This window comes from Adelges cooleyi, unplaced genomic scaffold (genome assembly GCF_023614345.1).
Source record: "Adelges cooleyi isolate 19-005CV unplaced genomic scaffold, UGA_ACOO_1.1 ACOO_flye_CR_arks_rails_tigmint_CR_PRNA_575, whole genome shotgun sequence".
Taxonomy (NCBI): domain Eukaryota; kingdom Metazoa; phylum Arthropoda; class Insecta; order Hemiptera; family Adelgidae; genus Adelges; species Adelges cooleyi.
In genome coordinates, this window is record NW_026096269.1 from 476,301 (window position 1) to 590,172 (window position 113,872).

Genomic DNA, 113,872 nt, shown 5'->3' on the forward strand with positions numbered 1-113,872 from the left:
GGGAAACACCTTTCAAATGTAGAGTCTGTGCGAAATCATTCACCCGAAACACTAACCTCAAGATTCATGAGCGCGTACATACTGGCGAGAAGCCCTTCAAATGTACAGTTTGCAATAAAACATTTAGCCAAAACAACAACCTCAAGAGACATGAACTTGTGCATAAAGGAAAAAACCGTTTCAAATGTAGAGCCTGTGCAAAATCTTTCTCCACAAACGGAAACCTCAAGACACAAGAGCGCGTACATACAGAAGAAAACCCTTTCAAATGTTGTTTCTGCAAAAAAAGTTTTAGCCAAATGTCTACTCTCAAGTCACACGAGCCCATTAACACCGGAGAGGCACTGTACAAGTGTAGCGTCTGCGAAAAAATTTATTACAATTTCGCCCACATGAAAATACACGAGCGTGTTCACACAGGTGAAAAGCCTTAAAATGTCAAGTGTGTAAAAAATACTTAAAACATAAACGTTCTTTCTTATCACGTCAAGCAAAATTTCATAAATAATAATTCATCGTTTATGTTAATATTTTTCACTCACAAAATTTAATTTCGATCAAGTATTCTATTTTTGTTTTGCCAACTATTATTTAGCAAGTTATTATCACCGTTTAACTGAACTTAGTAATGTTTTTTAATTTTATTTTCCATTTTATTTATAGTTTTCTTAAAAAATTATAAAATTAATTTTACACGCGTTTGATAGGTAAATTAATTTGTTTTTATATTACAATTATTTAGATTAGTGGTTAACTCTTGTAAACATTATGCGATTATACAACTTCTTTCTTCTTCCTCAACTTATCGGCCCATTAAGTGCCATCGCTGCCATCACAAAACCTCTCCATTTCTCTCTATCGTATGCGTCGTCAAAAGATGACTCTTCTTCTATGTTTTTGATATCTTGAGCTATAACATCCACCCATCGGGTCCTTGGTCTTCCTAATGGACGTTTTTTATTTATTTTGTTAACTAAGACTTCTTTTATTACTTGTCCATCCGCTCTCCAAACATGGCCGAACCATTCTAGTCGTTTGCTTTTTATATATGAAATAATATTTGGCCTGTTATATAACTCCTGTAGTTCTTGATTTTTCCTTCTTTCGTAAGTTTGTGTTTCTGCATTGAATTTCGGGCCGTATAAATTTCTCAGTACTTTTCTTTCGAAGGTCATTAGCCGTCTGCTGTCTCCTTTGGTCAGTGACCATGTTTCACTCGCGTATGTGATTATTGGTCGTAGATAGCTATGATACAGTAGTGTCTTTGAGTTATGTGACAGTAGTTTTGATTTAAGGAGTCTCCTTATGCTATAGTAGCATCGATTGCCGCATGCTATTCGATCATTGATTTCTTCATGCATGTCGTTGTTGCTATTTATGTTAACACCTAGGTACTTAAATACCTCCACTTTCTTGAAACTATAGTCATCTACTGTTATGTGGTCTATGTTTGGACTTCTTCTTGTTACCATTAGGTATTTCGTCTTTTCCTCATTTACACACAACCCCAATGGTTTTACTTGCTTTCAAGAGTTTGGACGCAGTATTTATGACTTCATCTCTAGTTTCTCCCATTACTACAATGTCATCTGCGTATGCCAATATTACTCGTTCCCCACATATTTCCATTTTTCGACCGTCCCATACTTCTCTAATTGCTTTTTCTAATGCTAGATTAAACAAGGTGGGTGATAGAGCATCACCTTGTCTGAGGCCTGATTTTACCTCAAAGGTTTCAGACATTTCTTGCAGGAAACGAACTCTGCACACAGTTCCATTGTTACATCCTTTTATAAGACTTACGTACTTTTTAGGAATGCCTAGTACTTTCAGTGCGATTATACAACTATGCTCGTGAAACTACTTATAATTAACCTATGTATTCAGAACCGCACAACTTAATGATTAATTTAATTTGAGGATTCTCTGAATTTGAAATAATCTAAGGAACTTTGGGTTAAAATTGAGGATATTTACCATGAAGATCACCATGTTCAAATTTTATATGAAATAGTATAATTGTACCAGCTGTTTGAAACCACCACTGTTAGATAACCGTGACTAAAACAGATTGAATTATAGCTTGAATTAAAACAAGTACTTATTGCGAGACTGCGTTGGTAAAATTACCATTATGATAATGTTCATTATTTTCAATAGTTATTAAAAAAAACTTATAATAACTATAGTCTATAACGCAGCTGTTGTTGTAATCGGTTGGATGTGGTGTACATTTTTAAGTTATTTTTTTTTAAACCGGACATAACATTGTCTCAGAAATATTGTTATCTTTCGAATTTATATAAGTGTTTTTGCTCTAAAATCACTCTGAACCGAGTAAAACACATACCGCGTAGCTGTGTTTAGATGAAATTTTTTTTTAAATAGGTGTCAATGGTTGTATGATTGTCCGAAAAACAAATCAATTCCAAAAAGAGAGTGCTAATTGTTGAACTATTAATATTTACATAAATGATTAAACTTTAAACTAATATTTTACAAACAATCTCAACTTACCTTACTCCTTGGAAATGGGCGGTGTAACGTCCTCTTCAAAAAAAGCGTACAATATTTTTTATAAAGGTATACCGCTTGGCCTTTTAAAGTTCATGATGTAGTTTGTTATAGGTACCTAGCTGTTATTACTAAACAATGCTTGTTGAATACGTTAAATATATATTTACTTTAACTGTATGTTACACTAGCACTATTTGATTCTTTTTTTTTTTTCATGGATAGCTCTTATCACCTGGAACCTATATGATGGCCCGTGAAGTCGTGATAACACTGTTTAGGCTCTTAATGAAGTAGGTATCTATCATTAACAAACACTATCATTAACCTACACTAATGGCAATAACAAATAATATTTTAAGAACAAACTGTAATAAGCTCATTAGCTTCTTATTACTATATTAGATATATATTATATTATGTCATATGACTGTTCTATTAACAGGTACTAAATAGTTTAACTTTTATTCAAAAGTGTTTTATTACTATTCTGAGTCAATTTCTATCCTTACTGGAACACGAAATAAGACTCTTATAAGACAATTCTTATCCAGGGGCGGAGTTAGGGGGGTATGGGAGGTGCGGTTACTTTTTATATAATATATAAGTGTATACAATTTCTTGTTGCAAGTCTTTTAAGTTTTTAGATCTGGAAAATTATTATACGATCATAATTATATTCAGTGCATCAAATACCTCAATTATTTTATTGTTGTATAAACTTAGCATTACTTATTCACAGCCATATTTTGAATAATACATAAACTGGTATACATTTATATATTTTTAAGTTAACCACGAAAGGTACAAATCCATATGTTGTATGGTAACCAAATATATCTTACTATATACATCCTAATAATTGGAAATAATTTTACAACGAGTACAATTAAATGAATGGCTTAATTTATACAAAATAACTGACCAGGTGAATGTGGCCAGTAAACCGATTAAGCTCAAATAAAAAACATTTGGTTACAACATAAAATTAAGACTATACTATCAACATATTATATCGCAAGGAGATTATAGATGAAAAATAATCATTACTTAAGAGCCAGCAGACTAAAGCGTGTTCTATGTTTTATAATTTCAGCCGTTAGGCTTTTAAGTAGACTGCAGTTTTTTTTTTTATATATTTTTTAAAAATTTTGACACAGCAATTTTTTTTTTAAGTTAATTGTTTTTTATGTTTACTTAAACTATTTAAGAATACGTGTAAATGTATAAGGATATAAAATAAAATGCCACGTTGACACATTTTATTTGATATCATGTTGTTAATACATAATATTGTCTCCAACAAAAATATCTACAAGTCAGGTGTACACGATATTATGTCTATTAATCTACACAATAACCTTCGGTATTTCGACGCCAGTAGAATTTATATTTATCCGGATCATAACCGTTCCATTCACTCCGTACGCGAAGCCCAAATTGTAGTACCACCGGTCTAGTATGTCGTTAACGTAGCAATCCAATTGATTTACTACATATTCCAGCATAGTCGTTTGCTGCGGTATCAGCTGCTTGCTCTTTTTGTACTTGAAATCATCGGTAAATTTCTGTGCAGTCCATTCCGTAAATTTCGGAATGATGCAATTTTTGCGGACATACGGGTATACGATTTTCTCGTATACTTCCTTGAAGTAATCCTTGATGTTATTAATTTCGAAATCGACCACGTCCATGTTGACACCGTGTGCGGACAATTTTGCGGACGTTTCCGGCCCTACAGTCGATGTAAACTTGGTCAATTCCTCCGTGGCGATCATTATCTCATTATCCTCAGGGTCCGATTGTGCACCTAGAGCGTGAAACAATTTCAACGCGTCTTGCATGCATTTAAAGCTGGTCGACACACCGTGCAGTTTGGTCAGCAGCAATCGAAAACAATCGTGATAACTTCCAGCCGAATAGTCGCAGCTTTTTCTCTCGTATCGGCAAACCCGTATGTAATTTTGCACGAGAATCCTGTATTTGTAAATAATCTCCGCGTACTTGCACGTGAGCAAAGTCCCGATCTCGTTGTATCTCACTAGCACGTTGGAATCGTCCACCGGGTCCCGGCTAGAAGATATGGCTTGGAGTATCGCGGACATGGGATCCGACGTATCTTTGCCATCGTTAATCAAGATTTTCACGTTGTGCATTCCGTCCCGCCATCCCGGATGACGGACCAACATGTTTAGTTTGTCAACAAGTTCCGGTGTAATTTCCGACACAACGCGTGCAAAACAAAGCACAGCAACCCAAACCAGTGTTGAGGTGAACGTTCGCCAATGCATTGCCATAGCGATTAAAAAAAGACACACGGTAGCGCACGATTCGATGCAAAAACTTTAACTGGAGGACACACTGTGTAAGCGAATTTGATAAAAAATTATGAATAATTACATGTTTTGCTTAAGCGCGCTACACGTGTCGTTAATGTTCACATCGTGCTCTTGATTTATACGTAACTTTCACCTTGAACTAATTAAGCGCAATTAATTAAAACGCACTTTTAATTTACACAATGATGGTCGAGTCGGCGTAAAATCTTATATTGTTTTATGCAATTTAAAAAAAAAATTTTCATCGGTTATGCGCACCTTTTATTTAAGGTTGATGTAACCTAACCAATTTGGAACCAATATTCACTTATCGTGAACCACTCAATATCCCACTGGGTTTAATTAATTATTTAATATTTTTTTAAGCATAGTGTTCTTATACAACGTGATCTCAATTTTTCACAATTTTGGGTGTTAAATTATAAAATGGGTATCAATTTGTTTGTTATGTTTTTTTTAAATACCTACTCAAAATATTATTATAATTTCATTTGCTTACCAAGTACAGTTCAAATTAAACCGCAGATATGAAATTTCCAAAAAAAAATATTTACAGTCATCTTATGACAATTATCTGTGCATCGTACTAATTCCGTATTAATGTATTATATTTCAATACTTGAAAGACATCTAAAGAGAACCCATACACAATAATAAATAACTTACCGTTCCATGTTTTTACTTTAATGTGACTTAGAGATTGAAAATATTACCAATAAATAGTATAGCAGCCTACTTTGAAATCAACCTAGATAATCACTACTTTTGTTAACGTTGCATAGGTTTTTTTAGTATTGTGTTAATCATTTTCATTTTTAATTATACTTATCCATTCACAAACATATGTTTACTTACATTTTAATTTTTTTTTTTTATTCAGTCATCTTTTTTTAATTATTTATTATTTATGTTATTTACCAAAATAGTTTTCTTACAACTGTATGTATAATAATTATTATTAACTTAGTCCATGATTTAATGTGTCAGTTTGAGGTTACCCAAGTTGAACAGTTTGTATAGTTGATTGTAATAGTTGGTTAGTTAATATAATAAATACAATTCTAATACCTGCTTTTAATTTTAACAATTTTTAGCATTTCTCTGATTGTTTTAAGAGGACTTGAAGAAGAACTTTATGCGTATCTACTAGAGTAAGTCTACTAATTCATTGGAGTTAAAAAAACTAACATCACAAACTATAAAATAAATGTTTTAGAAATTGTACGTCATTAGATCTGTCTATTGTAATGTAACTTTTTCCTTTTAATAATCCAATATGTGTTATAGGAACTTGTGCATATTTGCGACTACCGTCTGGGCGATAAACTACAAAATAAATTTTAAATAGCCAAACGTAGGAATTGGATACAGTTTAGATAGCATTAAGTAACAAGTTTGTTATTTTTGTCAGCATTATTGAACATAGGAAATATAGGAAATATTTATACATTTAAAAAACGAATCTTTCGTCAAAAATAAGTTAAGAGTATCCACACTTCATGCAGATCATCATTACATGGATATGTTCTGATATTATGGCGGTTTACTTATTTATCCTTTAATATCCTTATATATCCTTATACATCCTTATATTATACCTTAATATGTCCTTATATATCCTGCAACTTGATGTATCTGCATGAAGTGTGGATACTCCCGACTTTATTTTCAGAACGACCCCCAGCCATAAGACATATCCATATCAAAAAGAAGAAAAGGAGTTTTATTTCAACCACCGATATTCGATGTAAACCCATAGTTGGACTAGGCTCATTACTATTAGATCAAAACTGCACGTTCATAAAAAAAATTAAGGCGATATCGTTTATAGAAAAAAAACAACAAATCGTTGTTTATTTATAGATTCTTGAAAAACGGTTGTAGTGATTTTAATAGTTACACGTGTCACAAATACAGTATCAATTAAAATATATAGGTAATATAACAGAGTTTAAACTGCTTCTCATCTCTTAATTGCTGTAATTCAAAAAATCAAATGTAAAAAAACACTTGTTAACTTAAATTTGGATGTTACTTTTTCATAGAAAACAACTAAGTTACTCTGAAAAGCTGTGTACTTATTTTAGTATCTTAAATATGTGTTCAAGATACGCAATCTATGGAATAATGTATTAATTTCATATTTTATTGGATAGGGGTCGGAAAAGTTCATTTTTTATTTACAGTTCATCAAATGTTATTGTTGATAAAAAAAGTACAACTTTAAAAAAAATTAGTAATCTTCTTTTTAGAAAAATTTTGGGAAAAAACTTTAAATTGTAAACTTAAATTCAATTTTGTTTAAAATTACTTCTAACGCCACTAAATTATTTTTAATGATTTTTAAAATGTAACCTTTAACCCTTTACTTGGCAATGTCTCTTTAAAAATGTCTGTGAAAATATAAAAGATATTTAGAAGATTTTTATATCTGCCAAGTTGAGGGTTCACTTGTCTTAGTTGCTTGCTTTTTTTAATTAACTTTACTTAAATTTATTTAAAAAGAAGTAACATAATATTGTTAGTGCCGTTATACCGCATTAACCATGCTAAGCAGTTAACGCATAATGATAACAATATTATGTAGTATACAACACTAAAGCTGAATAAAACATTTGAGAAGCCATCCAATGAGATGGAAGTACCTATTTCTTTACCAAAAATAAGTTAACTTCGATAAAGTTATTTTAAATACATTTATATCCTAACTAATTGTTTTATTGAACAAAAAACAACTGTATCGTGAATAAATTTGATATTCCTTATTATATAAAAAATTTATAATAGAGTGAATAATTATACATGATTTTTAACTAGAAAACATTCATAATCAATAATTATATAATATTATGTAGGATGATTCTTTAAGGATAAGTTACACCTAATATATCTTAAAATAGTTTTCATTTTATAGCGTTTCTTTTTGAAGGCAATTTTTAGTTATGTATATTTGACAAACCTATACAGTTATTAAGTATTTCCCTTTTTTTGTGCTTTCTAGAGCTCTATCAAATTTTGAAACTTGAAAGGTAAAGTATGTATTGCTTATTAACTTTTTAACCCTTTGAGTACCCGTTGCCTTTATAATGGCAAGATTTTTTGAATAATTATATAAAATAGAGTTTTGATATTGTCCATGTCGATGCTGGCTCGTTTTCATTAAACAACTTGTGTAGATTTTGATAAATATTATTGTTTTTGTCAGGTTTCATAATCCCTTGATAGAATTCCTTATCCGTATCACAAAGGTCTTTATCCTAAAACATATTTTATTATAAACCGTAGAAATGATGAACCGTCTTTACTATTATTGGTACATAATATTTGTCACTTGGATGTTTAAAAATGTCTTGGACATTTTTGTACTTGATCATATTTTTTTTCTGCACTTTTTACTTAGACTAAAATTGTATAAGTACACAGTTATCGAAATTTAGCGTAACAGTAATTATTTTTGCTCAATTGAATGACATTAACTCAAAAAGTATTCATTCAAAACCGGTTATCGACCAGACGGTATTTTCATTACACCATTCTGCTTTTAATACATACTATTAATTTGGATAGGTACTAAAAAACATTAAAACTATTCAAATGTTTAAGTTGTCATTCGAATAATAAAAACAAACTACTCCTTTGAGACAAAAGACCTTTCGACTAAATATTACAGGTATACGGTATTTGATCATTAAATATAATAAATGCACACTATTTTAGGTATACAGAGTGATCCGATTACCGTACCACACACATTTCTCGGAAAATATGAATATTTTGAGAATTTTTTTGTTTCCCTAAACTTTTAGATACATATTTTACTAGATTTTTCAATATTTTGAAAATTTTTGTCCCCAATATGTATTGTAAGCCAAAAAGTTTTTTTTTAAATGGCACCATATGTTTTTAATTACATAAATTTGTAGACAAAAAATGTAAAAATATGTTAGCGTTTGAATTTTTTATTTTCATTTATCCGTTCATTAGCCCATGACTTTGTAAAGACACTACATTTCCTCTTAACAATTATTAATTATCATATTTCTTCGGTTTTCCAAAACCGGTAGCGCATAAAATTCATATTTATTCAATATTCAAACGCTAACATGTTTTTAAATTTTTTGTCTACAAATTTATGTAATTAAAAACATACGTTGCCATTTAAAAAAACCAAAAATCTCCCGTTTCGGCTTAAAAGGATTGGTGATAACAATTTTCAAAATATCGGAAAGTTTAGTAAAATATTTACCTAAAAGTTTATGAAAAAAAAATTATTCATATTTTCATAGGAAATGAGTGTCTCACGTTAGTTGGATCACCCTTTAAGTATATGTGTGTAACTATTACTCCTTTTCTATATAGATAGTGTATAATAAATATATATAAATAACTTACACGAAAACCGTTTGTGGTTGTGTTATTCGTCTAATATTACAATACATGTATATAATATTATATATTTCACATTTTTTTTTTTTTGTTACAATAAAATAATAAATAATAAAATATTATGACTTTATGCACTAGATAGGAACAATTGAACATCATTTTTTTTTTAAATTGTACAAAAAAAAAAAAACAATAAAATTATTAGATAGTAAAAGTAAAATAGACAAAATAAAAATAAACGAAGAAAGTAGTAATAGAGGGTGAGGTTAGGTCGTCAAAACACGTATAATATAACAAAACAATACAAATACAACTAATTTAACAAATTAAAAATTATTCTATAAACATTCGTACACATTATTATAATATTATTTATACGCCTTATTTAGTTTATTATTATTATTATTATTATTATCGTCGTTCAACAGTTATTGTTTTATTGTCTGCTATATATTGAGTGAGTAGAATTTATTAAACAAAAAAAAAAAAAAAACAAAAAAATCGCAAGTGTTGTTTAGTGATGACGGCGGTGGTAAAAATATAATTGATGTTGTTAATAATATTATTAACTATTATTATTATTATCATCGTTCGGCCGGCAGTCTTTTACGGGTTAAGTAGGCCCAAAAACAATATCCACACAATTATACAAAATATACCTATCTGTCCGGTTAATCTATTGTTAATGCTAATTTTATTGTCTTGTTCAACAACATGGTTTGTTATGTACACACCCTGCACAACAGCTGATTAACTAATTTTACTCTTAATTTTAAATTACAACTAAACTAAAACAAAATATTCGTCGAAAATGTTATTGCGTGTATAATTTTCACGTTTAAAAGAAATTAAAAAAAAAAAAGTTATGAAATAAGAATCGACCGAAGAGATGAAAAAACGAAAATGACGAGGCCTTTATATTTTTTTATATTCTTTGGGAAAGGTGTATTTAAAAAAATTTAACTATTCGTTATTTACCGACATATTATGGGTTTTTTTTTAACGACTCCGATAAACGTTTTAAGCAGCATGGACGTTCTATACCGATGTAGATAATCTAATTGCTTTCGGGAGGGACCTATTGAAACGCAGTAACACATTATACATCGCACTACTTGCATGTATTCAACGATAGTAAACAATTTTTTTGGGCTTTATCGGTACGGATAATAACTATTACAGTGTGCCTTATAATGGGAAATTTCACCGCCGGTGTCACTTGAGAAACGTCCAACACAAAATGATAATATAATAGTATATATATATATATATGAATTATAAATATAATATATATATATTTTTATTTTTATAAATTATTGTTATTATTATTATTATTATTAACTAAATCTATACTTTAAATTACAACAACAGTCTTTACAACAATTCTATTATTCCGGGCGGTACGCTCGGTGCAGCGAGAGAACGCACCTGCGCAGAAACCGACAAGCGTTGCTTGCGGTTGCGCAGGTACGTTCTCTGGCGGCACAGCGATTGCCGCGTTTTTATAAATTATTATCAATATTATTATTATTGTCGCCGTGGTTAAATACTAAGAACATCTTAATGATTAAATAAATAAAATCGTCGTTACCACTAGGTACTATGCTGCAGATAGGATTTTGTCTATTCTCGCCCGACGGTACTCTCGGAAGAGACTGCGGTCGACGAGCACTCGGCGGCACCGGTGTAAAATCGTTGAGCGAGTCGGACAGTAGCTAGAAATCAATTTTCGTTATATCGAAACATTTTCCCGCCCGGGAAACGATTACAGCGATGCCCACGGTAGGAGGAGAAAATTGGCAATTTTTTTTATCTTTATACGGCCTACCCTAATTTGCCCGCAGGCGTGTAGCGGCGAATCTATCCGGCGTGCACAAGAACCCGTGCTATTCTTGAAAAGCGACTCTTCCGGTTATTCTGCGACGGTGCCGGACACGGTGCGCGGACGACGGAGACCGCGGCGATCAGTGCCGGCCACTTGTGTCGAAGTCCTGGTCCGCCTTTTGTTTTTCCTCCGTCTTCTCGTTTTCCTCCGCCACCAGTCTTCGTTCGCGTCCAACCTATTGTCACTACTCGTGTTGCCGTCGTTTGTGTCGCGGTCTGTGTTTCGATTATTGTTCACATCAGCGTGTTCGCCGATAGCCGTTGTTTCGGACGACCACTGCTGCAATTGTCTTCGGCTGCGACCGCTCCGTTTGTTGGCGATTGTCTGCCGCGATTCGGCGACGGTCGTCTTGCGGATACTAGTCATCACGGACGATTCGTGGTAAGATACGCGAGACAAATGGCCATCATGTTTAACGCCGCTGTTGCGGTTTGCGACTGCGCCATGCGGCTTGCCCGGTGTTGCAGCACTGCGATCGCAGCGATACACGTCGTAAGAGCAACATATTTTCCCGTTCTGAAAAACAGAAACAAAACAAATTAAAAAAAAAAAAAAAAACAATCATATCGACACCACGATGCACGTGACGCTTTTGTGACACAAAGGTGATGGAATAACGATAATGAAAAAAAAAAAGTGGACGGTGTCAATCGAAACATGTCGGTGGTTTTTTCCTCGAAGGAAAAACATTACGTCGTGAACATGTCTTACAGTGTCTGTAAATAGGTTTATGTTCGTGTTCATTTTACACAAGAATCTCTTATCAGCTGATTTTCCTATCAATAATCTACTCTCTTTTCCTTGCCTTCCCTATCCTCTCTTCTCCTTTCTCTCCATCGCCCCACTCCGGATGTCGCAAATTCAGGTTAAGTTACGACTCAAAATCATGACATTTTTGACAAACCCCCAGCCATAAATCATATTTATATGCGAATTTACTGGCGACTGATAAGAAGACATTGATAACAAAATCGGCTGAGGAAAGGCGATATTGTATAGAAGAAAATGGGGCAAGTTGGGGGGCTAAGTACCCTCCACCCCCAAAATATCTTTTAAGTCCTCTTGAAAAAAATGTTGTGCTTCATATAATGATGTATTTCATTATTATTCGTTTTTCGGATATTTGAGGACTGATTGCTATTTTCTACAATTTTTTGGTAATAACCATTGTATGATAGCAAACTGTTACGCTATAATTATAATTATGAAAACCCCATTTAGAGTATAAAAACGGCTTTTGCTGGTGACAGTTTTTTAAAATTAAATTTCGAGAATAGTGAAATTGTTTGTTGAACACTACCAAGTGATTGTAATCAAGTTAAAATTAACTTAAATGATATATATGTTTTTTCTTTACTTATTTTTCAGAATTTGATAAATCTGTTGTGTCTACGCATAATCATTAATCTCAAATCTGAATATTCAGTGGATCCAAATTGTATTGTAAGTACTTATATATAAAATTTGTATAAGCTATTACAAGTGGTGATAACACTACCAATAAGTTTAGTGACTTGTGAGCGTAGCTTTTCTACAATGAGACGAGTAAAATCATAGCTGAGAACTTAACTAGTTCAAAATCGCTTCAATACTCTATCGATCTTAAATATTGAAGAACGGCTATCAAAAAATATTGCCAACACAGAAATTATTGGTAAATTTGCTGCACAAAACCAAACAACGATGTTTAGATAAATGCGATTAATTGAATTTAATATTGTTGAATTTTTAAATATTGTTTTTAACTATAATATGATGTACATAAATGTAGTTATTATATTTGAATTTTTACATTTAATAAAAAAAAAACGTAATATATGAAATGTAGACCGTTGTTTAGTTAGTGTGATATAAAGTGATTGTGACGATGGAAAAAATCCCGGTGACTGATAAAAGGTTATTTGTAAGTAATCTGCTGATAAGAGACTGATAAGACAAGTTCGTGATCCGATAATGTTAGTCCTTCTAGGAGAAGTTTGAATTGATTTCATTCAGTGTAGCCTCTCCAGCATAATAGTTAGGTATGAAACGCAAATGCAGTCTAAATAATATTTTACAAACGTACTTTACTGAGATTAGTTACTAAGTCCCTGAACGTAATGGAAAATTCGTTTTTTTTTTTGACTTTATAATTACTATAATCCGCAGATATAGTGTAATTTATTATTGTACATGAACTTTTGCACCGACATTATGGATTCAATCCATACTTAAATGAAAACGATCAAGTAATTATAACTTTTTTTAAAGGGGTTTTTAAATAATTAAAATAACCGTATATTAGTCATGTTAAATGTTTTTAATGTACATTAAATGGGCCGTATATTGATGGTTTTAAACGAGATCATGCTGACATGCCTTATATGCTTTATATTTTATGAGCTATAGAATACTTAGGTAATGACAGAAATTGTGTCAAATAGTTCAATTATATGAACCATGTAAACGTGTAAGTGTACTTTTGCGACACAAGTCAGTTGTGCCGAGTATTATATACATTGTAATACCCAGTAAAGTAAATTCATAAAATAGTATTTGTTTATTTGTCAAATGCTTAACAAAATAAACCATGCTTATACTAATATGCTATTAACTACAGCTGATGCGCATAAATTAAATCTACAATGGCATACCCGCAGGATATACCTATGCTCTTAATGAGAGTTAGGCAGGCGCTCAACAATAAATAGCATAAAAAAAATTAATCTATCGTACGAGATATACTGCATTTTAACAAATGGCTTATGTAGAAATTAACTGTTTCCAATTGCAGCAATTGAATTAGCCTAGATAGCCGACTATACATTAAAAAATTAAGCCTGCTCTCCATATGCAGGTAGGGAAATGTTTATTCTTTGTTTATTTATAATTTTGTCTATAATAATTTGACCCATAAACTATAGTTGGCGATGAGAAATGCGTTTTGTAATATCCTTGTAAGCTAGTCAGATTTTCCATGAAAACATTTTTTTTTTGTTCACAATGCATTTAGCTGCTTGCGGCACTGTACCCTTAAAATCGATACAAATTTCAATTTTAGCGCAGCATTATAATTGCCCAATAGATTTCTTCCTCGCACAGTATATCATAATAGTGTTATGATAAATGCGATTCTATAATATGTTTTTGCTAAGTTCTACTAAAGTATTGAATATCGTACGTGTGCTTTGGTGCGTGTGTGTCCTAGGATTTTTTATTATTTAACAAAAAAAAAAATCACTTAGGAAGTGTAATAAAATAAACTATAGGTAACAAATGCGTTATTACAGATATATGTTGGCATTATCGTGCAGTGCATATGATAATAATAATAGAATGTGAGCATGCGCATGCGTATGATGTACAATAGTATAATAATAATAATATGCTATGTATTGTGTAATGCGTCATGTGTATGTGACATCGGATAAATTATGTTCAATACAATAAAATTCTATAAAAGAAGCCGGTAAAATAAATTTAAAAAAAACGATAGATTCAAACTTAAAGTAGTATAAATAGCACTTAGCAGCAGTAAAAGCCGAAATAAATGTTTAATTGGTTTACAAAAGGTGTGAGAGATTACCGATGCACACAACACGCGATATTGCTCACCGATTGGGCGCAGTACGGCGACACCTGAATGGAAACACATAATATTTTTAATTGATTAAAAAAATAACACAAAATCTTATTCAGTCATTGAAAAGTTATTGGTTTGATATTATTATTATTATTTTTTTAACACATAATATTTTTTCGAATTGGGTAAATTAAATAAAACAATTTAACTTATTTTCCCTTTACGGTGTCAAACTGATAAACCTTATCTGATAACGCTAATTTTCTTATAATAGACCAAAAATAACTAGCATGTCACGTTGGCATAATAATATATCACTATTTTTTGACTTATTATATAATGAGCGAGGCCCTTTTTCTCTAAAGTTAATTAACAGAGCCTATCAATAGCCTATCATAATCTAATCGTGGCCCAATTTCTCTCTAGCCTACTCCTAACCTCCTACTCCTCTCTACTTCCTTCATATCCTCCCACTGTATATCTTATACTTATCTCTAATCATATATTTGGTGACGTAACGCAAATTATTATAAAATTGTAAATTTTAATTAGTCCATGCATTACCAAACATGATGAGGATCCACATCAATAGATAGGGGATTTGTATAGAAATTAATTAGACCCGTGTACGATAATTGTAGCTAACAGTTTATAAAAGTAAAATTCATAATATTACACTTAGGCATTGTGATCGAAAATATATAAAAATTTGATAATCTTTGTCTGATAACGAAAATAAAAGGGTAAACAATTCAAATGTATAAAAAACATAAGTAAGGAGATATTTGAACTCACTGGAACCGGCATTTTTTTTTTTCATTTTAACTAACCATAGCCAGTAGTTGAATATTAAAACATTTAAAAATAGATAAAGAAAAAGGAAATGTGAGATCTTGTGTAAAAAAGAATTGTACGGTTCTGGCGAAAAGCAGGCATACCCTATATTATAATACATTTGTGCTATGGGTCAAAAAAGCCTAATGTCGCTTTTGGGTAAACAAATATTTTGTAAAGATATATTTTGATTATTTGTCCTGTGTTACGGAAAACGGTGGCGAGGAAGTAAGTTAAAAGACTAAAATTTGTCGGAAGTCCTGGATATTTTTTTACTCATTTACCAAACTGGTTAATGGTCAGATTATATTAAGCAAAACGTTCGAAAATACTAAAAATTGGCCAGACGTAAGTGACTATAATATTACGATGATATTATAATGTCAAAAAAAATCTTTTCTGTAAAAGTAATCTCCAACTCAATAGGACTCATACGAAACTGACTAGAGAGCATTCAAAATTATTTGTTTTCCCTTATTAAAAGTACATTGTACATCCAACAATGGTAATCGTTACGACGGTGACGTGTGAGACTCTTTTAATCGTTCCTACGATTTACATTATGCTTTTATATTGGTTAGTTAGCGATATTTACACGCACACACACACAAGTATAAAATATAGAATAATATGCATGCACGATGAAAATACTGGAACACACAAATTACAGGGAATTACAAGGGCACCAACGGTCGGTAAGTATAGGGCTGTCTTAAAGCGATACAATATAAGCAACAGCCCACAACACCCAAAATATAATAACGTCTTGACCACTGATCGGTGTTTAAATATAAATAATAAGAATTATTTACATTAATTGAACACCTCTTCAATTACTGTAAATACCAGTTTTATCAAACTAAACGAATGGTTTAAAATTTATGAAAATAAACCAACTCATATCCAAAATTTGTAAATGTAAATAGCATTGCCAGCAGTATTTTTTCTTTTGCTCCCGTGCTTCTAACGTTTAACTATAGAATTTATCGGTTATGTGAACTAAGTTCTGTTGTCATTCCGAAAGAATATTATGTTACATTAATTAAATTTACTACTAATTTTCTATCTCTATCTCAGGTAAAAAAACCATAACATATAGTAATATTTTAACATCACTAATATCTCTAATGATTTCTAATATTTTATCAATATAAACTTTAAAGTACTTATAAATACCTTGCAATTACAAGATGTACACATATCAGCTGGATCGTCCCAACGCGCACCTGATTGATAGACGCGTCCTTCGTAAAAACATGGAGTGTCCGTGGCTGATAATGTGTTGTTGTCGTTTTCGCCATCATAGTGATGAATGCAGTTGGGATTGAACGCGGCCACCAAAGCTACAGCGGCAGTTGCTACTGGAACCAATCGGCTGGCTGGCAATAAATCGGATAATTTTGGTAAACAGCAATCACTGATTGGATGTCTGTTACCGTATTTTGTCGTTGGCAATGCTGGTGTAAGCAATGTGCAGTTGACGCCTTGAGGAAGTAATGGTGGGCACTGCATTGGCCAGCAATCAACTTGACCCATCTAAAAAAAATTGCAAAATTTTACACTCGATACATCTACGACGAAATCTGGAAATTGAGCAGGTGGAAAAATTCACATAGCTAGGAATGTTAAAAGTGCTGATGGGAGGAGCAAAAAGGAAATAGCAAAGCGAATAATATGTCAAGCTGAAATTGCATTCAACAAAAAAGGACATTTTTCTTTCAAGAAATATTAGCCTAAATATCGGAAAAAATATCATAATAACACACGTTTGAATTAAAACGCTTGGTAGCAAAACATGAACAATAATTGCTAAAGAAGGATAGAAGCTTTTAAGATATGGTGCTGCAAAAGTATGTTCAGGATAAGTTGGACGGACATATGGACTAACAAAAAAGTATTGCAAAGAATTTCAGAGGGAAGACCTCCATGAAAATGTATTCAGAAAAGAAGAAATGAATTTATTGGTCATATACTGAGGCATGGTGGATTATTTGGATTAACTATAGAAGAGCTTGCAGAAATTAAAAATCATAGGTAAAGACCACGATTGGAATATAATCAACGAATAGGTATGGACCAAAGATGCAATTAGTTTGATGGAATTAAAACTTATAAGGAAACTATATAATGCTTTGAGTGTTAATATGAGAGGCATGTAATCAATTTGATTGATTCTAGTTGGGTTGCTGTAAAGGTTGGGTAAAAAAAAAATAGACTGTCAAAGGGTTAAAGTTTTTTTTATACTAACCAAACACTCGCACGTCTGGCACTGGTAAACCCATTGTTGACCACTATGAAACCATACATTTGGTATTTCTTGATGACTGCAAGACGACTGAGCATCGCACTTAGCACAACAACTTAGTTTTTTATGATCCTCGTTTGAGCAATCGCACTCGATGCGTCCACATTTTAAATTTCCACTTACACAAGTGCAATTGGTACACTCTTGAGGCATAAACCACGAACCGTTTTCTAATTCTTCAGTAGAGCCATTATTCGCTTTTACTAAGCAACCTAAAATTAAATAAAAATCCATAGTTATAAAGCTTGGTTATTTTTATATTCGAAAGAAGACGACCAATTATTGAGAGCATTTTTTAAAAGAGGACAAGGCTTTGTTAGGAATGAAAGGTTTTCCACGTGCTTAAGATCTACAAGGGTTAAAATAGCCGTACGCAGACAGTAGTAGAAAGGAATCGTGTGTAGGACAATAAACATTGAGCTTAGAAGTAACAAGACGAAAGTATTTTTACTCGAATCTCACTATCATGTTATAAACACCAGAGGATGAGACTATAATTCAAGATTAAGCCCACAAATAGAGAGCACTTAGTTTGAGCTAAGTGGGTGGTCAATAAAAGATTAAGGAAATAGCATCTGATACATATTGATCCTTTTGTGATTTCAAGTTTCAGCTAGAAATTGGATCGAAAAATGTATTGCCCTTACTAGATTTACATTCCAATGAATTGCCAACGCTGGTTGTGCCGTCCGAAGTATCTTTCTGGTGGCAATGACATTCGTACGAGCCAATTGTGTTCACACATATAGTAGACGGGTGACACGTATGGTTATTGATCGAGCATTCGTCTATATCTAAAATAATATTTTACAAATTATGAATATACAAAGTACTTGCGCCGCGTATTTTGTAAATTTTATAAATAATTATTTCTATTACCTTGACAAATCGTGCCTACCATAGGTGACCACGTGGAATCCAAAGTATTAATATGGTCATCGGCTGCTCTAGTGATGGCACTTGCGGTCGGATACATTACTATACTCTGATAGCCCGGATTGCATGCACAATAATACCATCCGGCCATGTTGACACAATGAGACGACGAATCGATGCATCCGTGAACGCCGGTCGCACATTCGTCCACGTCTAACTCGCATGCCGGCCCTTCAAAAGCTGCTGGACATGAGCAGACGTCCGGGCTTTGACATACACCGCCGTTTAGACAATTTTGTCGACAAATAGCTACGAATAATATTCATAATCAATATCGTATTAAACAGATAACGTTCAATAATAATACATGAGCAGGGAGGATGGGAGAAATTTCTCCTCTTCAATGAGAGACATATGGATCATAAATCGCCCACCCATTCCTAAGTTTGACTGAATTAAGAGAATTTCACACGATTTACTTGATAGTTATCATCATAAGGATGTGTGATAACAGTTAAGACACTCCGATAAGAGGGCAAATCAGCCAAAACGTTATTTTTGCTGTTGATATAAGTCAACTAGGGGCATGTCAAAATTTACTGTAAGGTTCCCCTTAACTGGAAAAAATACTAACTGGTGAATACGTCTTATGACATTGTCCAATTGACTCATGTTAGCTGATTCACTTGTCAATAATCTCTTATCGGTTATCCGAGGATAATCAATTTCACCTTAACACCTTCAGCTTCCCACCCTCCCCTTTCCTGAATTGAGACAAAAGCGTTAAGAGCGCCACAGCCATAAGATATATTCGTGTAAATTTGGCAAAAACTTTCTCTCAAAGAAAAAGCATAGGATAATGATCATGTCTTATGGCGTCATTGGCCTTAAGCAATCAGTCCATACCCTTACGAATCCCTCCCCCCTTGGCACAAAAGCGTCGACTGTAGATCCTCGTAGCAAATTTTCGACAGACTCCCAGCTACAAGACCTACTTAAGTCAACAGTCAATGAGACAACACTATGACACTTACGCCTGCAGGTGAAACCATCGCCTTCGTACCCGTCTGCACACTGACAACTGTAACCGCCCAGCGTGTTTGTGCACTTTGCATGCGGATGGCACGGTGACTTTTGACTGGTACATTCGTTCTCGTCGATGCATTCAAAACTGTTATAGCGAACGTAGCCCTCTCGGCATTTACACGTGTACGAGCCAGGGGTGTTTATGCATATCGTAGAGTTTGCATGGCAATGGTGTCCGTTTTTGCCACCGACTACCGAACATTCGTCTATATCTATAAAAAAAAAAAACAAGGATTTTTTTTTAAATAAAAAACACAAAACTATGTTAGAAGTTATTCGGTTTTTGATTCAGTCCAAAACAATGTTAAATGTTAAATTTATTTAATGTTTTTAATGTAACTTTTACTACTGCATTCCTATGTACAATATTTTTTTATGTAAAGCGAGGTGTCTTTTACGAATGTTTTTTTAATTGTAAAAGGCTTGAATAATTTATTTTTAATTTTTTCTAAATCATATTTTGTATCTTCTCGAAAAGCTATTTCCAATGAGCTCAGGACCAAGTTTCTATCTCTTATAAGTAAAAAAAAAATTGAAAATTAAGCGTTTATAATAAGTAACATCAATTTTTTTTTTCATTTCGTGATTTATTTTCACAGAAGGCAAGTGTTAAACGAATCGCCCTGTGTTGTTTATGTACAAATTATAACAGTTATAAGATTAGTAAGTTTAGTGGGTTAGTTACCGTCACATTGGAGGCCGGTGCCATTGTAACCGGCGGTGCACGAGCACTTATGAGTGGTTCTCACATTGATGCAAGTTGCGCTCGGATGACACGAATGACGTCCACCTCGTGCACAATGATCGTCGTCTGTGTAAGCATTAACATACACAATAACACAAAATAACACATATTATGAACAACGAAAGCAGCTGAGTCGATTATGTCGTACACATTATACAACACGGTTGCAAAGTCAAACAATCAACATCAACGATAATAGTATTATTACAAGCCGTGTTAGTATTGTTAGTCGTATCGACGCCGTTCATCAGAGTCCAAAATCTTCGTTTTCGACATTATCAGTACGATAAATGGCTAAAGAAAAATACTAATGTCTTGTCGCCAGATAACGTCAGTAAAAACTGTCTATAAGGCTTTGGAAATTTCAACCGAGTCCATTTTACAATAGTCTCAACGTGCAAAAGACAATAAGTTCAGTATTATAACGTTTAGGTTTCTTTTGCTTTGACCGTATAGATATGAAAAATTTGCATTAAAAACCAATCTTTAATCTCCAAAATTTGCATTATTGTTTAATGATTTATGACAAAGATTGTAAAATAAAAATACTATATTATACAAAGTGAGTTGAAATTAATTGTTAAACAGATTGCTACTGGTAGTAGATACCAGAAGTATCGCAATTAACTGAGGAAGTAAATAGAAATTATGCTCTTTTTTCTTGCACGACTCGTGGTGTTCGATGCAAGTATTGAAAAAATATGTACCTACCTAAAAGTATAGGAAAAATTGTTTTTTAAAAATAGTCATATCCATAAAGTCGGCGAGATTTAAAAACGCTTATTCTCGAATACGATTGTTTCGGACTTGATGTGCTTCGCATGACGGCATCGATAGAACACTACAACGTGGTGGATAGGGGGGGGGTTCAAAATTTATTGGTATTTACACGTTTTAAAATTGTGCACACAGTACCTGGACAGAAGTTGCAACATTGTTCGGGCACGGATATTTGTACGGATTTGTCGCAATCCAAAACCGGGCAATACTTTTCGGTGTCCACCCTATTGCACGTTTGCAATCCATCGTCGCAGGAACAACTGAGGCACCCGTCATTTATTTTCACGACTGCAGTGGTGCCATGCTCGATAATTTGGCCCAATGGTTTAATCAAACACCGGGCTGTAAATAACATTATTCGCGATTAATCACAATTAATTATGAATGAACAAAAAAATGATTGTATACCAAGTACGTTTTTTATATCTAAATGAATACGTTTAGATAACAGAATAAATCATCACAGATGAGAGGACATAGTTTTTTTAAATTAATTATCTAGATAGTTTAACCAGATGAATGTATCAAGTTAATGCTCAACAATGCCGTTTGGTGCTAAACCAAATTGTGCAAAAATCAAATGCACTATTGAAAAAGTACTACTAGGTACTAATGAGTGGTTTCTTTCTACAAACTTATCTTCATGCTTTTATTTTTACCATTAACATAATATATACTTATTGTACTTATTATACAGATTGTATGTTTCTTCTTATAAATAAAAAAAAAAGATATATAGTGACTGGTAAGAATAAAGAGAACATATAGAAAATCTCAGAGAAATGTTTAAGAGACTGTGAAGTGCTGGATTTACATTAAATAAGAAAAAGTGCATATTTTTACATGAATTATAAACGTAAACGACAAATTGGGGGGGGGGGGGGGTAGGCATGACTGTGCTTAGCAACTTTAGTTTTTAAATTAGCATCGCCAAAAATTGTTTTCGTGCAAACATGAGTACGTTTTATGGCTGGGGGTTAGTTCAAAATTAGCACCACACATTTGAGCAATATGATGTATGATATGTTTTTAAGAATGAGTGGACACCACAAAACATATGTATGTTTCACCTTAACCATCTATTTTCGGTCACACTTAAATAAAATGTGTGGCTGGGGCACATTTTTGTTACCAGAGTCACAGTTGGACCGGTCCACTACTGTAGACCACCGGCCTAATGATAGGTTAAAGAGGAGGTAATTTTAAATACCGAACATTAAAAAAAACGGAAAGGCTTATTTTAAAAATAAAACATACTTAAACAAGAATCACAACATTCCCCTGGTTTGCGTACCGGATGAGGGCAGGTAACTGGCATACAAGTCACCGGAGCACATTCCACCCGACCGTGCTAAATTAAAAAAAATAACAAAATATAAACAAAATATCGGAAATATTTTTGCAAAAAAAAAAACATATTATTATAAGTTAATTCTTTAAGAAATTTCACATTGACCGTACGTACCAGGCATGAGCATTTTTCACAATTATTTTGCCATACAGATCCATCGTTTTTCATAATTGTGTTGTTGCTTCGCTCGTCCGTAAATATACATGGTTTACGGCACTCGCATGACCGCATTTGATTTATTTCCCGCTGAGCAGCTTCAAACTATAAATGTATTACAATGCAATATCATTATAGACTGTACAATATTAAAAAATAAAAAATAAAAATGATAAAAACTTAAATCCACCAAGCAAATGAATGAAAAATCTTTGTTTAAGATGCAACAACTCGTAAGACATTTTTCTCGACTTTACAGGAGATCAAATAATTCAGTTTCAGTTACCGTGCAATAACATTATAACCATGTTATATAGGTTATTCGATTATAGCTTTATCTGTTGATTTTATCATAAACCAGAGCCCGTCAGTCGGTTCCTCGGTCGAAAATTGAAACAAAACAGTGTGATTAGGCCAAAAATATATGAGCTATATATAGATAAACCCATAGGCCTAGCTATCATTTTACTCATGGAATTAAGTATTTCAAATATTGAATGAAATTAATTAAGTATAGAAAAGTAGTTTAAAGTATTAAACATCTCACACAGCAGTCGAAGGGCTACTGTCAAAAAAGTAGTATTACCGAAACCCTTAATTTTTCAGGTAAAATAAAAATATCAATTAGGAAAACTTTTATTGATTACAAGTTTCAAATTAGTTACAATCATAAATAATATGAAAATAATATAAAAATCAATCAGTTCAATCTTTGGACGTTAGATCGGTCGACAGATGATAAGTTGTTCTTCTTTTTTTATCGAGTTAATACATTTATTTAGAAAAATGAATTTTTTTCTAAATGTTTTGCTCACGTTTTGTGGATAAAATTATAAATAAAATATCTTATAACACCGTTTGATGTTCAAAAAACAAAAATAGGAAATACGATTGAAACGTTTGCGTTATATTTTATATTTGAATTGCTGCCAAACCATGTGATGTAAAATAATTTCGACAATATTGATAAACATTGTGACAATTATTACAATAATTTTTCAATGAAATAAAATATTATTGTTGTTTGGTGTGTATTCAATTAGCATTAGATGACGCAACGATATGACATAATCTGTTTTTAGCTGTTATCCATAGCAATATTTTCATACTATAATACAGAATGATTTATTTAACTCAAGGCACTCATTCTCTTGGACGATAATTATAATTTCAAAACATTTTAAACTGAAATGGCAACGTATATATATATTTTAAAAGGGATTGAAAGCGGTCGGTTTTTAAGGGGTTTTATATAGGCAAAAAGAGGAATATAAAAATCCGTCCCTACTACGTGATTCATCAAGGATAAGACGGTCGTTTTCTGGGAAAGATCCAATGTTTTTCCTTCAAGGGAAATGCCTAATACCTTATACTTCAGTAGTGGTTTATTAGCCCAGATAGGATGTATTTTTTGAATTTGTTTTGTTTCTACAAAACCTTTTTATACCTTGTCGTTGAGAATGCGTATATCGTTCAACATACGTCCAATGACATTCTGCATCGCAGCGAACTGTCCACAACTCGGACATGAAGTGTCCAGCTTTGGACATTGAACGCGATGCCCGTCGATACCTCTGATTAATTGAACGTCTTGTAAAATACCCTATAAATAAATTTAAAAAAAAACCTTTATTATTAATTCTCAAAACAACCCGCTCAAATGTACCAGCAGAGTTGTGCAAATTTGTATTCCAATGATGTTTAGCTTCGATACCGACCCATTGAAGGAATTGTTTTTTAATTTTTAAAAAGGTACCCCCTCCCCTTCACTAAGGAGAAAAACACCCCAAAAATTTACCACATTTTTCAACTTAAAACTACGGCGCGCCATAACCTTTTGAGAAAAATAATCGAATGTGATTGTATGGAAAATTCTTTAGATAAACGTTGACAAACCAAACCAAGCTTAAATCACACTGGCAAATTATTCGAATAATGTGTTTGAAAGTTATTGTAATAATATTTTCACACGAATAATGTGCTATTTAGCCTACTATGCGTTTTAATTTATAGTCTAAACTAATATCTGGTATATAGTTATGTACAGTTGTGTCATTGTTTACATCATGCTATCAATATTTCATTGTGGTATGAGGTAAAAGGTATACTTAGTATAAGGTGTGTTACAATTATCGCAGATTAGATAAAACCAGATGGTGTACTTCGTCGTTTACTATTAACAGAAACCCTCCACGACTTAGTGTGACCACATTTCTAGAAATTAAATTATTGTACAAAACAATTTACTATATTATGTTATAAAATAATTTGTATACTATTATATCGGTGATAACAATCAATAAATTCAGCGATGCTTAGTTCTGATACATATCTCATAAACAATTTGTTTTTCCTACCATTGAGGAGGGTTTTGGATTGTTTACATTATTTCAATACAGGGCGTACGATCTGGTTTTATCTAAACTGTGCTATTATATTATCTGATAAATGCCACTTTTTGATTCAACCGTCGTCTCCTAGACCGCTTCAACGCTCCACAATTTTTCTCTAAGGAGGAGCCCACTTTGAGAAAGACTGTTTTATCACAATGGAATTTTGATAATGTAATCATTGACACAACTGCATATCGCCAGACTTCAATGCAAAAATTGATGTCCATATTCATAACACCTCTCACTGCCTCTGCCTCGTCTCTCTTCATAACTGGATCTCAACCTATTCTCTCTTAATTTCCCCATAACGCATGGCAATACCTAGACTCCCTGTCTTGTGTATTTATTTCTTATTCTATCCTCCCTAGTCACTGCACTCGTCCATCTTATCAACCTTATATTTATACATCAGTGGACAATGCGCAACTCTGTCTGTAATGATCACAATTATCATTGCTGTTTACTTTGTAAACAGAATGGACGCCTTGATTGCGCTGTCCCACGTATAGTTCCGGCGTGACGGAAAAGCTCGTGTCGACCGAACCGCCGGCCAACGTACGCGTGTACACCAATTGGCAGTCGACATAGAGCCGCGCTTGTGTCCCGCTTAACGTTAAGGCCACGGCGTGCCAATGGCCGTCGGCCAGAGGATAAGAGAACACTTCGACTTCGACGCGGCGACTTCCGCGGGCAATGTAATGCAATCTCACTTCGTCTTTACGTCCGCTCGATTCCAATTCCAAATACCTAAAATAACAACAACAAAAAAACCGGTTGAAGTTTTGCGAAATTCTTAAAAATTCTTAAACATCTCCCACAAAATATGAAGATTTTGATAAATACCTGTTCGTGCCCAACGAAAACGACACGATGGACCCGGTGTTGGCGCGCTCTTGACGGACCACCGACGCTATTGTCAGTTCGTCGGCGTTCCTCACCAATTCGACGGCTCGCTTGTAAACGTTGTCGGGTACCCGCAGCCTTCTCGAAGAGCCTAATTTTGAAATTGAAAAAAAAAACAATTAGAAACTAACATAACATATTCTAAAGTTCCACGTTTTCCTCCAAGGAAAGACCCTTGGATCATGAACACTTCTTACGATCAGTTGATTCTCCTATCAGTTGTCCAGCAACTATCATGTCGGCGTGTGGTTAACCACCGATAACCATGGTGGTAACTTGAAAACTTGTTATCATCATAGTCGAACACCCACTTGTCGCTATCACATTTCCTTCACCGCTCATCTTCTCCTCCCCTTTGTGGATATATTTTTAGGCATAAAGAAGAAAATGTCCCTCTCCTGTTCGTTAGAATGCGAGAAAGCCTTCTTTTCCTCCCCTCCCCCCAATTGCACTTTCCGGTATTGCGATGACTGTAATTCCAGATAGACCCCAGCCACCTTTAGGTATACATTATCAGTTGTCTCTTATCACTAATCTTTTATCATCCAGCCATTATCAACTGTCTCTTATCACTTATCTTTTATCGATTAACCTCTCCTTTCTTGATTCTTCTCTTATGCTCTCCTCACTTTCACTTTCTCTCACCCACTCTCTTCGCAAACCTAACCTATCCTGAGCTAACCTAACTTTTCCGTGTTACGATCACACTCATCCTCAGCTGCACTGCAAAACATTGAATCATAGATATTTTGATAAAATTCCTTCCCTTCTCTCTTTCTTCGATCTAAGACTTCCTTATTCCGTTCCTAAACTATCATATCGAACGTAACAGAATTCGTGACGATGACGAAAAAGTGTCCACGCAAATTTTAGACTGGCTCGGTGTCATAAGACGTGTTCGAGTGAAAATGTTAGAAATTCCCAAACGGATTGGTTTTGAGCATAAGGTAATAACACAAAGAGATAAACTGACACAATATACTAGCTTGTCTGCGTTAGTGAAGTGAACAGAAGGACTAAAACCAGTATGGCCACACAAAAGGAAAACAATTTCTTTATCATTGAGCGGTTGGTATATCCGGACTAAAATATTGTCACCACGATATATTGAACTGTAATTCTTTTTTTTTTGTTCTAACCAGTCAGAGTGACCATGGCCCTTCTGTTGTAAAACCACTATAGCCACCCCATGGATCTGGTTCGCTAACTATATTACCTTGCATACTGTACGCCGGTCTCAAACGGTTGGGCACAAACCCAGATGACGACGTCGTTTCGTCCTCGAGTAAGATTATCGGCATGACTCCATCGATGTAACTATGGTTTTGTTTGTTTTCGTCGCGAGCCTCGTGTCGATGATACTGGTAATTGTGGTAGGTTTGCATGGTCGACTCCAGTAAATCCAAAACTGCAAGCGACGATCCGTCTTCGTTGTTCGAAATGTATTTATTTATGTTGTCGGCCCCGAGCAAAAAAACTGCAACATCACATCCGTCACGCTTAAAATTAATTTATCCAGACGTCAGTAATTACATAAAAGGACCTAACCTATCCAACCTAAAATTTTTGGTTAGGTTTGGATTTTATAACAATGCCAAGACATTTTGATTTTAAGTCGCGCTAAACCATTTTGATGGAAACGTTTTTTATTTTTCCTATAAATGACTGTGAAAGTCTGAAAAAATATACCAAAGTATAAATACTTAACTAGTATTATACACACGTATATATATTTATAGCTATTCAAATTTCCTCTTACAGTATTTTTCTATAAAATAGGTAATTGTAAAAGCTAAAAAAGTTACAAATTAATTATTCTATTTGATGATTAAACTATTCAAGGTAATATTGAGGTGTGGTTTTAAAAGTCCAATAACAACTTATGTATTATATTTACCTATGAGACGAAAAATAAAGCAACGAAAATAATGTCTAGTGGACGATCAGTTTTTAATACTATTAGTCCTTGAATTATTAACATAAGATTAGGTTGAGACTGAGAGTGACGTAGACTGTAATGTTATTTATATTCATACGCACCACTCACTAGCTCTTTATTTCACACCTAAATATTAAATACACACACCATAAGTGTAAAAATAATTCATTCAAAAATGGTTGTCGACCATTCATTACTCTCATTGCATCATTGTGCTTTTAATAGGTGATTAGTATTTACCACGATAATTTTATTATCGTACAAATATTAAGATATTGCTGCCTGATTATTTTTGTATTTAAAACCAATTATTGCAGTAAATAAACTTGTAACTAAGTATATAAGAAAAACGAGGACTATGAAAAATTAAAAAGCCCTCAATGCATTTTAAGAGTGGTTAAGTCCAAATTTCATTTTGGGCTACAAATTAATTTAGCAACGCGATTGAGAACTAATATATTTGGTTATAATACGTATATTAATAATTATTATACAATACATCTATATCAATTATAATAAAATATGTATATATCATTAATAACTCGTGATACGATAATAAGATTGATTGTTGTCGTTAAGTTCAGCAATATTCACACAAAGATAAAATTAAAAACAATTAGACTTACATAAATAATTTATCTAATGATGCATGTTTTTTCAACTAATAAAAAAATAACAATAATACTCGCATGCATTCTGAAATTTGACAAATAGTTAGAAATTGAAAGTTCATCAACCGAATAACAATTAACATAACAAATTAGATACGATTGTTGAGTTGTAATAGGTTTTTATAGGGGTCATACTAAAATAGATCTTTTTAATTAATTAGGTCAATTTATTGTTATTTTTTATAGAATACTTCCGTACATAATGTGCATTTTCCTAATGACTAATATTATTACCGTAACGTTTTTAAGTATAACCTCTTAGATTGTAATGTTGACCATATTTTTCGTCTAGTGTAATGGTTTGAACCTCAACTATAAATATATATTTCAATCCATACACCATTTAATGTTCTCACAGTGGTTATTAACATTTAAAATTTTTTTTTAAAACATTTTTTTTTTTGCTAAGAAATTTAATACTTTAAAAATGTACTTAGAAAATGCTGTTAAAATATTTCCTAATGGTAATTCGAAAGCATTACAAATTTACATATAAATATATTTATTTTTTAGACAAAGGCATAGTTAGGGAAGTACTTTTTCCATATTACTTTTACTTACAAAAGTCGAATCTTATTTCCGGGTTTATTATAAATTAAATTTAATATGTAATAAATGGTAACATTGGAAGAAATTTATTTACTGGCTTTCTGTTAAAAACAGAACTTGTGACTATCATTTCATAAAAAAAAATAATAACTATAATTAATTCTACTCATAAATATATCACTTCTAGGATTGTTTTTATTTCGGAAAAAATATTGCCCTCAGAAGCGAGAATAAAAAAAAAAAATTAATATTAGAAGTTACAACTTGGTTGTTAAAAAATTAACATGAAATACATATGACACTAAAGAACTAAATGATTAATAATCTTTTCAACACTGCGATGACGTTTCTTTATTGCAATTAACTTCTTTTTTTTTTGGCTAGACAGATTAATTCTTTAAAAATTACTTGTTTAACAAAAAAAAAAACACAAGGATAATCGCCATTTTAACGGCATCTTCACAAAAACAACACGCTGTCCACGTTGTCACATCTGGCAATTGAAAAAAAAAAAAAACAAAATTGGCAATGTTTTTAACTGTATCAAAATAGTTTGAGTAACACTTCAGGAAAAAAAAATATATGATTGTTTATTAGGACGACGCTAAAACCGTAAGTACATTATTCTTTTAATTTCTACAGTACAGTACGAAGAGTAGGAATCATTTTTGTCGAGATGGACAATATATTATTCGTTTAATTATAATTTTTTCCCCCAATGTAACCTACATAATATTATTATATTTTTAACAATATAAAAATTGATATTATATTTTAACGTCGTATTTTTTTTTTTTGTCTACATGTTTGGTTTTTTTTTTTTTATTATTCAAGAGGTTCTTGTGTGCTAAAAATGCCAATAAAACATAAAATATGTTTTGCTCGTACACAGAACGTGGCTATTGAATGTATATACACAAATTATTAGCGTTGGAAATGCATAATATCGTATAGATCCTAAAATTTTCCTAATGGGAAAACGAAATACTCTAATTTCAACAACTAAGCCATATTATTGGAATATTACGAAGCACAAAATATTGTGTACAAAGCGTGTGATAGTTTAAGAAACAATTATTGTTAATCGTATGGCCAATAAGATTTTTTTTTTTTTTAACACATCAATTATTATGTAAGATAAACAATTTAGCAAAACTGTTGTACTATAGTTTCAAATCATACACAGTTTACTAATAATAATTAGTCATTTGTCATAGAAATATTTATATTTAGCGTGTCTCGTTAGACTAATAATTCCTGTTAAACAAAATTCGTACGGCCAATCAGTTTATACATCATTTCATAATACATTTTTATTGATAATTTCCAAATTTTTTATCACCTATTGTTGTAGGTCTTTTTTTCAACAAAAAAAACATAAATCTAGTGCAATGTGGTCTCATACGCCGCATATTATAGCATAAGCAACCGCTTTGGTAATCTTTGAATATTGAATAATATTATCTCCTATTTGAAACTAGAATAGAAGAAAAAAAAGTAAAGTAACCGTATAAGAAATAGCTAGCCGGTTTCAATTTTTTTTTATCGAGCATACTAATTTATACATTTTTTAATAAATTCAATGATTACATTATTGTTATGTAATACACTATTACCCAAATTGTATTGTTACAGTGTTTTTTCAATGAAACAAATTGAGTAAGCTAAAAAATAATTTTAACAAGCCGGCAAACTAAATAAAATACAACAACTATACAAGTTTTGATCACCTGTTATAGTTTAGACGATGACTTAAATTATCATATTTTATAGAATAGCTTATGAAAGGATAATGTTACAAATCAAGTAAGAACATATGTATTTGTAGTGCAAAAAAATGACTGGTCTAAAATTAGTTATCGACAAATACTTATTCGACTTATTAGCATTTAAAGCATAAACAATATTACAGTCCACCTCACCGTCATTTCATAAATGTTAAATGCTGTTAATCCAAAAAGTATTTATCCAAAACTGGACGTCGACCAGCCATTATTTTCAATCAAATACACACAAGAAAGAACTTATTTCAAACTTAAATAAAAATTATTATTTCATGAGTAAAACTAAAATACAGAGTTATCATTTAATCGCGAACCACTCAATATCTCATTGGGTTTTTTATAATAATTGCTTTTTTTTCATATTGTTTATATATCATGTGATCTCAATTTTCCACAAATTTTCATATTCCCACTCCCCTCCCAAACTAATATTTTGTATCAACTTCTGAAACTTTAATGGCAACGCATATATTTTATTAATTTTTTAAATTGAGAATAATATACTAACAATTTTGACTGCTGGATAACAGGTTTCGGATAGCTATTTATGAAGATATTAAAGTTTCAAGTTTAGGGCAGGAAGAAAGGTGGAGTGAAAGATTATTTTTATCTGAGCGCACTTCCTTTAACGTCCTAACTTTTAAACTCTTATAATTTTAAAAATTGTCGTCCAAAACTGGTTATCAACCAGTCAACATTTATAGTAAAATATTCTAAATTTAAAAAGTTAGTGAAATATGTACTTCACCGTTTAAGTTTCAAAATTTGCTATAAAAATAATTAGTTTGAAATAGAAAATTTTAAAAATTGAGATCACATTGTATAAAAACAATATGAAAAAATAAAGTCAATTTCTTATTAGACCCTATGAGATATTGAGTGGTTCACTCTGTATTGTATAAAAATAGTTAATAATTTCATAGATGAAATAAAACCCTTTAATATTTTAACCATTTAAAATAAATCTTCCAACTCGAATGATAAACGACACAATAAGGATTGTATTTGAAACTTTTTTTCAGCTAAAACTATTATTATTTGATAGAAAATATTACCGTAACATAAATTTTGAATCGAAATAGTTTTTCCAATAATGTTACCGAAATAACCGTACTCGGAATGACTTTATGTCTAGCCTGTTTCCACTCTAAAATAATATACTGTTTATGTCCGTCCAACACCCCAATAAACTAGCATCGGCCATCAGATAGGTCGTTTAACTTTGGTACCATACCGTACCGCCTCGCCGGAATAGTATAATAATAAATAATACTGTCGTATGTATATATATATATATATATTATGTATACATGCACTTTTATATTTGCTATTAATCAATCCCTGCCACGCTACATCCCACGTACACCCTCCATTTTATTATTGTATCTATTTTCGTTTGTATCAGCTTCGGTTAGTTGTTATTCTTATTTATTACCTATATATAATGGTGGTTAAATTCGTGAATATGTTAAAAAAAAAAAAAGTTTATGCTTTCCAGCACAGGCCGATACACGGCCGCGCCTTGAATAACATACAGAGTGATCAATTCGACGCGAGACACTCGTTATCTCTTTTATTAAAAAGAAATATTGCAATTTTGTAGGATTCCTTTTTGGAGACGTTATAGAGAAAGACAATCCATAAATTTAAATGGTAACGTATATTTTATTGACTTTTTATACAACAGAAAAATTTACTAAAATTGTTGACTGGTCGATAACCAGTTTTTAATAAATATTTACAGAATTTTTAAAATTAATCTAACCTAACTATTATATATAATAATAACTATAATATTTATATAAGTATTTATAATTTAGTACACATAGACCTGGGGATTTGCTTTTATGTCTCAAGTCTCAACTTCAAATAAATCTTCAGTCTGTAATTCTTAATTTTGCACGACACTATCGGCATCAATAGTTAAGGAGACCCTAACTCAGAACTTATTCAGCATAGATTTAAAAGAATATTTATAAATTTTCAACCATTCGTTAGGCCTATTTTATTTTTTATTTTTCTACTTGCTATTAGAATTTTGAAAATTATTCAAATAAATAAAATTTAAAAAAAAAATTATTATTCAATAAAAAATGTTTTGTATAACTTTTTCACAATTCATTTCACATAAAAAATATTAAATAAACGCACTATTTTAGCATAATTTAAACGCAATATTTACTTCTTTTTTAATTTTACTTATAAGTGATATATTTATATAAAAAATCGGTTGAAAACTGCGCTTTAAAAATATTTGAATAATATTTGTTTGAAAGTTATTCAAAAAATGTTTACTTGAATAATTTATTATCTAGATTCTAGATTACTAATTAGATACATTTTCATTAGACTAACGCACAGCTCTGCTTGCAATTTAGTATTTAAGTTCAATGTTTTATTTTATTAAAATTTAATAAAATGTAATTATTTAATTTCGGTAAAATTGTTTGCTGGACATTCGGAATATAAAATTAAGGAATATTTATGCAAAGGCCGATTTTGTGTAGTAGATTATTTGCAATTAATGCAAAAAAAAATGTATACATTTAACATTTTATTTTTGAGCAAAAATTTAGTGAATGGGTCGGGTTCCGGTTTTTTTGAGACGCCATATTCTGCAACGCGTGCCGCATTTAAATCGAAATTTTGTATTAAATGAAGAATTTGTGAAGACAGTTAAAAAACAGGGCGATTTGGTGTGTGGAATAATACCCCCCCCCCTCCTAAAAAAAAAAAAAAATAATAAATGTTCTATGCACTTGTAGACACTAACTGAAACATGTCTCCTGTGTGAAAGAAAACCCAAAAAAATTGTAACCACTTGTTTTTTAAGCTAATAATTGGCAGAGTTTAACGAACCCAGGTCGTCTGATGAGCTACGCGCTTCTTATGGCACTTATGGATTGCATAATTTTTGGTAGTATTCCAGAGCCCGCGTGTCCACGTTAAACAAATAATTGTCATCAATTACCTACTTGCCCGTGCAGAGTTTCATCGAACCCATGTTAGGTATTATAATATTATTATTATTATTATTGTTAAGACGATGTCGTCACGGCCAACAAAACCGCCAATACACAAAAGTAAAAATAAACGCACCGATATTCTTAACGCGTGGTATTGTGTAATACTTATTGTAGAGTTCATCGGGGCACGTGTGACCGTTTGTAATTATTATTATTATTCATATTTTAAACAAATAAACGCGCGTGCTCGCATTCTAGACACAACGTCGTCGCCGGACGTCCTAAAAAAATTCTAAATTCTATAACAGTTTTTAATAATTTTCTACTTCAAAACCGAACTGAAAATACTGGAAAAAACGATTTGGAAAACTTTGAATTAAACTAAATAATTTACCTTGCGTTTTTTATTCCACAAACATGTAGACAAAAAATGTTTAAAAAAAATTTAGCGGTAAAACCTAGAAAAAACTTGAGCAACACTTGTGGCTACATATTATAAAATATTTAAATATTACCCTTAACCGCAAAATTATTCCTCATCATCGTCAAACGTTTGAATTTTTAATTGTCATCGACCTGTTCGTTTGCCGACTGATAACTTTGTAAGGATTATCTATCAACTTTTATAACTTTAACGCTAACGTATATATTTGATTTATTTAACATATTAAAAATAATTTGCTAAAAATTTAGTGATCAAAATTTAGGACAGAAGGAAGGTTTTATCTTATGATCAACCTGTATTTTTAAATTATCAAGTTAATTTCATTTGATTTTTAATTAAATTATATTTGGTCGACCAAGAAATTGACCCTAAAAAGAATTTAAAACCAATAAAACATTTTTTGGAAGACATTCCTTTGCGTCACACTATACTTATTCACTCGTTTACTCGATTTGCTCACTTATTTACTCGTTTACTCGATATATTTGAGAAACGGGAGGTAGTACCATCCTAAACTGTAAACTTCAATAACTTTTAAAACCAAAAACTAACCAGTCGAAATGTTCAGCAAATTATTCTTAAATTAAAAAAAAAACAAATTTTGGGGGTTACAGGTTCGTGCACATCTCGTCTAATGGGAAATATGGCCCTGACTCTGACCTACAACCAGAGTTGTGCATCATTCGAATAAAACGTTATCTAAATAAACATCTAGATAACACACTATTCAAATAAAACGTTACTCGAATAAATTGTGAAATTTATTTCAATCAAAAAAATGTCTGTTTGTGAATGTAGTATTTATTAGATTTAAACGAAATAATGTTTTAAATAAATAAATAACTGAAAAAAAACACACTTACAAACTATTCAAATAATTTTTTATTCGGTGAAAAAAAAACTGTGGAAAAATTATTCCAATAAGAATTTGCCCAACTCTGGCCTATAACCTAACCTAACGGGACACAGCCTGACCCTACACGGCGTACAGTATACTTAGCGATATCATAGGTAGACAAGATGTTTTTCCCATGATCTTGTGCGGTTGCCGATCTCGCTTAGACCGCACAAAGTTTTACGGTCCGTTACACCCACATGTGGAAGTGTTGCGTTCCAGTCGCGTGCCACCGCATAAACTGATACACAAACACACAGCTGCCGGCTGGCTGGCTGGCTGGCTGGCTGGCTGTGTGCAATAAGAGCGACATGTGCCCGCTGTACACAATATACAATAACGACGGTGAATTAATGACTTTCAACACACCGCACAGCGTCGGTGGTATCGCATTACCGGCGGAGAACAAGATACACTAACTAGTATTAGAGCGACCACTACTACTACTGCTGCTGCTGCTGCTGCTGCTACTACTGCATGATATAATTACCGTCTTGAACACGTCTTATAGGTTTTTATAGGGTTGTCCCGCCGCCGTTTGGGGCACGTGGTGAACTTCAAGTGCGTTTTTTTCTTTTTAGTGTGCAAACACCGTGAAGATTATTATTACTATTATATTGTATAACCACCAAAGGGAGACGACGGCGTGCGGTAGCCGTGTGCATTGGGATGTGTATAATGTTATAATGATAGAAAAATATTGTTATTTTATTTTTATTGTCGTCAGCTGGCCAACGGCGAAACCGACACACGATACTGTCCACACGACAATGACACAATGATTGACACGCGCGGTATTGAATTGTGTACGTAGGGTGATTCGTTAAGGATAACGTTTTAGTTTGTCCTTTTTTTTTAACAATGTTTTAAAATTATTATTATTTATTTGGATACCTACTTTCTTTACGAAATTATAATGGGCCCCGCCGGAACAAGCTCGCGTGGGAGCCCAACAAGTCTTATGTATTACAATCGCGAAAAAATCTAATAAACTAGAACACATTACTTAAAATTATTAGTGTTACACAAATCTTGAGTAAGCGTGTAATTCGTTAGGGAGGCTATTTAAAATATTCACCTCTCTTCGTATTTTCTAGAACTCTATCAACTTTTGTAACTTAAATGCTAACGAATATATATCTAGTTAATTTTTTTAAATTAAGAATGATTTTCTCAACATTTTGACTGGTCGACTGCCAGTTTTGAATAGTAACTTTTAAAGTTTTAAATTTAGGACGAGAGCAAGTAGTATTATTTTTATCTGCACGCGTTACTCAACCGCACTCAAACTGCCGTCCTAAATTCTAAACTTTAATAACTTTAAAAGTATCTACCCAAAACCGGTATCGACCAGACAAAAGTGCAGGCAAATTGATTTTGGTTTAAAATGTTAATTAAATATAATATGCGTTACCGTTTTAAAAGTTGACAGAGTTTTGGGGAAAAAAAGAAAGGATAAAAATTTGAATATTGTCTAATATTGTAAAATAAAATAAACGTATAGGTGTCTCGAAAAATAAAAAGTACAAATATTTGAAAAGACAATTAATCTTGTCTTATCCTCAATGAATCACCCTGTGTATGGTATATATAGGTATTTACAAGTGAAGCCATCGACATACCTTTAAAATGATGTGCCATGGAAAAAAAACAAGTGACAAATCGTTAATCTCATTTACCGCCGCCTTTCGACGTTTTCATTCAAAAAAACCCAAAAAATGCATTTCACCCTTAACACAAAGCCAACGTCCAGATGTCTAATTTATAAACAGTCCTTGAATAATAATAATTACCAACCCTTGTCACGATTCGACGTTGTCCGACCTATATCAATTCAAATACACGGTATTGTTAACAAAACAACTATATATGTAACAAAATAAAAACCGCTTCTCTAAGTGTATTATGGAAAAGACGAAGGTCAAAAAACAAACCCAAAGGAATACCGTTTTTTTTATGTTTCGAATCATACGACAAATTACAGCCTATAACTGTACATCATATATATATGTATATACATATATTATACATAAGTATTATATCATATGACTATTATACATAATATAATAATATGTAGGATACCGTTGTCAGCGTTATTCAGCGCCACGTCGCCGTCCTGTCGCCATATTTTCTTTTCCTACAATAATCATTTATATGGTATTGAAAATATTGCCACCACCGACTGTTGCCGGCTGAGTTTCCAATCGAATAAACCGTTATTCGAATATTTTCCCACAATTTATTCGAATAAAAATCATTACTGAAACGCCTAATTATTTGGAAAATTATTCGAATAATTTTTAAATATTCTACTTGAACAGTATTTTAAGTGCTTTTTTTAAGGTAATTATACAATTTAAAACATTAATTCGCCTAAATAAAATGTTTACTACAAATTTGACAAAACATATAAAACCAGAATAATGCGTTATCTATATGATTATTTAGCCATCGTTTAGGCTCGAATGGTGCTCGTTGTACAAACAGATTGGCCACGACCATTAGATATAGGCATAGTAATAGTATTATTTAATTGTACCGCCAAATTTTATGACCTAACGAATAATATTTGGTATTCGCAGGACAAAAATAAATTAACATAATAATACCGGTACCCTGCGGGTGGGGGTTAGAATACACCTGCGGTAGTCCATGCCAGTCGTAAAAGGCGACCAAAATGGACCAAACAATGGGCAGCAGCGTTGTTTGTATCAAGTATAGATTTATCTATACTTGAATAGCACCTCATAGAAATAAGAGGTGCTACTGCGATGCAGAAGGCAAGGGGAAACCACTGCATTACCATTCCCAACACACAACCATGATACGCTCTTCTACTCTAGCAAGTTATGAAGAAATGAAATGACTAGCAGATAAAAGAGAAGATTGGTTGAAGCGACAAGGCGAAGCCTTTAGACAATAAAATTAAAAAAATAAATTAAGTAGACACGTTGCCCCGTTTATGCGTTTTATAAGTTGATAGAGCTCTAGTAAATACTAAAAAAATATGAAAATTTGAATGTTGTCTAATATTGTACAGCAGCGTAAGTAAAAAATGTTTCCAAAAAGAAACGCTACACAAAATTGCAATAATTATTCGAAGAGTAAACTAGTGTAGGCGGCGTTAAGAGAATCACTCGGTATAACCGTATTCTAGACGGTCGTTGTACGGCTCTCTCTAGACGCCATCTCGGATTATTTTTGAAGAAATAAAAAAAAAACAGTCTAACTCGAATAATAAGACATAATATAATATAATATGTAATATGATAGACGACAGTAGCAGCAGCCGTCGTTTGCGGGTGGTCGCGAAAATTATTAAAAATCATACATATTATATAATTTTCCATCGCGCTAAAATTATCGGTACGGACCCGAGAGGTTAACCACCGTATACCTACAGGGTGATCGTTTCATCGTTAACCACTCAATATCGCAACGGGATTAATAAGAAATTACATTTTTTTTTTTCATAGTTTGATCTCAATTTTTTACAATTTTTCACAATTTTACCCCACTCCAAAACTGATTATTTTTACATCAACTTTTGAAACTTAAACGGCAACGTGTATATTTTATTTACTTTTTAAATTAAGAATATTTTACTAAAAAATGTCGACTGGTTGATAACCGGTTTTGAACAATTATTTATAAAAATGTATAAGAGTTTAAAAGTTACTGGACACTGGAGAAGTGCGCGCAGATAAAAATAATCTTCCACTCCACCTTTCCTCCTGCCCTAAACTTGTGACTTCAATAACTTCAAAAATAGTTATCCGAAACTGGTTATCATCGACCAATCAACATTTTTAGTGAATTATTGTCGATTTAAAAAATAACTAGTTTGTGGGGAGATAGGAACAAGATTTTAAATTATTATTTAAACCCAATATAAGATAATATTGAGTGGTCCGCGACAAAATGATCACCTTGTATACTAGACAGACGGATGGTAATAAAAGAAGAAAAAAAATGTTTAAAAAAATATAGCGCACTGCTCTATCGAATAATATGGTTATTTTATACATATATATTTTTTTTTGTGTTCATAATCGTCTGGGTGTTTTAACGCGTGCCCGTGACACAGAGAATTCGCATTGACGGTCAGCGGACGGCAGACAACTAGGCGGCTGAACAGTAATATCATACCCGACACATGCCTCGAGTGTATAATATAGTAATAATATATACATATACTACTATCATAACCACCAGACGAATATTGTGTTTGTTTTATCAAGTAACGAAAAAAAATAATAAATTAAAAAAGCTGACAAACGCACTAATAATATATTATGTATAGATGTTAAAAATTATTTTTTTAACCCATGTGTTTGTGTGTGGTTTTTTTTTTTCATAATGTTATTTCTAAAATATAATATACGACGTATGACGCAAATATATTATATTTAATTCCAAAAAATACCGTGTGTGTAACTTAGATATTTAAACGTTAAGCCCGCGTCAACAGCAAAGTCAATTATCGATTAGGTGCAGTTTAGCACCGGCTGTGAAACTGGTCACTTACATATTATAAGTAAGGTCGTTTTCCACTACATGAAACATTAAATCCGATACAACCGTTGTGTATTTTACTCCGTTTGCTTAATAGGTGTAATTATTATCGAACGTCTTTGTCGAAACCTAATAAGTGATAAGGACTAAGGCGTGGTGTTCGGGCCTTTGATAATTTCAGTTGGGGGGGAGGCGTTTTTTTTAATCAATACCACAGGGGACGCTTTTTCGATTATTATTGCTCAAGACAATCCGATAAATCTCTCATATAAATCTCTACTAACTGCTCCGGGCATTGAAATAAAATAACAAAACGGCGGCTTACCTTCTGGGGAAATGGTAGTGGTGGTAGTGGTCGTAGTGGTAGCCGAGCTTGGGTTCTTAGCCTGCGTTGCCGGTACGACCGTTTCGGCGACGGCGGCCAACAACGTTATCGCCAACACAGCCACCACCGTAGGCCGCTGCGCCTGACGGGTATATGGCATAATATCTCGGCGGCGGTCGCAAAATGTTGTTGCTGTCACTAGATTAACTGCTATCGATCAATCATTGATCGAGCGTATCCGCCGACAGATCTTTTGCGCGCTCGTTACGATCTGCAAACAAATTTAAAAAAAAAATAAATAAATAAATTATTCCCATCGATAAAAACGTAATTTTTGTGTCTATTTTTTACGCACGGGAACATCTAACACAATCCTCTATGCGGGTTTAATGATTAAACAAATTCGTGTAATTCCATAAGTAAACCTAAACAAGCACGATAATGTAATTAGGCTTTGTTATAATTAAATCTAGAAAACTAGTAAGGAAATAATAATAAGAGTAAAGAAAATGAGTAAAAAAAATAGTAAAATGAGTAAACAAAACTAGTAAAATGCGTAAACGAGTATATAAATTAAGTAAACGAGTAAATAGATTAAGTAAACGAGTATATAAATTAAGTAAACGAGTAAATAGATCAAGCAAACGAGTAAAAAAAAATCTAGTAAATTTAGTAATCGAGTTAACGCGTAAACTAATGAGCGAGTATAAATAAAATGAGTGATAATAAATGAGTATTTAGCGTGACACAAAAAAAAATGTCTCACCAATAATCTAACGGATTTCCTTGGTTAAATTATACTTAATATATTTAGTAAAAAAAAAGACCATCTTCAAAAGCAATTGTACAAAGTCAAAGTATAGCATATTAAATCAATCGTCTGTTATAATTAAAAGCAAATAACGACTGGTCGATAACCAGTTTTGAGTTATCAGCGTTAAGAGTTAAGCCGAGGAGGGCAGTGCGGGTAAACGACATTATACAATCCACCTCGTCGTTACATCATAATCTGTTTTGCATAATATATAAATTAATTTTAAAACATATATATATACAGTTTGCCAATTCGCCTATTAAAAGTCACCCTTTAATACGAGAAAATTATATTTTCAACTCTAATACTGAAACATACGGCTAATCGTTTCTTATCGTCGAATGTAATATAATAAGTATTTTATTAGAAACTTTTTTAGCTTACATGATTATTTCATTGGAAAAAAAAAACCGTGACTGTGCCGCCAAATTTGGATGACTGTGTATGTATATTTATATGTATTTGTTATAATTACTGATAAAACCGTTGGTATCCGGTGTTTAGTGAAATGCTGACATTTCCTATCCTTGTGTGATCCTTCCGTGCCGACTTAGTACTACACCCACCCTTTGGGATGCCGCCCAACAAACGACCTCTTGTCCCGTGTAGAACATGAACAATGAAAAAATTTGTTAAATAAAAAAAAAACCCCCAATACGAATCGTGCTTAAACCAGAGATTTCAACAAAAAAAAAACCGTCCAGCCAAATGGGGTGGGTTTCACCTTGGGATTTTCGCCGAAATCCTATATAGCAGTAATAATTACATAATAATACAGGTATGTAGAGCTGTACACGAAATACACTTTATTAAGTGCGAAATTGAGCAATATTAATAATAATGGTATTATTAGTATTATTATTGACGGGGTGTTAACGCGATACAGTCGCACAGTGTGGGAAGTAAAAATTGTCAAATAACGTTGGAAAAAAAAATTGATTATTATAACAGGTCAAGCTAGATATAGCTGGTGTACCCTATAATAACAGTAATGGTGCTTTTTTTTTTTTTTTTTAGTTTTTTTATCGCTCCGATCGCGCCATAATGCACATGTTATAATATTATTATCCGTCCACGTCGAGTTATGTAATAATACATTCATAATCATTTTTTTATTATCGTTACAACCAAGGCGGATACAAGCTCCCCACCCCCGGGTGGGTCTAGCTTTCAAGCTCAGACCAAAAATCATTTGGCCCTACTATAACCCTTGACTAATACTTACCCATCCCTTCTGCTCGTAAACCTAACCTAACCTTCCAAACAAGTCAGTCTTGATAGTAAAAATACTGTCGTGTAAACTTCTCTTCTGAAACCATTATGGTCGTGATAGTATGTGGCGTTCAAACTTAAAATCCAAACATTCCAAGTTGTCAGCGTCAAACGAGCTCCAAATCTTCATTCCGTGTCTCAAATAATACATTCCATAACGACCTCTCTAGTCCAACAGTCCGAAATGTCACCAAAACTTTCTCAAATATCTCAAATATATATATATATGACAACTAGATGGCCTACCCGAGTTGTAACATGGAAAATATTGACCCTGGGTGCAGGATTGACCAACTGAAAATTTGAATTAGGCTTTATTGCTATAATTTTTATCTACAAAATGTAACGAGCGCCTCTGCAATAAATTTATGCCGGTATTGAATTTCTTCGTTTTTAGATACCGCATAGTTAGGTTAGGATTTTTTTTTTTTTTTTATTCAAGCATAAGAAATCAAGTACCATTAAAATGATTAAACGAGGAAAACACAACTGCCATTTATTTCATTGAAATGGTAAACTGTCACAAAAACCAAATGTGGCAGTTTGCTTTTTTCGAAAACCTTTTGCCAAAATGGCCATAACCTCAAATGTCTGGTGACCGGTTGTGATTTAGAACTAATTAGCTTAATGTTGAAAATAACAAGCACCGGGTAACACAACAATAATTGCAAAGTATTAAAATATTAATGCTTAATCATTTGGGAGCAGTTTCTATGTTGAAATTGAATTCCCTCAAAACTATGTTTTTCGACTTGTGGCAATCTTGCGACCAAAGGTGAGAATTATCTTAAAATATAAACTTTAACTTGTTCAAGCTTCCCTCTCCACCCCACCCACCTCGACCACCCCTGTTTTATCACTCCTGGATCCGCCTGTGGCCTACGACCCTCCTTTCCGTACAACACCCGACCCGGTGGTAATGTGTTACCTTGTGTTATGTTTTATCAGCAGTGCGACGACGGCTCGAGCTTGGTCTTGCGGTGCTGTCTGCGTTGACTACCTTGTTATCTCCTCCACGGTGGCTATCGATTTGGACACCACGTGCTGCTGCTGCCGCCGCCGCCGTTGTTGTCTCAGCCTCCCGACCTCATTTCGGCGGTTATCCACGCGTATTAGCATAATACACAACTGACACGAGAGAAAGAGAGATAGATAGTGGAGACCAATGAGTGTGCGGGGTGAAGGGGGCAGTTAACGGAGGAAATTGAATTTAAAAAAAAAACCGAAAAATCACTCCGTACCCGCCGCCGCCGCCACCGTCGAACTCCGAAAGCGACGAAATTATAACAGGTACGAAAAAAAAAAAAATTAAAGTATAAAAATCGACCGTACGATATTATTATTTATTTTATGTATTTTTTTTTTTTTATCTTCCACGCGTCCAATAGGGATGGATTAGGGAAAAACGATTAACGATAATATTATATGTGTGTGTGTGTACACCCGGACGACGATCGACGAGTGTATGGCACGCGCGCGGACCCAATTCTGACACTACTACACTGTGTGTGTGTGTGCACTGCGGCTTATAGGTGGCGAGTGTCGAGCAAAGTGTACAGAGCTATGGTATCGCTTACGCGGCACGATTTCGGCTGATGTTGCGGGTGCCGCCGCCGTTTTAATACTACCGTCGTCGTCGTCGTCCGTCGGCCGTTGTACACCGGCGGCGGCAAAGTGTGCCAAAACATAAAAAAAAAAAAATAAAATAAAATAAACGATTACCGTGCGGCGGCGGCGGTGGCGGCAGAGGGAGGATCCCTGCTACATAACCGCGGTCGTATTTTCGGCGAGAGGGGTACGACTGAGGGGGAGGTGCTCGTTACCAGGGCGTTCGGGTAACCGAGGCGGAGTATATCACCCGCCGCCGCCGCCGCCGCTTACGCTATAGCTGCTGCCCTTCTTCGTCGCACCCGCACTCGCGCGCTATACCCGCCGACGAATCGTTACGAAACACATGCGCGTCGGCGGCCGCCACACGACTTTCCATGTTCTAGCGGCGGCGGCGGCGAGTCTGTGGGTATCGGGCCGCCGCAGCCGCAGCCGCCGCCGCCGCCGCATGCGCCTATCGCGCCGCCCGAGTCGAACGGTCAACGCCGGCTCTTCCCGAGGGTCGGGTTAATAATTATCGTTAGCGGCACGGCGGTAATGTCTGGCGAAACGAAACGCTTTTTTGGCGCATCTCTCGGCACCGCAGCCGCCGCCACCGTCTAAATATATACAATTATATGTCATATATACCTACGCTTGTCCGCCCGTAATAATAATTTTATTGTCGGCGGCGGCGGCGACGGCGGCGGCGCGCGTTCTCGCCCTCCAAACTTGTTTGTCTGGTATAAAAATGACAAGCGTGTGTGTGTGTGTGTGTGTGTGTGCGTATGTAATAATATGATCATAGGCCACACACACACTGTGCATATATGCCGCGGTGGCCAAGCCAAACGACATTGGTGGCGGTATTGGACGCGGACGGCGGTTGCCCGCAGTCGCCGGTACGGCCGCCCGGCCGCATAATGGTCGGGCATTTACCAAACCGGCATAATGGTTTCGTTTGTGATCGTTCGGATAATATTGTTATAAGCGTTAAGACACACACACACACACACACACACACACACACGCTAGAGCGCGTGTCTATGGCAACTATAATGTCATAATGTATAATGTATAAGTAATTATCATTTGAGGAGCCTTGAAAAAAATTGAAAAAATCGGCCAATATTCCGGACAGGGTGGTTTTTAGTATAATATATTTCTTATTTTTGTTTATATACATTTTACCATTTAAATTCCAAAAGGGTAAATGTCTATATACTTACTTCTTAGATCAACCTTTGGAAGTCCAACGACAATGTTGGTAGTCCTTATTTTAGTGTTGATAGCGTTTTCTAGATAAACATAAAAAAATTATCTTGATCTTAAACATTCCAATAGAAAAACAAAAAAAACTAATACTAAAAAATTATTAGATTCAAATAGTAAGGAAAAAATCGTTTAATTTCGAATAATAACATATTCGTCTGAATTATAACCTTACATTGTATAAAGAATGATACATTTAACGAAAGCCACACGGTTTTTGCTTGAAAATAATTATTATAATTTGGTGGGTTTTCTTTTTGGAGACACTTTTAGTTTGTTTTTTTACAACATTAAACAATGTTCAGATTTTGATATTTTCTAGGTGAATTTCACAGCTCTAATAAACGTTTGAAATTTAAATAGCAACGTATCGTATATTATTTTTTTAATTAACAATAATTCATTAAACATAGACGAGTGGATGGATAAAGTGTAGTGTTTTGGTTTTATCCAACCGTACTACACATGCTAAAGTTTAAACTTGAATAACTTAAAAAGTTATTATTCAAGTCTGGATATCGACGGGTCGATAATTTCAGCAGATTGTTCTAATATTGAAAAAATGTATTTTAAATAGACATTATCTATTTTAAATTTACTACACTAAATTCCACCTTTAAATGTTGAGTGAACAACTTAACTTCTTCGACTTTTACCCCTTTTGCCCGACTCAAGGTATCGACAGATGTGTGTTGAGGAGAAGTAGGAACCTAACTTAACCTGACCGGACCAATTAGAACAATGGCGAATCAATTGGTTTTCAGATGTATATTTTACCAATAAGTTTATAATTTATGACAGTGAAACGTCTGTTTAAATCATATAATTCGGGTTTTCACAGCGAAAAAAAAAACATTTGTTATTATGTAACTTCACTATGTCGCGTTGATGAGTTTCGAATTTCGTTGTGCTAGAGTAAAATTATTAATATTTTATTAGGTACACGTTTCGATGGTTTTTTTTTTTATACTGAATTGTATAAATTACCCAATATGCTCGCTAAGGGCAAATGGGTTTCTGAGTATACAATGTACAGCACCAAACGATATAGCCCATTTTGATTACATAATTCGGTGATATTGGACGAAATCCATAAATAAAAAGACTCCATTAGAGTTTTCATTGTTTTCTGAGCTTAATAAAAAATAATAATAATAATAATAAAAAGATAGATACACGAGTATACACACAGAGTTGTACATATAATTCTTATTCGAATAAATTTTATTCAGATAATGTGTTACCCATATGATTATTTTTTAAATATGCTCAACTCTGTGTATAAGTCCAATTTTCTAGCGCAAACACTTTGATTGGGCAGTATATGTTTTACTAACGCCTATTTCGAACACTTCTCGACTATGATTATTATACCTTTCTTAGGTAGATTTCTTGGACGACAACTTTATGAAACATTCTTACAATACAAAATAGTTGTTTGAAAAACATTTATAGCTATTTTCTACCCGAGAAACTAAGTTCGACTTTAATTTAGACTAATATTTCATATTTTATCGACCGATTGATTTGTAAATGCACATTTAAAAAAATACTACTTGCTAACTTGTATGTATGAACCTACACAATAGCTTAGCTATAACTTGGGATTTTTTTTTTTTTTTGAAAAATTACCCATATACCGAAATTTTCTAGTATTAAACGGATGATGATGTAACGTTAACTTGTAACTAATAATTTAAAAAATACCCTCGTTTTCTGTGGGATTTTTTTCTTCGTTAGGTACCGTCTTAGCCCTTTCTAAGCTATTTGGGGTCGGCCAATCATCGTCCAAACATAAAATTATTGATCACAGACTCGTGGGGGAGTGTACTACCCCCTCACCCCTCTCCACCACCACTCGCCCAATCACATTATCCCAACAAAAGCCGCTGTACCGCTTTGTTCGTGTGGCCACGTTGTACGGTGATAACCTAAAAAAAATTATCAAAACTCCTTTCTCCTTACAGAGACAGTGGTCTGAGAGGTGGGTTTGCCACTCAATGTCTGAATTCTGAAATGTTATCCTAGTGTGGCCCTGTTACGTGTAGGTATAACTGTTTTCCAAAATCTCTAACCGAGCGTTTATTGCGTTCAGGAAACACCGTAAAAAGCTAATAAAAAACCATTCCAAAGAGATTGTAAAATTACATATATTTTTTTTCTACTGTGCTTTTTCAAATGTTATTCTGTCTCTCAAAGTTGATGTTTCAATTATTAAACAGCTGTTGCAACTTTGTAGCCACAACACATTTTTAAGGGTGATTATTATCTAGAGATTTTTTTCTGAAAAAAACAAACTTCTACTCAACGCGCAGACAGTGGACGGTCTTTGTGCCTACAATAAGTCTATAATTTATAATAAATCTATGTTTGGGAGCCAAAAGCTGACATGTGCAAAGAGTATACTTTTCTGGAGAGTACCTAATTTAAAAATTTTAGAAAACTATACAAAACAACACTTTTATTTTCATAGTTCATGCAAATACAAAATATACAAACATGATAATATTGGCATCACATGTTTCTTCCTTGAAACATATCGTTTTGATACATTTTAGAATATCTCTTATGATATTAATGCTACAGATACCATATTTCGACACAAGTAAACTATACACACTTTAACTACACATGCAAACCCTCAAAATTCAATTTTTTTTTTTACTCGTATCAGCTATTGGCTCTCGATCAGAAAAATAATAATTGACATAATAACATGATTGTTGTAATAATATTGAACTAACTTCACAGTTATACATTGTCCAGTATATAGTATTTTTTTTTTACTGTACCAATCTGGTGTGTGCGTTGCTGGCGTGATGTATGATTTATATTGTGCACATGTAGGTGGTACACAGTATACATATTATAATACAATATGTGTATATTTTCTTAGAAAATAATTATTATCTTAGTTGTGTGGCACGAGCCACATACGCTTCTATGCTGATGTACAGAAACTAAACATAATATACATATATCTATGTATAGTGTTTTTTATGAATGCGTTCTTAAACATAATTTCTGAACGCCCACACGATTCCATATTGTCTTGTACACATTTTTTATAAATAATATAATAATAATTTATATCATCATCACCGCCACCATTTGGACGGTTACAGCGCATAATAATAATAATATTGTCGTTGCAAGAGTGTCATTTGCGTTTTAAAAAAAAAAAAAAAAAAATGTTATTCCAAATTCTATCACTATGCTCGTGTTTTATTTTCAATATAATACATTTAATAACGCTTTCATTACCGGTACTATTATATTATTAGATATATATATCTATATAGTATATATACTATGTAGTATATTGTATCTACCTGTATAATATTTCCCTTTGTGTAGTCACGTGTGTGTTTGTATGTGTATGTGTACATTAGCAACCGATCGACCCTTTTTATGGGTAGGTACATTATATGAAAATGAAAAAAAAACAGTTTGTTTAATGTCACCTGCTGTTGCTGCATGGCGTGTAGGTATAAATGTCTCTCGATTCGGATGAGCGATCGTGGAGGTGGCTATTAACTTGGAATAATCGGTGGAAGCTTTATAATGTCCCCAAAGATACACACACAAAAAAAAAGGGGGGGGAAAGGGTTGGAATCAGATGTTGGTAAACCAAAAAAAAATAGTATACATATATATATAATATATACAGACTGATTCACTAAACTATGAACCAGTCGACAAATCTTAAAAGACTATAGGAATATTTTTAATTAATACTGTTCATACTTTCACAGACCACAGCTGTTGTAAGTTGGACTAAATTTTATTGTATTTTTCCACTATTAACCCCACCCTTTTTGTGTTGAAGCCCTATGACGATTTTTAAACGGTAAAGTAAGTATTATTTTCAAAATGAACAATAATTTGCCCGACATTTTGACTGGTCGATAACCAGTTTTGGATACTTACTTTTAAACCTTTAAAAACAATTACTTAAAACAGGTCATTAAAAAAATTGTCACCAAATGATAGAAGCTGGTGAAATACTGTAAAAATTGACCAAAAAAAAAAAAATTGTAAAATTTGAATATGTTTAATGCTATAGGATAACAACAACTATAATGTCTTTAAAATAAAGAGTTTTTAATAAAAAAAATACTGTTTTTTTAAATTTTAAACTGTGTTTTTTGTAGATTTTGTAAGTTTTAACATGAACACTCAAAAAGTGATCATGACAACATTTATATTTTTTTCTTATTAACTATTTACTTATCACCTAAATCCCTTTTTCTGCTAATAATTAATAATTTTTAATAATTCCCCTAACCCAAAAAATAGGAAAGATTAAGAAAAAATAAGAATAACAACAGTATTAGTAATCTACAAATGTATTGTTTAACATATTATTCATGAAAATGTAAACAATATGCTAATACATATACTAATTGTATTAGTACTGGATTTGAACTTCTTATAATTATTTTAATGGTTTAAAATGTTATTTACTTAATTTAAAAAAAGAACTTTAAATGCATGTTATCAAACTTATACTCGGTTTTATCAAAACTATGTTTTCAAAGACAAGATAATATATACTTTAAAAACCACTCGATGAATTCCAATCAAATTTTTTTACAACATATTTTATAGGCATGAAAAATGTGCTTAACCGAACATTTTTTTTTTTTTGAATCAATACTTTTTTTATGTAAACAATAGACAAGCGATTTTTCCATAAAATGCATACATTAAATTTCAGAGGCCGGCATTTTAATTAATTTGAAGAAGACAAAAAGCTTGGATTAAGCTGTAAGCACTAGATAAAGTATTGAACTAATTTATTTTTTCTACATTTGATTTAAAATAAACCACTAAAAAATACGGACGGTACCAGCAAGGCACTATTTGTAAGAGTGCTTTCAACAATTTAGCAAAGATAACTAGGTCCAGATTTTATACTTTGATTTTAAATACAATGTAAAAACCCGGTATTATATTTCAAATAAAAAATATTAGACAACAGTTTAAAAAAAATTTTTTTAAATGCCTATTTTTTCAAACCTCTGATTACCTTAATATATTAATATTTATAGAGATACGTAGGGGTGGTTTATGCAAGGGGAGGGATTCAAATGAAAATAATATTGCTTAAAATATATTATTACAATTTAGATTATAAAAAAATTGTAACCCGATAGGCTGAACTATTAAACAATATTGAAATTATTCTTTGCTCAGCTGATGACTATATTTTTTTTTACAATACATTCAATATCAATTTTATCCTCTTTTTTACAACTTAATAACAATATGAGCGAATGTAATTGGTCCGTATTCATAGTAGACCGCGAACTATTCTTAATTAACTTAAAAAAACCTTATCCAAAAACAAAATCATGACAATGTTTTTACATAATTCACATGACGCTTGTGCGACTTTAGAAAATAACTTTTTGGCAGATTCGAAAGACTGTAAGGAATATAAAAAACAAAAACGGGTAATTCATTTTCTGGTACACAGTTTTTAATATAACCTAATAACAGTCGCCTATGAAGATGTTAAGATCTTTAATGTTATTGAATAGCCAGTTTCCCAGAAACATGCGTCTCCCGAACCATGTTTTTTGTACAAAATTGCTGTAGTAAACAGCTGGACAAGTGACAACTACGTTGTAACGGTCGAAAACCAAGCATTAAAGCATTTTAATATAGATTTCTCGGACCGTGTTATTGTATTAATTTAATGATTGAATTTTAAGAAAATAAGATGGAAAATTTCCTAAATCCGACTCCTTAATATCTATATTGTATAGTGTGACTGTGCGGTATCCGCAGACCACAGTTAAAAATATGTATTTCAAACTATCCTCTAATGGTTATTGCAATTATTGGCCTAACACTTTAGTTGTATTATTTTCATTGTTGTTTTGGAGAAATTAAAATTGTTTAATACTCTGTATATTTTATTATCGAGCAATTATTATCATTAGTTTTTATGATATAGCTCTGAAACTCTTCTCAGCACTTCTACATGCCCAGACGATCATAATAAGATACAACAACAAGATCCATTCACCGTTTTCGGAGATCTGTGTAGCTAAAGAGGAAAAATGTGGCTAAAATTGACAATTTTTGTAATTGTAATAAACTTAAATAATTTATATTTTGTATTTTCTCGACTAGCTCGTTCTAATGAGCTAAGAATCAATTTTCTATCTCTTATTGTTTTAAAAAAATTAAGCGTTATATACAAGATTACACATAGGTATGGAATCCAATCTACCTGTGTACTGTAAATCTTATATTACAGCCAAAACAAATATTAAGCTTCTCACTGTTTGTGTAAAGCATTTTTTTTCCGATCCATAACAATCTTTTGACGTTATCGACATCAGAGAAACTGAAAATGTGTTGATTTTACAATACTTATGACAGTATGTTGATTTTTAAAAGATTTTCAAACTTTAAAATACAGCACGCTTTAATTTTTAGAAAAATAATCGAACTTCTAGCAGCTGTTGTATATTAATATTACAATATTAAAATATAATCGTATTAGGGTTTTGGCTCCTAAAAATGTTTTCCATATATGCATTGATGAATGTGCCTACACTGTTTTATTTAAGGGGCCAAAACAAAGCGAAAATTGTCGTTCTAAGTAATTGGTGTATAAAATGTAAATTTTCATTCGTATATCTAGCACTTTATAGCCTAAGAAGTTTTTTTTTGTCATGTTGGCCAAAATTTGAGAATTTTTCTAATATTTTTTTCATAAAGCTGAGAAAATTTTACATAAAATTTGAAAATTCAAAATTGGCTTCTCCATAAAAACGCTTAGAAAAACCAAAAGAGATGTAGAAAATTATAGAAAAGTCAAAAATAGGGAAAAACGACCACATTGTTCAAAATAGTTGAAATAATTATAAATGTAATAATAAGACTATTTTCCGTTTATGCGACTTTTTTATGAATTTATACCTTTTTTTTTTGTTTTGAAAACTAATTTTTTTTTTGTTGATATAACTTGATGAAAATGTATATTTGGGTGAATCGAGTTTCCCCTGGAATTCAAATTAGCAAAAGCAGCTTCGGATCTGCTTGAATAAGTCTTTCCTAAAAATATTAATTCGGTTTATAAATGAGTTATTAAATTGTACCTTTGTTAGCTGTACTTGACTGTTTTAGCACAGATTAGCTGATATTAATGTTAAAATCTGTGATTTTAGCATGATAATGAATATATGTTGGCCAATACACAAAGCGCGTTTGAACCGGAAAGCGTTGTACAACATAGACCTATAAAGAAAAAATCACAGTGTATAATTAATAATAATACTACAAATACTAATAGCCTCAATTATGGATAGCTAATGAGGGCTAGAACTAACTGAATAAATAATACATTAAAAATATATAATAGTTGTATTTCTGTTCTTAAGCTCTAACTTTTATAGAGAACCCCTTTTTGTGTTTTCCAAATTTTGGAGTTCAAAAAATGTATTTTTTTGGCTCAAAAAACAATTAAAAAAAAAGTAAACAAAATGCCTAAAAAACTTATATTTGCAAATTTATTTTAAAAAAATAATTTACCTCCTGCTTTAATTAATAATGAAGTTTGTGAAATACATTTGGATTACATTATATAACACATTGTAAATTATTAAAAGATTTTAATTGAACATCAAGATATATTACAAAATGTAAAATTAAAAAAAATTAATTTAATATTTAAATTTAAAAAAATAATAATTAGTATTTTCAAACCTATTATTTACAATTCCACATGTTTGAATAAAAAATGTGTAAATTTGATTTTTTAATTTTAAATTTTTAATTTAGTATAATTTGTGGATATTTTTTATCAGTTTGTTTAAACCAAACTACATAATTAAAAATGAACAAATAAAACTAAATGTTATGCTTTTGTTTCGAAGCTTCAGATGTATAACATTATAATGTTAATGGTAAAAAGAAAAATATCCAAAACAATCTTACGGATAAGATTATCATTTATTAATCTTTTATATTTTGTAATAATTGTTTAAAATGTATGTAATAAGTAATCGCATACCGATAGCAAAACCGGTTGGTGAATGGAAATACAAGTCAGTAAATAATATTATTTTTGTAATATTGCGGGACATCTATAAACAGTGTAAAACACTATATGACGTTTTTTCAATATTTACATTGCTGTGGGCTATCTATTTGTTTGTATGTAATCAATGATATTACAGTGGTTTATACATATACCGCGGCTTATATATATATAGTCTTTGACGATCCTTCGTCGTTATCAGTCGTGCATTGATAATTGATTAAAAAATATAATATTATTGTTATTGTAATTTATAAAATACGCATCGTCGGCAAAACGTTGAAAGTCTTTCTAAGTGAGTTTGTGTTAATTTGTTTATTTTATAAAAGGTATAATTTATATCTATTAGATTAGACCATCGTTATAAGGCTGTCTAGAGATAAGCTCTTTAATCCTGAGTATTAGTTTTGTTAAATTTAGTCACAATAGCATTTAGGATTTTACTAGTCAACTGTTTCATACTTGCTTTTATTATTAAAAACAAAAAAATGATTTCTTCTTATTAATTAATAAAACGTGTTTTTCTGTAATTTTCTAGTTAAATTCATCAGGATCATTACATATACCTTTTATAAATCATGAAGCCAGGAATGCCAGTTGCTGATGAAATGTTTCCAGAAGGAACAAGTGCAGCTATGGACATGGAAGATGAAGTAAGAATAATACTAATGTAGAGATATTGTCATATTGATTATTTAAAACTGTTTCAGGCAGGAAGCAATGTGATGTACGAACTTAACGAAAAACACATGCAAGATTTTTTTAACGGTAATCATATTTTAATATTTTGAGTTGCTTTTTAATTTTATCTCATAAGTATAATATAATGTAATGTAATTCTAACACAATATAAATGATAATTATACTCTGAAATATGAAACACCGTTTCCACGTAGGTATGTAAAGTATACAAATTTGTTTTTCATTGTATCATATCATAGATTAAAATATATATTTAATAGACCAAAGTAGTTGAGACAAAAAAAAAATTAGTAAAATAAAAGTTCAGTGTAAAAAATACATCAGTGCTGTGCTTAAGGGTCAACTATTAATTTTCCAATGAAAATGATGGGGATATGCATTAGTTGGCCTAATAGAAAAAAAAAACAAATCCTTCAAGAGAACATAATATGATCATTATCATGCAAAAACCGACAATGTGCAAGAAGTGAAATAACATTATAAAATGCAATATTTGAACTATATTATTGTACAGAAAAAATATTAGGAAAACTATAGAAATACCTGTAGTCGGTTTTTGCATGACGACAACGATATTTATTTATTTTTGATAAAAAAAAATGTAGTTAATAGAAATTTCGAGCAATAGAGATTCCGGCATTTCTCGACACATTTTTTTTATTATATAATATATATAACGATCTAATAATATGAATTATACTAGCATAAATATTAACATTAGCTTTTATTGCTGTATTAGTATTTTTGTTTGTTTGTTTGTTCCAGATTATGAAGATCTCAATAACGATGACGAGTTTTAATGCCGAAATACTTATATATCTCAAAAACATAATATCACAACGATAGAGTTCAATATGTATAAGATTTATGTAATATGTATAAGTACGTTTACTCACTACAGCCCAATAACTGTGTCTTTAGCTAAATCATAAGTTTTATTAAACTATTTTAGTCGTTTCTTCTCAAAATAATAAAGTATAATGTAGAGTAAAATTATTTGATATCGCTGTTTAACACAATTTGTAATGGTCTAAATTTAAAATGTCCACGTTCTTAAATGTCGACCTGGTTTTTAAATTAAATACTGTGTAATATAAAATACATATTATATCAGATGTAGTAATTATTTCAAAATTAGATAATGTAGGTATGTCACATTTTACTGTTTACTATTTTCTACACATTTGCTTATGAACTAGTTTAAATAATATTATCAACATAATGTTATGAATGCAATGGTTATAGTAATCAGCTATTACCATCAACAGCTATAGTTGTCACCGGTTTTTTATTTTAATATTGTTTGTTTAAAAAATTATTTTTTGTTTAGTTTTTAAGTATGATTTGTATATGAAAAATAGTATTTTTAGTTTTTGTATGTACTACTTTTTGTAAACCATTTTTTTAAAATAAACAGTTTTCGGTTAATTTTTTTCTTAACGAAAAAATGATCAGAAAATAAAATTCAGTACGATAGTTTAAATAACAAGCCCTTACCGATGTATAATTGGGAAATTATTATAAACTAATTCGGTAGAAATGTAATTAAGCCGTCTAGCAATACTAGTGTTTTATCTCAAACATAATATGTATACAGATTTAATTATTAGTATGATTATTTGTTTTAAAAAGTTAGATAATATTCAATTTGTTTAAACATTTTGACTAAAATTGTTACTGTTTAAAAGAGGCTTAAAGTCATGGTGAATTCTGTTGTAGCTGAGGGCTGTGCTTTTAGTGCAGAACTCACAATGATAGGTATATTTTTGTTATTAAGGTGAGAACGAACATAATGAAAATATTTTTTGCATATTTGTTGACTGTTGATTAATTCACAGATAGCAACTTGGAATTTTAATACGGCCAAAGTGTGATTTATTCCTTTAATTGCCTAACCTGGAAAGTTCATAAGGTTGAAGTTTGATTTTTTCTTTAAATAAAAAGCCACAACAATGATTTGATAAAATTGTATAATATGTTATTGGCCCACTCTAGATCTACAATCAGTTTAATTTTCAGGCCTTATACCCTAAAACTACATCTATAAAGCGAAATAAAGAAAAAGTTTCCACCCTTGAGGGTAATGGTTTGAATATTTGTATAAAGTAAGTTAATACTATGTCTAAAAACTAGTCTACACAAATTTGAAACTAATTTGACTATTTTACATAAAGTTATGGCGCGCTATGATTTTAAGTTGACAGATGTGTATGTTTATTGGATGGGTTTTCTCGATTTTGAAGGTGAAGGGGTAAACTTAAAACATTTTTTTTTTTTGTAAAATAAAATCTCTTACAGATACGATTTTTGATCTATAGAATGGCTTCACGAATAAATCTGTTGGTACAAACACAAAAACAGGAACACATCATTTTGAAAGACCTTCTCAGCTCCTCGTCGAATCTAAAAATTAAAAATATCAAGTTAGGATTTATTATGGTTTTATTAGGAAACTAAGAGAAACCAACGATAGGGAATATGATGATACAATAAACTTTATGAATGGCTTTTTAAATAATCTACTTAATAGTGGATATACTTACTTAGTGTAAACATATAGTATTAGTATAGGTAACTTTACCTACTTCTTCAATTTATTTATGTATAACAAATAAATGTTAAATTAAAATGTTTAATTGATTATGTATGAAATTTAATAAATTAATAGACAATAAAACTAGATTCATTTTTTTCAGTGAATAGGTATACTTTAAATTGGAACAGAATAAACCATACCGTTAATCATTTTTGAAAAATTCTAAAACATGTTAACATATTAACACTTACCGGGTATACCTTGGTTTTGTCGTTAGATTTTTATTAAACTATCCTTTCAAATCTTGTAAAAAAAATTGTTTTTTATAATTTTATAGTTTCAAACAAAATATCCAATAAAGAATTATTTTTTAAAGTTTTTTTTCTAATATTTACAAGGTGTGTATTTTACTTGAAATAAAATGGTAAGAACCGACGTAATAAAACTATAGGAAAAATAACTTTCTATAAAAAAAGAAATTCTCATTAGTCATATCTAATAATATATTATTCAAACTAATATAATATAATATATTAATAATTGTAAACGCGAGATTTCCAGCCATGTAGATAAGGCCCAGTTCATCTATACTGATAGCTACTTTAAACTTGTACAATTTAAATCAAATTTACAAGTACTTTTTATTGGTGATGGAAATTATTCGAATAACTATAAAAAATCCTAAAAAATAACATAATAATTTATTTTGTTGACGTTATTATTTTAACGGAAATATATGTAAATATTTATTTTAGATTTGCATATAATTTCAAGTGTTTTTCCGGCGCTATTTAGAATTTATTTTTTTGTCCTAATTTGTGCTATATTTTATTCTTCAACAACCAAAAAATGTTGACTTGTCATATTTTTTATTCTAAATGGCGACCAAACGTTGACACACCAAACAAATATTACAAAAATCTCTTCCCTAGAAAGGATGACAGCTTTTTATCTCTTGTTTTTAGCACTTAAGGTATAAAACTAAGGACTGAAAGTACAGATCTAGAATAGGGCTACAACATATTATACCTAACATGGTTTTCTTAAAAATCTGAATTCAAAAAAGACAGTATAACCTAACCCACCGCACAAACTTAAGTTATACTATTATACATTTATGGAGCTACATTGGTTTTGAATGATGTGTATTTATTGTTTATATATTTTTTACAATAATATATAAACCACTTACTGATTTTTTCATATAGCCGATCTATAAATTAGAAACTGTAGGTATGTTAATTGTTAAAATTACTTCTTAGAGCCAAAAGTTGAAACAGTTACTATTTGAAAAATTGGTACCTATCAAACAAAATAAAATTAGTGTTTAAAATATAAAATATTACACTGATTGATATACATTATAGTACTTATAGCTATTTTCTAATAATAATAATAATATAGCTTATTTAAAAATGTCATATTGGTTTGAAATTTAAAAAAATAGGTACCCAAATAAGGTCTCATAAAAATAAGTTTATTTATTATTTTTGATATAACTTAATACTTAAAAGAGAAGAATGCTAACATTGTTTATTGGAGAAAATAGGTATGTAATTTATATCTAAAACTATAGGTGAACGACTAGGGACAAATTTTGAATGCTGGCAAAATGTAAAGCAAATTTATAAGTATAAATATTTATACTTGTGATATAATTATGCCACATGTAGTTGGAAGTGTAGTGAATACTAAGGAGATACTTGTGATATAATAAGACCACTTTTATTTTTACCGCAACAATACTTTTTAATGGAAATAATACTAAAATATTATGTAGGTATGCTTGTTTGTAGTTTAAAAGAGTAAAAACTAATGTAAAAGAAGTTTCAACCTACATAGACTACAGAATGTTTTAAACAATACTTTTCAATCAGATTTAAAATTCTTTTTAGAATTAAATTTTGTTTTAACGTGAAAAATATTTTATACTTAATCAATCGTCAATTAAGTAATATAAATTATAATATTGTTATACCTAATAGGCGAAATCAAATACTATCACAGAATAACCAGAAGGGAAACCTAGACCGGGACTGATACGGGCCCGACATTTTGTTTTTGCGGATTAGGTACAATAATTATTATGTTTAGAATAATTATCTCAAGTTAATATATTTTGAAATAAATTATTGTCTTTAGTGACTCTCAGTCGCAAAAACAAAAATTTGGCAGTTGGCTTTTTTCGGCGGCCCCTAAGAACCCATGTAAGTTTCCCTTCTGGTTATTCCGTGATAATATACCCAACGTTATTGATAACAATTTATGACCATTTAAAAACAGTAATTTTCCAAACAGCTCGGTTCAATACATAAAAAGTAACGGATTTCTTTTTAAAAAAGAACTTTTCCAAGGCTAATAATTTATTCTAGAATACATACACGGACGGTATGTTTTTAAAAAATAAGTCTTAAAACTATTGTTATCATTTCCAACGTTGCTTTAAAATAAAATAAGTGATTGTAAGTGAAAGTCATAAATAATAATGATCTAATAACCTTGAGTGAAAGTACACTTTATCAACAGCCAACTAGGTATTAATATATATTATAATATTGCTGCAACACTTAAGTATTTCACTGTTGACGAAATCTTATGACATGTCAATATGTTGTAAAACCAACGTACCTCCAGGCTCATGACTAACAATAATTAACGTCATCCGAGCAACTGCGTGTGTTTCGCTCAGTTACAGGTAAGATTAATGATTTTCGCTGTCTACTTGTATAATATCCAATAGTGTATAATAACATATATTGTTGACGTTTAAGTATTGGAATACGTTGTTCGATCCCGCTTGAAAATGGACTGCGAAATTGAAAAGTACATTTTCGACCCGAATTCGTTGTCCACCGACAAAGGGGATGTCGGCCACGGCATGTTTACTTATTTGAACAACGATCAAGACCGATTCCTGTTGAGACCGCTGTGCTTGGACGATTACGAACGCGGTGCGTATCGAAATGAAATGCCACACAAACAAATAACATAACATTTCAATATAAGTAATTTTTCTTTTGTTCAATAAAGGTTATATCGGCCTGTTGTCTCAACTCACTTCGACGGGAGACGTTACCAAAGAAATGTTCACAGGTGAGTGTCTACCGCACATCGATAAATTACTTTAAATTAAAAATTTGCACCACCTATTACTTTGCATTTAATATTCTAGATACATTTAACGTTATGAAAAACAACAACGGAGGTACACACTATATTATAGTCGTACACGACACACAAAAAAACCGCATTGTAGCGACCGGCTCGTTGATAATAGAAAAAAAATTCATACATTCCTGTGGCAAAGTTAGATAATATACATCAATAGTTCTCGTTAACTCGCTTAGTAAAACGTGCCCAGTAGATTTAATAGGTTTTTTTAAAAATATATTTTATGTTTTAGCGCGCTAGAGTCGAAGACATCGTGGTGGACTCTGATTACCGAGGTAAAGGATTCGGAAAGATGTGAGTTATTTGAATACAATAATGATAGTTCTTTTTTTTTTTTTTTTGAAAATTCCGTACTAATAAATTACAATTTTTTTTTCTTTTAGTATCGTACAAAGGCTGATAGCACTTGCCAAAATCCTGAAATGTTACAAAATATCCTTGGAGTGTTTAAACGCTAAAGTCAACTGGTACGGCTCAATGGGTTTCGTCCAAGAACCGGGAAACTCGAATTTCATGCAAATACGATTTCAACAAGACTGAATCAAGTTGAAGATTTAAAAATTCATTTGTAATAATAATGTATAAGACCAATACAACAATATCGTATAGTTGTGTTGATTACTTCTTGCGATTTTCTAAAAGTCCGACTTCATATATATCAATAAACTTTATTTTTTTTTACCACGTTAAATTTTATTATTGAAATTACCAATTATAATTTACTATAATTATTATCACTTAAAATCCTATAACGGAACAAATTCAATTACGGTTAGCAGTTTTTATTTTTAATCAACGATACACCGGATGGATTTATCGTTACACATAATAAAGTTTAGCGAGTTTAATTGTTCAAACAAAGTATTCTATTTAAGTTCTACATAATTTTTTGTTTGTAGGTTATTTTTTATTTTTATTCTTATTTATACAATTTCAGTATGCCGAACCGTGGATTTTACAATCACACTCTCTGTTAGAAATGTAGACAATATTTACTAATAATTATTATTAAATGAATTCCATATCCTTTTTGATTTTCAATTGAATTTGAGCTTTTTACATAATATGTGATAAAAGGGAAAATAGGCGTTTTCAACTAGAAATTGTGTTTTTGTAACCGAAATCATTTGTCGTACGCATGTTTGATACGAAACTGGTCAACTTGTTGAAAAATACTGCACAGATAGTTAATTAAATACGTATAATCTAAAAATTTAATGTAAAGCAAATATTTGTCGAGGTTTGTTCACATAATATATTTTTTAAACAAAAAACTACAAACGCAAGCAATGACAAAGGAAATAAAAGCTTAAAAAAAACCCTTTCTTTGAAAAACAATTTTAAGTTTTTATTAAATAAGATACGACGTCACCGTTTTTTTTTTTATAATCTTTTTTGTCCGTAATTGTATATTTATTTTTAAACTTTTTAGAAGAAATTTAATTTAAATTCTTTTAAAGAAAAATATATCAGATGATTAGTGAAACTGACATCTCTCATTATTTTATAACAACTGTGGATCTGTTATCAAACAGCTCTCGTTAACTTATCCGACAACAAACTGGGTAGGTCGATAAAATTAATAATTTTTTTATTTATATATAACAAGTTTACTTTATTAGCGTATTATCACTCTTTTCATCAAAAACAGGATTGCAATACCTTTGTTGCTTATACTAATTGATCGACTGATTTTGTAATTAAAAATCCTCGTCAAAGAGTAAAAACGATTTTACAAAAGGTACTAAGTAGATAAAAAAAAAAAAAAAATTGTACAGCAACTAATCTTCTGATTTGTGGTTTTATTTTCTCGTTATTATTAATATAGTATGTTAACATAAGTTATTCGTATTCAATTTCAAGGTGAGGTCTAGTTTTGCATTTCTCAATTGATTTCTTTGTTGCATTTTTAGGTTGCATATCCTGTAATCAATCATAATAATAATAATTCATCATTATATAAATTCGACAAAATATGAACAACTTTATAGACGTTTACCTCGATGTCTTCAATTTCACCTTCGCCGTCCGACATGACAAAATCTTCTTCAACGTCATTTTCGTCAAAGGATATATCATCGTCTTCCTCGTCGGCAACATACTCGGTGTCCTAAAACAAAATTTAAAGAATTAAAAAAAATGTATTATAATAGTTTTTTCAATATAATATTACTTCTTCGTTGTCTTCTTCATCTTCTTCGCCTTCATTTTCTAAGGCTTTTTCAAATGCACTCTGGTTAATATTATACAAGTCACCGTACTGTAAACAGATAAAACAATTTTAATTGAAATTTATGAAATCATAACCGATGCGTCTCTTCGTGTAGAAGATTGATGGCTACGTTCTATCTACTCTGTCTTTAATTAATACAATAAGTAATTATTATTGTTACCATTGGTTACAGACTCCGCTATCCTATGTCGTCACCGATTAATTTGCCTGCGGTCAACGGAAAACTTACACCGTAGAAGTTCATTTTTTGTTATTTATAAAATATTTGTTAGTGCCTATCTAATCTCTATACTCAACCCTAATTTAAATTGACAGTTTTTTTTTTCATTATACAGTGTCTTAAGCGACTTCTCTTAACGCTTTAGTTTTGTAAACTTGCACATACATACGATACCGATGTACGAATAATTAAAACATTAATTATTTCACATTTTTTTTCTTAAAGCTGTACATTTATGATCACTACATAGAATGAAAGTTACAACTATAGTTTTTATATATATTTTTTTAATAATATATTATTTCACGTTTTTAAAATTGGCATTATTTGAATATTTTAATTATTTCATTTAGCAGGATGATTTACCAATAAATATATATGATCACTATCAAGTACCCATCTGTTTGGGGTTTTCAAAATTATTTTTTGACCTAATTTGTAGTTTTAATGTTTTAACTTTGCAAAATTCAGACATTGTAGGTAAACTATGTGGAAATCAATAATTCACGCTAAAAAAAAAAAGCTAATAATTGTCTGAACATTAATTTTCACTTACTATTTAATGCATGAAATATTTTTTATAATCCGTAATAGTATTATTTATAGTCTATACGAAAAATAAATGTGAATTGTGAACCATAGAAACATAACAAATTGTTGTTCTCATTTCTGTGCTATCAATCGTCGATTGGCCGTTCAGTAAGAAATAAACTTGATCTTTAATGGAATTAGTAAATTGAAATGTGTCTGTAGATCATTATTACAATATTTCACCGTCGTCGTTATTTCAGTATTTTCGTCCACGGTTATTACTAAAAGTCGTCCGTAAGTATTAAATTTTAAAATATTAACCCAAAAGATTTCAAATCTAAAAATTGGGAAGAGCTTATTATACACAATGATGTTGCCCACCTCAAAAACAACAATTCCCCATGCATTCATTTAAAAATGTGTTTCAGTGTTCAATAATATATTGTAGCTGTTATAATGTTGAGGCTTGCAAAGTCATTCTCGAAAAGACTATTCAACGCCAGAGCTTTAAGCGCGTTAGAAGCCAAGCCGTTGAAAAAAAACACCAGCTTGCGAGTTGGACAAGAAGTAGAAGGTTTTGTCGTCAAAGAAGTAAAACCGATCGGCGACTTTCGGCTAACAGCTTTACGTCTGGAGCATGTCAATACAGGAGCAGACTACTTACACATTGACCGAAACGATACGAACAACGTTTTTAGTGTGGCATTTCGTACCACGCCGAAACAATCGAATGGCCTGCCACACATACTCGAACACACCACGTTGTGCGGAAGCCGACATTTTCCATGTCGAGATCCGTTTTTTAAAATGCTCAATCGGTCCATGGCCAATTTCATGAACGCAATGACCGCGCCCGACTACACGTTTTATCCGTTTTCCACTGAAAATCATTCGGATTACTACAATCTCGTGTCCGTGTATTTGGACGCAGTGTTGAATCCCATGCTGAGAGAATCGGATTTTCGCCAAGAAGGATGGCGCCTAGAGCACGCGCTGGTCGACGATAAAAATTCGCCGATAGAAATAAAAGGCGTCGTGTACAACGAAATGAAAGGCGTCTATTCGGACAACCAACAAATATACAACGAGACGTTCCTGAATCAAATATTGCCCAGCAACACGTATGGTGTGAATTCCGGTGGAGACCCGAATGTGATACCGTCTTTGTCTCACTGCGACCTTGTAGATTTCCACGATAGATATTACCATCCGAGCAACGCGCGTTTTTACTCGTACGGCAGCTTTTGTTTGGAAAATCATTTGCAGTTTTTAAACGAAAGATACCTGCTTGAATACGCTTCGGATAAAACCGTCAAAGACGAGACTGCAGTGCCGAACGAAGACCGATGGACCACGTCCAGACGTTATCATGTTTCGTGCAGGCAAGATCCTATGATGCCTAAAGACAAACAGTCATCGTTGAGCATTGGAACTTTGTGGAGTGATATTACCGACGTACAAGAAACGTTCGAGTTAGCCATACTCTCGAGGCTACTGTTGAATGGGCCAAACGCTAAGTTTTACAAATCTCTAATAGAGCCAAACATTGGAACGGATTTTAGCTCTACCACGGGATTTACAGACCAAACCAAAGACACTTTTTTCGCTGTAGGTCTTCAAGGGTTAAACGAATCCAACTTTGAACTCGTAGAGTCCGTATACGAAGAAACCGTTAAGTCGGCAATCGAAAACGGTTTTGACGATCGAGACATAGAAAATATTCTGCATTCAGTGGAATTGTCAATGAGACATCAAACTTCAAACTTTGGGTTGAATCTCTTGTACGGTATAATGCCGGTTTGGAACCACGAAGGTAACGTTATGAACACAATGAGTGTAAGTGAAAAAATTGGAATTTTTAGAAAGAACATGGCTGAAAATTCGAATTATCTACAATTACTGGTGGATAAATATTTATTAAACAACAAACATAAACTCATCATAACAATGTCACCCGACGGAAGCTACGAGGAAATGAGAAAAAAAACCGAAGCAAACTTATTAAAAGAAAAATTGGCTTCACTATCAGATGCAGATAAGGATAATATTTATCAGCAAGGCCTTGAATTGCGCAAAGAACAAGACGCAGAACAAGATGCTTCATGCTTGCCAACTTTAAGTGTTGATGATTTGAAAAAAACAACAGACTCTGTATTGTTCAAAAAAGAAAAGTTTGACAAAACGCCCGTCTTCATATTCCCTCAACCGACCAACCAAGTGACTTATTTCAAAAGTCTATTGAATACATTACACGTTCCTAAAGATCTGAAACAATTCATTCCTTTGTTCTGTAACATAGCTACTAGAATGGGCACCAAGTCTAAAAACTTTAAACAATTTGATCAGTTGATAAGAAAATCCACTGGCGGTCTAGGAGTGTCTCAAACTATTGTAGATTCTCCCAGTGAAGTGTTCACTATGAAAGAAGCAGTTGTTTTAAACTCTTATTGTTTAGATAAAAATGTAAAAGATATGTTTAATCTGTGGGAACAGATTTTTTCTGAGTTAATTTTCGAGGACGAAAACAGGTTTAAAATTCTCGTACAAGAAGAAGCAAGTGGCCTAGCAAATAGTGTATCCGGCAGTGGGCACATGTATGCAATGTTGTGTGCAGCTGCCGGTATAAATCCAATCGACGCTCAACGTGAATCAAACGGAGGGCTTCAATACGTTAGTTTAATGAAAGAAACATCACAAATGAAAGATTTGTCACCGATATTGAGCAAATTGAAAGAAATCGGTACACATGTATTAAACAAAAACACAATGAAATGCTCATTGACTATTGTAGATGACAATATTGAAGCAGTGGACAGCTTGAAAAACTTTATCGGCACAATCAACGGCAAATGGAATTTACAAAATGAATACCGTAAAGTCGAACAAAACGATAACGATATTAAATGTTTCCATCATGTGTTACCGTTTTCGGTTAACCATTGTGCAAAAGCTCTTCCGGGTGTCCCATACACTCATGAAGATTATGCTACTCTTAAAGTGCTTTGCAAATATTTGAGTTCTAAATATTTATTACCCACAGTTAGAGAAAAAAATGGAGCTTACGGAGCCGGCGCTTCTATATCGACTTCTGGCACTATTCAAATGTATTCGTATAGAGATCCGAAACCAGCAAAAACATTTGAAGCCTTCGACACAGTATGTGATTGGATGAGCAAGAGGAGTGTAACAATAGAGGAGTTGAACGAGGCTAAACTAGCTGTTTTTCAAGGCATCGATCACCCAATAGCTCCTATGGCTAAAGGCAACGCTTTCTTTTTATACGACATGGATGAAGATACAAGACAAAAACACAGAATGCAAGTACTAGGTGTAACAGTTGAAGACATAATAAATTCAGCAAACTTATACTTTTCTAACGAACGTTTTGCAAAAGCTATGATTGGACCAAAATGCAAAGAACTTAATTCAGACTCTCAATGGAATATTACAAACCACGAAGATTTATAAACAATATTAAATATGTTTAAATTAAATTTTTTTTCTTATTTTGGAAGTTAATAAATTACCGTTTCAACTTCCTTTTATTTTTTGCACTTCATCTAACATAAATTCTAGATGCGCTAGTTTAAATAATAGTTACACAAGTTTCAGAAGCAATTTGTTTTAAATGTGTACTTCAATCAGTTTCAGAACATATTTAAGCAGTGGCTTTTTATCATATTATCATGAATATCATACTCAGAAAAATTCATACTTTTAGGTCATAATAACACACCATTTAAGCATCTCTATTTCCATAAAATAAAATAAAAAGAATGTAATCGTCAAGTCATTTTTGTTAGTTAGAGCTAATTAACCTTAGGGCACGGGATGAGAGAAGTGTGATGTTGCCAGTCCGTACTAAACCATACTAAATATATATTATACTTTTATATCAATAGTTTACAGCAGTGGCGGACTATATTATATTGTTTATATGGTCCTAAGTACTATTTTAATATTAAATAGTAGATTCAATTCTATATCTACAAGTTTGGCTACCTACGTATCGCATGATATATGAGTTTTGTTCATGTACTCGTTATTATATTATTAGTCAGCCAAGTGCCAACAAATTCACCGACTTGCAGATTTTATAATTCAATAATTTTTAATAAAACTCATAAAACATAATAATAAAAATGAATGTATGAATTATGTAATTCAATTGAAAAAACAACCTAATATAGTGTAAAACAAGAAAATAAAGTGTAGCCTAAATATTCTCAATATTTTCTTACAGAAAATGTATACTTAGTTATGTTTATTTCATTTATGATTTACCTACGTAACGGTTGACCCAATTAAATAAATTTTTAATAAAACTTCATATAAATTTAAAAAAAAAACTTTCATTTTAAATAGTTGTCTAATATAAATTTATATTTTTATTTGTAGGGTGCAACAAATCAAAAACTATCGATAGTAATCATGATAAAAAAAATCATGTTTAATATGCTTACATAAATTAATATACCAATTAAAAATGCATTCACCAGCATGTAGTAACTTGTATGCTGCAGTTGAATTTGTCTTAACACTATCTGTTACACAAGTTCACTGTGAAAGAGCATTCGGCAAGCTTAAAATAATAAAACAAAATCGTCTACGATCCTCTTAAAATCAAGACCATGTTGATTCATGCTGATGTCTATGGAGAAAAATATTTTGGATGGTATTGATTTTAAAGAAATACTGGAGATTGTAAAAAAAAGTCTTCTCCATTGACGAATCAAATGTTATCAGTGTAAAGACTAAAGTAAATTACATACTATTTGTTTTCATTTAAAATGTCTCTAATTAATACATTACAATTGTATTTTATACTTGAACTTCAAAAAGTTGTGTACTATTTGTTTGTTTGTATCAAGTACCTAATCATTTTTTTTTTATATATTATGATTTATCTTCATAAATAGTAATTAGTAATTTAAAAATGTTCTGTCGAGTTTCAAGACTAACGTACAGAGTACTTTTATACATACCGTTCCTTTTTTAAGTCTTTCGATCAATTCTTTTTCTATTACGTTGTCCAAACGAGCAGCAATCTCGGCTTTGTATTCACGTCTTTTAGTTCGCTTTTCCACTTTTCTCGGCATAGAGACCAATTCTCTCCTAAAATATTTTAAGTCCAATTACATTCTTGTATTTGTACGTCAATTACAGCATATAATAATATTATAGAACATCGACTCACTGTGTTTTTAGTTTTAGTTTACGCATTCTTATTATGTACTGTGTTATCCGTACAAAACGTTGCTTGCACATGGATTTTAAAGGTCCCGGCCAGTAAAGCATGTTTTCGTTTATCTGCATTATTGCTTTCTGGAAGTTCCTGGATAGTTTAATTTTTTCCCATTGTCTATTAGGGTAAACTGACCTAAAAAAACAAAGCAATAATAATTTAGTACCGTTCATCGGGGTGGACGCCAAATAATAGAACACTCACCGTTCGGCCGTTTTCAAATACAGGTATATTATACCTTTATCTTCTCTTACGGTTGCATATCGGCTGTTGGCCAACGGGCAATGAGTTTTGTTGCACAATCCAGATACGTTGTATTCGTTTTTGCAAAAACAAGAATTATCCGTTCTGGAAAAAAAATTGTTAGTTACGAATAACACATTTCACATAAAATTGAAACTGCGCCACGAGTCTGATTGCGCTTACTTTATTTTAAACGAACAAAATGTGTCTTTGATTATCGACCAAACAACCTGAAACAAATCAAAAAATCTTTTATAGCAAGTCGGGACGGCTTAACTGATGAAAACTAAACGGTTACATACGTCGTCTTGATCCATATTGGACGATTCAAAAATATTATAACGTTAAATTATTATTATTAAAATTCACGAGTAAAGACTAAAGTGTAAACAAGAAAACAAGTAACAAGACGGTTGACGAATAACGATTGCCGATCAATGAAACCACATGGCTAAAATATCAAACGTCCAGTTTTGATAACAGCGGTCCCATATTATTGTGATAACGTAAGAGTTATAACCTCTTTGGTTACCGCATGCCATGACCGCTCTTCAGTTTGCGGTTACCTCCAGCGCCGGCCAGCCGTCGACTATGTGTTATCACTTATCATTTGGGTCGACGTCGAAACTTGATATGGTATAAAAGTGAGCGTTTTTCGAATACAAATATTGGATTTTTACAAAGATTTTGGGTTTTCGTCGATTGTTCATAAGAATTATTGTCATTTTTCGGTCTCCGTTTTCGTACAATAGCCACTATGTTCACTTTTTTTGATGTTGCACGGTACCTATAATACAGGGAAAACTTAAAAAGCAACTTATGGTTATATGTATATTTATATAAATTATATATATAGTGGAGAAATTATTACTACTTAAACCCTTTAACCATAAAAATAATACACTCTTAGCATTTCGGCAACAACAATGTTGACATCTTCAACTTCTGGCCTGTCATTAGCGCTGAAGATGACAACATTGTTGCCGAAATACGTATTCACATACGGAGTGTATTATTTTTTATGGTCAAGAGTTACTTTATTAATTTCTTTACTTCCTATAATACTTCCTTCGGGCTCTAGAAAAAGAATTTTTTTTTTTAGTTATTATATCCGCTAACATTTTCTTTTAGTTTCGATGCGGTAACAAGAAGTATTGGTATTTTGGAAGTAACGTTTTTATTTTTAGCTTTGATGCATTCATATCTTTAATCTGAAATCAATGTGGCTTGTTCCAAGCTAAAATGTCATTCATGATTTGTTATTACCACAAAATAATTAATATTACGATATTCTGCTAGCTTAGCTGATTTGAACTTAAATTGACACTAAACGTTTACATCGTTCCAAAAGACATTAATATTGTAGCTTTGGAATGTGCTGAAATGTTTTCAATTGATTTTGTTTCTTCAATATCAGTAAACTGTCAAGTATAACATAATTATTGTACAATAAATTTGAAAATTTTGCAATTACAACATAAGTCGAGTGTATCGGTTTACTGAAATAAATAGTCAATGGTAGATTATTTAAAATTATGAAATATGAATATTTGATCCTAAAAATATTGATAAAATGACCAATTCATGTTGCGTGTTAAACTTATTTGTTTCCATTTGGTTTTCAGAAGTATTCAATAATATAAAACTGATTTAATTTGTTTTATTTTAAACATAAACCAAGTCGTTTAGGCAGTTTCTATAATAAAAACAACAAACTATCGATTTTACATTTATTTTAGTCGTAAATATTTAGGTTTTGAAAATTTGGTTAACAAATTCGCTTCTTAAGACTTTCAGACAAGATTATTATTTTTTATTATCGGACTTGGTTAATATCAAATGTTAATCACTATTGTTTGGCTTTTAATTAAATAAAGAAAACTTCAATCATAGAATATTATATCACAATCGACCGTGTAGATTGTTTTTCCATAATTAAATAAAAATACAATAGTTGTCGCAGTATTACACATTATGAGAAATAAAACTAATCAAAAGCAAAACTATATCAGCAATCATCTTATTCGATATCAAATAATTTATTGTAAAAAAAAAACACTTATTGTTAATTGTATTCGAGTCGTCGATGGTCAATAATAATGTTTCCGTTTTTTTTCATATCATCGAAAAAAATACCATCAATTGTGTAATAGATAATAATTACTTAAAATTACCCCATACTAAATTTTATTATGTATAAAAGTTGTCTTATATAATGAATGAGTTAAAATAAAAAAAATTATGAAGAATGACGAAAAAATAGTTATGAAAAAAAAATATAGAACACATTTTGCGTCACACAATTAAACTTAAACGATAATCGTAATAATAATATAATTTTTTTTTTTTTTAAATATTATTTCGCCTAAACGACGGCGACCTCTTTCGTCGTTGTTGTCGTATGTCGGGGAAGTGTTTCATAAAATTAGTTGTTCATGTCCCTCGACGACGGAGGTTGCGATTGGTGTTGATACCTGGCCATGTCGGCCGAGGAAATAGCAGGACCAGGAGATTTGTTTGAATATCCAGAGTTCGTAGAAGTGGAGTACGATCCCTAATTATAAAAAAAAAAAAAAATTCTTATTGTCTTAAGAAAATCCATAGGTATAATAATATAATAGTTCTAATTATCGTCTTTGGGAAAATATCTTACGTGTTGTGACGACTGCAACATGACTGGTGAAAGTTGAGAAGCCGATGAAGCCGACGGCTGACGCATATACACGTTATGCGATTTCTGCGATTGCTTTTGGCGTGAAACAAACAATTTTATTCGATTAAATATACGTCATATTATATAGGGTAATTTTTTAGTCGACACGTCCGACCGCCAAGTCCCTAATCATATAGACTCGACGGTTGGACCAGTTGAAAAAAAAATAACGACACTTATAACGTAACGCTACCATTTGATGTGGAGATTGTGGTGAGATGCCGGCGCTGGACGGGTGCATATTTCTTCCGGGTTGTTGCTGATAATAGCCCGACGTCGGCGGTATCATTTTTATATCTGCAAGGTTATGCGGTGGCGGCTTCGGATGGTCTAGTAAAGTAAGCGAAAGAACGTTAATTTTGCCAAACCAATAATTGTTATGGATAATAAACATAATGAATTTGACCCGAGCACGTACAAGCATGGTTGCTGGTTTGATTACGTATCCCCGGACTCATGTACATGGGCGGATTCGAGTGGGCCAAATGATGAGGCTGATGATGATGTTGTTGTTGTTGTTGTTGGTGCGAGGAGATGGATTTCGATAATTGGCCTCCGTGTTCACCGGCCGACGCGCTCACCATTAAATTTCCCATACCAGACGAGTCCGTCCTCGACAACGGCGGAGGCGGCCCGGAATAACTGTACACCGTGTTGACAGACGACGACGACGATGATGGCGACGAAGGAATGCCGTTGTTGACACAATAGTTGACCGCCGCGCCGGGAGAAGGTTGATAAAACGATCCGTACATGCTGACGTTGGGTTGATTGTTTTCTATAATGAGAATTTTAATATTAAAACAGGTTTACAAGTTGTTACTTTATGTAATGTTAATAAACTTTAAAATCCGGCATTGAAAATGTAGCCAAATTTACATCGGGAACAAAACAATAGTATTATTTGTTCCCGTGTAATTTTGGTAACGTTTTGAACGCCGTTTAAAATATTACAAATAGAATAAATTAGTGTTGATTTTTCACCACTATTTTTACTTTACTATATAATATATTCAACATTAATAATTATTTTCTCTTACTGTTTGGGTTGTTGTTGCTGTTATTCCACATCAAAACATTCCTATTGAACGATGACGGGGTTTCATCTCTACTCCCACGCCTATTTAAGTTTTCCACTGAAAATAATCAACAATGTTTTGTAACAACATATTTCAAATAAAAAACTATATGAAAGTACACTTTGGAAAAAGCCAATGACAACATTTCTAATGGTAAAATAGATGCAGAAAATGTAGTAAATTATTACGTCTTTTGGGTCACGTAAATACACGATAAACTCTTAAGATTAAGTCAATAATTATCAAGTATTTTTGCTATGTATTGTGGTATTTTTTTTTTTTTAAGTTTTATAAATCTTAAGTAAAACCACTCACTCGAATAACTATTATTACTTGCAGCGGCTATGGACGGATTGATATTGTTGACTACGTTCGGCGTAGACATAGAGTTCATAATACTATTGCCGCCGCTGCTATTGTTCATTTGTTTGTAAGTAGGAAACGGAACAACGATTTGTTGTTGCTGTTGTTGATGTTGTTGTTGTTGTTGTTGTTGATAGGTTTGTTGTTGAATGGCCGGGGGTTGTGGCGATGGCGTCCTTCCTAGTTTATTATTCGACCCTACGTTCTGTGTAAACGAGTACAAAATATATATATAAAAAAAAAACGATTGTTGTCGAAAATAAATTAACAACTTACCGGCGCTAGTAAATGAGTGGTACTGCTGTAGAGCGATGAAACTTTTGTAAACGACATAGTCATCGTGCTGGACAGCGAAGCTGATAAACCCATTGGCGAGCGCGTCGCACTGTTATTTTGGTTGTTTGCGGCAACAGCGTTAATCGCTGCCGGCGAACAAACCAACAATGTCTGATTATTGGCGCCGCCGGCGTTTGAATTGTGCAACATCAAAGGCTGTTGCACCGAGTTCAAGCTGTTACTTCCGCTGGGCGACCCAACGCCCGACTCTGCAGTAATCGTCGTTTGTTGCCTAATAATATGCTGGTGCTGTTGAAGAAGTGTCGTCGATCGATGATGCGACACGACCGTGCTAATATTATTCGTTAACACTAGTTTGTTGTTTAAGGGTTCACTGTAAAGGTAAAAAAAATAGAAATTACTACATCGGTCGTACAAATTAAAACTACGTAATAATTTCTTAATACCAATTGAACTCGGACTTGGGCACGACTAAAGAAGCGGCCATAGCGTCATCGGCCGTTTGGACTTGGTTCAAAAGTGCACGTTTTTCCTCCTCGAGTTCGTCGCGTCTATCTTTCAACGCGGTCAAACGACCATTAATTTGCGCCAAAGACAGTTTATTTTCTTCCATTTGTTGAAACTCGACACATTTCTTTTTTCTCAACACTTCAGCTTCGGCTTCCGCTGTTAAATAATATCAACAATTTTTTATTCGACATTTCACCAAAAATAACAAATAGTCGATTTCTAATACACTAAAAATTACGTTAACTCTATAAACAAATTTTAACATGAAACTAAAAACTACTTTTTATCATTTGAGGTAATGAAAATTTAATTTGATCAATTTGAGATAATTTGGTAAAATCAGAGTGTTATCAACAGTAGCAGAGCTAGGATTTATTTTAGGGGGGGGGGGAGTGGGCGCTAATAATACTAAACGAACCGACAACACATACAATTTATGAACATATCCTATTAATCACAACTAGTAAAGTTTAACCATAGAACAAGGTAAAAAAATAAAATAGAATCTCAAGTTGAAACATAAAAGTCTTGTCAACAACAAATGTTAAAATAACTTTAAGAAATAACGCAATATTTAAGTTGACACGCAGAAAATGTTATAAATATAATTTTAATACTCCTTTCTAAGCAAAATTTTTTTTTTTTGAAAATACAATTCTCGTACAAACTTGTTCTATTTAACGTTAATTAAAAAATGTGTTCCCATAAATTACAAAGTACCAAATATTTAAAAAACTCTTATCGTATAAAAGCGACCAACAGAATATATTTTAATATAACATTAATATTTGAAGAACAAATAAATTAAAGAGGATGAAATACAACTAAATGTTACACAATATATTATCCCAGTGATGCGTAATAGTGAAAAAGAGTAAATTAACATGTTTACAGTGACCGAGTGAAAATTTAATTATTTTTCAATTTGTCATACTGTAGTCGATGTTTTATTGTAGTTTACCAATCACCTGGTATATCAATAACAATATTGTAACAATACGTGACAAACCTTTTTTATTTTTCTCTCTGCGTGATAATATATGAGTCCTCAACGATTTCCAAACATGTTTGTCTTGAATCCTACCAAGCTTGGCCGAAACATTTCCGTTGTTTTCTTCGTCGATCAACATTTTTGAGTTGTTACTGTTCGTCATACTGTATAAAATAACGAGCGATGTAAATTTAATTTGCTCGTTTCTTAAATAGTATTTTAATTTAAAACACGGGCAAATGTCGGTTAACGTGTTTACACAATCGCGCAATTAAAACCAAATTTCACCGATCGTAACCAAAGTGAGTTTTTGTCGACGTATTTATAAAATCAAATTTGAATTCCCGAGTCGTAGACGAGTCGATTGTCGCAAACTAGGCGAAACGAATTACATTTGAAAATTAGTAAACAAAACTACACACATACATACGTATAGGCTCTAGTCTGAATCGTCTCAAGTCGAATGATGATCGGTTCGAAGTTTACGTGCAAACGTAGGTGGTTCAGGTTTAGTCTCAATACTCACACGGTTAACAACAAAGTACGAGTGTAGTTTATTCAATGCCAAAAAAAACATATCGTAGTAAACATTTTTTCGCAAATTACACACCTACTCGTTTGTTGTGAACGTCGAAATTGCTAAACGATTACATTGTTGTCCAATAAGAAATGTGCCAGAGTGAAACGGACTGGTAACTGGTGTGTATCTCAGTGCGATCGATCGACGTGCACCGCAGTTCTTTTACATAGACAAACAACCTAATAACTGTGAAATTCGATGTGGCCAAAACGAAGACTTTTAACATCCAACAGACTTTGGAGCGATCGGGAAGAGTAAAAAAAACAATATAACTGTTGTGTGTGTGTGTGTGTGGTGTGTGACGCGACGAGACGTTGACCAAGTTGTTATTATCATTATAATATTGTTATTATGTTATTATGCATTAACCACAACCGCGGTAACCGCGGTCGTAGATAAAACCACGGAGGTCCTATAAAATATTGACAGCGCCGGTCACACACCTAAGGAGCTGCAGAGACCTTATGGAAAAAGTTTGCGATTCCTACGAAATGTTATATCATAGATTAAAATTTAAATACACAATATTATACGGAATAGATTGTATATTTAATCTATGCTTATATTGTCGGCGATGGCCCCAAATGTTTTGTTTATTTTTTAACTATAATACTTTTGTACAAATAAAATAACATTGTACCGATTTTAAACAACTCTGTGTTCCAAACAAAAATTATTATATTTATTTTTATTCGCATATGTCTTAGATTTAACGCAAAAAGATGAAATTACAGACATAATATTTACAAGCAATATTTTATGCAACATGATAAAAGCCCAATATTGATAACGTTTGTTTACCGATAGTGTCTACATTGCATAATATTATTATGGCGCGGTTGACTTCAACTATAGTTTCAAAGTGATTATGGCAAAGCCGGCTATATTGTATTAGTATATGGAAATAAATTGGGTGGAAAAATCTGAAAACAAGGTTCAAATTTATAATAAATTCATTGACATACCTTCATTATCAAAGAAGGGTCGCCGCCCCACATGGGATACAACCATTCCAAACAAAAACCACATTAATCCAACAAACAATATTGTCCTAATAACCGTTTTTTCATTAGTAACCAGTTTACCTATAGTTTACCATTGCAGTTTACCATAACACCTAATTTTCTATAGGCAAAGTAGACATTGAGATGTATGCAATTTGGGAAAAGTGGCAGCAACCCGACCGCCATTATTTTTTATCATAATAACATCACTGTTATCAAACTTTATCTCATTATCTCTACTAACAGTTCATTTTTTCTTTATAGGTGTAATAATACTACGATTTAAAGTTAAATTAATATTAATTGTAATTCAATAACTGTAAAATATATTGTTATAACAATCGTGTCAGCTCGTCACACACACAACACTTGTAAAAATGTCATATTATTGTTCGTCCAGAGGAAAAGCAGAAGAAAAAGAAAAAGCAACCAGAATGCAAGTTTTAATGGAAGAAATGAATCAATTAATAGATGTCAATCGTCAAGAAGTATATTTCAATATATATCTTAGCCGAATGCCTCGAGACACGTAATCACTAATATTACGTTAAATTAATATTTGCTTGTATATTTTTAGACTGCTGAATTCAGAGACGCGACGCGTGAAAAACAAACTATAATTACTGCACTCCGAGGTCAAAACTTGCTGCAAAGTTAATGGCCTCGGAGCAGGTGTCAAGTCGGAGGCGGTATCCACTAGTGGGATGTCCTACATAATTCGAGGAACCCGAGCTGAATCGGTGGTCCATTTTCTATGGTGATATTTGACGGCATTTAACCGCAGGCTCTCCACAGAAATGACGACTGTCTTATACGAAGTAAATAGTCTTAAAGTATAATTGTAACGATAATTGTTTAGGTTGACAACGTTTGTCGGTTGTCAACTGTGTCTTAAGAATATTCTATACAAATTTGGAACTAATTGGTATATTTTGTCGTCGGTACAGACACAAACATATAAAAATAACAACACTCGTAAATACAATACCTTTTCAGCTATCGCATGGAAGCTAAAATATCATCTGGAAAAAATTCCATTAGATTCCGCCGATTGTCCAAATGAGACAATCAAATATACATTTATTTTATTATATATAATTACATTAGTAGGATACAAACAATAGTAGTACCTAACCTTGCTTGAGCCTTTAAAGTTTTTTTAAAAGATGATTTTAAACAGACAAATGTAGCTTGTCGTGTAGTCGTATTACCCTAACGGGTTCATAGAAAACAAAATTCTATTCGATATCCATTTAATAAATGGTTATTTATTTTCTACTTTTAAATTATTTCAGCTAAACCGGAAAGAGCGGGTCAACGCAATATGATTGCAAGTAATCAAAAGAGAGAAGATGAACTGGAAAAAAACAAAAATTTGCAGAACGTGGCGATTAATGTGAAATTTGTTTCAGAGTTAGCCAGACACTAGTACTAAATGCTTTTTTACTGTCCACATTATACTCACATGCTCTTGCCAATTGAATTTACATTATTTACATACATAAGTTTCGCTACGTCATCTTTACTCGTATACAATTGTTTTGCTCTCGTAGTTATTTACATTTATAAGTATATATATATACTATACTTATACAATACTTGGCTGTTAGAAATAATTTTTTTGAATTACAACTATTTGTTACATCCAAATTATCAGCTTGAAAGAAATTAACTTACTGTCGTTTTCACGTCTTTGTGTAGATTTTTAAAAGCGACTCGAGTCTATTATCGGGTTCTGTGGTGTCGATAACCGTGTTTAGCAAGTAAAATGTTTCCATATCTTCCTGGTTATTTATTTACAGTGAGTGTTAAAATACAAATTGAGTACCTACATATTATATAAACCTCTTGTTTCTGGATGGACGACAAGCATTTGGCCCAGTAACGAGGTTCAAAGAAAACGCTGTGACAACCGTTTGAAGAAAGATCACTTTCTTATGTTTGCGAAGGAGTGAAACAAATTTTTGCTCATTAAACAAATTCTATTCTTACCTCGCCGATAAGAATACTGTACTTCAACTACGGTGATCCGAATAACGGCAGCTCTTTCGTTTTAGAAACCTTATCTGTTTGAAAGTATAATATAAATTTATATATATATATATATTTAAGTGTATCAAAACAAATTTGGTTTTAATTGATTTTTTGTTTACAAGTTCAAAACCAACGAATTTGTAACTATCATGTGTTATTCATTTGGATCTAAATATTTTTTTTTCTTCATATATACATTACAAAGTATGTAGATTTTGAATTTTTTTTGTCACTTGCTGTATAAAAAAAAAACAATCATTTCAAAATTGTCACTTCTAAGACAAATTATTGTAGTGGACTAGTTGTGTTGTATTGTTTAATATATTATGAAATTATAAACCCATATTTCATTCATAAATCAAGTATTTTAAACATAATAAAAAACGGTTTATTGTCATAGCTGTAATGTGAATTAAGAGATTCAACATAACACAAAACAATAGATAGCACACACAAAACTATTATTTCACATTTGAATGTTAAAACAGGTATACATTTTTTTCTTCAATTGTTTCATTTAGTCCATGCGTTCCTCTGATCCTCTGCCTAGTGCATTAATGCACACAATATTAACAGTACAATATCATATTATGAATTTTTCATTGGACAGGTATCTCAAGATGTCCACATGACCAAATACCTTTGATTTAAATATTTATTAAATTCTAATAGGTAATTGAATAGTAAGTGAACATAACATTTTAAACGCTATAAAAAATGTAAAAAAGGCCTAATTCAACAAAAATACCGACTGGTTATAAATATATTTTGAATATTTATATGTTTTGTAGTAAATCTTTAAGAACAGATCTCAGTATATATATATATATGTGTATATTATACATTATTAACCCTCTTCAGAGTCGATTAGAATTTGTGTTTGTGTATTGTACAAGGGCTGTTGAAAAAAACTATCAATACCTGTTAAATATTATCCACTTTATTTTAAAGCTCTGGTTGGCCATATTATGGTAAGTATACTATTATTATTATGTTCAGAAAAATATTATTATGGACACTTATTACTACATTTATAATTTTTAAAAAATAAGTAGCTATATAACCATATAAAAACGTTCTATGCAATTATATACTATTATAAATAATAAAAACTATTTGGAAATTGTTCCTTTTCTTTAAACACCTTAAAAAATATTTACATAATATGAATACATTTTAATAATTAAAAAATTTAAAGACACCGCAGCGTCGACAGTTTTCCATCGATTGCCAATAGACAATATTATTATATATAATAAAAAATTTGAAATTTGTTTTTAAATATTTAAAAAAAACAACATATTGTCACGTATATACCTATTATATTAACACAGTATAATGTAACTGAACCTTTGTATAACGATAATAACTAAACTAAACAAAAAAAAAAGACAAATTATAATAAGTAATTGTATTTTTCTTTTAATAAACTTGTGAAAAAAATTCAGTACTATAAACATATTGTTACCAAAGGTAAACTTTTATCTTTAAATATATATATATATATATATTACCTATATAAATATCGTCAAGACACAATTTTTAGATTATCAAAAATTTGAACGTTTTAGTTTAGATAAGAAAACTTGATACTATACGAAGAAAAAACTTTGCGGTAATCACAATATAATTTGACCGATGGCCTTGATTAAGTCGTAGGCCAAACCCACCGATCCGGTGCCGAGGACGAGGAATACCAGTGCGTCCCTCCACGGCGGATACTGGTCGTGGGACAGGAAGTCGTCGGCCAGTCGACTCGCGGCGTATCCGACGAGCAGCACGGGAATGGGCGCGGGCACGGCGATCAAGCAGGTGGACGCGCACAGGAGCGCGGGCGCCATTGCGGACGCCAGCCGGGTAACCGTGGCCGGAGCGCCGTCGTTGGCCAGACGGTTGTGCGCGTGAAAGGCGTTGGCCGCGACCACGAACATGCCGACGTACGGCGCGCCGGCAAACATCATCGGCACCGAGGTGACTATCGTGAAGAAGAACAGTTGCGTGGGCACGGTGTCCAGCCGTTGGAAATCCGTGGACAGCAGCCGACTCTGGAGCCTGGGGAAAACGGCCGCCATCGAGTTCAAGTGCTCGCGGAATTTATCTTCGCCAGTTTGACTCGACGACGGGCCACCGCCGTCGCCGCGACTGCTTCTGGCGTTTTCAACGGTGATGCTTTGCGGCGACTGGTTCTTCGAGGGTGGCGGCTGCGGCGTCTGCGGCTGCGTCTGCGTCGTGCAGAATTTGGCGACCAAGTATTTGGACGCCAAACGGTTGCCAGTCAACGACGTTTGGCCGGCGCCGCGAAAACTCGACCATCTCCCGCGGCCGATAACGCCGTTCAACATTGTTCCCATACAGCAAACGCGTTGAGCCATTTTGAAAACGATTACAGCAATGTCAACGGCTGGGGAAAAAAAAACATAAATTTAAAAAAATTAAACGGCAATAACTATTGTGTTCTGAAAGTGATAAAATCACTTTCAAATAATCGCTTCGAGGCGAATATGCTTAAGGCGACGTCGACCCGCTAGTTATTAATTTTTTTTTCGTTCTTAAACTTTTATAAATTATCTTGAAAACAAGGTGACACGATTAAATTGTATTAAAACCTATAAGAAAAAAAAATTCCTTTAACATGTACTAGCTTCCGGTATTACTTAAGGGGATTGAACGTAGGCGGTTAGGTAAGTAGTTTTATTTAGACACAATTTATTTTTTTTTATCTCAGAGCATGTCAATGTGTTGACATAAAAAAACAAAAAACAAAATCCAGCATTATCAATATATTATAAAAAAAAAATAATAATTTGGTTTTGTTAAAAATAAACTATTAATTCTACACTTAATAAATTGTAAAATATAATACCACACGTTAGATAATTTTAACTAATCTGTGATAATACTTTGAAAGTTCACCGAGATTGACTTGTTATTCGGTCCAATTTATATACGGCAACAAAACATAATAATTATTTAAATTGTATATTCAAACTATATTACCTACCGTTTCAAAGGACGCATTTTAATTTAGCCAACTATAAAAAAAAAAAAACTACAACGAAATTGATATCGAGACAATAATGTAATCGACGCCATTACTGGACGTGTAATTTTGTGTGCGTTATGCGTTATTAAAACAATAATAATATGTTAGATATTACGGCAAATGCAAAATTATTTAATTCTACTCTTAGGTAAAAGATCTATCGCTGCGTGAAATATTATGCTATACTTACAAAGTACCGTGGAAAGTAGAAATATCTTGAAAAAATTGAGATTTTTTTGGTTATTATAATTTCTGAGTTGGTTCACCGTGGACCGTGTTCGTCGGAAATGAACGACAGAAAAATGTTCTTGTACTACAAAGAAATATCTGCCATCTTAAGTCGGTAATCGACATAGATATGGTTTCGGTACAACCGGCCGCGGACGACATCGATGCCATCGATACAGTGCAGCCAACCTAAACAAAAATTACCAAATAATATGATACGAACGATGAAATTACCAAATAACATGATACGAATGCGAGGAACACATTGTATTGTACAGTTCTACTCGTACTTCAAACACTACAATATTTGTCATTTTTGGAGAATTGTATTATGTTGGTAACACCGTCTTGTCAGAATTATTGTAAATCGAACCCTTATCATTTTTCGGCCAACTGCCGACCCCCCGCACCAAACATTTTTTGTAAAAACGTTGATAATTACTTTTAATAGTTAAATATACCTACGGTAAAAAAATGGTAAATAACCAACATCCAACGACGTTAACGAAACACCAGTTTTTTGTTAAATAATTTACCTGGATAATATTTTAAATATTCGTAAAAAAAAAACCGCGAAATTCAAAAATTCGCCGTCCGAGTGCCACAATCTTATAATATGATATCATACTACTACTGTACTACTAAGTTGAGGTAAGCAAAATAGTGCTTGTACAGCAAATTCAAATTGTATTTTATTTTTTAGCTTCGTTTTGAAATCAAATAATTTAAGATGTGTATTATGTAATTTAACCGCACGTTGTGTTATAGAGGTAAGTCTTTAAACAGTCATATATTTGTATTGGTGTTGTAAAACTATAGTTTTAGTAATATTAAAACAGTATTTTCTCTTCTCGTCGATTTCACTTTAATAATCACCAGGAGTACTCGGAGTGGTCAAATTGGGCTCATATTAGGCCATTGCAAAATAACAATATATTAATTATTGTAGCTTTTTGATGTTTCCTAACATACATATATTTAAGCAGCTAATATAATATACTATGTTAAACAATTATCCATACCCGTGTGTCCTCCCTTTTGTTTTCAAAGTATGTTGGGTTCTCTTTAAGAAATGTATGTACTGTTATTATAAAATTCAATTTTATTACTAATAGTCATCGCAGTGGTGTTTATAATTCGATATTAATTAAAAACACAGTTTTAGAAATCATATCATTAGAAAATAGATTTAATTTAACGCTCGAATATATTTAATACCTCTTTTAAAAAACTATATAAAAACAAAATTAAATGAAAAATACAAATAAAGTTATTTCAGTTGATAAGTTCTATTGAACAAAAACGCAATAACTAACAAGTAATAAATGTCTATTACGACTATTTATCTTACTTATATTTATAGCACTTGTATATTATTAGACTCGGTGATTGATTAAGAATAAGACACTCATTTTCTTAGAAAATGGGTAAAATGTTGTAGGTTTTCTTTTTGAAAATATTTTTTTTTATACATAAGAACCACCAACTATTTATTTCAGGAACTTTATCTAACTCATACTTTATGTATCACGCTGTATAAAATATATGAATAATTACAAAGTAAAAATTTTAAAAAATGTTTACCAAATGGTGGAATAATCTCATGTAAAGTATAAACATACCTACCACTTTCATATTGTTATTTGAACAATAAACCAATACTCTACTTGGTGTAGGCTATATTTGAAGAACAAGCATTGTTTCAATATTATAAATAATTTTAATTTAGTGACATCGAAAACTTACAAACTTAACAATGCATGTATCTTTTAATTCAAAATTAAGTAAATATTATAAGCAGTATTTCTATGGAGTTACTATATTTATGTTAAAAGCTCATTTTTAGTATATTTCAAAACAAATAAATATTAAATTGTGTGTAATAAAGAAATTATAGTTTCTAAAACAGATAACGCTAAATTATTTAATTAGTTACTTTTATTTTTTAGAAGAAAATAAATTTTATTACAATAACAATCATTAATTAACAACAATGTATTTACATGACTTAACATTATCCAAATCATTAATTTAATTATTACATACTTAATTGGAACTTAAACGGAACTAGGAAAAAATTAATTGATTTGTTTGTTTTGACTGTTTTTTTTTTGTACAAAATAACACAAGTAAATTAATTCTTTAAACAACTAAACCATCTATTCTTTTTGTAACATTACAAAATGTATTCTAATAAAAAACGTAACAAACATATATAATTTTTTGTGCTTATTTTCAGGTTTAAAATATAACAAAATGAATCAGCTGTATATTTTGATGTAAAAATTAAAAAGCAATTATCACATCGTTAAAATTAGATATAAGGCCCTAAATAAATTGGGCATATGCCAGTTGCCTTAAAAAACCTATATTATCATTCATTATACTCAATATATACAACAATTTTTTCTTCGTTTTATCTATTTTAATATATGTAATGTTCAAAGACCTATCTATTTGTCATATTATAATGGCGTCTTGGATTTTTTCAAATTATCAACTTCAAAAAATCCACAAAATCAGTTAAATATAATGTTACTTTATAATAATATACTCCATAATAAAATAGACTGTCCTCAGTTAATAAAAATAATAAGTTATAAAGACACAAGAAATCGAGACACATTTTAATATTAAACCTAAATATTTTCTTTCTTCTTAAACTGTACAAATTTAGTTTTGTATGCAATGAGTAGACATAGTTTCAGGACAACGTTATTGAAAATATGTTTAAGCTTTAATAGTGCATATTTGAAATAATATACACCGTATTTATATTAATATTAAGTAGTAACTAGTAAGTAGGTACTATAATACTAATACTTTTAAATACAATTTCAAAATGATTACAATTGATGTAAACAAATTTAATCTTTTTTTTTTTTGTTATTAGTTTTTAGTTGAGTAAAATGTTGTACTGTATACTCAAAAAAAAAATAAAAACAAATTAAATATTATACTAATGATACATATTCTTTTAGTTGAATACAATATTTTTCAATGTTAACTAGTGACAAAAAATATGTATTGCATTTACTAAAAACATTAAAAAATTCATAATTTGTAAAAAAAATATATATATATTATATACCTAATTTCAAACGGTACATAATATATTTTTATGTTTAAAGTTTTTTTACAGGCCATACATATGTATTATATTACAAAACTTAATTTGTGTAATACAAGTGGCTTATAAAAACCTTATATTTATATGTTTTTATAAGGACAAAATATATAGTTGGATCAACTTCTAGTTACAGTCAATAAATACTTTGGCCAATTCAATGTGTAGTTAATGTAATAAAACAGAAATAAATTTAATAATGTTTTATTATCTATTTAGGTAAAACAATAATTGCTCTTCTCAATGGTATTTGACATATTTTTATTAGTAACCAAATTGATTCAGTATTTAGTAAAAAAAAAAAATCAGTTGGAATTCAATAACATTACTGATTATTGTCTTTTAAACACTACTTATACAGTTTTGGTAAAAAAAATTGATTTGTAAAATATAGTAAAATATACGTATGTACTTATATATTATGTATGTATATGTACATACTTCTACTTATATAATTCTATGTATTTATTTTAAATTATGTGTTAATTTTATATGAAATATATTTTAGAAAATTTTTTGAAAGTACAGAAAACGTTGGTAATAAAACCAGTGTTTTTTTTGCATCTTACGAAGTGATTTAAAAAATCGAAAAATTGCTCTTAATCCAAAAAATTACAGGTCATAGTTTGTCATACAATAGCTTAAATAGTATTACCCAACAGATTAATTTAAATAAAAAATACATATAATAATATCGATAGATGATCACGAACTAAACCTAACTTTTAGTGTTTTGGGTACAAACTTCTGTGGTGGTATAGAATTACAAAGGTGCATTTTGTTTAACCAAAAAATACTGTGGACGGTAAACTGTACATTAACTTATATAATATCACGTGCACGCATTTTGTCCAAATCGATTTTGCGTTTCAGTCGGTTTTCACAATCATTTTCGGCCTTCTTACGGTTTCAAACTTCCTCTTTCGATTCTAACACAGATGAAGACTACTTGGATACAGGTTTATGTTATCGTGAATCGGTTTCCATTTGATAAGTTCAGAGATTGAAAACGTTACCGAAAAACTTACTTATGAAAGTATTTCAGCATTATATCTTTCTCAGAGTCTTTATAGTTTGTCTGTGTGACGAACGGTTCATCTACTTTTCTGAGTTTAATTTTTATTTCATGGTCACAATCACTGGTTTCGTGTTGTTCAATTTTATCTTCTGGCTCCATTCACGTTTTATTAATACTAAAAATCAAAGAGTACATTAATAAATTAATAATTAATAGGTCAAACTGATATGACATACTGATAATTAAAATATAACAGTTTATAAATTAAATAAGTTTTTTTTTAAATTTACATGTTCAAGATATATTTTGCAAACAAACTTAATAGTAAATTTGAAATTATTTATTTTCCTAAAGTGCATTAACTTTGTTTAAAAAAACCCTACGGTTAATTGCTTTTTCTCGATTTACTAATTAAAATAATTCAGGTTTTAAGATTTATCTCAAGGCGTTATTTTTAACAATTACACGGTATAACTAGTTGCGAAAAAAAGTATTATTTTAACATATACATTATTAATGAGCAACAAAGATAAAATAGAGTAAGAGGAAAAATCAGAGATTTATAACATACAATGTGATAAATTGCTGATAAAGCGCTGATGACGACAGAAGTTTTTATTTATCTCTTGCCCGCTGATTCAGAAAAAAATAATTTAAAGATTTTAAATGTATAATTCTTTAGTTAAAAAATGACATTACTTGTATGAATTCTCATCGATTCTCTTTGGATGTTCATCCTGTACAGTCGGACTATTGCAGACAAAGTCATTATGGTTTGTTTGTGTGTCGAATGGTTCGTCTTCTTTTTAATGTTTTATCTTTATTTCATAGCCAATGGTTTTCTGGCTATGTCCACGTTTCAGTAGTACTACAAATCAAAGAATACATTAATTGGTAAAACTGATAGTAATGTATGACGCTTCGGTGAACAAAATTTTAATTTTTATAATTTCAGGGTATCTAACATGTATTTTTTATCTGAATTTTCTAAATGAATGAGACTCAAATGTTGACCTTAAATCCCTGTTTGTCAAATTTAATTAAAAAATGTATCAAAAGGGGATTCGCATACTAATAAAAAAAAACTGCGTACATAATTGTACAAAGACGATAGGGCCAACCTGTAAGTGGATTCTTCAATATAAGCTCTTATAGCTTAAATAGAGTGGAACAATGGTTAATCATTTTTATCAACAATTATTTAGAAGAACATAAAAACCTTATCTCGTTCAGTATTCAACATGAATATTATTACATTTCAAATATAAATATTATTACAAATCGGCACAAACATTTTATATGGGTAAATAAACATTAAATTTCATTCACAAAAATATTATTACAAATGGGCGTAAACATTATACAATATATACATAGGTTAATAAATGTTACATTTCATATACAAAAATATTATTACATACACACAATATAAACAGAATAACAGTATAGTTTTAAGTGGTGGAAAAAAGTTGAAGATTACGCCATTGATGCGTTTTGACATAATTGGAAGTGTTGAAGTTTATAATTTGAAACATATACAAAAAAATGGTTTAACAAAATTTACAAACAAAAATTACATTCTCATTATGTGGATTCGAAATAAATAGTGCAAAACCAATTACAAGGTTTTTAGAGCATAGAACATTTTAGAAAATTGTTGAGAAAAAAAGTTTAAGGTACCACTTGCCCTCCAGTCTTAGTCGGTTACTATTTTTATCTGGCCTATTCTTTTGGCCGAACAACGGCTTGCTCTTGATGTCCAAAAGAAAATATGCTTTTTTCTCGGTATCATCCATGATCAATGCGAAGTTTGCTGATTTATTTTGTAATATGTATGTCACTCTTTGACTTTAAAAAATTACTCTTTAAGAAAATTTGTTTTGTTTTTTTACTAGACATTGAGAGGATATTACACCATCGGTAGTTTGACCTTCAAACTAGCTGTGCAATGGACAAGGTTTATTTTTTAAATATTTAAGATTATCGTTTTGTCGGTCTGTTTATTTAAAAATTAATGACTCAAGAAAAAGAAAATATATAATTACAAATACATATAATTTATTCTATTTCATTAACAAAATATTATAAATAAGTACACACAATATAATATTATATATAATAAACAAATGCCAAGCTTAAGATTACGTATATTTTTACATTTTTTTGATTGGACAAAATACAATAACATATTCAGAAGTTTCAGTTCACATATAATTATACCTTAGCTGCTATAACATATCCATGATTCAATGTTTGTCCGGAGAGCGGAGAAAATAACACAAACAATGATCGAGGCGAAGCTTGTCGATTTTTTTTTGTGCTAAAATCACAAATTATATTAGTATTAATATGAAAAACATCAAAATAAGCAAATAGTTTCAATGAAATGTTAGTAATCGTGAACAATGCAATTGTCTGATGAATTCAAAACTACAATAAACATAATTTCACGCGTTGCTACCGATTTGTTGATTTTAGCCAGAACGGATCAAAAGCGGTTGTTTAAAAAGTATGGTATTCGGCCAAATATTAAAGTGTTATTAACATAGATTGAAACGTTTATTTTTTTTTTTTTTTACAATCTAGTTTAATTATAACTGTTTGAAAAAAATCTATATTTTATAAGAGCGGTTAGTCCAAAATGTTTCTTGGAAGCTGTTAAATTAAAGTTCTAACTTAAAAAAGTTTTTACTTTTTTTAATATCTATATAAATGCCACATAAACGTTATTATTAAACTTTTACTTTTTCCTTTAAAATAATTTTATATTTACAATAAAATAAAATTGTTAAGTTGTTAATTATTTGGTTGCTTTTTCAACAAATTAAACTGTCACTTTTACTATGAAATTTCGACAATTTGGAGCTTTTTGTGACTACGATGGCAGAAAATTTAACACTTGCTCCACGTTTAAATGGTTTCAAAAAAAGTTAAGAGTATTTACACTTCATGCAGATACATCAACACATGTCCTGATGATTACTGCCGATCTATAATCTCCTTGCGATATATGATGATATTATAGTCTTAATTATTTTTTAGTTAGTAGTTTTATAATATCTGGCCTTAATCTATTTACTGGCAACATTTATCAATATTTAACATTTCTCATAAATCATATTGCGTGGTTTACCATTAATTAAGTGCCTACCTAAAAAATTGATTTGACTATCCTTACATAAATTTTAATCTTCTATATCCTTTTATCCTAATTGGTGATGGGAATCCGAAAATCCGGATTTTTAAAAAAAACGCTACTTAAGCCACTTGAAAATCTTATAAATATTAAATACTATTACAATATAAAGATGTGTACCTAAGTAAAGTTTGTTGATAACAATTTAAAAAAAAAACTCTCAACTTTGTCTATAAAATGCTTTCGGATTTCAATTCGAAATCCAAAAGCAGTTTATATTTTTGTTGTTTTGTTTTATTTTTGCATACTTATCAAAACAATTTTACTCAGGTATACAGCTTTATATTGTAAAATTATTTATATAAATTTTTTAAAATTAAATTAAATTCAGTAGAAATAAAATGAATTACTTAATTAACTGCATTTCATATAATCATCATCAAGCTTAACGCCCTCAAGGCCTATCGCTGCCATTATGCGATGACGGTTTCTAGACGAATTCGATAGCATTTGCATGTGTAATAAAAAATTAAAATTAAATAATATTTGAAATATATAAAACTGATAAAAATGTAATTTTTTAAGTTTAGTTAAATAAATAAAGAAGATGACGTATAATTAATATATATTTGGCACAACAATAATGGCAAACAATATTAATATCAATAACAATAATATCGACAAGGCAATTTCTAGATTATCAAAAAATTTAGTTTAGATAAGAAAACTTGATATTATTATATACTAAGAGAAAAGTTTGCGGTAAACCGGATATAACTTGTACCAGAACTATGACCAAAGTTGTAGACCAAACACACTAATCCAGTGCCGAGGACGATGAATACCAATGCGTCCCTCCATGGAGGGTACTGGTCGTGGGACAGGAAGTCGTCGGCCATTCGAAACGCGGCGTATCCGACGAGCAGCGCGGTGATGGGCGCGGGCACGGTCATCAAGCAGGTGGACGCGCACAAGAGCGCGGGCGTCATTGTGGACACCAGCCGGGCAATCGTGGCCGGAGCGCGGTCGTTGGCCAGACGGTTGTGCGCGTGAAAGCCGTTGGCCGCGACCACGAACATGCCGACGTACGGCGCGCCGGCAAACACCATCGGCACCGAGGTGGCTATCGTGAAGAAGAACAGTTGCGTGGGCATGGTGTCTAGCCGTTGGAAATTCGTGGACAGCAGCCGACTCTGGAGCCTGGGAAAAACGGCCGCCATCGAGTTCAAGTGCTCCCGGAGTTTATGTTCGATGTTATATTGCCCCGACGGGCCACCGCCGTCGACGCACTTGCGTCTAGTGTTTTCACCGTTGTTGCTTTGCGCCTTGATCTTCGGCCGCGTCTGCGGCTGCGTCTGCGTTGTCAAGAATTTGGCGACCAAACATTTGGACGCCGAACTGTTGCCAGTCAACGACGTTTGGCCGGCGCCGCGAAAACTCGGCCTTCTCCCACGGCCGATAACGCCGTTCAACATTGTTCCCATACAGCAAACGCGTTGAGCCATTTTGAAAACGAGTACAGCAATGTCAACGGCTGGGGAAAAAAAAACATAAATTCAAAAAAATTAAACGGCAATAACTATTGTGTTCTGAAAGTGATAAAATCACTTTCAAATAATCGCTTCGATGCGAAATGCTTAAGGCTTTTCTTGCCTTAAGTTTTCTTGAGAAAATTGAGATTTTTGATATTATTAAATTTTCTGAGCTGGTTCACCGTGGGCCGTGTTCGTCAGAAATGAACGAAAGAAAAATATATTCTTGTACTACAAAGAAATATCTGCCTTCTTAAGACGGTAATCGACATAGATAAGATTTCGTGCAACCGGCCGCGGATTTCATCGATACAGTCGAGCCAACCTAAACAATTAAATATTGATAAAAAATACTTGAAAAAAAAGACTAGCACGAAAAAATCGTGAAATTCAAAAATTCGCCATCCAAGTGCCATATATTAAAACATTATAATATATTACACTAATACTACTAAATTCAGGTAAACAAAAGATTACTTGCACAGGTTTCGAATTATATTTTATTTTATAGCTTCGTTTTAAAATAAAATAATTTAAGATATGTATTATGTAATCAAATCGAATGTAGTGTTATAGGGATAGTCTTCAAACAGTCGTGCATTTGTAATGGTGTTTTTTCAAGTAAAACTATAGTTATAGTTAGAAATCTATAGCGGCCGAATTATTTGTTTGCAAATGAGAAGTTTTGAATTGAGAAGGGCAGTTTTGATTTTAATAGTTGTCCGAGTTGACGGAGCCTGATATTGAGAGCTTTTTGTTTTAGTTTTATGTAAATAGAGCAGTTTTTTGTAATGTACTAAACACTTTGACTGGTCGATTTGACCAGCTTTGGATAACTATTTCTGAAGTTATTGAAGTTTCAAGTTTAGAGCAGGAGGAAAAGTGGAGTGTAGTATTACTTTTTTTTGGCGCGTACTTCCCGTCCCATCCCCACAGTGATCCTAAACCAATTTAAAGTTTGCCTAAAATGACAAAGAAAACTGCATGGCAAATTGTTCGTTATAACGCCTACATTTAGATATGTAATCACAAAAATCGAATCAGATCTTTTTTACCGGAAAATTGCAAAAAAAAAAAAAAAATGGTGAATTTTTTTTATACCTAACTATTAACAAATTTGTATAATATTAATATTTGTATAATAAAAAGCTAAATATAGTTAAAATAAATTAATAATAACAGTTTAAAAGCACATAACCACTAAGATGACATATATTGCGCGGACGGTGAACTGGTTAACGACCACCCATTGCGCGCAGGTATTTCGCGCTCGGCCATTTTTATTAATACACGGGATATGTAATTTTGTGTTCGCGAAATGTAATCCTATGTGGAACGGTGACTATATTACATACATTTTCTTTTTTTGTCAATATCTTTCATATTATTAGTTTCATTCTTCATAGTAATAATATTACCACACGTGAATACTGCTTTCAGTTATGGCTTATTATTTAAACCATGAAGATAATAGAAAAAAAGTGTGTGTATTATGCGGAAGGAAAATCGTACTTAACAAACAAAAAATTGATTATTTTTCTGTGAAAAGTACGAAGATTTAGTTAAAAAATTTGGTAACAAAAGTTTTGAGAGTTTTTAATATTAAGTTTCCTTTAAGTTTGTGCTTGTCGTGTTACTTTGAAAGAGCAAGAAAAAAAATTACTAAAAGACCCTTGCCCATTATGCCAAATTATGAAGATATTCAATTACGGAAAGAAACGAGGAGCAGCAATAGTAATGATCAGTTTGTTATTGTTACATTTGCTTAACTGCTAGATCTCAAGGCCATTCTAAAGTTATTAAAGGTAAAGGGCATATACGAAAAAATATTACCACTATTTATTAACGAATCCAATGGATTATATGGAAGTATTGATAGTAATGGTACACATTTAGTGAGTGAATCAATTCAGTGTCGTGAAAATAAATCATTAAAAATATATGCGAAAATTGCTTTCAAGAACTACATAAAGGAAACCACATTCATGTAGTCGCATTAATAGTATTAACGTTCAAGTAGAAGCGTCAAAGAATATTGTAAAAAATAGTTGAAAAACTTCCTAATAAACAACAACTTCAAATAGCTCATTCTGTATTGAAAAGACAATTTGAAACTTCAAAAGTTCTGAAAATAAAATCAATGAAATTAATTTAAATACTAAAGGTAACACAAAAAAGATTATGTTTGGAACTTGTAGAAATCGAAATGTCGCATTTTCACATGAAAGCTTGGACAATTTTAAGTTGATACAAGCTCTTCAACAAATCACATGCGAAAATTGACAAAATTTCATACAGTCTCATACAGGTCGAAATACTATTCCTGCCGATTACCGAACTCATGCTTCTGAAAAATCTAAGGTTTTAGAAGATCTTTACAAAATAGGAGAATTTGACTTTGACGTTGAAAAAAGTATGTTAAAACCAAAACGTACAGTTGTTTATGCTGATGCGGAAGAATTATTAGAATCAATTGTAGAAAAACGACAAGTTATTCGGGCATTATCAAGTGAAAATAATGGCAGATGGTGTCAAGATTTTTTTAAAATCTGCATGTCTATCTTGCCTCAATGGCAAGATGAAGAATGATGGCAAACTGCCTTTTAAAAAAACGGAAATTGTATTCAGATGGTGGAAGCGTTGGCCAAAAAGCTGTTGAGACAAGCGTTAATCGACTAATTATATTGTGCATTGTGCCTAATGTAAAGGAAACTTATTCTAACATTGAATTGCTTTTTCAACTAATTAAAATCAACAATATATCTTTTAAATTTGTGTCTGACTTCAAAATTCTTTTAATTGTAAACGGACAGCAAACAGCTACCTCTACATGTCCTTGTCCTTATTGTTTCGAACACTAGACAATTTAAGAAATTATCAGAATGACAAGTACCCCGTTAACGATTCAATTGACGTAAGTGATGGATTGAAAACATGGTGACATAAAAAAAGATTTTGAATTATTTTGCTCAATGGGAAAAAACAAAAAACTAGCGAAGCTTTGTCACAGTACTATAAATCTACCACTTTTCCATGAAGATGACAGTACTTGCATATTAGAAAAGTGTGTATTTCCCGAGTTACATATTTTGCAAGGGTTTGTTAACCATTTATTTTGGAGTGGTATAGTACGCAGTATTGGCAGAGAAAAAGCCATTATGTGGCCAAAAAAGCTTAAGTTAATTAGTAAAAAACTACCATGGTGACATTTTTGAAGGTAATGCATGTAGGAAGATGTTAAAATTTGCTGATACATTATTAGATTCAGAAATTTTTAATGACACAGAACTATTACAAATAACACCTTTTGTTAATGCTTTTAGAATAATGAACAAAGTAGTTGAATGCTGTTTTTCTGTTAGAAGTGTCGCTTCAGACGTAGTGTACATATTAAAAATTTAAAAAAGCCATTGAGGCTACAGAAGTTTCTCAAACCTTAAAACTACATGTTATTTTGAAGCATACTGAACAATGTTTGCATTATCTCAAAACAAACGATTAGGAATTTGTTCGGAACAGGCAGGTGAATCTATTCACCGTGAATTTTTAAATTATTGGAAAAGTACAAAATAAATATTATGGATGATCCTACATATTCTATAAGACTAAAAAAGGCTGTTGTAGAATTTTCGTCTTCACACATTTAAATTTTTGCAGTATTACTAGGTAGTATCTTTCTTATATAAGTGTTATTTATTTTTTTTTTTTTATATATATATACCTAATATATTTATATTATACATAATAATTACATTATGATTTTTGTAATAATTGTTACTTATTATTTTGCAATATTCTATTACGATATTATTTAATTGGACATTAATTAGAGCAGCTATTTCATATTTTACTGAGATTTTTCATTTCCAATTGTTATATTAAATTAATTTTGACTATATTTAGCATTTTTATGATACAAATATTAATATTATACAAATTTGTTAATAATTAAGCATAAAAAAATTCACCATTTTTTTTTTTTTTTTTCATTTTCCCGTAAAAAAGATCTGATTCGATTTTTGTGATTACATATCCTAAATGTAGGCGTTTTAACGAACAATTTGCCATGCCAGTTTTCTTTTGTCATTTTAGGCAAACTTTAAATTGGTTTAGGATCACTGTGTCCAAAATGTTTATACACTTTAAAAATAGCTGTTCAGAACTGGCTATCGACCGGTAAATAAATGTTTATACACTTTAAAAATAGCTGTTCAGAACTGGCTATCGACCGGTCAAATTTGTTTGTAAAATATTCTTAAATTAAAAAGTTAATAAAATGTATATTTCACCATTTAAGTATCAAAAGTTGGTATAAAAAATAATAAGATTAGGAGGAGGATATAAAACAAATTGTGAAAAATATGTTTTTCCTGGATCTCCTCGACGACGGTGCCGGGGAAATGAGCAACGTTAAACCTAAATTAAAAAAAAAACTATCCATTGACAGACCCTTCGAAACAGATAACAGTATGGATGTATCTAATCACTTTGCGCTACCTTATGTCTATTGACAGCGAAAATAGGATATTATACTCATATAATATATTGTCTACAGTCATTGTATGCGATCCAGTGTGATGACCACGTTTTTTTACATGCCAGTTAAACAAATTACTTGATAATAATATTATCTAAATAAATATCTACTATGCGTTCTGTCATATTTTGTCATCTACATGTTTTTATTTGAAAAAACAAAGTCCATAATTATTATTCTTTTACGTGTAAGAGTCGATTGTATACATTTTCTGAGCATTGAAAAATATAGTAAAATATGTACCCAATATTCATATTTTCTAAGAAAATGAGTGTTTGCCCACATCAGACGGATCACGCTGTTTATTGTTTTACGAATACTTATTTGCTACTTTTAGACACATTCGCGGCAATGCGCGGTAATGCAAAACAAATAACAGAATGTAGGTCAAGAAAATTACTTTTTATTTTGTACTTACAGGTAAGAGAATAAAAATACATTCACTCCTCTGTATTATTGCCGTTTTAACAGTTTTTGAGAACGCACGTTTAACAAAGTTGTACGCGAGAAAATGGTGTCGACAAAAGTATATTTGTTGGCCGTGGCGAGTTTGTTGTTAGTGTATTTTGTCGATGTAAGCCTCGGCGAGGACCAACAAAAACTAAAGCTCGAATACGACCAAGTAATCCGGATAAGAACCGGATACGATCATAAGGATTTGGAAATTGAGTACGAAAAATTAAACGTCGACCGTCTGGTCAAGCTAAAACGGAAGCTAATCAAATACCTCCAGTGCGGTTACATCTATAGCGGTTTGCATTACGTTCGGTTGTCCACCAAACTACTACTCGAATACAGTGGCTACGTGGATTCGATCGACGGCGAAAACGCATTTGAATATTCGTTCGCCGATGAAATCCAAACAATGTTGACGACCATGTTGAACAGCGGGCAACATACGAACATGAGTACCATTTGGGGAATATTTATGTACACAAAGTACTTGGAAATGGTCGTAGGCGGGCAAATAGAATACGACGGAAATTCCGTGGCGGTTCATTGCAATCGATTCGAATCCACAATTGTCCAACGCCTTCGGACGCGTCGATGTGACGAGAACAACGAGTTCAACGACGACTTGCCTGAAACCCAATTCTACAAAGACTTACAGCAGCTGGCTACTACTGGTTACACCGGCAACCGGCGGACTTGTCGGCCGCATTTGGGAATTTGAAGACGGCGGTTTCCGCACAATTCGAGTTTAACGAAAAATTCATCAGTGCAAAAGCGAACAGGCAATGTTTTTCCGACGACGCGCTCAGCTTGAACAACGTGTTGTACCAGCGCAGCGTCATGCAAATCCTGATGCAACACTTGGGCGGTATGGCGCAATGGGAGCCGACTTTGGACCGAATGGAAAGAAATTACGACGCGAGAAAACGCAGCAAACAAATCGTTTCGCGTTTCGCCGGACTCGCCGAACTGCAGGCCGAATTCGTTTGTCTGTTGAAAATCGTTGCTCTCCGGATAATCTCGAAACATTTGCGATACATTAACGCGTGGCTTCCGGCCAACGAAAATCGTAAGCTTTATATGATTTGGATCAGCCGACCCAAGTTGATAATGTACAACTCGGCGATGTCGGCCGAGCTCAGAGAGTTTACGCGTTCGACGCGACTCCAACAAGACGGAGACCTAGAAACGTTACAACGACTTTTCGACGAACCGTTCGAGAATTTCAAAACGTTGACAACAACAACCATGTAATCGGTGAAATAAACCGACTTTCGTACGAATTATCACGAGACCTGTATACCGGCAGTGCTTTCCAAATATTGTTCCACGCACCTTGTGACGAACAAAGTATCGAGGATTCACTGTCAACGTTAAAAACGATAGCTGACACCCACCGAGAATTATCCTTCGGAGTCGACATTAAATCGAAAAATATTCAATTGGTAGACAGCGTGATGAGCGCCAAAATTCTCAACAACTTCATTAGATTTTACTTTCAAAACGTCAACTTTAACGTACTCCATTCGTTCATAAAGTTCAAAAAACAATATAAAAAACTATTGAAGAAGAGACGATCTTTGTAATGCGTGGATATTATTATCATTATGTATTACATTAATAGTTATTATTTAAATTGTTAATATTATGAAACTTAACTTAAGCCAATATATGTGTGTGAATTACAACAATAAATTTTTTTTTGAGCCGACATCAATGCATTTCGTATGAATGCTTGTTTTGATAATTACACCAATTATTCGATAAATAATTAATTCATAAACTGTAAATACGACTAAGGTATTTTACATTTTTAATTATTTTATTTTGCACAAGTAAACGAAGCAACATGAAAACTAGTTAAGCCTGAGGCTAGTGACTATCCGAATGATTAAAATAAATTATGTCAGGGTTAACACAATTACTAAACGATAACGACTTAGATTTGTAATCAAAACGAATTAAGAGAAAAGTTCACAAATTGTTTTTTCCCCTACACTAAATAATATAGAAACGCATCACGCGAGCATTAGATCTCGTTTGTTTGATTAGGTGTCCTTGATGCGATGCGTTTTGCTTGTAATAGTAGTATATCAAAATATACAGGCTGTTAAGAAAAAATACAAAATTGTATGTGAAATCATTGAAAAACAATGGATTTTTCTTTCTTGATACACAACTCGAAATGAGGTCGCAACGTCGCTGTTATTGAAGCGAATTGTATTTGTTATCATAACATTTCAGATTTGTAAATAAAAACAACATGTGTCGCTCAATAACACCCGAGAATTTAGGTAAAAGAACCCACAAAAAAAAGGTATGGTTTTTAATTAATGTTTATTGTTTTATTTTTCCAATTTACACTATAATAATTGGTTGACTGGAAATGAGAAAAGTAGTCCACGGTCTCGTATAGTTCCTTTGGATTATTCCTTTAGGATGAGCTAAAAAACAGCAAGAATCACTGAACAACAAAAGAAGGGGCTTACTAATTTTTAAATACCCTCGTCTTCTACACTATACAGAGTGATTCTTGTAACGCCAGATATAATATACGTCCGTCTACCTGCGTTAATTCGTTTATTTAGTGGAGTGTATATATTTGCATTTATTTTTGTATTTATTTGCAATAGATTAAGAAATGCTATGTTTTCCAAAAAATAGCTTCAGGAGAGGATAGGTTTAAGATGGCATTTAATGATGCTTTATTTAAATTTGGCAATTTAAAATCACTGAAAAGTAGAAAATCATCATTTGGGCAAGAAGACCATTACATTATCTAAAATAGAAAAATATTCCCTATACAAAGAAGATGGTGGAAAGTAGATACAACCTACAATTAAACTGTTTGTGTTATTAATTTTAACAGAGACAAAGCATAATTCTAATGATCTTACATCAATATCAATTAGTAAGGAAACACATTTTTTATTGACTGCTATTAGGACACCTCCTCCTCTGGTTGACGAGCTAGATATGTAAGATCTATCACATAAATTTCTTAATTAACGAGACCAAGTTCAAGTGAGCTAACATTATTATTCAACCAGGTTTCAGTAAACGCTAAAATGTAAAAATTTAAAAAATCTATATTGGTTTTTAATAAATTTAATTTAGTATTTAGACCTCTTATGTTTTGATAGTAGCAGTTGAATGTTTTGTAATTCTTATTAATAATTTTTGGAGTGCCTTTGATGTATTTAATGATGAGATCCTGACCTCCATTAGATTTACGGTTGAGAAGTTCTCGGCGAAGGTGTGACATGTACTCTTGTTGCTGTTTGATCCGGTCATGTTTCATGTTTTTGTACTATATTTTTATACAATGCAAACTACGGTGTTTATCGCGCAAATGAGTATAAAGTATTGAGTTTAAAAAATATCTATTAAAAATATTAGCTAGAAAAAAATGTATTTAATTTATCAGGTCTTTGTGGGACACCCTGTATAATTACAAAACAAGTATACTAAATAAAAAAAAAATTAACATTTAAAAAAAATTTGGTAATTTCTTACTGTGCTTTTGTTTATCCAATATATCTAATACCGAATAATATATTTTTCAGTTTTTAAACTACAATACTCGAAAATGGCTAATCTGAAAGATGAAGAAATAACCTTCATTGAGTATATGAGAAAAAAATATATTATCGATTAATTCATCACTTTGTACTCAAATATTATTAGAGTTTTGAAAGTTATATATTTTAAAATACAAAAGTAAGTTCGAAATATGTAACATGAACTGTCGACGATTCGGCGAAGGTCAAAACCATTTACAGCTGTAATATAATGATTTACTTATTCATAAATGAAATCTTAAAAATGTACACCTTATGCGAATTCAACATAACACCGGTACGTTGAATCTATTTAAGGAATCGTTTTTTTTAAAAGACTTTTTAATTTTCTATGTAGGCGTCATTTTTGGAATCAGTGACTTTCAAATACTCAAATAGGTTAAAAAAATACTGTGTGTGATAAAAATTCATTATAAGATACATAAACAATACATTATATGTATATATATTCGAATAACATTACATTTATCCGGTATTTTTGTTAATATTTTCATAATTGATAAAATAACAATAACAATAATAATGTCCATTCTAAAAAAAGGGTTTGTTGTATTTTTTACCAACAAATACAATATAATGCGTTCACTTCCTTTAATAGCAACTGTAGTTTAATTTTAATTGAAATTTTCGGTATGGTAGACAATATAGTATTATTAACTTCCTATCGCAGTCATTATTGTTTAAAACGCTGACAATTGTGACTGCATTTGAGTTCGTTTTCTGCTTCTGTTGAATTGTTTATCGTATACCTCTATTGACATGTACCCAGGTACATGTCGGATGGTTATCGTCATCCGTTCAAATGTATAAATAGAAACACCGCTACCGAATCGTTTAGTCGATTCGTTTAATGTTAATGTTGTACATTATTTTTGTGCTTATTCAAATTAAACAATTATTGTATTGGCTACAGAAAAAAAAAATATTAAACCGGTATTTAATCGTCCGGGCAATATGCGTTTTCTGAATAAAGTTTTTTACTTGGTTTATTTATTAGCGGCGTTCGCGTGGTCCAGGGTAAGTTCTAAGTATTCAATATTGTAAAACTATATTTATACTGAATATCACAGCCGGATGTAGCCACATGGGACCTTTCCACATGTGAAAGGTAATTTCATTTAAGCCCATTTTGAGTAACACACATTTTTTAATATATAATTAAGTGTCATAATAAAAACAAAATTTATACAAAATAAAACGTCAAAAAAGTATAAAAATATTGTTAATTTATTTAATTTAAAATTTAGTTTCTAGTTTTAATCGCAGAAAATTTATTTACTACTTAATTTAAGTCAATTTTCTTTACAACTTCTTTTTCTATTGATAATATTGATAAACTGTGAGTCTATTTAGCTGATTATGGATCTGTGGTATGTTGTAATTAATTTAAACTTACTAAAGCTACGTTCATTTTGTGCGGTAGTAAACAAAAATCAGAAGATACCTGATTTATGGCTTCACGTCTACAATTAATAATCATGTCTAAAACATCATCACAAACGTTTTTTAATTTAATAATTTATTTTTCTCGCATTCCAGCCTTCTGAAGAAACTCTCAAGTTAAAACATTATTAATACCCGTTAAAATAATCAAAACAAAAATCCAATTACAACGTAGAAAAGAAGAATTAAATTTGTATCAACCACAGAATTCGATATAAAAAAATGTCAATAAGGATTTACCCCCCCCCCCCCTCATAGATCCGGTCCTTCTGAATATAATATATAGTCATTAGTCACCTATCTAATAGTTGATTTCTCGTACCTAGGATAAATTCGATTTTCTTCATCCCATAGTGCACGAAATGCGCTTTACCAAACTCCAGATGACAGTGAATGAGTCGTATGGGACTGTTTTCGAAGCTACGGTCAAACAGTATTATGACAAACAAGTAATTGACGCGCACATGTTCATCAGCAAACCAGACATAATATACAGCGTAAGTGCAAAGATTTAAATGCAATCGCTCTAATCGATCGATATTTTTATCTCCAAGTTTATATTTTAGATGACCGTCGAATTCGACAAATGCAAAGAACATTACATCGACTGCATGAACGTTAGAACTTTTCAAGTTAAAAATATGTGTAGCAATATGAAAGCGTTTGTGTACTTTTTGAAAGTGGACTACAAGTCCCAAGAATTTGAGTGTGAACTAAAAGTAAGACTATTGAAAACTATAGTATTATAATTTTAAATGTTGTTTAGTCAGAATACCCATCTTAAAAATTATTTTCAACGTATTAAGTTAAATGATGACTTGTTAGAGTTAAACAGGCATTGGGGTTGCTTTAGACTACACTTTTATTTAAAAAAAAAAAATTTATTTATCTATTAATTTAATAAAGGTATTCCGAATATTTTTTTCTCCAAAGTCAAGTACAACTTGGAAAAGCCTATAATCTATAATGTCTTTTATGTTTGAAAAAAAAACGATAATTCTTATAATAATTCTATAACCAGTTGTAAATATACCAAAAAAAAAATCTATTAGTCTTTAAAAATTCATATATAAGATGAACTTTTATAAAACAGCGATTCGCAGTTTACATAAACACCAATCACAAACATAATATAAATGTTACTAAAATTTATAAAATAAGCTATTTACTTAAGTTCAGAGATGTCCTTGAACTTGAGAGCCTGTTGCTAAAAAGTGTAATCAAATCTACTAGAATATAATGTAGTCAACATATCAATTAAGTCCGAAGTAGATAATTCATTTTGGTTAGTATTACTATAAATTTTACTACTTATAGGATTATATATAGTACCTACACCAGAGCTTATGCTATCAGTCGGATACTTACAATATTAGTGGCCTACAACTGACAAGGAATAGAGGGAGTTTGTAAGCAAAAATCAAAATTATTTTCCCTTAGAAGCGGTAGAAACTTTTCCTATATTTCGTGTACTTAGATGTACTTAAGGACTTCGGGCTTGAAAATTAGACTGAAAATTGATAAAAAAAAGGGGCTATAGAACATATAGGGCATTCTCAAAAACTGACTTAAACGTTTTATATATAGAGGAAAAACAATAATAAAAGGGTCTCTATCATACTCGATTGTTGAATGTTAAACACCTACTCAGCTGTGAATAAATGACAGTTATCTTAAACATTTTTTTATTCTGTTATGGATAACGATTTAAGGGCAATGATTGCAACAAATCATCAACCCTAGTAGTATCCATCTAATAACTAAAAAATATTGTTTTAACCATATTGTTGTCTTAAAAATATCAGTATTTTAGATTTGTTTAATTATTCTTAAAGACATGTAAAAATACCACATTAAGTTAAAAAATAAGGTACCGCTTATCTCTTAAAAGATTTCCCTCTCAGGTTATTAATCACTGCACTTTTGGGCCTAAGCACAATATATACATATATATATATATATATATATATATATATATATATATATATTACAAGTACTAATTGGGGCCATATTAAAATAACTGCATAATTGTTTAAGTTTTAGTTTTACAGCACACTCCATATGAATTTGATACAAAAATAAAACGTATGATGTGGAAAAAATGAAAAAAAGAACCAAAAGAGTATTTTTTTTAAAAAAATTGTCAAATTTCGAATTTTAGTATGATATAAATTCCCATAAACCTAAAAATAAAGACTTTTTGCAGGCTAATTGGATTAGATATTTTAGAAAAAAAAAACCAACAATCAATAATTGTTTTCAGCATTATCATCGAATTTGGTCCACTCTACGAAGAGTGAGATTTTTTCCCTTAAGGCTGGTTTTTAAGGAAAAAATCAAACCAAGCTCAGGCCATTCAATAGAAAAATGGCAAACCGTCAATAGAGTTTATACAATCACTTATTTTACGTTTTACAAACGTTGGCAATCTCCTAAAAAAATTATTTTGTTTGATTTAATTATCTAATTAGATAATTATTAACAAAATATAATGTTTGTTTGTATGTTAATATAGGGAGATTACGTTTATAAGAATGCCACATTCAACATGGAAAACTATATTAGCCTGTTGACTTCGCCAATGACCAAATGGTGGGAACTGTGTTATAAATGGAAATTTGAATTTTACAACATTAACAACCAAGTGCTTCTAGAGATATACGGAGAAAATCATTTTCTCACATTCAGAAGGCGTAACCGTAAACCATAGTTTTTTTTAAATAATTATTTAAAGAAAAATTAAAATGATATTTTATTGTATTAACAGTACCTATAATATATTTTAGCTGTGTTATGTTGTTAAGTCAAAATACATTTTTTACTTAAATAAAACATGCATCTAAAGTTTTGGCTTGAAAAAAAATTACTTGTTTTTTTTTGTAGCGACATTTTTCCCGTTTCTGGTTTTGCTAAGAATATAGTTTACAAAATCATAATATAACTTTGCTATATTTCATATGTATGTAAGTTTACTCAGATGAAGTAAATAGGCGACACGATTTTTACTCTGTGATGTTTATTTTACCAAATGAAAATGTTTACAAACATTTAAAGAAAAAATCCTATGACACGAGGTGAGTACTTAGGTTTAGTTTTTATTATTATATTATTATGAACGTATTACTTAGTTTGATCTTATAACATACATTAGGTATCTACATGAATATAACAGACACACAGAAAATAATAAAATAATAAAACCTATTTAGAATATTACATGCAACTGTGACATTTTAACTCAGTACTTTTGTTTACAATTTTGATTTTAGTGTAACAATACACTGTATGTAGTGTCTATAGTGGACATTAACAACTCCAATCAATCATTCTGATTTAGAACAGTTCAAACAATTTGTTTGATTTGTTAAAAGTTATCTAATACGTTATACCTGAAAAAAAAATTATATTATAATATAAAATTGGATTTTATACAAAATTAAACGCGAACAATGTAATTTACATACATAAGAAGTTTAATTAAAAATGTCTGTGTACACCAAACTTGTTTAGTACTGGACCAGTTCCTTCGAGTAGCAACTCTATAAATCACAAATGTAATCTAGTTGGTACTTTAGGTTAGTAAAAGTTTGAAAAGTTCACTTCTTCACTGTAAAAATTTGAAAAAAAAACCATACGAGTCTTAAACTTTTCAATTTTACAGGCTACAATTAAGACAAAAGCAACTCAGTTAAGAGTATTCACACTTCCTGAGATACATCGACCTAGTATATGTAATATCTTATCTCTAATCCATTTAACAGCTTATTTTTGATACCCAAATTTAATTTTGCAGACAATTTTTCAGAGGCCAAAATAGGCATAAATAATTTTTTCTAATCCTAATATTAATTTATTTATTAAGGCAACAATCAAATTCGCGAGTATATTGTTTAAATGTGGCCACGTTGCAAGAAGTGGATTATGTTTACACGTCACTTTATTCAAAATGAAATATTTTTTTTGGATGACTATTCGAATAACACCTATAGCAGTTACAAAAGAATATACAGAAACATCTATTCGAAAGAATCCTCAAACGGGATGACTGATTCGAGAATATTGTCAACTTACAATTTTGTTTAAACCTTTATTTTTTTAATAATATACCAAGCATTTTTAATAGGTGCACACACAATAGCTAAAAAACTAAATTTGTTGGAGCTGATTTTGGACATTGTCAATTGTTTATATTAACCAAAACTTAAAATTTTAATCTAATTACAAGCACTTAAATAAGAACCTAAGTAATGTTCTAGATATTTTAAATATGTAAAAGAAAATTGTATTTCGATTATCGATAACTATTAACAATAGTATTTTGGCCGCTGTTGCCATCAACCATCAGATCCGAAACACGCTTACAAGATTGCGTCTCGGTACAACTGTAATTTTTACGTTTTACTATATTTTTCAATACTTTGAAAAATTTTATCTCCATCCTTTAAACGATAAAAATGGTCTAAGTGTACGTTTATAAATGGCAACATATGTTTTTAATTCCATAAATTTGTAGGCAAACAATTTGAAAATATGTTATCGTTTGAATTTTGAATTTTCATCCATCTAGTCGTTACCTATGACTTTGTAAAGATATTACATTTCCTCATAAATATTATTATATTTCTTTGGTTTCCCAAAGACCGTGAGCCAATAAAATACTTATTTATGATCGCATTGTCCGATAGCTGAGTACACAGCTAACCAAATACAATAAAATGTTTTTTGATAGTTTAGTTGACCGGCGATTCATATTTACAGATTACCGACTTTACAAACACACTGTCATGACAGGTAGGTTGACAGACCTATATTAACAGCGGCTAACGAATGGCTATTTAATCACAACAATCAAAAACCGTGGTACAAGTAGGTTAATAACTGCTACTATGATGATAATACATAATATTATTGTCTTTAATCTAGTTATAATATTTTTCTACTATCTATATTCTACATTCAACAAGTAACAGCACAGTACAACAGATTAATATTATGCTATTATGAAAATTATAATTTTTATAGTTTTTATAGGTAGTAAACAATGACTTTAAAATTTGGCTTACAATCTCATAGCGCATACATTTCAATGGACAAACGTCACGAAGCGTTACTATTACTTAATTAGTTATGTACAATTAACATTTTTTGAAAGTTCTGTGCTCAAATAATTGTTTTAAGCAATTTAACCTGATTAAGGAACTTTGGATTTAAATTTCTTACTATTTTAATTCTAAAGTAAATATTTAAAATGTTGTCTATTTTACATTTTTAACTAACTTTTTTTTTTTTATAAGCAACTTCATTAATAAAATAATGCAATAAGTGGACTGTTTAAATAAGTAAGTTTTCTAAGACTAGATATTTATAAACAGTGTTATAAGGAACCTACAAAAAAATCACAGTTAAATTTGAAAATCTTGTTAGTTATTATGGGTATCAACAATTTTATTAATTATTGACTTAATTTAAGTAGGTAGTTCCAAACGGTGATTTGAAGTACTTTTACTTTTTTCCTGTTTTCCCTTCCTGTTGGCAAAAAATATTTTATGTTTCTGTATGTTAAATTTTTCAACAATATTGACATTTCATTTTTTTAAATTAAGTTATTTCTTATCAAGATTCCGTTAGTAAAAATATGGACCAATAGTTTGTCTCAATTACACTAAATCACACAATGATATTCAAACTTCAGCAATAAAGTTAGGTTTTATGTCACGCTAACATTAAATGATGAGAACTTGTCTTTTTGATTTTATTAATAAGTATTAAATCAAGTAGTTTATATGTTTCTAATCCTTATATAAGCCTTCATATTAAAATATGTCTGTTTCAAAAATTTCAAACCGAAAAGTTAATTCTTTTACAGTTGAATCCATTTATTTTGATTTTATAATCAGTATTTTCTTATTTTCACATTATAAAGTCATAGCTAATGAACAGATAAATGAAAATAAAAAATTCAAACGTTAACATATTTATTTTTTTTTGTCTACAAATTGATGTAGATAAAAATTGATGTTGCCATTTAAAAAACAAAAATCCCCATTTTTGGCTTACACGAATTGGTGTCAACAATTTTCAAAATACTGTATAATATAGTACAATGTGTACCTAAAAACATTGGGAAAAATTATTGTTCAAAATATTAATATATTCCGAGAAAATGAGTCTCTTGCCCAAAATGAATCACCCTGTATAGTACACAAGTCACGTTATGTAAATGAAACGTCAACCGTGAAAATCCCACCTTTAGTCCCCGTGCGAAATTTCTTTGACGTCGGCACGAACGAATATTGTTGTATTAGATACGCGACACGTAGGTGCGACATTGTGACTTGTAATTTTTTTTTTTTTTTATAATACACGTATATATAAAACAAAAAAAGTTTCGTCTATTAATCCATACCTAAAATGAAGTTTTTATTCGATTTCTCGAGCATAATACACTACTCGTTTGTGTTGGGTTGTATTGTGTCATGTTGTGATGCAAACTGCGTGGCCACGATGCGCGAGCTTTTGACGTACTCCGGATGGCTCAAGATGGCCAACGTGAACTACCTTAGCAACATTATAGACCGACGACGGACGGACCAAACCGAACTCGAATTGACTGTGACCGATTTTCTGGCGGAAATGGTGACCAACGGAAACGTGGTCGACAAAATCCAACTAGCCCATCAGTTCTTGAGCTGCTCGTACGCCAGATTGCTGATGGACTTGAGTGACTACGAGAGAGGTATTGGGCCCCAGTGCAGGAACATGAAGGATGTTTCAAAGTTATTCGACTGTCTAGAGGACTACCAGCAGGTAATCAGGTATAAACACCAGTTGGTTATGCGCATGACTGGCGCCCTTTCGTCCCTTAAAGATTTAGCGCCCTCCCAAACTCAGTTTCAAGACAAAGTGTATGAAATTTTAGCGGGTTTGCCGAAATATTACCGGAAAAAGACCGTCCTCAGACCGCCCGAAAACGACGACCAGGCTACCCGGATTACCGCAGACGCCGAATGCAACGCCATCGAACAGCACGCGCACGGCACGTTCAGGCGGTTGCTAGCGTTCTACAATAGATATTGCCGGCCCATTCCCTCTGTATTACTAGATAGAGGCTATTCAAACGCAACGAATAGAATCAGGGAGTTCGCCCGACGACACCAAAACAACAGTAATAATGTTGTGAATGAGATAAAACAACAATTAGAAAACATCTCCAACGAGTTCAGGAAATCGCACGACGCTCATACCGGCTTTGAATACGATCCCGAATCGCAAACTACTCGTATCCGGGCTTACGATAGGAACACTACGGTACGGGTGGAAAAAATGAACCAACTGCTAGAAATTCGATACTTTTGGTACATGTTTGAATTGGTGGAAATCAAAGAACGCGACAGTCCGTACCGGACAAAAATGTACGATTTCCTTCCAAACGACACCCCCTCGGCACTATTGTAGTCACCAAAGAAAACGTGTACGCCAAACTGAAGCAAGCGCATAATTTTTTAAGCTGTAAGTACGCGTCGATTTTGATAGAATGTTGCGACCACGTGTCAGGAATCGAACGATTTGGTCTGTTTGAACAAATTCCTGACAATATTAAACGAATCCGATTCTTCGGTGATGCGCATGATCGACGCGTTAACTTATTTCCACAAATTGTCTCCGAACACGGTGTACAACAAAGGCGTTTACAAATTGCCGGAGAGTTTCAAATGCTTCTACGACGATCGAACCCCACGGGACGACCGAGACGTGATGAGTTGGTCTTCGGCAATCGAAAATGATATTTCGAAAATCGCCGGAGACTCACGCGAATATCATCAACAATTTTGCTACGAGCGTAATCCTTATCATATTCCCGACGACGTAAAACACGGCACGATCGACGCATTAGGAGAATTTTTCAAAAGAAATTTACGTGATTCAACACTTTATCGCGCTGTATTTAGGTATAAAGATATTCGTAATGTGTTCCAGAGCTTATAAATATATTCATATACGACCGAACTTTTAATAGGAATGATTTTTATAATTACATTTTGGAGATATATTGTTATTTGAATAAAAGCCGAATTATTTTATTGATTGATGTTATAATTTGTTCATTTAGTGATGCATTTTAAAAAAATAGCCCTTATGCATATTTAAAATAATATATAGGTTGCTGATTGAGTTTTAGGTTAACTCATTAATATTTAAATCAAAGAAGGAAACTACAATAGCGTAAAATATTGTTGTATGATAAAAACCAAAAATGTTTTACTTAAATTATTAAGGCAGGTCTAAAATGTAACTATAACGTATACAATTTTTCAAAACTATGTAGCTTAAAACTGTGTTGTTAATTAAATGTATATTAAGTCTAATTTTAAGTCTATTAGTAACGCTTAGAACTACACCTTTATTTTTTCTCATACATCCGTGGAGACCCGGAGAACTACACCTTAAAAAACATACAAGTTTTAAGATTTCAACTTTTACTGGCTATAATTTCGAGAAAAATGGGCAGTTCTAGTGGAAATTTATAATGAATTTTTATTTCATATGTCCATATAATAATACATCAATAGTCTCAAATTTAGATTTTACCTATTTTCCACCCCTTGGCAGGGGATGAACGATTTTTTTGTGTTTTTACTCGTACTTCTAGGAACTTTTAGTTGAAAATTTGTTACAAGTCAGATCTCTTTTATTTCAAAAAAAAAAATTAGGACTACATTTTTTTTTTAATTAACGTAAACTGTTGTTTACCGGAGATTTGTACTTTTTAACATAAACACATTAATTTTTCGTTAAAACTATTAATTAATTTCAATATTTTTATGGGCATCTTGGGACGGTGTTTAAGGGGTTTCAAATGAAATTCACTTGATATCCGAAATATGTGATAACTGACATACCTGGATGCCCCATAGGCCATAAGTTTAATAAAGTACATTTATTGATTGAAATGTTTGGAGAATATTAATATTCGTTTTTCCTGAACTCAGCTGATAAATCATTTGAATGTTGGGTTAACTTAATATCTTTTTATGTATTTTTATTATACCCTTGTTTGTGATTTTACAATTCTATTTAAAGTTTTTAACGAAATTATATGTACATCAGATGCAGAATCTAATATATTTATATGGTTACCTTATTGTGAACTAACACTAAAGTTTGTAGGCTCCTTACAGCAACATGCACTTGAAATTCCATTATTTTCTATGTTTATTATTATTAATCCAACATACAACACCAGCTTCATTTAGTGATGAGGTATTTTTTTTTTTAAATTATTGCAATAGTTAAGATTTGGTTGGTGTTGCCAAAATGATTGTTCATTTTTCGGTATAACACTGTTAAATACATACTTTCATTAAAACAGAAACTTAATAATGTTTTGTTGTTTATTTTTTTTAAAAAGTAAAATTTATATTATTATTTGACATGGATATGATGGAAGAGTATTAAGGAATTATGAAGGAGTATGGAGGATTATTAAGGAACTATGGAGAAGGATTTTGGAGGAAAATAATAGAGATAATAGATTGGAGATAAGATATTAGAGATACTAGATTGCAGGACATATCCATATGTTGATGTATCTACAAGTGCGAATACTCTTAACGTTTTTAAAATATTTTTTGAATTTTTGTTTGTATCATACATGATTGTATTTTCTTAAATATTCTTTTTACCGAAATAATTTAACTTAACTTTAAATATAGCTTTAATACATGTATTTAGCATGTATGTTGCTTTATATCCTTTCATATTCCTCAATTCAAGAGTGAATTTATGAAAAATGAGACACAGAAATGCTTAATGTCCACCGTCAACTCGGATCCCACTTTTCTGATTTAGTAATTATCTTTTGCTAAAACTTGTGTACACATTCCTTTTTTTCTTTTCTCTTTTTATATGGTATTTTGCCTACCATATTATGTTATTGTTATTACTACTATTATTACTATCGTTACTTAAGGATATGCTAGTGAAATAGCTGATTTTCTTATTTTTCATCCCAGGCTTTCGAAACCTTCACGATCTTGGTCTCATTTTGATATACTCGGAAAAATTGTACAGATGATTTTGCTGGAACTGAAGATTTGTAATTTTTGCGGCTTCACAAAGTCTATTTTCAAAAAATAGGTTTCATGTCTTCCGCTTCCCCCGTTCCCTTTCCCCCCTATTGTTGCTATCGAAAATCCCTGTTTACAATTTGATAAGCATATTACCTGACCTAGAACGAGACCAAGAACGTGAAAATCGGTCGATTACAAGTGGAGTTATTTTGAAATTTGTATTGCAAAACATGCTAAAAACGGATTAGCGGGGAACTAGCTTTAAAGTTTTAAAGCATAAGTAAGCTCTGAAAGTTATACAACGTGTCTAAATAGTGCAAAGTCTTGCGATTACAACATCCAGAGCAACTTTTTCGACCCATCCCAGCGCACAAAGTAAATTAAAAAACGATAATTCAAGTTTTTAGTCGATTTCACCTTAAAATTGTACTGTACATACTATTTAGGGCTTAGCTCGTAAATTATAAATAAATAAATAAATAATTTTTTTGAATATTTTATAAATTTTTGTATTGGCCGGCTGCGTTGTATATGTATGTACTCGATTAGATTTTAGAAATTGCATTTCAGGAGTTGAAGGACATGTATAAAGAAGTTCTTGAACCATCGAAAACTAAACGTGTTACGAAATTTGGCACTGAGCAGCTGCTTCACACTGAAAAATATAATTTAAAATATAATGAAGCCAGAGATGCAGCTCGTTTGTTACAACGTATGTTGAGATATCGTCATAATCATTTAATGTTTGTTTTCAAATATAAATGGATGTATTACTTAATTTAAGACAAGGCTAGTTATTAAAATATTTAATAAATTTAGTTTTGTTTAACAGCTTATCTCCCGATTTTATTTTTAATATTCTTTAAATGCTCTGACCTTTTAAAGTAAAATGTATTGTCACTTATTTAAACGGTTTGTTTTAATTTTTTACATCAATATTAGATAGCGCACTGGACTCCGGCACATAGTGTTTGAATGGAAAGTTAATATAGTTGGGTCCTGAGTTAACTTTTAACAAACATATTTTTTCATAAATAGCTAAATATGTAAAAAAATTAACAAACTTTGGTAAAAAAAAGGACATTACAAGTACACAGCGTTAGTTTTTTAAAGTGAGTATGTTTCAGATGACAATAATAGTGAAAAAAATTTTGTGGACAAGTTGAAGAAGGGGGCGGAAGAAAAGGAAAAAGAAGCTGCTGCCAAGAGGGCTAACAATCCATGTTGAAAATGAATTCTCTAAGCGGTTTTAACTGTCTCTGCTGCAACAAATTTCAGTTTGGCTTTCATGAAACTCAAATACTTCTATATGTATTCATTTATCAAAATACAAATGTATTTCGCGGTATGATTTCTAATATGTCTAAAGACTAAAAAAAAAAAATACTTCAAATACAAAAAAACACAAGAATATCACAAGGTATATTTTTTGTTTTATTATAAGGATATATATATTTGTAGGGAACACATTTGTTATGTGTTTTTTAGTCGTTCAAACGCGGAGATGAAAAATAATATAAATGTTTTGTAAGCACATCGCAAGACTCGTTGTTTAAATAAGAGCTTTGTGTAAGCAACGATGGTATTTTGATCAAGTATATAGGTCTATCGATAAACATAATATAATAAGGTCATATTAACAAAACATCTTGTAAATACGAGTTTTCAAAAACCAGCACGCCTGAAAAGGCATAGTTGAAATTTGGCGATTATAATATTTTATTATGCATATTTACGGTCTCTTCACGTGTAGCGTTCTTGGTGGTTTATTTGTACTACTAAACATAATAAATTATTTATTTAGGGGGGCAAACATTTTACCTATCTAAGCGTATAGCGAAGGCATTAGTTTGCTAGAAAACATATTTGAGTCGTATTAATACCTACTTAACATTTGTTTTACGTTATGCAAAAGCTGCAAAGGTGTGGTTCGATAAAACAATGTTCATATGTTCATTACAACAACACAGTGGGGAAAAAAAATATTTAGTTTTAGCACCGACGCCAAAGAAAAACGTATTCAAATAGTTTACTACTAATTTGTATAGCTGTTTTTTGCTAAAAAAATCTTCAACATGCTGATATACGCCAGTTTAATTTCACTAATATGCCTCAATTCGTACGTTACAACAAGCGAAACTTATAATATAAAACAATGTTATTTCTCCAAGATCATGCTTTATTTTTTCAAAATGAATGAAATTTCTTTCATAAAGTCCTTTGACGATAAGGAAAGTACATTTTCAATTGAAGATTTAAAAATTCACGGTGATTATCTTCAACAAAGCCTGGGCAAAACCGTCTTGGCAATGCTCGATGAACTCAATTGTGACGAAAAAAATTCCGGTCTGCCAGACGATTTGATGACGATAAATTTATACTTGAACAACGTCCTAGGAACGGTGTTACTAAAAAAAATCAACGGACAATGTGAATTAGCAGGTAACCAATTAAATCAGTACTATAAAGACGAATTTATAGGAAGCTATAAAAAAATTATCAATGTCATCGGGGAAAGTGTTAAACAAATTTGCCCCGGCACGTACATAAATGGAGTAAGTATTGATGTACAATCTACGGTTCAGAGAAAATCGTTAACTCAGTATCATTGTACCCGTACACCGAGTATCGATTCCCGTTACGACGAACTTAAAGACTTGTTGCCGAATCAATATAAAGGAGATAATGCGTATCGAAAGGATGCGGACGTTTTGAAACTACAGATGGATCACGTTCACAACAGCATCCTGGAGGCGAAGCACGTTTTCGGATTAAAAAAAAAAAACGTCGTCGCGGGAAAAACAGACGATTTACCAAATTTTCATCCCAAAATAATGTTGTTCTACGACCTGTTGTCTGACGACCAAAAGACAAACGTGCAAAATGCCATTCCCGATATGATGTCCCGTGATGATTGGATACATCCGGTGATCGAACTGGATTACAGGTTACTTCTGAACGTTACTCTGAACGAAAAACTCGAGAACGGAAACCATGCAACCATAGCGGATCTGTTCGAGATGGTGCAGCGCGTGTTCGACGCCAAAAGTCTTACGACGTTTCAGCAACAAGTCTTGGCGGCCTCGGCACACCCCGCGCTGACGGTGGTCGGTTCGTATGTGTTGTTGGTGAAAAATATGTCTTTCAAAAACTCACCGATCAGAGCCGAGATGTTCGAACGAGAAATCATCGAATTGGGCACTTTCGTACAACGGGTATTTCAAAAATTCATCGAGTTAAACATTTTACCGGAAAAAGTGCAAAACCATTTCAAAATTACCCTCTCGGAATTGGACGACCTGATCAAATACCCCCGGAAAGAAAGCATACAACGAGATCATCCGCAATGGATAGAGACGGTTTTCAGACGTTGTTCCAGCCCTATGGTATTTAACGGATTGAATTTCCTCAGCGAAGATCACCCGATGAAGTTGGAAACTAAAGGCGATTGTAATAATGTCATCGACGCGCTAAGAACCAATACCAGCACTGTTGAAAAGTATGTGGAAAAATTGGGCGAATACAAAAAAGTCTACGATATTGTTTTAAAGTCCAACACATTAGTGTCCTACGAAAACATATTCCTAGAAAACGGCAACAGCGTAAAAAACAGCATAATTGTAAACAATAAACGCGGTAAGTACCTGTACTCTGTCTCATGAGAGAACGGTATTGCACAGAAACCAAAATGAATAACTCTTATGCGGGCCCGCGCAGATAAAAGTAATCAGGAGTACCTCTTATCAGGAGTACCGCCTATTGGTTCTTGTGTAGTACTGTTCCCTCATGTGACAAAGCATAATATAATACCTAATTTACTAACAATTGATTCTTCATACCAGAAGGGGCGCAATTTCGCTAAAATATGTGATGGTGCTTAAGCACTGGAAATATTTTAGGAAACTCTATCTTCTCAATACTCGTACTGGTCGTAAAAATGTACATTTACAATAAAAAATTGTCATGATTCTCAGTACCTTTATTATAACACTTTTAACTCTTTATGTGTAGTATGAAAAAAATTTGTTATATAAAATATAAAAT

General features: G+C 31.8%; 6 protein-coding genes and 1 long non-coding RNA gene across 13 annotated transcripts in view; 4 read left to right on the forward strand and 3 right to left on the reverse strand.

The window, feature by feature from the left end:
* The window catches only part of LOC126843881 (zinc finger protein 239-like), a 1,517-nt gene extending 1,035 nt beyond the window's left edge, over positions 1–482 (forward strand). The window contains exon 2 of the mRNA XM_050581675.1: positions 1–482. This exon is cut by the window's left edge and continues 371 nt beyond it. Coding sequence (XP_050437632.1) covers positions 1–434 — 434 coding nt within the window. The 3' untranslated portion in view covers positions 435–482.
* Positions 483–9,493: 9,011 nt separating this feature from the next.
* LOC126843906 (protein kinase C-binding protein NELL2-like) lies at positions 9,494–43,938 on the reverse strand. 4 transcript variants are annotated; one of them, XM_050581710.1, is made up of 17 exons: positions 43,219–43,938; positions 40,205–40,475; positions 27,332–27,592; positions 26,056–26,206; positions 25,677–25,959; positions 24,267–24,422; positions 22,778–22,924; positions 22,570–22,663; positions 21,448–21,654; positions 20,473–20,598; positions 19,736–19,999; positions 18,705–19,010; positions 18,473–18,619; positions 17,769–18,037; positions 16,697–17,056; positions 14,719–14,742; positions 9,494–11,640 (listed from the first exon to the last, which is right to left on the reverse strand). In XM_050581710.1, exons 2-17 carry the CDS (start codon positions 40,362–40,364, stop codon positions 11,152–11,154), a joined length of 3,444 nt encoding a protein of 1,147 aa, XP_050437667.1. In that variant the 5' UTR covers positions 40,365–40,475; positions 43,219–43,938; the 3' UTR covers positions 9,494–11,151. The 4 variants fall into 4 exon arrangements, with proteins under 4 accessions (XP_050437667.1, XP_050437669.1, XP_050437668.1 ...); XM_050581714.1 differs by having other exon boundaries at positions 11,374–11,640; positions 14,690–14,742; XM_050581712.1 differs by lacking the exon at positions 20,473–20,598.
* A 14,801-nt stretch (positions 43,939–58,739) lies between these two features.
* Positions 58,740–60,278, forward strand: LOC126843895 (glucosamine 6-phosphate N-acetyltransferase). The gene is made up of 6 exons (XM_050581696.1): positions 58,740–59,141; positions 59,218–59,397; positions 59,477–59,539; positions 59,619–59,752; positions 59,850–59,911; positions 60,001–60,278. The coding sequence occupies exons 2-6, from the start codon at positions 59,250–59,252 to the stop codon at positions 60,155–60,157; spliced, it is 564 nt and encodes a 187-aa protein (XP_050437653.1). The 5' UTR covers positions 58,740–59,141; positions 59,218–59,249; the 3' UTR covers positions 60,158–60,278.
* Positions 60,279–61,404: 1,126 nt separating this feature from the next.
* LOC126843910 (protein MAK16 homolog B-like) lies at positions 61,405–68,545 on the reverse strand. The gene is made up of 8 exons (XM_050581718.1): positions 68,392–68,545; positions 68,273–68,319; positions 68,051–68,194; positions 67,799–67,981; positions 67,587–67,716; positions 61,791–61,877; positions 61,617–61,727; positions 61,405–61,540 (listed from the first exon to the last, which is right to left on the reverse strand). The coding sequence occupies exons 1-8, from the start codon at positions 68,404–68,406 to the stop codon at positions 61,460–61,462; spliced, it is 798 nt and encodes a 265-aa protein (XP_050437675.1). The 5' UTR covers positions 68,407–68,545; the 3' UTR covers positions 61,405–61,459.
* LOC126843909 (presequence protease, mitochondrial-like) lies at positions 63,058–66,069 on the forward strand. The gene has a single exon (XM_050581717.1). It carries the CDS (start codon positions 63,058–63,060, stop codon positions 66,067–66,069), a length of 3,012 nt encoding a protein of 1,003 aa, XP_050437674.1.
* A 1,459-nt stretch (positions 68,546–70,004) lies between the features above and the next one.
* LOC126843915 (3-phosphoinositide-dependent protein kinase B-like) lies at positions 70,005–74,917 on the reverse strand. 4 transcript variants are annotated; one of them, XM_050581725.1, is made up of 10 exons: positions 74,657–74,917; positions 74,061–74,206; positions 72,988–73,207; positions 72,521–72,914; positions 72,197–72,449; positions 71,843–71,938; positions 71,221–71,580; positions 70,996–71,132; positions 70,743–70,835; positions 70,005–70,643 (listed from the first exon to the last, which is right to left on the reverse strand). In XM_050581725.1, exons 2-10 carry the CDS (start codon positions 74,203–74,205, stop codon positions 70,515–70,517), a joined length of 1,827 nt encoding a protein of 608 aa, XP_050437682.1. In that variant the 5' UTR covers position 74,206; positions 74,657–74,917; the 3' UTR covers positions 70,005–70,514. The 4 variants fall into 4 exon arrangements, with proteins under 4 accessions (XP_050437682.1, XP_050437681.1, XP_050437679.1 ...); XM_050581724.1 differs by having other exon boundaries at positions 74,473–74,917; XM_050581722.1 differs by having other exon boundaries at positions 74,469–74,917.
* A 968-nt stretch (positions 74,918–75,885) lies between these two features.
* LOC126843905 (uncharacterized) lies at positions 75,886–77,841 on the forward strand. Its single transcript, XR_007686505.1, has 3 exons — positions 75,886–76,114; positions 76,204–76,444; positions 76,922–77,841. It is a non-coding gene; the product is annotated as an uncharacterized LOC126843905 (long non-coding RNA).
* Positions 77,842–113,872: the final 36,031 nt, after the last annotated feature.

Bases quoted from the DNA above. Each gene is read 5' to 3' on its own strand.
- LOC126843906 (XM_050581710.1), bottom strand. From the start codon at position 40,364: ATGCCATATACCCGTCAGGCGCAGCGGCCTACGGTGGTGGCTGTGTTG. The intron at 22,664-22,777 runs GTACGTACGGTC...TTTTTAATTTAG, and splicing joins GTGAAAAATGCTCATGCCTG to CACGGTCGGGTGGAATGTGC. The intron at 11,641-14,718 runs GTGAGCAATATC...TCTGTTTTTCAG, and splicing joins CGCCGTACTGCGCCCAATCG to AACGGGAAAATATGTTGCTC.
- LOC126843895 (XM_050581696.1), top strand. From the start codon at position 59,250: ATGGACTGCGAAATTGAAAAGTACATTTTCGACCCGAATTCGTTGTCC. The intron at 59,753-59,849 runs GTTAGATAATAT...TTTATGTTTTAG, and splicing joins TCATACATTCCTGTGGCAAA to CGCGCTAGAGTCGAAGACAT. The intron at 59,912-60,000 runs GTGAGTTATTTG...TTTTTCTTTTAG, and splicing joins GGTAAAGGATTCGGAAAGAT to TATCGTACAAAGGCTGATAG.
- LOC126843909 (XM_050581717.1), top strand. From the start codon at position 63,058: ATGTTGAGGCTTGCAAAGTCATTCTCGAAAAGACTATTCAACGCCAGA.
- LOC126843910 (XM_050581718.1), bottom strand. The intron at 67,717-67,798 runs GTGAGTCGATGT...AAAATATTTTAG, and splicing joins AAACTAAAACTAAAAACACA to GAGAGAATTGGTCTCTATGC. The intron at 61,728-61,790 runs GTAATATTATAT...ATTTTGTTTTAG, and splicing joins ATGAAGAAGACAACGAAGAA to GACACCGAGTATGTTGCCGA.
- LOC126843915 (XM_050581725.1), bottom strand. From the start codon at position 74,205: ATGACGAACAGTAACAACTCAAAAATGTTGATCGACGAAGAAAACAAC. The intron at 72,450-72,520 runs GTAAGTTGTTAA...TCGTTTACACAG, and splicing joins CCACTCATTTACTAGCGCCG to AACGTAGGGTCGAATAATAA. The intron at 71,581-71,842 runs GTAAGAGAAAAT...TTCTCATTATAG, and splicing joins CAGCAACAACAACCCAAACA to AAAACAATCAACCCAACGTC.